Source organism: Parambassis ranga, chromosome 10, assembly GCF_900634625.1.
Source record: "Parambassis ranga chromosome 10, fParRan2.1, whole genome shotgun sequence".
Classification (NCBI taxonomy): Eukaryota; Metazoa; Chordata; class Actinopteri; family Ambassidae; genus Parambassis; species Parambassis ranga.
In genome coordinates, this window is record NC_041031.1 from 11,183,980 (window position 1) to 11,300,732 (window position 116,753).

The 116,753-nt window shown below is 42.8% G+C and overlaps 11 protein-coding genes across 13 annotated transcripts; 5 read left to right on the top strand and 6 right to left on the bottom strand.

The window, feature by feature from the left end:
• Window positions 1-2,890: 2,890 nt before the first annotated feature.
• Window positions 2,891-9,620, bottom strand: LOC114442805 (soluble guanylate cyclase 88E-like). The gene is made up of 18 exons (XM_028416604.1): window positions 9,501-9,620; window positions 9,266-9,406; window positions 8,750-8,889; window positions 8,519-8,653; window positions 8,280-8,403; window positions 8,078-8,197; window positions 7,820-7,937; window positions 7,445-7,531; window positions 7,018-7,135; window positions 6,356-6,485; window positions 6,033-6,179; window positions 4,898-5,044; window positions 4,663-4,819; window positions 4,485-4,594; window positions 4,294-4,383; window positions 3,635-3,799; window positions 3,407-3,544; window positions 2,891-3,043 (listed from the first exon to the last, which is right to left on the bottom strand). The coding sequence occupies exons 1-18, from the start codon at window positions 9,618-9,620 to the stop codon at window positions 2,891-2,893; spliced, it is 2,340 nt and encodes a 779-aa protein (XP_028272405.1).
• A 1,278-nt stretch (window positions 9,621-10,898) lies between these two features.
• LOC114442567 (myozenin-2-like) lies at window positions 10,899-16,065 on the top strand. Of its 2 annotated transcripts, none has more exons than XM_028416257.1 (6): window positions 10,899-11,055; window positions 11,880-11,972; window positions 12,828-12,988; window positions 13,945-14,098; window positions 14,604-14,787; window positions 15,584-16,065. In XM_028416257.1, the coding sequence occupies exons 2-6, from the start codon at window positions 11,894-11,896 to the stop codon at window positions 15,765-15,767; spliced, it is 762 nt and encodes a 253-aa protein (XP_028272058.1). In that variant the 5' UTR covers window positions 10,899-11,055; window positions 11,880-11,893; the 3' UTR covers window positions 15,768-16,065. The 2 variants fall into 2 exon arrangements, with proteins under 2 accessions (XP_028272058.1, XP_028272059.1); XM_028416258.1 differs by having other exon boundaries at window positions 13,945-14,026.
• Window positions 16,066-16,069: 4 nt separating this feature from the next.
• rbm22 (RNA binding motif protein 22) lies at window positions 16,070-20,751 on the bottom strand. Its single transcript, XM_028416256.1, has 11 exons — window positions 20,631-20,751; window positions 19,015-19,068; window positions 18,907-18,936; window positions 18,677-18,809; window positions 18,473-18,573; window positions 18,106-18,278; window positions 17,767-17,967; window positions 17,508-17,672; window positions 17,118-17,206; window positions 16,904-17,032; window positions 16,070-16,765 (listed from the first exon to the last, which is right to left on the bottom strand). Exons 1-11 carry the CDS (start codon window positions 20,682-20,684, stop codon window positions 16,614-16,616), a joined length of 1,281 nt encoding a protein of 426 aa, XP_028272057.1. The 5' UTR covers window positions 20,685-20,751; the 3' UTR covers window positions 16,070-16,613.
• Window positions 20,752-22,320: 1,569 nt separating this feature from the next.
• On the top strand, window positions 22,321-60,613 carry ndst1b (N-deacetylase/N-sulfotransferase (heparan glucosaminyl) 1b). The gene is made up of 15 exons (XM_028416298.1): window positions 22,321-22,480; window positions 47,555-48,568; window positions 50,145-50,627; window positions 51,372-51,459; window positions 51,747-51,901; window positions 53,427-53,612; window positions 54,763-54,891; window positions 55,888-56,070; window positions 56,327-56,423; window positions 56,631-56,754; window positions 57,470-57,644; window positions 57,760-57,930; window positions 58,077-58,186; window positions 58,645-58,747; window positions 58,831-60,613. The coding sequence occupies exons 2-15, from the start codon at window positions 48,023-48,025 to the stop codon at window positions 58,948-58,950; spliced, it is 2,670 nt and encodes an 889-aa protein (XP_028272099.1). The 5' UTR covers window positions 22,321-22,480; window positions 47,555-48,022; the 3' UTR covers window positions 58,951-60,613.
• Window positions 60,614-61,716: 1,103 nt separating this feature from the next.
• cd74a (CD74 molecule, major histocompatibility complex, class II invariant chain a) lies at window positions 61,717-65,451 on the top strand. The gene is made up of 9 exons (XM_028416687.1): window positions 61,717-61,930; window positions 63,084-63,253; window positions 63,633-63,724; window positions 63,793-63,849; window positions 63,931-64,014; window positions 64,104-64,182; window positions 64,372-64,572; window positions 64,649-64,711; window positions 64,806-65,451. Exons 1-9 carry the CDS (start codon window positions 61,845-61,847, stop codon window positions 64,811-64,813), a joined length of 840 nt encoding a protein of 279 aa, XP_028272488.1. The 5' UTR covers window positions 61,717-61,844; the 3' UTR covers window positions 64,814-65,451.
• Window positions 65,452-66,163: 712 nt separating this feature from the next.
• On the top strand, window positions 66,164-70,986 carry LOC114443028 (kinesin-like protein KIN-4B). The gene is made up of 11 exons (XM_028416939.1): window positions 66,164-66,168; window positions 67,411-67,539; window positions 67,870-68,003; window positions 68,075-68,283; window positions 68,394-68,459; window positions 68,558-68,684; window positions 68,770-68,894; window positions 69,116-69,235; window positions 69,430-69,597; window positions 70,607-70,757; window positions 70,845-70,986. The coding sequence occupies exons 1-11, from the start codon at window positions 66,164-66,166 to the stop codon at window positions 70,919-70,921; spliced, it is 1,311 nt and encodes a 436-aa protein (XP_028272740.1). The 3' UTR covers window positions 70,922-70,986.
• LOC114443134 (probable UDP-sugar transporter protein SLC35A4) lies at window positions 70,976-72,347 on the bottom strand. The gene is made up of 2 exons (XM_028417065.1): window positions 72,215-72,347; window positions 70,976-72,122 (listed from the first exon to the last, which is right to left on the bottom strand). Exons 1-2 carry the CDS (start codon window positions 72,247-72,249, stop codon window positions 71,384-71,386), a joined length of 774 nt encoding a protein of 257 aa, XP_028272866.1. The 5' UTR covers window positions 72,250-72,347; the 3' UTR covers window positions 70,976-71,383.
• A 487-nt stretch (window positions 72,348-72,834) lies between these two features.
• On the bottom strand, window positions 72,835-73,761 carry LOC114443135 (SLC35A4 upstream open reading frame protein-like). Its single transcript, XM_028417066.1, has 3 exons — window positions 73,724-73,761; window positions 73,307-73,405; window positions 72,835-73,049 (listed from the first exon to the last, which is right to left on the bottom strand). The coding sequence occupies exons 1-3, from the start codon at window positions 73,736-73,738 to the stop codon at window positions 72,852-72,854; spliced, it is 312 nt and encodes a 103-aa protein (XP_028272867.1). The 5' UTR covers window positions 73,739-73,761; the 3' UTR covers window positions 72,835-72,851.
• Window positions 73,762-74,242: 481 nt separating this feature from the next.
• Window positions 74,243-83,202, top strand: hmgxb3 (HMG box domain containing 3). The gene is made up of 21 exons (XM_028417041.1): window positions 74,243-74,397; window positions 74,858-75,002; window positions 75,117-75,291; window positions 75,507-75,986; window positions 76,088-76,195; window positions 76,311-76,445; window positions 76,535-76,770; window positions 76,978-77,087; window positions 77,171-77,248; window positions 77,462-77,544; window positions 77,634-77,732; window positions 77,854-77,988; window positions 78,206-78,507; window positions 78,629-78,756; window positions 79,267-79,398; window positions 79,793-79,977; window positions 80,059-80,281; window positions 80,388-80,521; window positions 81,062-81,181; window positions 81,351-81,560; window positions 81,705-83,202. Exons 2-21 carry the CDS (start codon window positions 74,863-74,865, stop codon window positions 82,272-82,274), a joined length of 3,783 nt encoding a protein of 1,260 aa, XP_028272842.1. The 5' UTR covers window positions 74,243-74,397; window positions 74,858-74,862; the 3' UTR covers window positions 82,275-83,202.
• An 833-nt stretch (window positions 83,203-84,035) lies between these two features.
• On the bottom strand, window positions 84,036-93,652 carry csf1ra (colony stimulating factor 1 receptor, a). 2 transcript variants are annotated; one of them, XM_028415386.1, is made up of 22 exons: window positions 93,477-93,652; window positions 93,122-93,223; window positions 91,740-92,021; window positions 91,376-91,663; window positions 91,139-91,275; window positions 90,893-91,058; window positions 90,609-90,810; window positions 90,228-90,343; window positions 90,027-90,138; window positions 89,739-89,938; window positions 89,459-89,550; window positions 89,243-89,369; window positions 89,040-89,144; window positions 88,750-88,860; window positions 88,454-88,616; window positions 88,276-88,358; window positions 88,098-88,201; window positions 87,709-87,831; window positions 87,509-87,620; window positions 87,320-87,419; window positions 86,170-86,281; window positions 84,036-85,961 (listed from the first exon to the last, which is right to left on the bottom strand). In XM_028415386.1, the coding sequence occupies exons 2-22, from the start codon at window positions 93,171-93,173 to the stop codon at window positions 85,803-85,805; spliced, it is 2,946 nt and encodes a 981-aa protein (XP_028271187.1). In that variant the 5' UTR covers window positions 93,174-93,223; window positions 93,477-93,652; the 3' UTR covers window positions 84,036-85,802. The 2 variants fall into 2 exon arrangements, with proteins under 2 accessions (XP_028271187.1, XP_028271186.1); XM_028415385.1 differs by having other exon boundaries at window positions 93,122-93,226.
• Window positions 93,653-94,033: 381 nt separating this feature from the next.
• pdgfrb (platelet-derived growth factor receptor, beta polypeptide) lies at window positions 94,034-116,215 on the bottom strand. Its single transcript, XM_028415384.1, has 23 exons — window positions 115,839-116,215; window positions 106,748-106,822; window positions 105,798-106,112; window positions 105,454-105,711; window positions 104,848-104,978; window positions 104,435-104,600; window positions 103,272-103,452; window positions 102,741-102,856; window positions 102,493-102,616; window positions 102,197-102,408; window positions 101,773-101,867; window positions 101,550-101,682; window positions 100,842-100,946; window positions 100,403-100,513; window positions 99,567-99,723; window positions 99,224-99,390; window positions 98,700-98,812; window positions 97,842-97,964; window positions 97,651-97,762; window positions 96,888-96,987; window positions 96,700-96,805; window positions 96,258-96,562; window positions 94,034-95,362 (listed from the first exon to the last, which is right to left on the bottom strand). Exons 2-23 carry the CDS (start codon window positions 106,794-106,796, stop codon window positions 95,215-95,217), a joined length of 3,327 nt encoding a protein of 1,108 aa, XP_028271185.1. The 5' UTR covers window positions 106,797-106,822; window positions 115,839-116,215; the 3' UTR covers window positions 94,034-95,214.
• Window positions 116,216-116,753: the final 538 nt, after the last annotated feature.

Genomic DNA, 116,753 nt, shown 5'->3' on the forward strand with positions numbered 1-116,753 from the left:
TTTATTTTCACACCACGGTGACAAGCATGTACATTGTACTGTGAGAGGAGTTTACACACATTCACATTAGTGGCAGAACAGGATATTAAATCTTCAAGGTACAACCAAAATAGAAACAATGCAGGATATTACACACAAACAGGCTGACAAATGTTCACGGGGGCCTTTTCCTCAAATGTTTTTCTATGTTAATCCAGGGACCAATGTGCAGCCTGTCTTTCAGCAATACATCTGTTTGCCGGGATTGTTTTTCACAGATGTAGCTGGCTATGTAACACATCTCGCATCCAGCTGTTATCACTCTGTGTGTTCTCCCAGCAGTAATGTGATTACTCTGTGTGGAAAAAAAAAAACTCATTCACCCTATGTTTTGACATCCAAAATAATTGCTTACATCACTAATTTCAGAGCAGTCCCTCATCTCTCCTGGGGGGACAGCAGACCCTCAGTCCTGCAGGCCACACACACCCTCTCTGTGATCATTCCTCACATATTTGTCTCTTATTGTGACCTTGATGTAGGCTAAATCCTCCATTCTGCCATTTTGGCTCTACTTAGCTGCAGTTGGATTGAATGGATGCTTTGTAACTATTGTCTGGAGCTGTAATTAACCATCTGAAAGCACTCTAAAATCACATCAGCTGGCACGCTTTGTTCTCTGTCCTCCTCTACATTAAATTATGCAAATGAATATGTTTTTTTTCTTTTTTATGAGTAACTTAGAAAAAATGCTTTTGGTTTAATTATTAACAAAATGGGTGGATATTGATTGAACACTGGTGTCATCTCCATGGCAACTAAAATTTGGAACATGTTCTAAAACATTTTTAGGCTACTTTGGAGGGGGCACAGCAGGGGGTTGTGGGACCAATTACAACTTGTACTAAAAGATCATTATGGTGGTAGAGCAGACGGCGCAGGAGTGGGTAGGGCGCAGAGATGAATTTGCATTTTACAATGCTGCTTCTTCTGCCAACAGGTGGCAGTCTAAGAGGGTCTGATCAATCTTTATGGCCAACAAGGAGCTGTCTGCTGTTTTAAAAATACTTGATTTGATGCTCCTTTTATGAAAAAGGATTTCAGATTTAATTTTGGCAAATACTTTTATTCCTACTGGTACATGCAAGTCAATTCTATACGCCAGTCAGCTGATACCAATGTTCAAACACTCTCACATTTCTCTGTTTGAAGATAAAGAAAAAATTATTAATCTTAAGGTGATAAAGTGTCACTCCCGTGCTAGTGGTCCCTCAGCAAGTGTTGCCATGGCAACCCTCGCTGTTATTTGAGGTCCATTAGCCACCTCACTACTCCAGTTCAGTCTCTCTCTCTCTCTCTAGCTCTCTCTCTCTCTTCCTCTGTTTCTTTCATTATCTCCAAGCTGTGCTTGTCAAAAGAAACTGCACACAGAGGGAGGACAATACAGCATCATCAGGTAAGGACAAAGGACGTAGCTTTGATTTGATTGACTGGCATAATTAACTTGCTGCTTTTCTGAAATAATGCTAATTCCAGTCTTTGTTTAACATGCTTAGTGCCTGGTTGTCAAGTGGAACTCCATTTTATGCTTTTCAACAGGTTGATTTTGTATATTTGTATATGTGGCAAACAAACAAACAAAATGAACAACGTTTTCCTCCTGAAGGCTCCAAGACCCAGTGAGGGAAAACATCCACCCATCATGCCACAAGTCCTCCACCTGGCCTCCATGAAGCCGCAGTTACCCACAGTGACTCGGCTGAGTTTTGATGCTAGTCCAACAGCCGTCAGCCTCCTGACCACCACCACACTTCGGCCACAGGAGAAGCTGCACATGGAAGTGCACACCCTCCTGATTGTGGTGATTTTCGGTGTGGTCTGCTTCCTGCTCCTGCTGGCCTTTTTCTACACCTTCTGCTTCCATTGCTCTATTGGTTCCTCGTTTAAGGATTCCCATACAGCCAATGGATGCAGCCAAGATCGAGAAGACGCCACCTACAAGTGCAGCTCGTCTGAAAACCCGTCAGAGAACCAGAATGTTGTCTGACTGTGGAGCTTGATATCTGATTTTAAATTGCTGATTTGGTGTTTGTGTCCACCTACAGCAAAAAAAATATGATGCTGAGATTTACACACATAATCTCAACAGGACTGTTTAGTAGGTTCTGTACTAAGTTGACTGTGGTTTGGGTTAGATAAGGTAAACATGCATGGTGATTCAGCATATCTAGAGAGAACTGTCTTCAATAAAAATGTGTATGCAAATGAAACCGTGTGTCTGAACCTCTCTGCTTTTGAGTGACAAGAAAAACAACAACAAATTGATCCACACTCTGCAGCCTTCCTTTTATTTTCACTGAGGTGACAAGTGATTCCAGTGTGCTGTGGCTGTTTATTTGATATATATATATATATATATATAGAGAGAGAGAGAGAGACAAAGACAAAGAGGGACAGCAAGTGAAGAGAGATTCAAATCGAAGCAGGATGTCAAACCCACAAGGTGCCACACAACAAAGAGTGCAGAAAGAGTTCCAGTGTCCAGCTGAAGCCAAGTGGAAACAAACACTCTGTTTTTACTCTACTAAAGTTTTAGTGGCAGTTGATCTTATGTGACTGGTGTGAGGATGGGACAGGAAGGAGCTGTTTGAAAAATGAAACTGTAAATTATTTCTGTAGAGTAAAATAAGCGGTTTAACACCACATGAGCTGTACCTGATCCAACGGTCTAGGTCATGTACAAAAACACAACAATTCATTCAAAAAGCTAAAGTAACTAGAAAAGCTGCATTCCCAGCAGCCATCCAGCCTAACATTCAGTGCTTTGAGTTTTCTGTACAGAAAAAGCGCTTTAAAATCAGTGGTACACGTTATTAGAGCATCAGTCTGGGTGACTTCACCATTCCATGTTTCATGACACAGAGCACATGGCACTTTTAGAGGAGCGGGAATCACAGGAGCTGCCACGGGATTCCATGATGGAGTCTCTGCCGTCAGACTCAGGTGAGTCCATTTCAAGGTGGGAGTCCTGGAGACCGTCTTGCAACGTGTCCTTATAGTGGGACTGGGGAAGGAACAGGTGATTTTATCAGACCAAGAACAAAACAGCCTCTGTGAAACGACATCAACAGCTGGATGGGATTTCATTTTACATGTACATGGTGTGATAGGTGAGTTTGAGTAAACAGCTGCGATGATTATGATGTGACAGTGATGATGATGTAATCGCTGCTGTGGACCAATTTCAGGAGGACCAAGACACCAGCTTCCACACTCCACACCCACTGTGAGGGGACTATATCCAAAATAAGTGTGCTAGATTTTCTTGGATTTAATCTTACTCAGGCCACAGGCCGAACCACCCGCAAACATATAAAAATTAGCATAAAATAATCTATGATTCCCGACATCAAACATTCCGTCTCACCTTATGAACAGACATCTCCTCCACTCTGCACTCCTCCATCGACTCCTCCAGAGAATGGCCTGAAATCTCCATCTTGATACGATGAGAGCGTATCGACTTGACATCATCCTCGTCCTCCCCTGCTACCAGCGGGAACACCTGGCGGCAGGGACACATGGAAACAGTGATGATGATGGTCACAGTGAAACAAATGAGAGTGTGCACCATCAAAGCTTGCTGCAGCTGAACCTTTACCAGTCCCTCCTCGTCCCCGGTGGCCTCAGGGCCCGAGATGGTGGCCTTGCTGATGGCTTTACTAATGGTCTGGGTCTCAAACTGAGGACACGCCGCCTGAGCGTTCCCATCCTTGTCCCTTTTTCCTTTCAGCCAGTACGTCTCAATTTCAACATTCCCCTGAAAATGTATTAAAAGTCAAGGTCTTTACAGATAGATGCACAAATATTCAAAGACGTATGCACACATTTTTCAGTTTACTGATGAAAAACAAATCAATCTGGCTCTCCTGAGATTGGGACCTGTAATCAGCTGCTTCAGAAACCTTCGGGAGTCACTTTGCTGTCATTATCACTGAACGTACGGCCTCAAAGTCAAACCCGCTGATAAAACGCCAAATCAACAGAGCAAACCGCAAGTGTGAATACTAAGTGTGCTGATTCCCCAGAGCGAAAACATGAGAGATTATTTATATATTTTAAGGTTTATCCTGTCTGATTGAAGATGCATACATCTTCCATTAACACAGATTAAAGGCTCAGTGTTTGGTCTTATGTCAGCTGTGCATGGCGTGCAGATAACATGTTCTCTATCAAACCTCTATGTGTTGAAATGGTTATAAATCACTTGTACTTATATGCAATGAAAGATGAGGGTATGGTTCGACCCCTGACCTTGATGGTGATGATGCCCCTTCTTTCAAAAATGAAGTGACTTCCCTTGAGGTGCTCATAGGTGGCACTGCTGAGCTGAATGTGCATCTCCTGATTTGAGACAGGGAGTAACAACAGAAAATTCTTGAGTTGTTAAAAAAGGTCACTCTGACATTTTAAAAGTTTTAAGAGTGACTCATTTTTTCCCCCACCTTGCCATTGCTCTCCATAGCAGAAGCAGTGTGGACGGTGTCACCGTGTAGACCATAACGTGGCATTTTGTGTCCCACCACGCCTGCCACAACCATCCCAGAGTGTATCCCTGCAAGCAGAACAACAGGTAAGATCTCTCTGTCCTGATGTAATACACACAGTCAGTTTTTTACCCACCAACACGAATCTGTATGTTGTTGCCATTAGAGGGGTCTTTGAGGTGATCTATGGAGCGAACCATATCCAAGGCCATGTCACAGATGTTGTGGGCATGATACTTAGTTTTTTCTGGAGCTCCTGCAACCACCATGTATGCATCTCCAATTGTCTCAACCTAGAAAGGACAGCAGCACTTAGAGCACTTGAATGTGAAAGTGTGCTGAATAAAGTAAGAAGACACACACATACGCACCTTGAAGACGCGATGCTTCTCACTGAGCGTGTCAAACAGCGTGTACATTGTGTTAAGCATGGAGACCACCTGCATTGGAGTGATGTGGCTGCAAATGCGAGTAAATCCCACTACATCACTGAAGAGAATAGTCACATCTGGGAACACCTGGGAGAAAAGTGATGAGAGGTAAACACCAGGCAGGTAGTGCAGTGGTGGAGGCAGGCCAACATGTGCTGCTTTATGTTTACTGTGAATGCTAAGTTAATATTTGTGGATTCTAATATGTTCCTTTGCTATGTTTTGTACATTAGTTTTTCATATTTACAGTGACAAAGTCAACGAGAGACTATGTAATTCTTCAATTAATGAAAAGTCTTGTTTTTATTGGAGGACATTTCACTGTTAACTGACTGTCCAGCTTTGAATGGCATACTCATTAGAGGAGAGATTACTTCTAATCTGAAGTTTAACTAGCATGACTTCAAAGGATGTGCACATGCACAATGCATATATCCATTCATCCATTCATGCATTCTCTCAACCTGTTTTATCCTGCACAGAGTTACAGGGGGGGCTGAAGCCTATATGATGAGAGGACAGGTACAGCCTGCACAGCTCACCAGTCTATCACAGGGTCTCAAAAAGATATACAGAGAGACGGAAACACCTACAGTCTTGTTTGGAATGTGGGAGAAAGCCAGACTACTGTGCACAAAGCACGTATAAATATTTATCAGACAATCATGTCATTTTTCAAATGCCTCCGTACATGCATGTGATTTAAAGTGAGTGCACAGCATGAAGCCTTTATGGTGTTCTTGACTCTTTAGTGCAGCTGCACTTAATCATGCTGTTATGACAGCTAACCTCTGCACTCCCCTTTCAGATGGACCTTCTCTTTGATCTCACTGTCTGCTACACTTATTTAGGAGCAATTAAAATGAACCATATAAGGGAATATTATGTAAGGTAATCCGAGTCCAGTGAAGGAAACATGGGAGTATATAATAAAGAAGCATACACATACTAACTACTCATTTACATCTATGGAACGGTGTGGTGGAAAATTTCTTTTTTTTTTGAGTGCCAGCCGGTACTAGTTCAATGCAAATAAGGACTAAAAAGAGTGTGAAGCCCCGTCCACAATCCTGACCTCACAGGTGTTTACAGCTGGCTCTCCTTTGCGCAGCCTTTTAGCCACTGGCTTGGGAATCATCCTGTACAGCAGGTCATCGGTCTTCTTCATCTCATAGTCTAACATCTTCATGCTCTCTTCCAGCTTACTGGACTTCTTTTGCTCCTGCAGTCCCGTTGGGAAGAAAGACAGAAAAATACTGTTTAGTTTTGGCTCTGTTGGATAGAAGGTGATCAGGGGCTGCTGTACTGAAAGAAGGGCCTCAGAGCAGCTTTGCATAATGCAAAGGGACAAGTGAGCAGATCACACATAAAATGCAGCTCAGTTTTGGCACAGGAAACCTGTATGAGAGCTCTCTTCAGTTCCTCTGACTGCTGCGTGCCCGCCAGCACCAGGTCTCTGCTGGAGTCGTGCATGCTCAGGTCATTGATGTACAGGCCAGTCTTAAACATGGCACTCAGGCTCTCCATCCTGCAGACAGAAGAAAACAATAATATTAATTATATTCAGAAAAAAGACACATTACATTACATCATTACAAATGAAAGGATAATAGTATTACATAATCATAGGATATGTTATTTTTTTACACTCATTATAGTATCAATAATGTAAGCAGCACGGTGTGGCATTTAACATCTCAATAGGTTTGTCAATACAGACATAAGGACATTTTGCTTGCAAAACAAAATGTTTTAGAAGAGGAGGACGATGTTTTGGTAATGTAGTACTCTGCAGAAAACACTCTCAGTTGCAAATGGGTTCCCATTAGGCTCACAAGAGCTGCACTGTCTGATTACAAGCTAATTAGCAGCTCATTTCATGCATGGTAAGTGCTGTTAGAATGGGCCCCTGATTTGATTCACTGCCCAGGCTTTTATTTCCAGCCTCGTAATTCAGTTTAGCTCTTGCTGCTTTTTAGAATGTTTTACTTTTCAACTGGAGCCTTTTAATAGAGATCTGTATCCATGTGTGTGTGTGTGTGTGGGGGGGGGGGGCTTACACAGGGGTTCCCAGGAAGATGATGGACTCCCACTCTGGCATGTATCTCATTTGTCCTTTTAGTTTGAGGCAGCGGCTCCCGTCGCCCCAGCTCTCCATTGCATTAGCACTGTTACCATCTAAAAGAAGAAATTCAGGGTGTTTCTATGTTTCATTTAGCAACAAGAAAAATTCAATAGGGCAACAATACAATTTGATTTAGTCCTTTAAAAAATATTTTATTTTTGACTAATTACCTTAGCTTAGCATGGGGTGTGAAAACAATTGGAAACATGTGGTTCTTTCCTAATGTAACATTAATCCAGTATATGTTATGAAGCTTGCTTTATTTATCCATTTTGACATTCTAAGGCAGACTACAGACTACTAGATATCTGTTTGCTCCAATCTTGCCATGTATCTTTGTGGGATGACAGAGAGGTCATGACCTTTGTAGTCATCTCCAATGATGGACTGGAAAGCCATGAGCTCCACATCTACGTCGGCAGAGCGATTGGCATTTTCATAGTCAGAATCTGTAGGAAAACAGGGTGAACTATAATAAATATTGGATGATATGTACCCTCCTCTCATGACAGACATGTGTGGGATCAGCTCACAGTGAATCAAAACATCAAACAAATGGATCTCTGCAACTGCAAACCTCCTATAATTAGTTGAAAGGTTCATTCTTTGGTCGCAACACATACAACAATTTTTACTGCAAACATTGGTTTACTTTAAAATTTACTTTTGTGTCTGACTGACTGCAGTGAGTTTAATTAAACCACAAGCCAGCAAGTCCTGTCCCATCAGACACACACCCCTGTGAGTGTTTACATGGCTTCCGCTCTTACTCTGGACTCGGTTGTGAAGATTCCTCTCTCTCTTCACAGGCTCCTTGGACATAATCTCGAAGAGATTGTTGGGGTGGGAGATAATCTGTGTACAGATTATAAAGTCAATATTTGAATCTCAACTGACATTTTAAATCTACATCCTCCCCTTTGTGTAATGAGGTTCTAGTCTTAACTGAATTGGCTGGAAGCAAGATGAGGACATAGAATTAAAAGACGTCTCACCATGTTCCAGGTGAACTCCACCAGGGGGCGAGCCAGCAGGAAGGCATCATTGATCTTCTTTCCATCCAGATCAGGAAAGACTGTAGCCAGACCTGAGCCCACGTTGTGCACCACCATGTCCTAAAGAATAGAAAAGATCAGCGAAAGTGTTCATTCCTTACCTGCTTGTGGTATAATAGCAAGTGCAGCTCAGGGTAATTACCTGTCTGAAGACGATGTTAAAGGGGAAGACCTCAAAGAAGAAGTCAGAGGTAATGGGCAAAATCTCCTGCTCTTCCTCATCCTCCTTCATGATGTAGCGGTAGGCTGAGTTGTCGAAGTTCAGCCTGTGTAGGCGCACAAATGGATACGCTTTCAAAGGTTGAGTGAAGTGTGGAGGAAAACGTCAATAAAACCTTTGAAGTGTAGTGGCTGAGTTTTAATAAAAAGTCTTTTTTTTACCTCATGGTGACATGGGAGTAGTCTCCAACCATCTGCTCAGACAGCACCTCCACATGGATGTCAGTGTCGTAGAACTGCTTCCCCATCTGCCTCAGCTGACCCATGGCGTAGTGCAGGTAACCCTTGCGCTTGCTCCTGCAGGTGACACAGAAAGAATACTTAATGTCTTTCTAAAGTGATATAACACACACACACACACACACACACACACCAGTCTTCTAGCCTACAGACCTGTAGTGGAGGGTTACTCCAGTGGCTGACTCCTCCTGGCAGAAGAAGGTTGGGGGCTGCACTTTGGGGTAACTGAAGCGCAGGTATTCATGGAGGTTGTCAAGGCCATTGACGAAGTCACGCACATGCCGGCCGAGCACCTGAAGACAAAGACACAAGTTTTGCCAACTGCAAGAGGGGACGGGGATGATTTTTTTCATATATATTTATTTAAATGTCATGGGGTAAACTCCTAGCCTAGGCTTTGGAGACTACAAATTTAAAAAAAAATACTTTTTTCGATCATTGATCTTCAAGCCCTCCAGCTGCATAAAAGTGCAGTTAGTATTTCATGTAGACACAGAATGCTCTGTGGTGCCTCTTCATATGTAAGTCATAAAAAACTTTTTTTATCTGTCAGTGCTTGGTATTGTGAAACAGAAAACCGCACTGGATTCCAAACACTAATTATCTACATTTTTATCTTTTTTAATTTCTCTTTTCAAACAAGAACACACATAATTAAAATCCTCTCACCTTGAGGATCCTGTCATAGCCGTATTTCCCAACAAAGCCGAGGAAGTAGACACCCCAGGAGTTCATCAGCTCATTGTAGGGCGTGCCTGTCACTCCACTGGCTGCCTTTGCAATACGAGGGATCACACTCTCACTGTACACCTACAGAACCAAACAGTTTCAATTAGACCAACATGGGTTAAAATATAATTAAATATTATTATTCCATGCATACAGCTTCATGTAGACATTTTACCTGGTGGGTGACAAAAGAGTGCAACCTGACATCCGCTCTCTCTCTGACCAGCTTCCACACATCATCTCCGTAAGACTCTTTGATGAAGTCGTGAAGACTTTCACACAGCAGCCCGTACATTATGACTCTCTGGATCAAAGCTCAAACTGAGCACAGTCAAGACGTCTCCCCAGCTGATTGACTTCCAACAGTCCTCCCAAAGGCACCTCCGAGCGATAAAGAAAGTTCAGAATGATGATTTTTTTTCACTGGTGCAGGTTGAATTTTAATGGCTTCAGCTTTAAGCATCAGGCTGCAAAAGACGTGTAGTTGCTTACTGCTGCTCTCAGCACTCCTAATAATGTTTCTTCTGCAGGCCAACAGGTCAAATGGTTTTAAAGGTGCTCTAATTACACAAGTCCTCGAGTCTGAATGGGTGTCTATTGTTCCCGTGTCAGCTGTCACTGCCTGGTGGCAGCACACCTCTCTCCATGTGACATGAACATGCTGTGGAAGAAACCTCTCAAACACAGATGACGCCAAACATAATAAATAAATTATTTAACATGTTCTTTTTTTATCATTTTAAGAATATTGCAATCAATTATTGATACATTTCAACGAACTGAAAACACTGTTTATTCTTCTTGTGTGAGTCCAGATGATTTTCTGTGACTCAGGATGACTTTACATTTTCTTTCAGAGTCCAGAGGGCTTCCCATGGGGAGATAGTGGTATTGTGGAGCAGGGCAGGTGCAAAATCGATATCCAATCTCGGCAGGGATAAAGAAAATGTTTTTTTTCTCCTCCAGGCACCTGCTGAGCTCGATGAATCAAGTTGTGGGGGAAAGCTGCATGACAAAAACTTCAGCTCCAAACAGCTACCTTATATAAAGCTAAAGGTCATCACTTATCAACTACTGCAAATGTATGCATAAAAAACAGCCCTGCAGTTAGTGAACTAAACTCAGTGACTGCACAAATACATTGTCCTGTTATTTATTACAAACTTCTCCAATGCTGAACATCAGGAACAAGAGGAAGGCAATGCTGATAACTCAGAGCAGAGACAAAGAGGAGGATGTCATCGGTCCCACAACATCAGAACATTTGAAGAGCAATCTGCCATGGAGTTTACACAGCAACCTCATCAACTTTAAAGCTGCTCCCATTAAACGGACTGTGTGTGTATGTGTGTTTGTAGGGGGTAGGTTAGATGTTTGGCCTCAGTGTCTGGACGGCTGCTGTTATTGCACACACACACACACACACACACACACACACTGAGTGGATCTGATTTTTATTATCAAGTAAGCCGGAGGACAGGATGTAAATCTTTGTACTTGCCCCTTCCCTTCTTAACCCCCTCCTAAATACTCCCTCCATCTATCCCTACGCTCTTACCACCCTTCTAAAATAAACTCAGTGAGGTAAGCACTGGAGGCATCCTGAGATGAGTTTTATACAGACTGTTCCTTCTCTGCGGAGGAGTGTCAGAGAAAAAAACACCACAAACGGCGAGACCAGCTCCGTCACCCGGAGATCAGACAGGCAGGAAACACAGCTGAGGACTGAGGTAAGAGGCCTTTTTAATAGGCAGCGACATGAGGTTCAGTCTTCTTAAAATGAATAGTGTAAAAAAAAAACATTGATTTTAAAATGTAAAGATGTATTGATTTAGACTATATAGAAAAGCAGTATGTCACAGGTTAACAGTATGTCTATATGTGAATAATCTCTCTGCATTGTTTGGATGTAAAACACATGGTAGAAATAATCACACTTAACAAAATATAGGTTACCCTAAAATAACTCATGAGTCGAACACACAAGTTGGTTCTGAAGAGCTTGAGCAGCAGACAGCTGTACTTCATTTCACTGCTCGTACACGTTCCAGCTGATTTACAGTTCTTTATTCAAGTGTGGATGAAGGTGGAACCGAGAGTCAACCTGCATGCATGAACTTACTGCGTAACAGATTAATCAAAATAACAATAATGTAAATACTTCACAGAGCTAGCCTGCTTACTGAAAGGTTGTGGTTCTCCAGACATTTAGAGGGGTACAATTATGGGTGGCAGTCTACCTCAGTGGTTTGTTTGTTAGCTGGACCTGATTACCAAGTTAGTAACTATGCTGATAGTGCTAAGAGGCTAATCAGCTGGCTTCTGTGGCTCATTATTTTTTATTATTCATGTAATCTATTGGAGTCCAGAAAAGGCAGTTTTATTTTTAGCTTGTCAATAATGCATGTTAGGAGAGGCTGTGTGTAATATCTGAGAGAGTGTTGTGATTGTTTCCTTCACTTCTCCTTCTGGCCAAAAATATATTGGCCCCTTATGCTTTAAAAACATTTGTATAAATATTAATTGTGAAAATGTTTGTTTCTGGCCATGACAGGAAGAAGCCAAAAAATGATGCAGTCAGGCCTGGATGACGTAACAAAGCAGAGGATGCTGCAGGCTAGGGCCCTGTCTATGGAAGCCAAGAGAGGTAAGTGAATACACCAGTTGTTGTTTCCAGTCTCTCTGACCAGCACAGATATGGCATATGGGTACATGATATTTGGAGATAACCGATACACATAACGGTTTACATATTGCATCAACAACTTGTGCGTATTTACAGCCATATTCTGCCTGCTGTAGTGTGCAGCTGGGGCTGTCAGATGTAATTGAGCCAAACTTCAAAGTGTGTTAGCCTGCTGCCTGGAGACAAGTGGACTGTGGTGCGCTTGAATCCCAGAAGTGCCAGTGTGTTGTTGAAATTCTGCAAACATTCCAGCGGGGACCATCCCACTGTTTGTTTTCCAGTGCTGTCCGCCAGCTATAAGCTTTGAAACCAAGTTTCCTAAACTCAGCAAAATGTGACTCCCACGACTGAATTTTACACAGGCCGATCAAAGGCAGCTCTTCAAGGGTGGCACATGCCCAGATCTCTGCTAACACTTATCAGTCAGAGGGCCATCCACTCTTGCAGGACTCTTTCATCCAAAGATCCTATTTATATGCCCAGTTACCCATGCAACTCTGGACCACAACAAACATTACACACCACTTGACATCATCTTGAGGCTATTTCAGACCCTGCTGCCATGATATAAGACGGGAAAAGACCCTGACCTGAAGCTGTGAGGATTTACTGATGCTATACATGCTGGTTTTTTATATCAGACCCCCTCAGCTGTTTAACACTGACAGAAACAAGATGCCCAGTGGATACATTATGATATGCCAAGGGTCCTTATTAGTCTGACTCTTTATGTATGCATTCGCTGCACTCAAATGTGGCTATGGTTTTCTCTGCTTTTAATTTTGTGTCTCATTTGTCTGTCGTGTTGTCCAAAAGGTTTGAACCTGGGAAAGAAGATCAGCGTTCCTAAAGACGTGATGATCGAAGAGCTCAACCTTACATCTAACCGAGGCTCTCGCATGTTTCAGGAGAGACAGAAGAGGGCTGAGAGGTTCACACTGGAAAGTGTAGCAAATGGTGCTCACAACAACAACAATGTACGAAACTGAGAGGTGCTGCAGTGTCAGTGATTCTGTCATGTGTATTATTAATCACAGCAAATAAAGTCCCAGCTCACTGTTTTTGTTGTGCAGCAACAAGCCCGCAAAACTGCAGAGGTATTCCATCATAGTCAGCCTGAAGTATTATAGGGTCTCCCACTACGAGAAATAACTAGCACATCATTGAAAACAATATGTACACCTTCAAAAACACAGCATTGGTGCTCCAGTAATTTAGGTTTACAAACATGGCAGACTAACATGAGGGTACAATTTATGATTATTGACTAAGCTATATGTTTACTCGTTGGATTTACTTGTTGTGATTAACTTCACTATACCACAGGCCTAAAGTTTTTAGAGTCAATGAGAGAGAGCCTTGGACATCTATTTTTCATCACCCTGCCCCTCCTACATTCACTCCACTGGTTGTTGATTTTCTCTTCTTGATGTTGTAGGCCCCTTGAACTATCTGACCCTTTCCCATGTAATCCACCAGCAGTGCTTCATTGCATCACATCACCTTGCCTGCAGATCTTAGTGATTAGGCTTTATTGTGAGCTGGACACATCTGTGGTGGACCAAGTCTTAACATGGCTCTAAATTGTTGGAAAAATCTCTTGTTTGTCCGTAGACGTGTGGTGCTGAATCTGCTTCTCATCAGGACCACAGAGTTTCAGGATACATTGAGCTGATAGCCTGGACATGATGTTTATTGTGGATAACTGCATGGGCACGTTCCTGGGAGATATCCAGCTGTGCGGCAGTGTAGCCTTATGTTATCTGCTGATATTTTTTGATCAGGTTATGGATTTTTATGGAGTGGTCCGTGTCACAAGTAAATTCATATGAAGGACTGAGACATGCCCTTTTACTTAACTGTGTTAAACTTAAAGTATATGGGTAGTGAATAAATACATTTGCAGAAATCTAACTCAGTGTCTGCCCTGCAGGTTCACTTTGAGGCCATTCCTCCCCCGCAGACCACCCTGGAGCCATATGCAGGCAAAGAGAACCAGGCTTTCCCCATCCCTGGTAAGCATAGCCTGGTCATGAACCTTCAGAAGACTGTAGCAAAGAAGGGCAGCCCTGATGTCCTGGCTCCAGGTAAATGGCAATATATTGTAAGAATGGATTGCCACAGAACAAGCTATAGGACTAGCTCTGTGCACTGCTTGGACAAAGCTGATGCTTGGATGATGCAGGAACACCATCGCACTCTGACCTGCTGATGTTCACCTTCCTTGTGGAAATGCATTGAGCACATAAATGAGTTTCATTATTGTCCGTAGCAGGAGAGCTGCTGGCAGTTTGTAGTAAGCATCTGTGTTGAATGCTGTTGTGAATTTGGCCTGAGAGAAGGTACTGCTTACAAGTCTGACTGGCAGTGAGTTAAGCTCTGTTTATTATCGGGGATTCACAGTGAGATCTCATTACTGTCACTGACAGGAGTGACATCAAAGGGATTTCATTATAAATGTTATATCTGTGCTCTTTAATAGGGCTTGCTTTTTTGTGTATATGGTGGATTGTGAAATGTAATCCAGCAGTTTGTTTCTTTTCACAAAATCCAAGTAACACATTTGCATGTCTTTATTTTTGTCTTGGTCAGGATATTCTGGCCCTCTGAAGGAAGTTCCTCATGAGAAGTTCAACACAACAGTGATCCCTAAATCCTACTGCTCCCCATGGAGCGAGGCTTTGGGACAAAAGGAAGAGCTCCTAAACACCTTAAATACCCAGTTGCCACAGGCCCCGCAAGGATCACAGCCTACCAGCTACAGGTGCTTCAACAGGTAAATCTGCTGCACTGGCTCCTCCAGCCAGCACTATTCCACTGAAATAAATCAAGAGTCTGTTGGAAGCACAGGTGTTCAGGCCCACGTCATTTCAGTTAAACCCCCAGATGACCTCACCATGTCATCCATCACCATCATCTCTTCCCTCGGCTCTACTCCATGTTTCCACAGTTTGAAAATTAATCCAGTCTCTGGCTCGTAGCTCCTTGGAGTGTGGCAGCGTGATGCCTATTTTGAACACTGGCTCTTGAAAGATGATCCACTGGGGGGGCTGCAGGCTTTTAATGGCCACACAAGACAGATTGCACACTAAAGGGAATCACCTTTCTCGTGGCACATAAGGAATTGCATCACAAGAGCAAGGCAGAACAAAGGTTACGCTTGGACAGATGGCGAAATGGGAAAAATATGAAAGACAAACTCAGACTTTACTCAGTTAGAGCTGTCAATCAAAAAGATGCTGCATTACCACTGCATTACCATTCTGGTAACTGTATCCTCTGTGGAGGGATCTATTTACACCCTTCAGATTATTATGAAGCCTTAATTAAATCTGAACTCAACTAATGGTCAGAGCAGCTACACGGTTAAAGGAGTTCTACCCACATCCATTTGGATTCATTCTGAATCCCTAGTGGTTTTCTCCAGTTAGCACCAGTGATCTCCAAAATTATATCATGTATCGTATCATCCCCCTTATGAGAAGGATTGTGAGCCCAGTTGGAGTGCTTTGATATGTAAGATCATATTCTGCCAAGAACACCAACTAATGCATTTAACTCTTGTTTCTCAGATCTCCAATGCCATTTGGGGGTGCTATGGCAAGCAGAAGGGTGATCCCAGTGATCAGCTTTGAGGCAGTAGAATCCCAGACCCTCCCTGGCTTCACTCTAGATCACATGTATCGACGGCCTAACTTCAACAGAGCACCCAAGGGATGGGGACCTGATCACGGCCCTGAATCTAATGAACTATGAAAACGAGTTGACAAGCTTGAGACTCAGGCACTGATGTATGCTCGCTCCTTCTGTCTCTCTGTTAATCAGGGGGCATGCATTGCACTGCATGTCTGAAGTGGTTTGGTACTGCTGAGTGGATTGACCAGCTGATGCAAACTCTGAATAATGTAATCAGGTCATTACTGCACTCAGGTCCAGGCTGGCCAGTCCTATGCAATCCTATTTATTGACACCTGGCTGCCTTATTCTCTCACACTGTGGCTTTAGAACTTTTTGCACACATAATAAAGTTGATGATGAACATACACCATGACAACCAATGGCAGAACTTAGTCATTTTAATGACAAGGAAAAAAAACAAAGAAAGCATTACAAAGTCATTATGCTGTGGAATTTTAGGATTGTGCCAAATAAAAAAAACAAACAAGTTAAGAAATGCTCCCCTGAATTCAGCTCCATGTGATACTATGCACTATGTGACAAATACAAGGAAAACCTAAAGAATACATTTTATATATGTACAATGGCTCCAGCCGCTGAAGCACTTCAAATCCTCATAACCCTCAGATTGGCCTGTGCTCTCATGATGCAAGTCTTATGATGTTAAAATCCACCGTTTAGATGCAATCCTGGTACTGGTAGAGACAAAGACACCTTCTAAGATCCTGGCTGTCATCTCCAGTCGCAGACAGTGTTCATTAGGTTCATACACTGCTCCGTATGTGGTAAAGAAAGATGTGTATTTTATGCTGTGGGTTTCTCCCAGGAGTAGTCTTCAGGTTTCTGATCCGCAGACAGCAGTTTATGTGTACACAAACTGACCAAGAATGACACCTACGCCACAATCCATTTTTTCTCTGGCAGCTAATCACCATGACGTGCATGTGCAGCATGGGCTCCCATACGCTGAGGATCCTGGGAAGGGTAGTGGATTTGACCTGGAGGTCTCATGCTCATTGGAGGGGGCATAGGTGGTGCCATTGGACCAATTGGGTGAAACATTGGAGGGCCAAAGCCTGAAGGAGCATAGAACAAAGTTTGTTAATATTCAGTCTGTCAAATTTAAAAAAAAAAAGTTTTACCCCAGACTTAAGATGTTATATTGAATACACACAAACCACATATAAGACTTAGATAAGTATGAAAGTCTTTACCTGGAGGAGGTGGGTTGATGCCTGGAGGTGGAGGCAAAGTGATGTTCATGACAGCAGGAGAGGAGCTGGGGTCTAGGTTGAAATAGTTTGCAGGAGCCTCTTCATCTAAAGGTGGTGGTGGTGGTAGAGCTAGAACATAAAAGAGCAGAATATAAATTAAGAAACAGAATTAGTGCTACAATATCTTTTTTATATTCACTATTTAGAGACTCACCTCCAGGAAGTCCAGGTACAGGGTCGAGTCTGGTCCCCATCTCACTGATGCCATCTTTGATACCATCCTTCCCTCTTGCTGCCTGAGATCTACAAAGACACACCAAGTACATTTAGCAATGACATCACTGAAAACTGAAGCGTGTCCTGCCCACCAGCTTTTTTATTTAGACTTCCCTCTTGCCATGGCAGTGATATTTGTGCAGTAAATAATTCATTGTCAGTTGTGACGGTGATGGAGGCATTACTTCACAAATTTGACTTCCAAAAGCACCTACCCCCCAAACTCCTCCTCACATGTAATAAGCAAATTATCCAAATAACTTTTTCCACACCTCATTCCCAGTGGCTCTGCTCCACAGGGCTGTATGGGAGCCAAAAAGCTTCTTACCTTCCCCACTTGACAGTGAGCCTCCGTCCATTTATAATGAGCTTGTTGAAGGACTTCTCAGCAGCCATTTCAGCCGCCTGTCGTGTGGCAAACTGGATGAATGCACATTGCTGCCTTTGGACTATTGTAATGGTTCGAATTTCACCATACTGGTAAAAGTGACCCCTGCAACAACATAGAGATGAGCTCATTAAAAACAAATTTTACAACATACGACTAAAATGGGTTTTATAGTCAAAACTATGAAACAAATTCTTACTTGAGGTCTCCATCTGTGACATTATCTCCCAAACCACCTATGTAGAGCGTGGTGATAGACGCGTCCTCTGGTGGGTCCAGTCGGGGCATAGTTACAGCCCGCTTGAGTAGCTTATCAGCTACTGGATCATTGATGCCGTAGTAACGATCCTTAATGTTCTGGTCAGCTAGAGGGTCATCAGGATCCGTGGGCTTCTCATGTCTTTGTTAAAAGGAATAACACAGTGAATAACAATACAGGAAATCTTGCCCATAAAACCTGTTGTCTATAATAAAAAGCCCTCAAACAACATGTTGAAACAACATATCAAGATAAACAATTACACCAAGTGACACTTACCTGTAGGGACACTCCTCTCCACGCTTACACTCTCCTTTCACCCAGAAGGAGCAAATGTGTGGCCGGTTCCTCTTGTAATATGGTGTAGTGCGGGCCAGTTTGAGCAACATATCACTAGAGCTGGTAGCCTTACCCAGCTGACCCACAGGCCGTGTCCCATCAGAATTGGCTATCTGTAAACACACAGGACCAAAATACATGATGGATCAATGAAAAATAGAAATTGATATTGAGAACATGCAAAATTTTACAGAAATCCCAAGCTGAAACTAGAGATGAATTAAACACTAAAATAGGTCTGAATAAATATACTCTCACATAATTATGATTATGTATACCATTACACACCAAGTTTCACTAATCATACCTCTCTTTCCATGTTCTGTGTGTAGTACTCTTTATTCACATCTGACCTAGGAACTTCGTCTTTAATAGACAGTCCAGTGTCTCGGACCTGAATGGGCAAACCTGCCAACCAAGATGCAAAACGTAGGTTAGAACAAGAATGATACAGTCACCCATAAAACACAGACAAATACAAAAAGGAAAGAAGATAATCAGAATGACTCACCATACTCCAGGTCCAACAGACATGTCTGACAAACATTTTTCATTTTACTGCATGTCTGACAGACTTCTGTCTTCTTGAAACGCATCCGTGTTCCTGGACACCAACGGAACACGGTAAAGGGCCGAGCACAGATCTGATGAGGAAGGAAAAAAAATACATAGTGAACAATGTTTAAAGGTGAACTATACCACATGCTGCATAAACATAATTTAAAGTGTCATTGTACACACCTTGCACTCCTTCCCATACTTCTCCTTGGTCTGCAAAACAAAACACAAACATTTAAAGTACAAGGAAAAACCCATCCAAAGCAATACAGCACAAAAATGCTCACTCACCATACGGATGTAAGGATTTTCTCCTAAACATGTCTGACACAGAATTGGAAAGTCCTAGAAGAGGAAAAAAACATGTTTATTTAGTAAATATCTTTGATGCTTCCAACAAATTAATGCAGAAGTCATGTGAAACAGTAGCATCTCCTTTCACCTTCTGCTATTCGTACCTTGGCAAAGTTACATGTGTGAATACAGGGAGTGTTATGGGACTTGCCCACTCACACTTTGCCATCTGTTTAAGGATGCTGTTTCAGTTCAAGTGCTGGCTGCTGAAAATGACCCCATTCCACTGACAGCATCAGCCAAACACCTAAATATATGCTCAAACGTCAACTACGATTCTAAGGTTTCAAAGTTTATAGTCTGGTGTCTTAATAAAAAACAAACACTGATCAAATGTCCTGTCATGTGTTATAGCTCAAGTGAGGATGCTTATTTGTTACCTTATGTAGCAGATTTAAGAAAAATTTAAAGTATAAATCATAGTTCCCTGTTGCCTGTTGCAGTTAGTAGTAGTGGTATAGAGTCACGTCAACAGTGTTTTAGCGGAGACGGCTGGTGCCCACTCCAGTCACTAGCTTTAGTTTATATGGTGTGAAAAGTAGCATTTAGCTTGGTTACAACTTCGCAGTTAGACTTGGTACAAAAATGTTTTGTAGACATATTTCACGGGCCAAAATTCATCACGTTCTCCAGGGGGGCGCACTTTAAAGTAACTAGAAAAGGGCATTTCCTGAAGAAAATGCAAGTTTGATTGCTGCAGCTGAAGCATTGCTTTAAATGCTGACGTGAAGGATTGCTCTGAATTGCTGAAGTTGCTTAATATTTGAAAAACTATCATTTTTTGAAAAAAACTTGAAGTTGACCCGGAATGTCCTGTTGTGAGATGAACATTTTTATAGTTGAATGGCTGAAATCGGTCAATGTATGCTGAAGATACGCTGCGCCAACAAACTTACGGAAGAATAAAGAAGAAAGACAAGACTGTGAATAGCAAGAGTTTGATTGCGTTGCAACGGCAATCAAACTAATAACCAACATTCCAGAAAAGAACGTTCCCTCTTTCGTCGTCAGCGCCAGCTACACTGTCGTTAGTTACATTTTAATTATACATTTTGTAAATCTGGGAGCTTATATAACACCACGTTCCGTTTTGTTACGACCTAGCCTATATCAGCATATAAAACTTGTAAACTACCCACCCCAAAATCAGTGATGTTAGCCCGCTAGCGCTAGCCTTCCATAGCATGAACAGCTAATGTTAGCCCAATCCATATAATGGTTTAGTTCGGTTTGTTTTGAGTCCAGCCTAATATGTGATGACATTAAGTCATCGAATACACCTTGAAACGTACTCTCGGTGCATTCAATCGTAACAGTGGTGTTTATAGAATGAGCAATATTACGATGATGAGCGCTAAAGGAACAGCAACCACGCTTCGACGAGTAGCTCGCGCTAACCAGCAGAAGGCTAACTAGCTTCCAGAGCTAATCGAGATGTTTTACAGCTAGCTAAAAGCTTTGAGGATGTGATAATTCGTTGAGTATACGCCTAAAAAACTTGCTATTTCAGTTACACTCATATATTCGTGATATGTAATGCCTAATAAACGTACCGCGTCTTCCCAGTTCTGTCTGTTGTAGGTGTTCGATCCCAGGGAAGTCGCCATTTTGCAGAGTGTGAGCCAAACGAGCAACGGCGCCGCTGGTATCAACCCACAATGCACCGCGGCACAGTGACACGTTTCACCTGAGGGTGTCGCTCTACTTCAAGTAACTATTAGTTACAAAATAACACAAATGAAACTTTATGATAACAAAGAGAACCCACGTAGCAAAGTACATCAAATGTATATGAGCTGTGTATTATATTCCACAACATGTCTGACAGGTAATTTTCTTTTTTAGAAGTTTTTACATAAAATAATAAAGCCAGCAATAATGCTTCTAAATAGGTCTGATCAATATAATCTAACAGATTTACACTCAAATCTATTGAAATGCAAGTATTTACTTTCATGACTCAAGAGTATATGTATATTTTTCAATAATTAACATTATTTTACACTGTGAATGTAGTACTACCTTCACTAAAAGTAGATAACAGTGTTTTTCCATTTCAGTGTGCGTGAGAAAGAGCGAGAACCACACTTTGTTAGATTGGCTGGTGTGTGAGAGCTTGTGTAAGCCAATTGTGTTTTTCAAATTACAGTTTATCTGTCCACCTGTTCCGCTTGGGGTCAGGGTGTCTTTGCTGTGTGAAACTCCAATTAGTGAGGCAAAGGATGATGAAGATTACGGATGGGCATTAAGTCATTAATGTTTATTTACGGTCAGGGTAAATTTGTGGAGTCAGAGGGCAGGGATTAGATACTGGCATGTAGAGCGGACAAATCTTTCAGGATGCAGCTGCCATTCACACACACACACTTTTTGGCTTGTTAAGTGGAAATATACAATATGTTGTTCATTGGATGTTCAGTGCTTGCCCCATGCTTGGTGAACTTCCTGTGCTTCGCCATTTTTGTCCTAATGAGTCGTGTGACCCTGTCTCCACTGTCATGTGACACGGATGAGACAGCTAAAGCTGTTTTGAAGGACGGCTTTGTCTTGGATTTAGCCACTTTGTAATCAAAATCACCAACTTCACAAGTCACAAGGTCAAGAGACGTGTAGGCGTTGGTGTAGCACAACATCAAATGTTACTGAGCTGTATTTAACTGTATATCATAGAGGGTTTAATGGTATAATACTTTATCTAGGATTAGTTGTCATGAAGGTTCATTTATATCCTCCCCAAACTACATTTAAGACCAGTTATCAATGTTTATGTAATTCAAAATTGCTGATGATCTGCCATAAATATTATTTTTTTAATACATTTTATTGGCTACCTATAAGTGACTAAAAATCTCACCCACTACAGAAATTGTTGTACAACTTCTAGAATGACTTATTTTAATGGAATAAAGACTGATCTGATGGTTTTTGCAGTGGGCCCTCGTTGTGCAATCTACATTCTGTTGTGACATCAAATTCATCAGACAGCCCCAGAAGCTCCTTTACCTAAAAACTAATCAATCCCTGCACGGTTACAAGTAGAAACGCGGTGAACATATAGAGGCCTCTGTAATCTCAGTGCAGAGCAGCCCTCCGGTACCATACGTATGATCACGCTGTGATTTCTTTGAGGAGTTGTGTACCATGCATGCGCATATCAGACAAAAAAAAGTGCCGCGCTGGCGCCTCCTGACGACAGTTATGAGCTACTGCCGCTGCACAGAGCTGCAGAAAGAGAGGGGCATTCTCACATTTCCCGTTTTCTCCCAGCCGAGTCCGCTGTGCCGCTCGCTTCCACATCACGGCCGACAGCGAACCGAGACGACATGCACCCAGCGTGCTTCAAGCCCGCATTCAGCCCAGCCAGCCGGTGCGTTCTCCAAAATCCACCCGCACCCAACACAAGGTGAGTCCATCGACACAACAACGAGTCGCGTCGTGGTGCTTTTGCCCACGTTTGGTACACAACGACCGAGAGCCTCGTCGCTCGGTCTCCCAGGCCGGGCTAGTGTATCTACTACGTTGTCTGGCGCAGACGGAGATGAGGCCAGTTTTTCGGCCTGACTCTCCCCCGGCTGGAAGCATAAAGCCCCGGCGATGTAGTGGAGGCTCGGTGCCGCTTTTCAGCTCGTACGTGTGGCCGCGGAGAAAACGGAGGTTTCGTTGTTGTTGCTGAAGCGGGTCAGGTCGAAGTTTGCGCTCAGGATATGAGCTGTGTCCGGCTGCTGCGCTCTGTGATTTACCAGCGGAATTCCTTTATCGAGTCGGATCCCGTCATGCAGCCCGGGTTACCACAGACTACGAGTTCTGTTTGTAACTTTGTGGCGGCTGCGGCGCAAAGAGTGCTCGCTTCAAGTTAACCATCTGAACACAATCTAACAATTTACCTGTTACAGCCCAGGCTCTGTGCAAAGCATTCCGTGTAGAAATTAAAGCGAGGGGTCGATACCGCTGTCTGCCACTTAATTTAATAGCACTGCACATGACAGCAGTGCACAAAAGAGGACCACGGGAATGCTCTAACATTTATCCAAATGCTTGGGAAGTCCGGGTTATTATCAGCTGTAAAGATAATCTGTATTATGATCCATCAGATTATTCATGTTATTGTGCAGCTACCTGTAGGACTCATCTGCAGGATAATTATTAGGCTAATAATTCCATACTCGGGAATAATCCAGAGTATTCTGACGTCCTTATTATGGATTATTTATTCTCTGAACTGAAAAAAGCAGGAGAGCTTGAAATAGACTGTCTACATCCAGATTTAATGTGGCTTGGTTGCTTAATGCACCAGCCACACATTGTTTTGTTTTCCCTACATGTGACCTGTGTGAGGCTGCTCTGTGTTGTGAGCAAGTGTGTGTCTGCATCTATTAAGTGCTATAAACACTTGACTCTGTGAGGAAAAAAGAAAAAGGGGCAGTCCAGACCTGCCTGAAATCTGTTGCCTTCGGGTGTGCGCGCATGCAATTGTGCACCTATGTGAGTAAGAGATTACTAAAGGAGAATGACTCACACTCAGAATGTATTTGGCAAAGTCATGAGGACTTTCCCTCTGCATTTAGCCTCAGCTGCAGAAGACATCCTTGTAAGTGAAAAGTGCTGTCTTTCTGGTATCATGAGATTTATTTGGCCATCTTTTTTTTCTATTCCCAAGCCATGTGTTGTTTATCACATGTTCCACCATGCATTTGTGGAAAAAAAAATGTAGGGCTTATTCCATTTGCAGATTAGATTAAAAAAAAAGGAGTGTGGTTGCTGTCATGTGTTTGTCAAAACTGTGGAGAGCTGAATCTTAAGTTGTGCTCTGTTTATCAGTGCCAACTGTTTGTCTGGTTGTTCTCCCCTCCATCTGACTGCTCCCACTGGCTGCCAAACATGCTGTGATCTAGCGCTTTCAGCTGATGAAGGCTGCCGCTGTTGCCACATCTATTTGATCATATATCAGCATCTTTTTTTTTTTCCACTCGGCTATACCTATGAAATGATGCAACTGGAGTTACAATGCTCACACACATGGAGGAGGATGATGAATCGCTGTGGGTATGATAGTATGTGACAGTTCATGTCACCGAGCGGCGTTTATCAGAATGAGACATGATCACAGACAGTTTGTCATTTTAGGTTTTTGGTTTTAAACGGCGAAGAGATGAAGAAAAAGATAAGTTGGAGCGTTGACATTTTTAATAGAGCAGGATGTGAATTTAATTGTAAGTGTCACATATTAAGGTAATTGTTGGGAGCTACAGGGCCCAGCAACATGCCAGCTCTTGTATTTTTCCATGTCAGTGCCCCTTGTAGCCACACTGAGTGTGTGCGTGGGGGGCAGACCTCTCTTTAGAGTGTGCCTGAAGCCAGGCGTCTTTCCAAATCTCGAACCGACCCCTCCCTCCCTAACCATCCATGCTGGGTATAAGCACTGCTTTGTGCCACAGTTCTGCTCCCTATGCTTCTTATTCGTATACTACTACAGCGCAACTGGCTCCACTAGATATTGGAATCTACAATTGGAAATGTACCCAAAACTGCCTGCTGTTTGACAGACAAACTCTGATGTTTCTTCATTAAATCAAGCTTTTGGATTAATATGCCAGAACGTAATAGGCAGATTGTACCATTGCAGGCTGTAAAGTAGTTTGTACTGAAGTGTCTTTTTCTGCCTGGAATGTGGCTGTGGCATTTTTTGGCTTAGGCTGTGCAATCGTGAGGGGTATTTGAGAGCAGGAGGAGAGTAAATACATTTCAAACAGCACAGCACAACTGGGTATTAGCAAATGATCCGATAGCATCTGTAATCCTTGGGAAAACCTGGAGAGTTGTTTTTGAATAGCACTAGCTTCCATCAGACAGTTGGCAGGCACTCGGGGTGTCCACATGTGTGACTGACGGACTGGCTAGGCTAGCGGCGCGGCTGAATGCTACAGTATGCAGGCAGATCAGATTACTGAACGATTAGCCATGGCCTCCTATCCCCGGCCCAGGGAAATGATTTTCCACTGTCATAATTCCCTAGACTGAATTACGCAGGCCAGTGACTCAGAGATACTCAATACTACAGGCCTGAGTACTGCAGGGCATAACTGTTGCTCTCTGGAGAAGGGAGATATGTTAGACCATTGTTGCTCCAGAGCACAAAATAGTTTTCAAATTTGAATATCTGGTGCATGCAATGAAGGCAGTGTGACCCAGCATCAACTATGTCAAGACTAAAAGTTCAATATGGTGCTTTAGGTGGAGCTGTGACATACAGAAGGTGGTAAAAAGAAACTCCCAGAACTCTCTCCTATTGTCAAAGGTTGAGCACGTCAGCTGGCCAATGAGGCAGTATAAATCAAGCAAGCCTCTAGTGGAATTTCGCTGAATGGAAAAGATAGACAGAAGGAAGAGGGGGTAGAGGAAAAGTGGGAGAGGCTAGCTGGTGGAGGTAGGACCATGTTTCCAAGGTGCATACCCCCCGAGGCAGGAATCTGATACATTCCAGAAGCTCCTGTATCCAGACGAATAATGGAGACTAGGGTGTAGCATTTCATCAGATGACACATGATTGGAGCGTAAGTGCTGGGAAAGTAAGAGAGATGTCATAGGCTCAGAGGTAGCCAGCTCTGGTTGCCTGAGGGATCAGACAGTATGCCAGAAGAGCAGGACAGGTTATGTGAGATATGGATTTATCCCTCACAGGAGACAGCCTGGTTTTTATAGCTTCTTGGCTTATCACACCGCCATGCCCCCTCACCACATTTACAGTGGTTTAGACATGTAGGTGACACCCTGATTGAGAACATGATACATCGGCATGTTAGGAAAAGCTTCGGTTTTGCACTCTGATTAGACCCACCAGAGTGTCAGTTTAATGTCATTTGGTGAATAACAACATAAAGTATTAGAGCCTGCGTGACATGTCCTGGCATGAAATTGTATTTTAGGTCTGGAGGTGTTTGAGAGCAGCATGACATTGCTCCATTAACCTGGTTCTAGATCAACACCTGTTAATCTCTGGGTTTAATTTTCTTCCTTGGGTGGAGTTTTCAGCCTTTGTGATTACCAGCCCCCAAGCTAAGAGCTATTTATACTGCAGACCCAGGAAAAAAAACACCCTGTTTTATTTAGTGGTCAAAAAACAAGCTGTCGGGTGTTAATGGACTTCACCTCAGCCATTCCGACGGACCCTCGGGGTACTGCTCGTTCATACGCTCGGCAAAGGAGCTCTCGGCACTGGCCTGTTAATGAAGCCATTTTCAGAGATGGAGAGATGCAGTAATGGGAACGCACCACTTCACTGCAGGATATTCTAACCCCGTCCTCATCATAAGTGCTATCAGTCATCGGATATGATTAGATTTTTTTCTCTTTTGTCCATTTAGCTATTTGGATGGCTCTTTCTCCAGACTCAGACTCAGAGTTGTACATCGCGTTTGCCTTAGCATTACATTAAGACATACATAGCATTTATATTAAGAGCATATTATTATATTTTCTACTATCACTAGATCCAGGTTCTGCCAGTGTAAATGTCTCTGTCTGTGTGTTTACATCACTGGAGCTGAGGCATAGGGCTAAAAGCCCACTGACGTGAGTGTATAGGCAGAGTGAGGTGGACGGGGGGTCTGTATGTTTATTCAGTTGTCTGGTGGCCTCAGCTGAGTGTAGCTGTAGATACCACACACATGCTCTCACCTACAGTACGGAGAGCTGACGGGTTTATGCACTCACCCATGCAAATCTCAAGTTGTATACAGTGTTGTAGGAAATGACACGCAGCAGATATTATTAGAAAGTGTGGCCTATTTGCATGTCTTTTTAGACTAAAGCTATATTGTTTTTCCTTCATCCCTCCTTCCTTATAAATCACACAAAATCCTTGTATGTGTTTTATTATTCTGTTTATTGTCAAAGTTCAAAATCACTAATACTTTATTTGTGGAAAAAAAACATGTTCCTTGAAAGCATGTGAAAATTCTTACTTTATTATATGTATTATTAGTTGATGGTTTACAAAGAGTGAAGGGAACCATGAAGGTTGTTTCATGCAGCAGCCTCTAAAGTGACCTTAAGTTGAGTTTCTTTCAACAAAAAAATGTCCTTTACAAAGGTAAGAGTCGTTGGATTGGAGCAGTCTTACTGGCCTTACAGAAAGCAAATCAGTGTCATTATTTTGCAGTAATGGCAAACTTTGCTTGACTCTTCATGATGACCAGAGATACTGTGGATAAAATAAGGAGCAAACACCTACACAAGGTCACACACAGGTTTCAGTTTTCCTTTGTTAGCCTGTTATATAGACTGTTGTTAGTTAGGATATGCCTGTGTCACACTCTGTCTCTCTACTGTCCTCATGAGACCAGGCCAGAGCAGTCATGGCAGCCCACTAGGACAGCCGGACCAGATAAACTTTAGCAGGGCATCTGGTGCCCAGCGCCTCTGTTCTCTCCTCTTTCCCTCTCTCCCACATCTCTGAGCCCCTCAGCAGACCATGCCACCACACCACAGCGAGTCATCTGGTGTCCAGTCAGCTCCCATCTGTGAGTGCATTCGACTTCCCTGCAAACAAAGCAACGTGGCATGCAAACAGCCATTAATACATCTAAACAGCTCTGCTCTGCTATCTGCCCTAATCTTTGGGTGGAAACTGTGAGTGCGTTGCCAGGGTTATGGGTCATTCCATTTCAGGTCGGTAAATTGTATTGAGGCATTGAAAAATCCACTGTAACAAAGTGACCACAGCTGATGACATACCTTTTCTCCATTTTGAATTGCTGAGCTGGAAAGAACTGTAATGGTACTGACCCAAGGTTTAGCTTCTGGCAGCTCCGCGCGTACCCCTCCACTGATCCGAGGCGATGCCTTGTCTGCCCAGCCTGCTGTCTCTCATCCATCTGGGTGGTGAGAGAGGTGTGTGTGTGTGTGGGTGGCTGTCCCAGTCTGTGCAGGACAGGTGTTGGCAACCCAGAGGTCAGTCCAGACACAGCTGGGGCACCTAGACAGAAGGGCGGTTGGAGACTGCAAATGACAGCAGGATGAATGAGCTTTGTTTTGCCAGGTTTTGGCTAGTTTTATTCAGAGGGTGCATCTTCAGTTGTGACTGTCAGGTGGCGCAATGGTTGGCTGCTCACGGCGGAACATGCAGCGAGCATTCATTTTCTACAGAAAGAGACGTGGAGGCTGTTTGGTCAAAAGAGGCTAAACCAAAGGAACTTTAGTGGTCTGTGCAAGTCTGTGAACACAAACACAACCCTACCCCCTCTGTGAAGTGTTAAGTGGCCGGATATGTTTGCTGAATGGGACACAGGTGTCTGGGCTGGGCTGTGTGTGCCTGGCCAGAGGTCTGTGTTTGTTTTCTCTTGGTAATGGCCCCAAACTCTCTGCTGCAGCTCGACCAGAGCCCATTGGCTCTCAATGGACCGGATTGGAGGCCCCCCACTTTTTTTTTTCTTCAACCGCGGGACTGACAGTAGATGAACTTCAGTCAAGAATGCGATAATGAAATTCATGACATCCCAAACACAATGTTGTGGCTGTATGTTGAGGAAGCCTGGTGCTTTTTCAATTCCTCTTTCTTTCTCTATTCTTTCCTCTACCCCTCTGTTGCCCTTTGATCTACCCTTGCAAAGCTGCCATTTGAAGTTGTCAAGGCTCTGGCTTTGCTGATGAGTCCTCAAAGCGCTTATGTGACAGGTAGAGAAGAGCTTGAGGGAAGTAATGTGACTCCACAGTAGTCCACAACCTCCCCTAGTCTCCATCTTCCACGCCCTTGTCTTCCACTCTCAGGCTCCATCCCTGCTGACGTCACTCTGCTGAGCGCCCTTTTGTTGAGACATAGCCCAAAGGTGTGCTTTGGGCTTTGAGGGAACACACAAACAGTCACCGGAGCCCCATACTGCGTCTCCCCCCCTGGGAGTGCAACAGGGTGAGGTAATGGGTTGTTAACCCCTCAGCCACCTCCATGTTCATATGTCGTACCATCCGGAGTTGCTGCTATCACCACCCTGATTTGAATGTTTGAGTAACCCCATGGACTCCCCAGATGGCAGGGCCTCAGAGATGCTTTATGATAACCATACAGTTAATGTCTGGCCTACATAACACTCACCCAGATCTGTGGCCGCCCCGCCCCTCAGCTCCTCTCAACTCTGCTCTCATTTCTCCCCGCCACCCTCTGTGCTATTGTCTCTGACGCTTTATCCTGAGTGCCCTGTTTTATTTCTTTCTTTATTTCGCTCATCTTTTTAAATTCCAGAATCTATTTCTTTTTGCCCCAGGCATAGAGGGTGATGGCTGGAGACAGTATTGCAAATTAAATTTAGTCTCCCTTTTTTTTTTTTGCTCCCCTTGGACATGGGCACGATGAAACTGTAGAAGAACAGGAGCAAAAGAAAGCTGGAGGAAAAAGCCCATTTCCCATACTGTCTCTTTCCCCAGGGTCTACAGCAGAGTAACACCAACACCTCTATTGCTTTTTTTCTCTCTTTAATTTTCTTTTTCTAGCTTGCCCTCTCTCTCTCTCTCTCTCTCTCTCTCTCACTCACTGCTTCTGTTTCTCCTCACACAGCCTTACTTGAAGGTCTCTCTGCTCTTGCTACCACTGCTAACACAATCTGACCCAGTTTATTAGTTTGGGTCTAGTGAATCATTAATCGAGGTTATCTAACTGTTCCTGTAATGATTCTGCTGTGACTGTGTGTCAGAGCTTCTCTGTATTCGTAGCCAGTCATGCTATATACCCTCATACTTCTTGCTCTACACATTTGTACTCTATCATAACCATCTTGCAAAAAAAAAGCATTACACCTCAAGCTAGACTATATGTTTAATAGGTGTGCTGTGCACTGTAATATGTCATTGTGTCAGAGCACAATACATGGGCTAAGTGCACTGAATGCAAATTAATCTTGTGGGATGGCAGCAGCTGAATAGAGTGCGGTTTTGGAAAAGGAGGGGAGAGAAGGGAGGGACAGAAGGAGGCTAATAGTGGCGACAGAGAAGAGAGGGAGAGAAAAGAGCATGTGAGGGTGGGTGGGGGGGTGGTTGGGATGTAGTCATCGCCAGGCCCATTCATCATGCAATGCCTGCTGGGATGCGCTGGGGTCAGTCCCGCACAACACAATTACAGCCTGTTCTGGCGTGTTGTGCTCAACTCTGCTGTGTTCCGATGATGTTCTGTTGTCTTTTGTTAGATTTCCTCTGTTCTAGCTGGCTTGTTTCTCCCCCTTTGCATGTTTTCTTCTCTCTGCTTTGCTCTGTTCTGTTTGCGTCTGCTCGGTGGCAGATTTTTTCATCTCTTCCTTCTCGTTTCATTTTTTTGAACTTGCCGCTCAAGCTTTCACTTAAGCAGCTCTTTGAGCTAAACATTTCAATTAGCTTACATTTGTTATGTTTGTTTGTTTTTGTCTGTGAGCCTTAAACTGTCTGCTTTGTCTTAATAAATTGTCATATTTTGTTGTGTCGCCGCCACTTACTGCGCTTGCACCATCCATTGCACGGCCCTTCTTTCATGCACATCTGAATCGCAGCCATTCGCTTGATTCCTGTGATTGACAGGCCTGGTTAGGATGGGGGTGTGAGTTTCTAGTAAGGATGTTGTTTATCCTGCCTGTCTGACAGTCCTCTATGAACCTACAGATGTTTCCAGAAAGCTGTAAATATCTGCTGTGTGCTCTAATGTCAGTTGACAGCATACCCCATCATAAGGAGATCTCTGTCTTCCTGTCCGTGTCTGTTTGTGCAGTGAAAAAGGAGTTTTTTTCCCACTGGGAACTTTTAGGTGGTCTGAAGGTCTAAATGAAAACATCTCACATGGATCCAGCCGACAGAAACTAATGAAAGCTGCTCCAGATATATTTGTTGACACAGGATGTGGCATGGCTTTATGTTGTCACCGTAGCGTCTGCCTGTGTCACTGAAAAGCAACGCAGCATAGCATCGGTCTATACATAGATCACGCTGAACCTTAAAACCCTGCTGCTTCTGTTTAGATATATAGTATTTGGTTCATTCTACCGTTTTTCAGACCACACCATATTTTATTTTGGAAAATAAAGTTTTATATTAAACAGCAAATACACAGACTGGAACATGGCGATGAAGAAATGTTCCTATGTGTTTATGGTGGCTCCTCCTGTCACAAAAAGTGGGGAGTCTCATTATTTAACTCAAATTCAGAATCAACTCGATTCAATAAAAAGAAAAGGAGGTTTCATTTCACTGTGTGCAATGCCTCTCCTTTGCTCACTGAGCTGCAAATGATGAGGGCGTATGTTTAACAGGAAAATATTAGAGAAGGGTCTCAGAGTAGCATTTTAATTTTAAAAGGTTTGTAAAGAGATAGCGGCTTCTTAATCCATGAATCCTTGAAAATGCTGAAATGAGACTACTGACAGCTGATTATGTAAAGCTAACTTCCTGTTTCTAGTTGTTGGTGTTAGCAAATACTGTATGTATGTAGATAAAATAAAACTGAATAATGTAGTTTAGCAGAACCAACATTTTTGTATGTCTGTATTCTCTGAAAAGTCTAGACTAAATATGGAATTGAGCTAAAAGTAAAAGTGCAGTGACTGCAGAACGGCAGCAAAATGAACTTCCTGCAGGCTTCAGGCTATGACTGCATGAGTCTTATTATATTTTATCTGGAAATGATACACGTGGCTCCCAGATCTGCTACAAACTGGTAAATACTAATGTTGGTGTGGCTGTAGATTGGAAGGGGGGCACTAACAAGCAATACGACCATGATTTATTATTTATTATGGTAAAACACAAACATTTTATGGTGTAAGCAAAGTGGTGGTGGCAGATATTGATAGGTGAGATTGAATTGCTAATTAATTGTGTAGTTTGTGAGTCATGTTGGTTATTAAGGGTTGATTCCAGTTTTGCATTTTAATGATTGTGCTGCTCCTCTTTGGATTACATTTGAATGACAAACAAGGCTTTTAATTAATTACTGGCATCATTATAAAACATCATGTTTGTTGTGGCTGTTGTTTTTAATATAAAACCTGAACCTTTTTGTTAGAAAGTGTTTATTAAACATCATCTGAACTTTGAAAACACCACTGTTTGTGTTTTCTACATCATAATTTTCAGTATTAAATTGAAGGATTTCTTGTAATGCAAGACAAACTCGCCCAAAGTTCCCAGAAGTTCACTTGCTCACTGTGCACTCATGTTTTGGGTGGTGACTTGGCTGAGGGGAAGCACTAATAGGAAGCCCCAAGATTGACTGAAAGAATGACAAATTAGGGCCAGAAAATGCACAGCACATCTGGAAGCAATCTGAAACAATGGACTGTCTTCAGCTAGCTCATCAGAGTCTGCATCTGACTCTCAAGACTCTTAACACAGCTGTGGGGGGATATAGAAGGATGTACTTTACATTAACTCATCACTGATCCTCGTACATGCAGACCCTTAAACTTGACAGAGTAAAGTCACACTGACATGCTGTGGTCCAGTGATAGCAGAAGGTTAAAGGAATAACTTGTCTCATTTTTTTTTTACATGGAGGGTTCTGGTTTAAACCCTAATATGCCAAGACCAAGACAACCCATGCAAGGGTTATCAGAACATGAATAAATGTAATGAAAAATACAAACTGTGCATAGTCCATGCTACAGCCTGTAAATCCTATGAGTAGATTAAAATAATGGGTCAATGTTCAGTGCTTATCTACAGTAAGCCATATGTACTGTGTTTAATGTGAATTGGCCTTTGAGCTCCTTCCATTAACTCTACCACCAACAATAAACCCGACCATATTGTATTATCTAGGACAAGTTTCTAACTGCGTCCCATGGCGGCCGGGTTGCTAAGCACACCTGCTCAAATGCCTCCCCGACCTGCAGACACAGCAGCCTGTCTGTCGTCGAGTTGTCTTCCGTGTGCCCTAATGAAGCTCGGGAGATGTGACGACACGCCTCGCATTGCATTCTTCACCTAAGTGTGTTGATGTGGGGGCTGGTATTAGTGTTGTGGCGGTTAATCTTCCCAGTGAGAGGAAATGGTGGAGTCATCAAGGGAAATGACACAGCTAATTAGACTTCCATGTGTGCAGGGAGATTTGGGAGGGTGAGATCTAGCGAGAAGTAACGTATAAAAGAAAATGGCTCTTCTCCCATTTTGTATATTGACAGCATGTGTATGCAAAGTTTTGTAGCATATACTTTGAATGTCATAGCACTCAGTGGCAGCATCCACTTTCTGACAGTATAAGGGGAGGAGGGGGAGGGACATTCATTACAGCCTGACATTGTACCCTGTCCACAAATCACCATTCTGGAGAGTCTGAAATTAAAGTAATGTGAAGTTGCACACATAGCAAATGGCCTGCTGGTACAATAATTGTGTTTCTGACTTCGTCCTCCCTCAAGGAAAGCTGTTAGTAAGTTTGACTGATTAGGGCCTGAAGGCACTGGCCCTCAATTAGACAGAAGACAAAGCTTCATCTCTCGCTGCTGGAAAATCAGAAGTAATGAATTAGTGATAAAGGTTTTAAAGACAACACTATTAGAGGAGCTGTCAGGAGGAGGTGGACTGCGGCTTCTGTGCAATTTGCAAAGCCTGGAATTCAGAGTCTGATGGAATAAGAGTAAAATGCTTCGGATTTATTTTTCATTTTCCTTCTCCTGCGTCTTTCTGTCTCTCTGGCTACCGGTGACAGTAATATTAACCTCATCTCTGCTGCGCTGACCTGAGGTGCCCTCTTGTGAGAAGTGGTCAACAATTGGGCTGCTCAGGGTCTCGCGCCTCGCCTGAGTTCGTAATGTGTTATGACTCCATCGCTTAGGGGGGGCGGCGGATCAAATAATACATTAATATTATGTTGTGAGCTGTCGCCCTCCACTTGAAGTCCTATGCCAGCAAATTTTTCTGCAGAGTCATGCTCCAATAGGCTGCTGCCTTAGGCCGTGTTTGATTTTAGTTTGGATTCCAACCTATTGTCAATGACATCCACACTGCTCAACCTGCATTATTGACCACCTTTAGCACACACAGTGCCCGCATTCATCTGGCGCATTCCCCCGCCGGTCCATCTGCCTGTGCTCATCTGCATTAGTGGAGAGGAGTCCTGTCACCTGAGGGATAAAGTGTATGGTAGAAACTTGTATCCTCTGAGCTATGCGGGGTAGATGGAGACCGTGCGTTGGTTCAGCTGTTGTTGCCTGTGCAGACAGGGAGGGCCTGGCACGTCTCCGTCTCTGTTATTGGAGGAGTTGGAGGGGCTGGGCGAGACATTTGCTGTTTGCAAGGCTTTCACACCTCTTTAAATCTAAATTTAGGTGTATCCTTATTTGCAGGGACAGATTGTGTATTAATTTATTTACTTGGCTTTTTAATAATAAATATTAATAAATAACTATACAGTTAAAGCTTGTAGAATCAAAACAGAACATGGACTTCCCCTAAACATTTCCATCTTTTAGCTCATGTGTGAGACATTGGTTAGTGGTCATGGTTTTGATGGCTGTGGTGGCTTGTCTGAGGTCAGCCAGCTTGTACTACTCAGGGCTGAGTGCCAGGTTTTTTTTTTCCAACTGCCTTAAGGCCTTAAGGTTGATTGTATTTTAACTAAAAACAAAATACTGGACATATACAACCAATGATGAGCTTTCACAATATCAGCTCAGTTTATCAAAGAGTGAATTACAGAAATGTAGTAGACCCATGATGGTGTCCTTCTCTGCTTATATTTTACTAACTTGAAATGAAAATGCGTCTTCAGTACCTGTCTGATCTTACTACAGAGGGATAGAATGGCCTCTCCAGCCCTTACAAAGCCAGTGTGTAGCTCGTCTAGCTGAGGTAGCTTACTTCTGTCAAACAGCACGGCGCACTGAAGGGCCTGACACTTCAGCTAGAGCAAATGTCTCAGTGACCTGATGGTGAAGTTCACCACACCTCTGCTCTCTCCTCATACTGCTTCCCTTGCATTAGAAAAAGCCTCCCTTCCTTAGTAGAGAAAAGAAGAAAAGTCGGTGATGGATGTTAGAAGTTGCTGTCAGTACGACACTGAAAGAGAGCTGTCTGTCACAGCTGGGTAGTGAGCATCACGCTGCCTCTCTCACTTTACCTTTCCTCTGACTAGCCCTTTCACTTGATACGATGGTGACATCACCCTTGCATAATGGAATCCGGCCCTTCCTTCCTGCTTCTTTGCTCTCATCAGCTGCTTGCTCTAATTAGATGAGGGTGATTTCAATAAAGTTACTGTCGTCCTCACTCCATTAGTTATATTAACACTCGGATTCCTGCCCTGGAGCCGTCTATCTATCCTCCGCCCTTCACCGGTGGGGCCAATCCTACTCTTTTCATGGATCTGTGTAACCTAGTTACTGAGGCCCAGCAGGGGAGGCCAATCAATTAATGAACAAAGGAGCCCGCTCGCTGAGCACCGACACAAGTCTGGGACTATAAACAGGGCGCTCCCAAAACATGGTCGCTGTCAGTTCAGTGCTCATCTGATGGATGTTGTTTTGCTTTGTTGTGCATGTGAGTGTGTGCCTGAGAGCACCATTTTAGAAGCCGGTGGATATGTTTGAACAAACTACAATAGGTAATATTCAGGTGTCCATTATTGAGAATGAGAGGTGAAATAAAGGGATGAATGTGAACATTGTTGTCAGGAAGGCACGGAGAGCCTTCCATCACATCGTTTTGTATTAACAGATTCAAAATGTATGTAAATTGATTGTGGCAATTCCTGCCTCCGTGTTGTGGAAAAAGAACACACAGTTAAAATGTGAAGCCAAACTAACAAATTAGGCATGTGGTCAAAGGTTAAACATCCATGTTCAGAGGTTCTGTCCTGGCAGCAGCCCTCCTGTTTTGCCTCTTTCACCCACCTGTGCTCGCTCTCTGTCTTTCGCCACTTTCTCATCCTTCCCTTTCCTCAATACTTCTTTTCATCCTAGTTGGTCCTCTGTTTTTTCACTCCCCACAGCTCACCTTTTTTTTCCCCCAAATCCCTCAGGTCCGCCCCTTATTCTTTTCTATCTTTCCTCCCTCCAGCCGCCCGAACTCTCTGTCATCCCCTTTTCTTAATCCGGCTATTCGTCCCCAGTGTTCCCCTCCCTGGAGTTTCCAGCTCCGTCTCCCTGTGTGTGAGATCAGGGAACAGGCTGTTGTAACAAGCTGCTGAATAATGTAAGCATAGGGCTATAGGCCAGGGTTTCAGTTAACCCTTTGATCTCTGATCACACAGTGGGTGAGGTGGACACATCATAAATGACAGCCCGACAGCAGGGGAAAGCTGCCTGAAGGCCTTTTTGCTTCAGTCTTCCACCAGCCCTTACCTAAAGGCTAAAGTTCCCTCATCCGGTTTCATTGTCATGGCCTTTGTACGCCGGAACACAGTGAGCGTCCCTAGCCTTTGTTATTCTAACATTGATGTATAATTAAAGGGTTAGAAAAGGCAATGCTGAATTATTGATACTGGAGCAAAGATGTCGTGGCATCCTTAACCTATTGTACTCTGTATTTTTACTTGAAGCGCAGATAAAAGATTTACCAGTTTGCTTTCTTTCTGGTCATCTAGTTCAGTCTGCACTGATTCACTGTGGCAGCATGCACTGCTCTGACTGAGGAGCTATTATCATTATTTCTTGTAGCCTTATTTCACCTGTGTCCATACCGTTCAGTGTCAGAACATGAGGCCACAGGTTTTAGAACATTAAATCCTCAACACCAGTCAAGTTGTGTGTGCTTTACCAATTTGTATCAATTAACCCACTAAGACATGCATTTTAGTCTAAAAAAAGCCAATGCACAGGGTCTCATTAACCCTTTGTAATCAATATAGATTCCCTTCTCCTTAAGTGCTCCTGCTTAGCTTTAGTGCCTCATGTCCTGAGGCTAGGGTGTATTGATCTGCCAAACTGATTGGTGAAGAATGGCAGCGGGACGGGGGATGTTTTGGCAAGAGTCAAGAAGTGGGGGGCTGGATCAGCTTACTCCTTACACCCACTTCCTTCACCACACCTGTTACAGCTCACGAGAAGGAAGGCGTTTCACCAAACAGTGTGTATTTGTCTGTGCAAATGGAGTGTGTGTGTGTGGAAATGGCTGTTTGTGTGCTCAGGAGAGCAAATGGCTGAGAGGCGTATCAAATGAGAAATGTGTTACATAGGGTTTATGGTGACGGCGTGTGCCTGAACCGCACTGACTTTGGCAGCTGCAGGCCTGTTACGGATGGGTGGCAGGAGACAGATTTTAGATTTTACATGGCTAACGCACAATGTGACAGTCTGCTTTTCTGATTGGGAGAAAGAATCCATAGCTCGCTGTCGTTCCACACACTCACACATGGATGTGCAGACGTCCACTCACATGAGCACACATATACCATTAAACTGTCAGGCACCCTGTGTGTGTGTGCACGCGTGTATAAAGCTGCACAGCAATCCATAACTCTGACAGGCTTTTCCTTGAACGAACAGGAGAAAGCATAGCTCTCTTACTACATAAATACATGTACTCTCTCTCTCTCCCTCTCTTAGAAATAATGGAATACTGTTTTGATTTTCAAGTGTTGTGTTCCAGGACATATACCATGCCCTGGGAAGACTTGACCCTGTGCAGAGGCTCCAGCTACCCCCCCTTCTGTGTGTGTGTGTGTGTGGTGTGTACGTGTGTGTGGTGTCACAGTTGGATACACAGCAGCTGTAGCGGCAGCAGTGAAGACAGGAAATGGGAATAGCCAGCACAGTAGACAGAGCCCAGATAGACCTGTCAGCTTTGTGACACCCACACATGCCTCACCCTCTGGTCCAAGACGAGAACAGAGAGGAGAAAGCAACTTGGCTGGGCACAGGTAGAGTGCTTCAGCAAACAGAGCTGAAATAGAGTCTCCAGCAGTGGCAAAGTCTGAAGAAAGGGATAACGGCGTCCTGTGGCAGCGCTGTTTTTATGGAGAAATTTATAGGAGAGAGTCAAGACATCCTGGCAGCTAGAACACCTAAAATAATATTGTTTCACTGCATATGTGAATATGATTTGAATGCCTAATTCAACACATAAATGAGTGTTATTTGGGCTATTTCTGCTATCCAACAAATATAATAGATTTCTAGCTTATATCTGTTGTAGCTTTGGCTATAGTTGGTAATAAAAGGCTAATATAGGATATACAGTCATAACATAACCATACAATTTCTAACATAAAATATGAAAATGTTTGTTTATGCTGTAAAATGGGGTGTAGGCTGTATGGGGCATGACTTGCTTCTAGAGCCTGCCTCAATTGGCCAATTAAGGAGCTGCAGTTTTACATTTTTCAGTACAGGAAGAGAGTACTTGGTTATTTCAGTACACTGAGAGTATTGTTTTTTTTGGCTGATGTTTAGGACTGTTTTGTTGAAACAAAGACAGTTTCAGTCTTTGTACTTTTAGGGGAGCTAATCTCACACTGTTTTGTTTGATTTATTTTACCCTCTGATCCTGATAATAAACAGACTTCATGGACTTATGATGACACCACCATGTTTGGTCTTCACCCAAACACAAGATTTAATGTGATGGTCAAAAATCATTTCTCTCTGATTTAAAATCTACTTCAGCTCTGTTCCAGATTCTCCCACATGCCTTCTGGCAAAACACTAGCTGAGATGTCATTAGTTTTTAACAGGGAGTCTCTCTTTGCCAGTCTACCATAAAACTGACTAGTGAATCACCCAGGCAACATTTGCTAAATGTAAATTGTCTTCCATCTCTCAGCCATGAAACTCCTGCTACAGGTCTCTGGGTGTCCTTCAGTGTAGAGGTGCTCTCTTTTTTTCTGTAGATGGCCTTCGCTACACAAATGCACAGTGTGTTGAATTTATTTATTTTTCAATGACAGGCCTACTACAGGGGATAATTTAGAGGTCTTCATTGTGAAGCTTTTGACAGGAAAATGCTGGTTGTCATATCATTCAGATTCAGATTTTCATATTTTAATTACATGTTGCTCCAGATTAAATTGGCTGCAATGGTTATCTTTCGCTTACTCAATATTATCACAATATTAGAGGTTATTTGTCAAACACTAAGTTGCCCTGGAACCGCCATTATCATTGTGACATCTCCTATTTGTTGAAATTAGTTGATTTCATTTGAGAGAAGAGCAAAGGACGCTCATGGGGGTGGGGGGGGGGTTAATGCTGCCACGTTGGAAAAGTGGTGAGTATAGCAGAGCTCCACTGCAGATCCGTTTTAAAAACCACGACTGCGGCAGAAAGTATGAGGGGGAAAAGAAAAAGGCTTGAGCTGAGGCTCAGTTTCAAAAAACACACAGGATTCATAATAGGATTCAAGACTGGGCCTACAACTGAGAGTGTAATTATTGTTATTACGATAAGCCAATCATGAGGCCGGCTATTCTCTGCAGTTTGAGTTTAGTGCCTGCAGTTACCTCAAGAGGGGCATGTGTCAAGTGTGTGCTGTTTGTTTATGTAAAACACACTGTAGACAAATTTCTGTCTATCTGTTGTTTGTGTTTTTTTTTTTGCTTTGAAAGCAAGCTGATGATTATGACTGTGTTTTCATGCAGGAGGAAAAAATCCTATCAGTTTGATCTCACAGGCAAAAATATGGGCAGCACAACAGAATCTCATCTCTTGTGTCAGCTATTCTTCCGCACCGTGATATTCCCATGGGAACCCATTTCTGCTGCGCGAATCACAGACAGATCAGTGCGGGCCGTTTCTTATCTGGACATGAAAGAATGGAAGATGGAAGAGGGGAGGTGTAAAAAGTGGGAGGGGGGCGGGGGGGAGAGAGAAAGAAGAGCGGAGAGGAAGGGCTCCCCTGGGAATGATAATACCTGAAACTGACTGGGCGGCCTCTTGAATCTGGCTCATCATCATTTCATGAGCAGGTATTGTACTTACCCTTTCAGCAGTCATGGATACAACCCCATCTCTGCTTTATTTCCCCCCTCAGTCTCAGATTGATTGAGTAGATTAGACAGTTATATTGTTTATGTGTGTGCCACAGCCCATGTCACAGCATGCCTGGGGATTTGATCATTTTCTTTTATTCATCTGCAACCATCAGGAGCATTGTTGTTTGATTGCGTCTCTGGTTCATGTCAGGTCAGTGAATCTGTGCAGGTGCAAAAGTCCTAATAAAACTCTTTGCTTTATTCAGATGATCTGTGGAGCCCTACATAGGTTTTCTTAGCTGAATAGGCATTTGCTTTGATCGGCATACCCCGCAGCATGAAACCACACTGACAAGTGCTGCTATCTCTCTTTGCCCCTTCCACTCAGAAACACCCCCCGACTCCCACACTCGCTCTTGCATTCACACACAGAGACGTGCCTTATCCACGAGTTGTATGACTTTCAACTCTGAATGATGTGCATTGTCTGTATAAGGAGAGGCCTATTACGAATCCTCTGTCCCAATGGAGACATTGTGCTGCCCGCTATGCTCCCTTGTCCTTCAGTAGCATCCTGAGATGACAGTAGATAAACAATGGGAACAAACAGTCCCTCCCACCAGCATTGATCTGGCCCCTTCGCCCCTCCTTGCCTTTACCAACAACGCCACATTGATTCCACCTACACTCAATTTATATGAAAGCCCCCGTGCCCCACCTTCTTTTTCCACTAGGACTGACAAAAATGATAAATGACCGACCCCTTCCTCCCTCCGCCACCACCTCCCTCCGCTTTACGTTGGCTGTCCGCGCCACTACAAGCTTATTTCTACTCACAGAAATCCAATAGAGTAAGCTTTCCCTTTTTCCTCCAAAGCGCGTGTGTTTCTCTCTGTTTTTGTGGGGATTGTTCGTTGCTTCAAGTCTATCCTACCTATAATTTCCATGCATAAACATGTCACTCGAGTCATTTCAACCCTACAGGACATCCATATGCATGATGTCACACCTCCAAAAAAAAATGAAGGAAATTATTATGTATTTTAATGGCCCACGCCTCTCGTGTGGCTGCTGCCTAGTAGCCTGCAGCGTCACTCAAAGATGAAAAAGCCTCCAGAAGTGAGGTCAATTATTCCCCTCCTTCTTTGGCATAAGCAGCCCATTTTCTCCATATGTGATCATTATCTGGTTAATTTGTCCACCGTGTAATTAAATGAATTAGAATGCACTTAATTTAGATGTGACGCCTTGGATCAGTTGTAGCATCAATGGTTGGACTGTCCATCGGAGTGTCAGCTTCTGATCATTTTTATTTATTGTACAGATCCAGTGTCCCCATGACTGAAAATGGGGCACAGATTCTATAAATAGATGTACTGTGTTAGCAAGCAGCGGGTACTTATCAGCAGGGTTGGTTTGTGTTTATGCTGTTTTCTAATGTGTTGCATGGAGGTGATCGAGGTGTTGGTTCCACTCTGCCTCACCACCCAGGGGAGTAATACCTCTGAAGAAAGTCTTGTCCATTTCAAATCTCATTCGGACCAATCCCTAATGACCCTCCCTCGCTGTTCGTCCTTATACAGCTGCAGTTTTCCCACGGCTCCCATAGCTCATCCTCGCTGCTTTTCCCACCGTGAGGTAATCCATTTTGCACTTCCTGACACTCTCTGATCCCTCCATCCTTATAGCTCCTGCTCAGGATCTAAAGAAGACGAGAGCACATCTTAAGATGAAAATGACTCAGGAGTGCCATGTATATTTCATTCTCTGCCCTCCCTGTTTTTCTTCATCTCGGTCCTCACAAGTCCCCACATTATATGAATGTGTAGTCACGCCATTATGCAGGTGCCTGCTCGGGTTATTCTCCTGGAGGATGAAATCTATTTTGATGGGATCTGACATGATATGTCTAAGTCTAAGGGTGGGATCCTGGTTTGTCTTGTGGGGAAATTACTGCACCGTAGCGATACAGCGATCTCGTCCGTTCTCTTTAATTGTCGTTGAGCACACTTTTGCTGTCTTCCCATTCTGTTCATAATTGCTCTGAGGAAAAGATTGTGCTCCCTTGTCTCTATTTGATGATGATTCTCTCCCTCTTTGTCCCATTACTGTGTCAAAAAATAACATTGCAATCATTTCAATTACAGCAGCGCTGGGATCGAGGTCTTCAAGTAGGGCCTTGAGAAGTAATTGGAGGGGCACAGGCGATCTGAGAAAAGGCATTTTTCTTCTGTGAAATTGCCTCAGTCTTGGGGACAGTGAATTGAGGTGCTGAAAAATGATGTGATAATTCAGCCGCACGGTTCGGTCGGGGGAAATTGTCTGAAAGTGACTTTCTGGAGAATTAGAAGGCAAAACTACATTTCCCTCCCGAGTCCTCTGTCCTTCACGCGGTGGCATGAAATGAATTGATGAGACAGAGGGAGAGGGAAGTGTCGGTGTAAATGTTTGCAGCTAAAATGAAGCCGCCTGCTTGTGCATTCAGATTGGCTGAAGGGTGGGAGGCGGAAGCTGGAGTGAGGATACAGCACCTCGTTCCACGCTATTTCACAGCCCAAGCCTTTAATCGCAGCAGCCTCAATGGATGCATAAAATGAAATTTAAATTTCAGATTGATTGATTTTATATTGATGAATGCCAAGGCAGGCTTATGGAGTAAAAAAAAAAAAAAGCCTTATAAACGTAACCTCTTTATGAAGGCGAGAGCTGTTCTCATGTGGTTGTTTGTTGCTTTAGATGTGCTTCAAAAGAAATATGAAAATTCTTGCTTTTTGAAGTTTAATCTCTCTCAAGAAAGGGAAGGATGCTGAATGCAAATGCAGAAATTTGCTTTAGTTTTGCTTCTTACAGCTCGTGGTGCAGCATTCCAATTCGCTGATCATGTAGCTGTGGACAGTCAGCACCTCAAAAACAGTCCGTTTTGAGGTTATTGCCTCAAGATTTAAATCTCCAAACATATTTATGAAGGGAAGGATTTCATCCTCTCCCTCCCCTCCCTGACTTACTGTTGAAACCTCACAGTAGTCCATGTATTGTGTCTCATTTCTTAATCCCTTAAAGGCAACTCACACAGTAACATAGCTGGCATAAGCACATTTGGTACTGTTTGCAGTGTTGAGATTAACAGGATTACAGATTAGGGATTACACTGGCGTCATTCTTACCCATTTAACCTTGACCCATGCCCCACTGTAACCTTTCATACCCTCTGACTGAACTTGTTTTTGTGTTCAGTAGGGCTGAACAAAAACTTGAACAAAAGCGCCGCCATATTGCTTGTGAATAAATACAAACAAGTAGATCTTTTAATGAGTCTCTCGGGTCTGTCTCCGCTGCGCTCCAGCCACTTTGGTAACATCCACATCAATGCACAGACAAAGTGACAACAGTAGCCTTTTTGATGCATCCTATGGATTACTAGCCTCGTTCTGTTTCCTTCCAGTGCCTCTGAACACAATGTATTTCAGCGTTTCCATGGAGAACGTGCAGTTGCCAAGGCCTGTGGCGATTGAACACAGAGGGTCATCGTTTATTTCTGTCAGTCAGCAGTGAGGGGACAGATTGTAGAGGGGAGCAGCAGGGGTAGGAGGGGAGTTGGGAGTGGGGGGGACACTTTCAGGTCCTAAGGGGCTGTGTGGGTCCAGCTCTCCTTTAAAAGTTTATTTGTCCAAGAGATCACCAATGGGTAGTCTGACCCTGGTTTGTGGTGTTAATGTACTGACTTTCCTCACAAATCCCTGAGACACTTAGTCTTATTCACACTTTAAAAGAAGTTCGACAGCACTCTCAGGGAAAGAAGGAGGGAGGGAGGGAGGGAGTAAGAGGGAGCAGGCTACATATGGCTAACCATAGCGTTGTTTATCCAGAGAGTTGTTACAGCTGAGCAGCAGCCTCTGCCCCCTGCTCCTCTTCGCCTCTCATTAATCTAACAGTATGGTTCTGGCCTGCTTCCCGTGATGTAGAGTGAGCAGGTTTGAGTGACCACCCACCCGGAGGAAAAACATTAGTCTGTTCTCTTGGCCGTCACCTGCCATTGTTTATGCCTCCACTTCATTGTGTCACCATCTTTCAGCAGCTATAAAGTAATGAGGGAAATATTTTAATTGAGGTTTTCACAGCTCTGAGATTGATGGTCACCCCTCAGGGTGAAATTCTTTCTCATTTCTCCCACCAATGAGGTTTATTCAAGGTTAGATCAGCTGATCATTTTAGTCTTTTCCTTTGCACATGTCATGTTTTTACTCATTCCTCTCATTTTGATGCTTTTTCCCCCCTGATTGGTCTACCACCTCCTATTTATGGGGACTTTTAGTCCACATGTGCAATTACAGAGCTCATATTCAGTCTGAGCTCTTTCCATCCTTGAGAATGAAAGGTTGGCTATCGGATACACATTAGTCTCCATCTGCCTACCCTTTATGCATGAGTTGAGACAGTGACTCTCTTTGGCAAACTGAAACACTCAGGTGTCTACGAACCTTTTGGCTGTTCTGCACCTTACCGATGTGTCTGCTGGCTATACCTCTCATCAGCTTCTGCAAAACATGAAATATTCATGTTCCTTTCCTTTTCTTCCTCCTCTGCATTTTTGTATCCATTACGTAGGGGGAAGGAGGACAGAGTTGTTAGCAGTTGTTTTCTGTCTTCTTCCAAGGTGTACGTCACACAGAGAGTAGAGCACATTAGGAGAGATGGACGTGCAGACATTTGAGATCCATTATCCATTATTCTGTGCAGTCAGTGCCATATCCTCATCTCCATCACAGCCTAATGTATAATACTCTCTGTTTTAGCCAGCCTGATCACACCGCTTCACACTTAGGGCCTTGAGGTTTCCCTTTTATTTGTGTCTCTCACTCCCCCACTCACACCATCACCCCCCCCCCCCCCCATCCTCCCTTCCCTTCAGTTCTGTCACAGTCTGAAGGTCAACATTGGGAGGCGGTCATCACTACTGTGAACTGGGCAAGAAGTGAGGTTTTCTGTGCTTCTTCTCTGTTTGTGTTGTCACCATTAAATCTGCTCCCAAGTCTTGTCAACAGAAAAGTCATTAGAGTCTCAGCAGAGATTATTGTCTCCCTGCAGACCTGCACAAAGATAGCATGTCTGCAGTCTGATTATTCATTAACAGAAAAAGAATTGACACAGCCTCCTTTTTTTAAAGGAACAGTGCAAAACAGGAGTGGTTGTTATGTTTATTGACATATGAATTTGGTCATTCTAAAAACAACGTACTGTCTCTGCACATTGTAATAATTCCTCATACAAATCACAGTTGTTCCTTTCTACTGTTCTCTGAACATGAACAAACTGCGACTGTTCAACCAAATTTTATCTACCTGGTTAATTAATGACTTGTAAATGTCAGTCATCCGAACCTCAGTTGAACTTCTCTGGTAGCGTAGATGACTTTTGCATTCAGGGTTTTTTAGATGCAAGTCCAGTTGCCTCGCTTCAACCCTTTGAATGAAAATGACCTGAGAATCTTCATCAACAAGAAAGAATTTGTGCTTGACCCTCTACATCCTCTCACTTTTTTTCCTGTCTAACACTCTCAGGTACCAAAGTTTTCCACTGACTGATGTGAACATGTAGAGGTACTTGGTGGTACTGACGTAATTGTGATAGCAAGGGAAATAAATCGTGATGTTTCTGTCACTTCAGCTGGTGAGGATTAATTTGCTGCTTTTCTCTCTCTTTCATTGTCTTTTTTTCCCTTCGTAAGAAAACAAAAGATGATATCAAACATCTGAAGTTTTATGAAACTTTAATATGTAAATAATCCTGTTATTGCTATAGTTTTTTTAATAAATCTTGCTGGACTAGTATTTGGAAAAGAAGAAATAGCTGTCAGATTAATATTGTTGCAGCATTAAAAACAAACATTTTCTTGCACATCTGCTGACAGCTGATATTGCTCTGGCAGTTTTATCAGTCCTAATTTCCACATGCAAGTATTATTTTGTTAATTTTGGATTATCCCATGCTACATTAAGTTGTTTCTTAAAGTGGCAGTGTAAGTATTTTGCCCAAGAAGCAGGAAGGAAAAAATAAAAACAATCTGTTTGGCCTCTGTGTCGTGCTAAAACTTGTCACCACGGTCTTGTCTTCCGCTTGACTATTTCCAGCAGGAGTCACTTCCTGTGGCTAATCATGCTTTGATATGCCGTGGCACAAACCCTGGCTCTCTCAGAAAACAAACAAACAAGGTACCCCGGGGATCTTCAAGCGACCAGGGCTGTTGGTTTTTGTCTGTTCCACTGTGATACATTCTCTGAACGCCCACTGTTTTTTCACGGCCTCTCTTTACATTAGGCTCTGCATCCCTGTGAAGAGGAAAGTTGGACACGACTCAGAGAGAGGAAAAAAAAAGAAGTGTGATTTCTTCCACTGCACTCACAGGGAGATTTAAGGCTGCCTTCCTGTTAAGCCTAGCTGGAAGCATAGAGGGGGCAGAGACACTTGCCAGACTGCTGACCTTGATTACATTAAAGAGACACTGTATGAGCTTGATTTTTCCTGGTGTAGTCCTGTGTGTATATGAATGATAACTTCGATGATGACAGGATTATCTCTGTGGAATGCTGTTAGAAATAATAGAAGGATGATCTTAAGTTTGTCTCTTAACAGGCTGTAAAAAACAGAATGTAGTTTGCTAAGCATATTATTGCCACTCACCTTTTAATTAAACCTTTTATTGTGTCACTAATAAACCCTTTAGTGGCATTATTACATCTATTTTGTGTAGTCCTGATGGGTTTGGTGGTCACTCTTTAATGTCTGAGTTGAGAACGACGTGACTCTAATGTGGTATCAGGGGTTTTGTAAAGTGATGTGCAGTGAGGTAGCTCTCCAGCTTAATGGTCAGAGCATTTCCATGCAAAGGTAATGATGCTCTGTCTCATTTCTCCACCAGGGCTCTAAATGGAGAAGTGATGTTTTTGTAAGTGACTAGCTCACACCGTTCCCATGCTACATGCTGTACTTTTCGCACCCGGCTTGATGGAGATTGACTAAAGGGGCCAATATATTATGTCAGGTCTGCAGAGGGTATGGACATGTATATCAAGTGTGGCTGTGGATTTTCTCTCAGAGTAAAGGATCCTACTTTTGCCACGTCTGTCATTCACTCCTTTGCTGGATTGCCTTTCTTCTATTAGCTTTTTTTTTTACCTTTTCCACCTGATCTTGGTCTTGATACTGTGAGCATTTGTGAGAAATATAAAGTGAGTGTCCCCGAGGGTGGTGGCTTCACTTGTATGCAGTCACACAGCTCTACTGGACTGAAGTGGGAATTGGCCTAAAGCTTTGTTTGTCACTAAAATCTATCCTATTGATTGTGTGGAGGCTGTGAGCAGGTGATTTTTGTGTGTGTGTGTTTATGTTTTCATGTGAGTGTAGGGGGGGAATTGGCAGCTCTTGCTTTGTGTAGGTGAATGCAAGGACTACTTTGGAGTGAACTTGTGGAGTGTTGGCACTGGCAGCATACACATATCTCCCACTCACCGCTAAACCCACACAACAAAAGAATGTGATATGCTACTTGTTCTATATGAGCTGATGCTATTGTGAATATATATATATTTTTTAACGTTCTTTTCTTCTGTCTTGCTGTTTTTCTAGATCATGAAACTGGATCCAGAGGGAATGGTACTGTTATGATGACCTGCATGGCCTTACTTTCCTCAAGAGATAATTCTCCAATCAAAAAAGTGGAACCAAATCTAGCCAGGACATGGTTGACAGGTTTACATGATGGACAGATGATGGAGTCTTCCATCATCTTTCTCCACCAGTGACTCGCCCTGCCAGCTCTCCCTCTGAGGCGTGTACCAGTGGTCCAAACCTCCCTATTTCTTTGCCATGGTGACATAAGCAGTGCTGCAATATGAGGGAGAGCCTACGTGAGACCGTCTCGTTTTTTTCTCCAGTAGCTGCTGCTGCTGCTACTTTAATGCCCTTTGAATTTAGCTCAATTACAAGACTGACTTTGTTGTGAATAATCCCTGCTTGCTATTTTCTACCCACACCAAGAGACTGTCCCCAAGGCGTGTTGTGGGCCTGTGGGGCGGAGCGGCGTGGTGTGAGACGATGCTGGGATGCGTGACACGCCTCCGTCGGCTGGTCCGTCTCCTCCCCCTGCAGACGTCCCTGCTCCTTCTTTTCCTTTTCTGCACCGTCAGCGTCTTCATCTCTGCCTACTTCCTCTATGGCGTCAAGCGGGAGCTGGAGCCGTCAGGAGGGGGCGTATCTGGAGCTGAGGGAGCATCCGCCGACTCTGATGACCCAAGGGTCACTCCGTCCAGACTTCTACCTTTACGGGGCGTCTCTGGGGGCCCTGGGGTGGACCCTGGAGGGACCAGGACAGATCCCGTGGTCCTGGTGTTTGTGGAAAGCCAGTATTCTCAATTGGGCCAAGAGATCGTGGCCATATTGGAGTCTGGTCGGTTTAGGTACCGAACTGAAATTTCTCCTGGTAAAGGGGACATGCCCACATTGACGGACAAAGAGAGAGGACGATTCACTTTGGTGATTTATGAGAACATTCTCAAGTATGTTAACTTGGACGCCTGGAACCGAGAGCTGCTGGACAAATACTGTGTGGAATACGGAGTGGGCATCATTGGCTTCTTCAAGGTTAGGACAACTCCACACTCCCTCTGCTTCCCTCCCTACTCTCCCTCCTCTCCCTTACACCTTCTGCCCTGTCCATCTGGCTTCGCTATCTCTAAGGAGCTGGGATTCACAGAGTTGCAAAGACCTGCCTGGTTTAGTACCACTGCACTGTCTCATGTTATGTTCCTCTTATCTTTTTCTTTATTCTGCAGTCTGGCCCTTCTTACTCTTCTTCCCCACATTCTTCTGCATTGTTTTCTCTGCTTTGTTGTTGTCTCTCCAGCTCTTTAGTCCTCTGACTCCGTCTCCCTCTATATCTCTCTTATACCCTCTCCCTCCGCTCTTTCTCTCTCTCACTAATCCCTCGATGCTCCTGTTTGCCCAAGGCCAGTTTTCAGGTCTTATGGTTTTAATCACCATCTCTGAGCCATGGAGAGAATATAGAAAGAGATGTGGAGGCATGGATGGTGGTGCAGGGTTGTTGGGCGGTGTAGGTGGAAGGTTAGCCTCGTGGGATTTACCGACTATTGGTAGAGGAGGAAGGAGAATGAGGGTGTGCATCCCAATGACCTCATCGCACAACAGCGCTGCTCTGCTGTGCAGCAGAACACAACAAATGCACAATTTGACTACTCACAGTGTAAACATGTTTGTCGCTGAAGTAACATATTTATAGGAGATTTGAAAAATATATATATATGTTTTAAGTATAATAATCAAAGTGTTCAAAATAATCATGATTTTTCCAAAGTTTATTTTGAAACGTCTGCTGCAGGATGCATCACTTCAGAATACACAGCTGTAAACCCTACAATAGATTTCATCTGGGTTATTACTGTGATTGGGTTTGACAGTTCTTCACTAACCCCCCTAAAGCCCTACTAAGTCTATTTGGAGGTCTGTTATTGGTGCTTTATAATGTTGTTTTTAGAAGGTTAGAAGGGCTTCACTTGATTGCACAGTGTATAAAGATTAATTATTATAATTGTTCATACATTGGCCACAGAATGTGTGTAAAGTGGGGACTAGCAACGTCTGATTTGTCTCCCTCATAAAGCATGCAGGGCCAATTTGGGCAAAGGAAAGGCAAACTTTTCATCTTACTGGCCGTCAGTAAGTTCTGATCAAAGACAAAATACTTTTGCAGTGATGATCATATTTATAAACGCAGCAGAGAGGTCACTGGGATTCCAATCAAAGCCGACAGACGCTGAGATATTTCTCTAGTTTTGTAACTCTTACTGGCTCAAATAGATAAACATCAGTCAATATGGACACTACTTTATGACACACACACAATGGTGAAATTCTAAGAATTAGGGTAAAGAGGGAATCAGAATGACGAGTCATCAGTGAACCCTCAGTCTTAGCATCTTAGAGGACACAGCAGGAGGTTATTCATTTTGACTGCAGTCATAGAGCATAGCAGATTGAGCATAGCAGGTAGAAGCTGCCTCATGCCTTCACGTTTGAGCAGGCCTGACATTCCTTATTTCACACATGACTGGAGAAATTGGTGAATTATATCTAGCACATTTCTGTCTTCATCATTGTGGTGTATGATGAATCTATGTGATTTCTTTCTTGTCTCTGTCAGGCCAATGAAAACAGTCTGCTCAGTGCGCAGCTGAAAGGCTTCCCCCTCTTTCTTCACTCTAACCTGGGTCTGAAGGACTGCACAGTCAACCCCAAGTCCCCGCTTCTCTTCATCACTCGATCAGGGCAGCCGCTGCCAGGTCCCCTCCCCGGCGACGACTGGACTGTTTTTCAGTCCAACCACTCGACATACGAACCCGTGTTGCTGGCTAAGACCCAGTCAGCAGAGAGCGTGGCATCCATGGGCCAGAATGCTGCGCTGCTCCCGTCTGTGGTTCAGGACCTGGGGCTTCACGATGGCATCCAGAGGGTCCTGTTTGGCAACAATTTGGTCTTCTGGCTGCACAAGCTGGTGTTTGTGGACGCTGTGGCCTTTCTGACAGGAAAGAGGCTCTCGTTGTCTCTGGAGCGTTACATCCTAGTAGATATAGATGACATCTTTGTGGGCAAAGAGGGCACCCGCATGAAGGTGCCTGATGTAAAGGTGAGTGTGCGCATGTGTTTCACGAGTTGCTCAGAATAGAAACAGAACCCACTTATCTATTCATCAGCCAATGTTTTCAGCAGCTCCTTGCTAAAATATAAAAAAAAATTGCCTCACACATAGCATGAGCTCTCCTCTGCCAGTCACACAGAAACCCCGTCTTCTCGCTCCTCTTCTCCTTTTGAATGCATTCGTCCCAGTAGGCTGCTCAAAGCTGACAGGCCCCACTGCTCACACTGTCACAGAAGCTCCACAGCAATGAATATTTCAGGGGCCCAGAGACATACAAAGAATGTTGAAAAGCTCCTTGCTTGCGTCCCCTCAGAGCAGAACAGACTCCCCTCACATGTGGAGGCAGCCGGTATAAGGAAAAGTTAAGGAAGAAGCATCAAGGCCTCCTCACTGCCAGAGCAACAGCAAGCTTTTAGGAAGGGATCACACCCTGACAAGATGGAGAAATCTGAAAGAGTGAGAGGGGGTGTGTGCTGGGAGTCTCAATCCAACATGGAGATCAAATAAAACAAACACCCGAATCAGAGGAGAGCAAAATATCAAACAGAATGAAGGAGAGGAGTGAAGCAACTGGGAGTGGATGTTGGATGTTTACCGAAAGAAACTTGCAGAATAAAATATGTATGTGGGCATGCGACCGCCTGGGTGCTCACGCTCCCTCATTAATGCACTCGTGCACTGGTTTCAACGCATCATGTATTGACTCATTCTCCTTTCCTCCCACTGTTTCAGGCCCTGCTGGAGACACAGAGGGAGCTGCGCACCAATGTGCCCAACTTCACCTTCAATCTGGGCTTCTCAGGGAAATTCTTTCATGCGGGTAAGAAACTTTGCCTCTTTGCACCAAACTGCAAGCAAGAAGAGTTATAAGCTTGCAAAATGCTTTTCTTCTTCTTCTGTCATGCCCTGACTTCATTTGTCTGTTGACAATTGTTCACATGCTTCACTCTTGACTCACTTTCCTTTCCTTGTTTTGTCATCACTGACCCCATTCTACTTTTGCCTCTTGTTTGTCTTTGTCTATTTTTATCTACTCAATTTCCCTGTTAACCATCCATCCCTGGCTTCCTCTTCCATCTGATTATCCACCGTCTCTGCTCTGTTTAGGGTCTGATGAGGAGGACCTGGGAGACGACCTGCTTCTTTCCTTTGTGAAGGATTTCTGGTGGTTTCCTCACATGTGGAGCCACATGCAGCCACATCTCTTCCACAACCAGTCTGTGCTGGCTGAGCAGATGTTGCTCAACAAGAAGTTTGCCATGGTGAGTCATGTTGGAGAGCAAAGGTCGCACAGCCCTGAACTATCCTTGCTTGTTTATTACATTCCCTAAGACTGCTTATTTGACTCTTTTTTCCTTATAAAGCTGTAATATGTAAAAATATCAGTCTGGGTAGATTTAGCGGCGCCAGTTGTTGCAGCTGTTACCACGGTAACAGCAAGTATGGTTAAGTGCGAGCAAGCAAATGCTACTTTAGCAGACACTTTGTCAGTAATACAGCAGATTAGCTGCATCTGTTTAAGCACAGCTAAACAAGCATAAATAAGAAGTCAAAAATAATAAACTGCAGTCAGATGTCAAGCCTCAGACATCAAGTAGTCTTCTATACTCTGCAGAATGGGTTGCTTGCAGCACAGTGGCTGCTCTTCCTTTTCCCAATACTCATTTGCACAAATAATAAATAAACAAAGCTGACATATATATTTATTTATCTAATTTATTTCCATTTGCTCTCACCATGTTTGCATACACATTGTGTTTTCACAATAAACCAGTGTGTGTGTGTGTGTTTTTTCTTTTTTTTAAATGTAAAGCAGTGGCTCCAGGAAAATGCAGGGTTTACATGGATTACTGTGTACAGTGGTGATATTTGATATTTTCCACTGTAAATGCTGACCTGCACCTGACACACGACACAGTCAAATTGTGACTTTTTTTTTTATTAGAGTCGTATGACCACATACATGAGTCAGCTATAACTAACCACACGGTCAAATGTTACACTTTGTGTGGCTCATCATGAAGTCAACATGGTGGTACTTAAAATAAAAAAACACAAGGTTATTGTTCTGGCCCACGGCAATATGTTCTTCAGTCTTTATTCGTTTAATGGCTGCAACCCAAAAGCATTTTATAAATAAATGAGCTTTAGATGCCATCTTTGAAGGACTCCAACACTGCTGGTGATTAATGAGGTGTATATCAATAATTAAAGGCCCTAAAGTTTTGCTAGGTTAATATGAACCTGTTGTCAAGTACATTGTATTTCTTCAGTTCTGCCAAAATACAGTGGATGTTTTGCTGCCTTGTCATCTTCAGTACTAACCTAGAGAAGAGGAAAAAATTGATTAAATCTACTCCATGCTGGTGTTCAAAGGGAACAGCGCTGCAGGTGACTTTTTAGGTGGAATATGTTATCAGTTTAATTCATGAGTTGATGTTGTGAATCAGCCAACACACCTTCAATAGTAATTTGACAGCCATGACCATTTTATTAGGCATCATTGAAAGACATGCTTTAGCGATTGTAAAAGATGACGGCTGTGATGATTACACAGTATGTTCCAGCACCTAAAATGATTATGAATTTCAAACGGCTTATGACAGCTGCAAATATGTCCTAACAATGAGGAAAGGAACGGCAGAATATCGCCGCACTCCGACAGCACCGTACCTCATGCTGAGGATCCAACTCTGGCACAATGTAGAGGCTGCTTTGCGTCCTGTGTACTCTTTACCAATGAGGAAAAAAAATGGTACATTCTCACTCATGTATTGTCCCCTCCAGGAGCATGGGATCCCCACTAATATGGGCTATGCAGTGGCCCCACACCACTCGGGTGTCTACCCTGTCCACATGCAGCTGTATGACGCCTGGAAGAAGGTGTGGGGCATAAAGGTGACCAGTACAGAAGAATACCCACATCTAAAGCCTGCTCGCTTCCGGCGAGGTTTCATCCACAGCGGCATAAGCGTAAGGCCACTTTTTATACACCCAAGGCATTCATAAAACCTCATTATCTTCCTACCTCTAGCTGGTTGTGTTCTTTCCACTTGGCTTCTCATCTATTACCTTTTCAGTCCTTAATCCCTTCCAGGGTCCTCTTCTAGCATCTGCATATTCTATCCTTCATTCAATAGTTATCTCTCCATCTCAGCCTCCTCCAGTGCCTTTATATTTATTCCTCTCATGGCCAGCAGTTTCTTTCCATCCTGCCTTTACCCATCATGCTCCACTCCTATCCACCTCTGCTTTTCTTTTCTTAAGTCTTTTCCCTAAGGATGACGGGCAGAATTTTATTTTAATTTATCATATATCGCCATGGCAACAAAAATCCTGAAAAGGCAGTCATCTCATTAGTCCTGTTGGGCCGTTGTGTTCTCCTTTGGAGTGGGAGATGATAATGTAGTCAATTGAACCAGTCTTGCATGAGGCACCTGTCTGAGTAGTGCTCAGGCCTCGGCTCCATAACGAAGAGTGACATCTCTGGCAACAGCATAGCAAGTGTCTGCTCACAACCAATCACTGAAATGTCAACACCCCCAAAAAACTGTGCTTTATTCATCCTCACAGCCCGAGCCGCTGCTGAATAATACAGATATGAGAGCAAAATTAAAGTTGAATAGATTACATTGAAGAGGTTCAAAAGGAAGAAAAACATCTTATCCGTCTCTTTCCCAGGTTGACCTTCAGCACCGATAGAAACCCGCACAGCCTCAGTCCAGTTCCTTTGTTGTGTTGGCATTCAGTCAGTCTGTGTGGTCTCAGAGCTCCCGTCCTTGAGATAGCGTGGTCTGAATGGACAGTCTCAGCTTGCTTACTGATGATTGATATTCAGTTCCCCTGACTCTCCACACTGTAAATGCATTTCCATGAATTTCCATATAGACTCAGAGTGAATAAGAGGTTTGCTTTGGTTAGATGAGCTGCATAATATGAATGTTATTGAAAGCAAACAATGTGTGGGTAACTGCCTGAAGTACTGACAGCTCCGCTCCGCTCTCAGTGGAGGGTTGATGGTGTGTGTGTTTGTGTGAATTCATTTCTTGTGATCCATTTTGTTTCATTGTGTATTTTTTTTGTCCTTTTTGTTTGTTGACTTTGTGTTTTATTGATATCACAGGTGTTACCCAGGCAGACATGCGGCCTCTTCACACACACCATTTTCTATAAAGACTACCCCGGCAGTCCAAATGAGTTGGACAAGCTCATCAATGGAGGAGAACTCTTCCTCACCGTTCTGCTGAACCCTGTGAGTCAGTTTCACATGCACACTCGCAGCATTTGTCTTTCACACTTGGAAACCCATTTCGCTGCTGGTGCAAATTGAAATTTAAACAATAGATGGGACAATGACGAGTCAGTGAATCACACTGTGATGTCTGCATTATGCTTTCTCTTTTTTCCACTACTATGAATGCTTCTTTTATTGGAACACAGTGGAGAAAATTGTTATCAGCGTGTTTCCTTCAAGATGACATTAAAGGTAGCATTTATGAAAACGTCTGCATTGTGGCACATAATTATAGTCTTCTCAATGTCTGACTTTTTCCCCATGCAAGGTCTTACACAAACTCATAGACTCTTTCAGGGATTCACTGCAGTCTTGACATCTCACAGAGGACCAGTATGTGAGAACACAAATCACAAATTCACACCGCACATTATTCAGAGTTTATCTAAAAGTCAATAAGGTCAATGTGAGTTGATGTGTAAGCACAGCAGGTGATGTGTTTTTCAGAGAATTCAAGGCGATTGGGTGCATTGATGATGTTAAACTGCTTCAGATTCTTTTCCTTTTACCTGTATTTTTATTTTCTTCTCTCATGTTGATATTGAGGTTGCATCCAAACACATGTAGTTTTGGTATCCATGCAAAACGGACACCCCTTCCAAAGAATCCTCCGCCCTCACCTTATTCCAAACATAGTTCAAGTTCCACGCCACATTCTCTGGACTCATGTGAAAATGAAAGGATAAGAGCCCTCATCCCTATGTGCCCTTTTAATCCTAATTAAAGTTCCACTGTTGGAAAAACATCTCAGCCTCTCTGAGCTAATGCTAGTTGCTAAACTTTGTGGAACAGGTGAACGTGTTTTGAGGCACATGGCTGGGGTTGTGATTAAAACAAACTAGTTAAATTCAGTCCTACATTTTACAGTATACATAGTTCAACATATCACCTGCTCTGTATTTACACAACATTGACCTTCACAGCTTTAATAAAGTGTGTGCTTCCCATTTACAGATTAGCATCTTCATGACCCATCTGTCCAACTATGGAAACGACCGTCTGGGCCTGTACACCTTCAAAAGTCTGGTGAGGTTCGTTCAGACGTGGACCAACCTAAAGATGCAGACCCTGCCGCCTGTTCAGCTGGCACAGAAATACTTCAGCCTGTTCCCCTCTGAGAGAGATCCTCTCTGGCAGGTACATACAAGTTGTTCTTATATCTTACACTGGCATTGTGTATTTTTTTTCTTCAGGGTATTAAATATAGTTAGACAGCACAGCCTCCTTAGCAGCATACAACACAGTGTTTATAGACGGGTGTAGTTATAAGTCATTTGTTCCAGTAACCCAACAAACATTTGAGTAAGCCTGTTCTGTATTTTCAAATGTACATTTAAATGTTGTAGGAATCACCGTTACAGTGATTGTTTGTGTTTTTTCGGGTGGGCTATAGGATCCTTGTGAGGACAAAAGACACAAGGACATCTGGTCTAAAGAGAAAACATGTGACCGCTTCCCTAAACTGCTCATCATCGGGCCTCAGAAGACAGGTGAGATGTGATACTTCAGTGCCCTCTACAGGACAGAGTGGGAATTGATCATTCAGTTCAAAGTCATTTCTTTAAAGATGTGTTGTGATGAGTTGTAACTGTTGTTTTTGTATTTTCACCTTTGGTTCCATTCCTCTGAGTGTCTGTGTGTTTTCTTCCTCTTTCTCGGCCTTGTCTGTAGTTCTTACTCTTTTGTTCTTCTTTCAGGTACAACAGCACTCTACTTATTTCTCGGCATGCACCCTGACCTGACCAGTAACTACCCCAGCAAGGAGACTTTTGAAGAGATACAGTTCTTCAATGGACACAACTATCACAGAGGCATTGACTGGTAGGAACTTACCTACTGTTTTTTTATTTCAGCCATTTCAGTGTCATTTATGTATCTTTAGCTCCAGGGCTGAGACCACGAACAATAAATCACCAGAACAGAAACTATTAATATTGTGTTATAAATGAACTGAAGAGTTCTGGCATCCCTACAACTTCGCACCAAAAACTTCACCTCTTTTTATCTTGTTTGAAACATGTGTCATAAAGTAAGATGTGATAATCTTGTAAGTTTGTGTTGACCACAGACCTTATGTCCATCAGCTATCCAAAAACACATTTAAAGTGTCATTAACTGCAGAACAAGGGGACCAGGAGTCTTAACATGAGCCCTCTGTTTGCAGCTCCAGTATAAGTTCAGAATGCAGAAAACCTGTATCCCCTAATGAGGTATTGTGTATGCTGTAAAGTCCCAGTTGAAAATGATTCCTGGACCTCACAACAACAAATCTGCTCATTAGAGGGATTCCTCTAGAGCAAAGATCATCAGCACAGTTAGCCCCATTCACTTGGGGAGTTACTGCTTCTGGTTTCTTGTAGGTTTAATAATATGTAAACCTGCTTTCTTAGTCACAGCACCTGAACAGAATCTCACAATTATTGGGCAGACTGAACGTTTCTTAGTCAGCTGCCCCAATGTTAACACTGTGTGTGGTGCCAGGCTGACATGCGTTCCTCTCCAGCCTCATTAACACTGTGTGTTTGTTGTGTGTCAGGTATATGGAACACTTCCCTCTGCCCTCCAACACCAGTTCCGACTACTACTTTGAGAAGAGTGCCAACTACTTTGACTCTGAGGTGGCTGCTCAGAGAGCTGCAGCTCTCCTGCCCAAAGCCAAGATCATCACCATCCTCATCAACCCAGCGGACAGAGCTTACTCTTGGTACCAGGTCTGTCACTGGCGCTCCTGCTCCGTTAATCTCTGCCCCTTTTAAACAGAGGCCATTGTAATATGATCATCTCAAGTCAATGACTGACTCTTCACTTCTATCTGTCTGCACACAGCACCAAAGAGCCCATGACGATCCGGTGGCGTTGAAATACTCCTTCCATGATGTCATCACTGCAGGCCACGATGCTCCAGTCAAACTACGGGTCCTCCAGAATCGCTGTCTGGTGCCAGGCTGGTACGCCATCCACCTGGAACGCTGGCTCAGTTTCTACCACTCCAGCCAGGTATTACAGTTTTTCAGTGAACAAATGTCTAAGTATTTCTACTAGTAGATCATTCAGACTTGTGGTTTTAAAAGAGTTTTGTGGAAATAAAGAGTCATGTAATGATGTCAGAGTTCTGATATGTGGAACTTGTGTATTTTATCCAGTTGTTAGTTTTGGACGGACAGATGCTGAAGACTGAACCTGCCTCAGTCATGGACAAAATCCAGAAGTTTCTTGGCCTCGCCAACATTATCAACTACCACAAGATCTTAGCGTAAGTATCGCTTGGGACACCACATTTACAGTGTATGGTAAGCTGTCATATTTTAGCACCTTAAAATAACTCCCATCAGTTTATATGACTGCTGTCAGACAGCAGTCATATAAAAGGAATGAACAGGAACTGAGACATCTGTGTCACTTTATTTAAAGTCACATGACACCATTGGGTGAAAAATGGCTGCAACTGTTAGTTTGAAATGGCACTGCCTAAGACCTGCAAGTGCTAAGTTCAGTAGGGTAAAAGTACTGCTTTGAAGAGGGCGATACAACAAGTGTTCACTGCTTGGATGCTGCTTCTCTAAAGTGGGGACGTGCACTGACTATGGATCAGTACCTCAAAGAACCCGACTTCATAAAAACTATTCCTTTAAAATGACTTTGTAGAACATATTTTGTGTAATCATACAAAAGCCCATTCACTTTTTCTTCTTATTCACTCATTATGTGCAGGTTTGACCCTAAAAAAGGCTTTTGGTGTCAGCTCCTGGAGGGAGGGAAGACCAAGTGTTTGGGAAAAAGTAAAGGACGTAGATACCCTGATATGGACCCTGAGGTAGGATCCTCCACTTTACTCTGAGTCTGTTTTGCTGCGCTGTAGAGATGTTTTTAACATCAGTCTTCTTCCCCTTTTTTCAGTCTCAGGGCTTCCTCAGAGAGTACTATAGAGATCACAACATCGAGCTGTCGAAGCTGCTCTACAGGATGGGTCAGCCGCTACCCAGCTGGCTCAGAGAAGAGCTGGTCCACACCAGGTAGCAGAACCACACGGGAGGAAGATCATGGCTCCGCCCACACCCAACCACTGCTCTACCCTGATTTGGGGCTCACGGCAGAGTGGCCTCAAGATCCCAACAGAGACGGGACTATATAAAGACATGAGGATTAAATAAAATGTGATCTTCTCAAGTGGGGCAACAGTGGACAAACCAGGAACATGGAAGCCCTGATGGTATCCTGAAGACACAGGGCTCAGTGTTTGATAATCACAGCCCTGTTCAATCAGACTTCCTTTTCTTCACATGAACTTCTTCCTGGAATGAGAGAAAGGCGGTCTGAAGCATGAGCAGGGCAACAGAGACAGGATCACCTGTTTGCAGCACATTGTATCGGGCAAACACAATCCTGACTGAATGGACAGCAGCCGGATGGACAGAGAGGCCCCGATGGTTGCAAATGTGTTTTTAAGTGTTTGTAAGAGAGCATAATGGGACATCTGGAGTCTTGACTCAGGCTACATGTTGTAGCCTTACTCGATAGGCCTTGGTAGAATCTAGTTATCGCATTTACAAGTGCCAGGACAGAATCATCATTTAACTCTTACCATGTGGACTTTTGGGGGTTTGTTTGTTTTTTTTTTATGTTTTTGTTTTTGCTCTGATTTTAACATTTCTATAATGCTGACAGCAAATTGTAGAATGTACCAAAACTAAACTTCTTAGTTCCATTGTTTCCATACAGGCCGGATGTACAGTGCAGTTATTTATACTGTTTTCAGCTCAGCCTGCTCTCAAGTCAGTTTCATGACCACTGAATCGGCTAAAGCAAGAAAACAGTAGGACAGATGTTGAAAGCACAATGTTGCAGGCACTCATCGATTCTGAACACACAGGTTACTGGAAAGCACACTAACAAACACCCTACTTACATACAGTCTGTGAAGAAAATCATAAGCTAGCTACTGAATGTTAACGAAGCACTCTGGTCTGGTCTGGTCTGATAGATTCAGTGTATAGAGCAGGATTGTGCATTTTCAAAATCTGTTTTCAGCATCGGGTTTTATCGTTTAAAACTGTATATTTTGTTTCATTTTATTTACTGGATGAGTTTTTGGGGTGGAGAGGGGGGGGAAAAAAGTAGTAGTCACAAGGCAAAACCAACCATATGCCCAGTGAGACCGTACAGGACGCTTGGTTGTCGGTCGAGGTGTAACCACTGCAACTAGATGTCAAAGCATAGATAACAAAAAGCTGCTCTTATTGCAATAGTTTTGTACAATGTTCAGATGTAATAACGACGCACATATTTGGTCCATGATTCCCTGACTTTGTAATGTACATAAAGCCCGCCATAGACCTAAATTATTGAATGTGTTTGGGTTTACACTCTCCATCAGCCCACGCTCATGGTGTGAAGTGTCAGTGCTGTACTGAGGGGAGTGTGGAGTTTGTCCTCTTCATTGTGCAGAGGTGTGTCTCTTTAAGATTATTTCCTCTCATGTCCTCTCACTGCCAACTATTGTACAAAGGTACCGAGTCTCTCCATATAAAGTATTAAGTGATGATAACACATAACAGCAACGATGGTACTAATCTCCTGGACTGTATGATAAAGATTTGTAATTGTTGTCGATAATTTTTACAGTGTAACTAATATTGTCGGTGCTTTTTAATTTGCAAATAAAACACCACTGTATTTTTCAGTAGTTGATTTTTATTTCCCTTTTTTTCCCCTCCTCATCTCTGGTTTCTGCACCTATATATGACAACAAACTTTTATTTTTTCAGGTGTCACTCTACAGTCAAGGCAGAGACGATGGTGCGTCCACGCAGAGATTTCTTGAACGGCTTCTTGTCAGCTGGCTTGCGATGCTGAAAACCACACTGCTTTGTCTTTCAGTTTCACTTTAAGATGAGGTACATAACACAGGGTCTGTCCGGCTTTTAACCCAATATTTAACCTCACTTTTATAGTTTATTTATTTTGGTTTTATTTTTGGTATAAAGCCACAAACACAGAAGTGATTTATGTTTTTCCAGGAAGTAAACAGCATAAACATTTAGATACACTTTAAATCATAAATCATAGTAGACATTAATGAACATGTCTCAGTGCAGGATTCATCATGGTTAGTACTACACTCATTTCAAAAGGAGATTTTGCTGCCACTTCCTTTATTGGTGCTCATTGACTTTTGGCAGCTGTTGTAGAAAAGATGACGTAACACTTTATGGTACTTTAGAAGAATCTGAATTCATCTATCATAGGTCAGTTCAACAATACATTAAACACCATTTATACTTTAGTCTGACTACTCACTGTTCATTGAGGCAGAACCCCCCCCCCCCCCCCCCCCCCCCCATACAGCACATAGCAACAATAGACGTTGATGAACATGTGTCAGTTTGTGATTTGTTATGAATGGTGCTAACACTGAACACGTTTCAGTGGAACATGTAGCATTTTAGTGTTTTAGATTTATTGTTGTATTATATTGTATTGTTTATTGTTGTTTACATGTTACTAGAGGTAGTGGTCAAATGTGTATTCTTAACATTATTCTTATAACATTAACAAACCGCTTAAAACAAGGAAGCTGTTGACTTTAGAACAAAGTCAGTGCACCAAGGATTATTACTGTGTATGAATGCATTGTATCAGAAACATTTACAGAAGGTTATGGTAGGTTCCGGGCCCTGAATAAACCCATGCATCTCTCACAGTCTGCCTCTACCAACAAGTGATGATGTTAAATCTGGCCAATCAGAGCTCGCCCCGCTGATACCGTCCTACATCGCTTTTTAAGACGGGGACTTTCTCTGGAACCTGTCCTGTGCTCCTTCCTCATTTTCTGCTCAATTTATCTACAGGACTGTCGGGACGTTTTTCCATTTTGTAGCTTTGGAGAAGCAGAGAGACACTTCTGAGACAGCATGGCAAACCCCGAGGAAACTGCTCCCATGGCCAGAGAGAGGGCAGGCAGTGAAGAGGTCCTTATTGTCGGCGCAGCACCAAGAGGGTGAGACTCAGTTCATGTTTACATCATTTTAATTCACAACAACAGCTGTTTGCTCAATCTGATGTTTACTAAACCACCAAACCAACATGTTTATTGGTTATATGGATCACTAATGAGGAATAAATCAGACCTAAAACTTTTGATCTCAAGTTATATTATAAGAACATTTTTTGCAATGACAAAATATTTTCATCCAAACGTGGTGAGCTGATTTCTTATTAGATTATACTATTTAGTTCTGGTGAATCCCAGGTATTCAAATGTTATGGCTTATCATTAATTTATGATTCCACCAGATCAGGGAAGGTGTCTGCCTGGTAACTAGTGATTGTGTTGTTGGTATTGGTTCATAATAAACAGGAAAAAAATGAAAAAGGATGTAGCATGCGAGTGTTAAATGATAACATATATTTACTCCGCCTTTATAATAGTGGAAGATTAGACATGATGGATAAATATGTTTCTGCTCTGTATACCTGTTGTGACTATGTTTTTATTACTATTGTAATGATGCTGTCCCAAAATAACTTTCAACATATTCATGAATAAATAAATATGATTCAATATGATGACGCTGTTTAAATTCATGTCATTTAAGTTTCCCTTTCCATTGTATCAGTTCAGTTGTTGATGATCTGCACCTTTTTATGAGAGAAAGCCTTTTTTAACTGTCTACATTAAGCTCTGAATCAGCAGGATATTTACTTCCTCGTCGCATCAGAGGAAGGTATCTGCCTAGTAACAAGTGATGCTCCCTTACTATTGGCTGAAGCACCCGAAAAGTTGTCTTGGGGAAAAAAACTAATCATCGCAGTTAAGATATTAATATGAAGAATTATACGTAGTTATATATTTACAAAATGTCGAGTTGAGTTTTTAGCACAATATTCCTTTTACTAAAACTAGCAGTAATAGGAAGTGATACTCCACACAAATGTGTGCCAGGTATCAAAGGTCCTAAAACAGATAAACAGATTGCATCACTATCATGGAATTTTTGCTAGAAAGAATATTTGTTAATTTGTTTGTTTGTTGTCTGGAATATTTTCACAAAAAAAAATCCCCCTCTAAAATCCCCAAAGGTCACAAATGTTACTGTGAAATCCTTTTTTAAGTTTCTCTCTTTAAATAGTGGCGTGTATTTCTTCCTCAGTGGTTCCAACAGTCGTGCCCTGAAGATTGCAGGCCTGACCACTTTGGCGTGCCTGCTGCTGGCCAGCCAGGTCTTCACTGCCTACATGGTGTTCGACCAGAAGCAGCAGATCCACACGCTGCAGAAGAGCTCTGAGAGAATGGGCAGACAGATGACCCGCTCCTCCCCAGGTAAACAGCTGGCTATTAAGAGACAGTGCCTTATATTGGTGGGTCAGTATCTGCAGTAGTCTTCATCAGATGGAGGAGGAAGAGGAGAAGACAGTGGAAAGGGAAGTGATTCAGTGCTTTGAAGAAGTTGATGTGGATGCTGGACAGAGAAGTGAAAGTGTGGCGGTGACTCATTTTCATGTTGGTATTTTAAAATTTACCTTTCAAGTTCTAGAAGCAACTCAGTCTGCTGTAAAGGATGACAGACCTGACACCAAATTATAACACAGTAATTACCATAACCAACATAAAGCAGCCTATAAAACAGGAAATCTAAACACTGGAGTGAACAGCAGCTCATTCATTTAGCTTCACCTTTGTGTCTTTTGCTGTTTTGCAGGTGGGGTTCCTATGAGGATGGCCATGCCTATGAACACCCTGCCTCTGCTAAAGGACTTCAGTGATGATGAGAACTCCAAGACACCCCTGACAGTAAGTGTTTCATTTGTAGACACACACATGCAACAGCCTGATGTATTAATGTATTTCCCTCTCATCAGAAACTGCAGAACACTGCGACTGTCAGCGTGGAGAAGCAGGTGAAGGACCTCCTGCAGGTATGTTGCATCCCTGTGCATCCTCACATTGCTTATACCATATGCATTTATATGCCAAGCTCTCGACTTATTTCTGAACAGGATGCCAACCTGCCGCAGTTCAATCAGACCTTCCTGGCCAACCTGCAGAACCTGAAGCAGCAGATGGAGGAGGGCGAGTGGAAGGTGAAGCCTCGCACACCCTCCTCATATGAATGTTCATATAAATGATAAAAAAAAGGTGTAGTCAGTTATGTTTGAACAACTATTTGCAGAAATTGGAGTCCTGGATGCACTACTGGCTGATCTTCCAGATGGCCCAGGAGAAGCCTCCTGCAGCACCCACTCAGCCAGGTGAGTTTCTGCTCTGACCCAGATAGGTGCTAGAAGTGTACATAAGGGGTGGAGAGTGTATTTCTTTATTAAAATGGCCATCTGTAGTCCTTGCAGGTTCATGTTAATTGTCAACTGCTGTCTCAAGTAACAGTGCAGTTTACCTGCAAACACAATCAAATAATGTTCTCGACTCCTCTTGTTGCTCAGCCCTTCTGATCAAGACCAAGTGCCAGATGGAGGCCGCACCTGGAGGCATGAAGATCGGCTCATACAAGCCGCAGTGTGATGAGGAGGGCAAATACAAGCCCATGCAGTGCTGGCACGCCACTGGCTTTTGCTGGTGTGTGGATGAGCAAGGCAATGTCATCGAAGGCACCTCCATGCGCGGTCGTCCTGACTGCCGAAAAGGTAGAGGACCCTGATGAAGATGTTTTTAATGTCAGGCTGTTATGAATGGTGACTAACTAAAACGGTCCTGTTTCAGGCTCAGCTCCACGTCGCTTGATGGCCGCACCCATGCTGATGCAGAAGACCCTCGACGTTGATGGTGAGTTTCTCTGATCAGTGTTAGAACTTGAAGTTAATTGTATTTTATATTATTACGTTTTGTATATCATTACTTGTTGTCTCTTTTTTTCCAGATCAGTGAATCAAATGAAGTGAAGCATGACGCAACACCTTTCTTTTCATCAGGCAATCTATCCAGACATGAAATTTGAAACTTGATGCTGATCTTTGTGGCTGCAGTTTGAATTCCTGGTGACCTTTTCTTGCACATAATCTCTGATTTAAACATTTTGCTGGCTGCTTGAAATCAAATAAATCGAAGCCTGTTACATTCTAGTGCATTTAAAGTTTTAGTGTTTCTCTTTTTTAATAGATTAATACTGGGGTGAATTCATATAATTTGCATTAAGTATATTCGTGTATGTGAGTGCTTTTTTCTGACCAATGTTTTGAGGACCAGTTCAGTTATTGCAAATAAAATAAAGGAAGTAACAGTTCTATTTGACAGATTTGGAGTCACCAACTTAACTACAGAATTATTGAAATTAATATGAAAAATTAAAATAATTGATAATCCACAAACCTCACAGAGGAAGGTTTTCATAGAAGGTAGTTCCAGTGCAGACTTGACAGTGAGGTCTGTGGATTATACAGAATAAAGAGCACTGAGTGGGTAGAATGAGAGATGAAAGTGTTTTTCTATGTAATTTTGGTTAACCCTCCATTTAAATAATGTAGATGTGTGTGTTAAGAAAGCTCAATAAAGTTTTCCTAACATCACTGCTTGTATTGTCCTGTCACTGTGTAGTGATTCAGTAAATCAATAATAAAGCTATAGACAAGTGATTCCAATAAACTCCTGGATTCTGTGGCCTTTGTTTCAGTGAGCACTCTGTAGACTCGTTGGAGTTTACAGTCCAGAAATGAACTGTTTGAGAACTTTCAGCACATCAACAGACAAATCATATCTGTTCTCTTGGTCTTCTATCAGAAGATGAGTGGAAATCATTTTTTTAACATGATGCTGCTCATTAATAACCCTCAGATGTGACCATCCTGTCAATCATGGTAACTCTATCCTGATCTCTTAGAGCAGTGAAAGTAGGTTCTGCCTCATTATTAATGTAGCCCGCTGTAATGAAATCCAGCTGAGGCTGTGGCTGAGTCACACACACTCAGGACAGCCACTGTGAACATGGACGCACCTGTACGTATATTTTATATACCTTCTACACTACAGTATGTACATGTGTCTGCATGTGTGTGTACCTTAGTCTCTCACTTCTGTTTTCACAGATATGTGAGGGAGCTGAAGCAGTCAGAGTGGGAGTGGTACTGACTACAAACTCAGGTGAAGCCAGGGCGAATGATTGTTGTTCTCTGCTGTCATCAGGAAGTCAAACCTAAATGTGTTTGTTTTCATGCACAGAGGGTACAGACTGTGCAGTTTTTAGTGAGGATAGATGCAGCATTGTCTACAAATCAGCCAAAGATGAGGTAAAAATAATTCTTACTTTTACATTTATAGTTACATTTGCTCTATAAGCTGCTGTCACTTAAATGTGTGTGTTTCCCCCCATTGAGGATGCAAAGATCTTTACATTTGACCAGGTTGTAACTGTGGAAAACATACAGGTACCCATTACTTTAACACCTCTGAGCTACATTACCCCAGACTATCAATCATTATAATGTCTGCAGACTGAAAATATGAATATGATTCTGCAGAGTTTGCAGCCTGAGCTCCTGCAGCCTCTCACTGAGTCCCTCTGCGCTGGCTATAATGGGGCGTTGCTGATATGTGGAGCTTCCACAGACACGATTAGAGCTCTGACTGACCGCAGTATCATCAGACAGGTGGAGCCATAGAATATATTATACCTGAGATTGAAGGATCTTTATGACTGTATTCATTTTACTCTTGTCTGATTTTAGGTCTTGGCAAAACTTTTTAGTTCGTTACAAGAAAAAAAGGAGCCATTCATCTCTGTGTCATTTCTTCAGGTTCGTCCTGTTTGTCACTGTGGAGTGTGGACACACCTTATTATATGATGAGGACAGATTTTTTTTTTAAAGATTTTTTTTAATTTCAGTTTCACCCAGATGGCAGTGTGGTGGATCTCCTGAGACTCAACAAACAAACTCTGCAACCACTAACACATCCTGTTCTTGGAAGGTGTGTCACATGACACTATGTACTCTGATGATACATATTCAAAGAGTGCTTGATGAAATTTTGGCCTGGGCCATTCAAACTTGTGTGATTGAAAATGAAACTGTCAGCAAAATATCTATCACTCCGCATGAACTACACAAAGTGAAATGTATTATTTGTGCATTGCCTATACCTCAGCTGACATACTTATGTGAGTGAAATCTTTGTCTTTTTGTCAGTCTTGTAGGAGGTTTAGGTGAGGTGTGTGTGTGTTCAGCAGAAGAAGCCTATGCTCTGTATGAAACATGCAGGGAGACTCTGAAGGCTAATGCGGGCTCCATTGCCAGCCGGTAGGTCAAATAAACTCTAACCATGTAATCCATTAACTGAATTACTTTAAATGGATTAATTACAGCTGTTAATCACTATAAAACCAAGTGTATTACTGTGGCATGAGTGATGGGATTGTGTATCAGCTTTGCTCTGTGTCTTATGATCGTGTTTAGTCCGTCATGTTGCCTTTTCCTAAAGTTGACTGAGCGAACCTGTGAGCTGTTTGTGATGTGTTTGTGCGCCTCCCTCAGATGTAGTTCCCTGTTCTCACTGGCCGTGGAGTGGAAACTCCATCCAGAGGAGGTGGAGTCAGATGTCTGCCGCAACAGACTGCAGCTGTTCAGCCTGGCAGGAGGAGCCAGCAGGGCTGACCTCAAAGGGTCAGTGAGCTCCATTACATGTGGCTAAAAGGTCTAAAAAGTCACCTTTATCTCATCTTGTATAAGCCGTCACATGTGTTATCTGTTTTTCTTTGTCCAGTGGAGGGATTAGGAGGAAGATGTACACCAGCAGTCAATGATATTTTAGACACAAGGAAATATAAATTCCAACCCAGCAGGGGAAATTAACATCCCAGAGCCAACATTGTACAGCACAGTCCATCCTTTTCGATCCTAACGTGTTATCCAATGTGAGAAAATGTCTGAGCTCTTTGTCTTTTACAATACTATACATGTGCTGTGTTAACAGTTAAAATGTACATTTTGCAGCGTCAGCCCCTTGGTTAAGGTCCTGGATCAAATCCCAAATTCTGCTAACAGCATCAACCTCCTCCCTTTCTTGCTTAATGAGGCCTTAACTGGAAACAGCAAGACTGCCCTCATCTACTGCATCGACCCTCAAGGTAAAAGCAGTCCTACATGAACATGAGTGATGAACTGATGTCAGCCTCACACTTCTTTGCCTTCCTCTCAGGTCTTCTACATGAGCACACTATCTCTGCTCTAGATTTGGCCCAGAGAGCAAGAAGTGTGGTAACGAAAGCTTCCACTGTGCGCTGGAATCCAAGGGCCACTGAGCAGGAGACACGCGATGGCATCATGGACCTAAGAAGTGTAATGTCACAGGGAGGAAGTGAAGTTAACAGCATTTACAGGCTCGCTGAGCTGACGCAGAACCTGCAGGTAAAAGATCAAATGAGCCTAATTCTGAAAACTTCTATCACACCATATGTTGCCTTTTTCAGTTCACATTCTCAGCAGAAAATGCCTTTAGTCTGTGATCTGTACAACAGGTAGTGAAAAATCAGTCATGGGAGAAGAGGAGGGACGAGTCAGAGAAGATAAAAGTCCAAATGAAGGTTCCTGAATTAAGTATCTTTATTCACAACAGCAGCAAAATTCTTTGTTCTAACTATGACTAAATCAGTGAGACATCATTTTTGAATGCCTCTGACAGAGTTTTCAGACCTCAAACAGCAATCAGAACCTGTTGAGAGATCATCACTCTGATCACATGCAGAGTACAGAAACTATGAAATACCTGCAGGACCAGCTGAGACGGGAGATGGAGGATCACATTAGAGGTAATAAAAAAGAATTAAACATGTCACTAGGGACATGTGGCTTCATCTACGACTGGTGTAGACTGTTTATTGTCTGTATTTACAGAAGGTAAAGGGAATGTGAACAAAGTCCAGGAGAGGGTAGCGAGAATCCAGCAGCTGAAGGAGGCCCTCAGAGAGGAGACATTGAAGAGCGGGGCCGTCACAGGGAAATCTCAACTCCGTCAACAAGTAATTCTTCTTCTATTGTGGCATTCAAAAGTCTTTATACATATAAAGAAATGTAGGTATGTTAAACTGAAGGGGTGTGAGTGGAACTAATCTGTGCTGTTGTCTATATATATATATATGTATGGAGTAGCTTGGCTGTACAGGATGTTTACAACGCTGAGTCAACAGATTTATGCGCACAACCCACACAAAGACATTTATTTCGCCAATTTACTGATTAGCCTCAGTTGGAATACAACAAAGCACAGGAGCAGAGGCGGCAACTTAAGGAGGATCATGGGAGATTAATTCAGGAGGAGGTGGAGAAGATGGAGAGAGACTTGGCACAGGAGCAGCTAGCGGTGAGTTAATGAGCTACACTGTTGTTTAACATTATTCTGTTTGTAATCTATCTTAGCTGAGGATGCTGAGTCAGTTTAAAATAATGCCAGGCTGGATTTATGGTGGGCAGTGAGAACTACTGCATTTGCAGCTTAATTCAGTTATTTATTTATTTTTGTACTTTTTCTTATGGCTCCATCCATTCCTGTGTTAGGCAGAGGGCCCTCACAGAGAGCTGCTGGTGCTGTCCAGAGAGAGGCAGGTCCTGGTGCTGCAGATAGAGGCCCTGCGTGCCGAGCTCCAGCATGCCGAGAGAGACCTGCATGATCAATTTCACAGACACCAAACCGAGCTGCACTGTCAGAGGGAAGAGAGTCTGCAGGTGGGACTTTGTGAGGTTTCGTTTTCATTAGTGTATAATCACCTCTAACTACAGGTTGCTGAGTGTCCAATAGCTTTTAAAAACACTGTGAATGTGATCTTTACACTCTTTACACACTTGTAAAGAGAGGCACATGCAGTTGTATCCTGTAACCTCGGGCATGGGGTTGGGCTCTGGCAGTGCTCCTGCTCCTCCTGTTCACAAAGGAGGAGGTAGCGGTCCTGCTGCTGGGTTGTTGTCCTCCTACATGCCCCCTCCACGTCTCCTGGCGTACTGGCCTGTCTCCTGGTATCTCCTCCATGCTCTGGACACTGTGCTGACAGACACAGCAAACCTTCTTGCCACAGCTCTCATTGATGTGCCGTCCTGGATGAGCTGCACTACCTGAGCAACTTGTGTGGTTGTAGACACCGCCTCATGCTACCTCTAGGGGTGAGAGCACTGACAAAATGCAAAAGTCATCAAACATCAGGCAGAAAGGATGAGAGGAGAGAAATGGTCTGTGGTCAGCACCTGCAGAACCTCCCCTTTATAGGGGCTGTCTTGATCATTGCCTCATTTCCACCTGTTGTCTGTTCTATTTGCACAACAGCAGCTGAAACTGGCCTTGGAAAGCTCTTTGGTCTTGGCCGTGGTGAAGAGTTTGGAGTCTGGATTGATTGATAGCTTCTGTGGACAGGTGTCTTATATACAGGTAAGGAGCTGAGAGGGAGGGCTCCCAGTGTCAGCTCCTTACCTGTATAAATACACCTGGGAGACAGAAGTCTAGCTGAATGAGGAGATCAAATACTAATTTCATTCATGAAAATAAGAATGAATTTATAACTTTTTTGGAATACATTTTTCTGGTTTGTTATTTTTCTGTCTCTCACTGTTCAAATAAACCTACCATTGAAATTATAGACTGATCATTTCTGTGTTAGTGGGCAAACTTATAAAATCAGCAGGGGTTCAAATAACTGTATGCTCACATTAAACATCGCTTTTTTTATGTGTTACTGCTCCCCAGGTATTCAGAGCTTTTCGTCAAGTGAGTGAAGAGCAGAGGAAGATTTCAGAGGGCAGATACAGAAGTGTGCTGCTGGAAGCTGTGCAGGATGCCATCTACTTATCGGCACAGAACCAACAGCTACAGGCCGACAATAAACAGCTCCGTAAAGGTCAGCGGACGCTTCTTAACCACCACCAACACACGGGTGATTAAATTACTAACTGGACTTTTGTTTTTCTTTTTTTTACATTTACAGCACTGGGGGAGATAAAAGACACTCGGGCAGTGCGAGGTGATCCAATGGCTGACCTGATGTCCCAGCAACATGACTAAAATATGATTCAATGTGCTTTCTGTTCACAGAGAAATAGATGCAGAAAAAAAAAACATTATTTGACCATTTATTGGTTATTAACACGCTGAATAACACCTTATCCCTGACTTATCCCTGGCAGAGACTGTAATACAAAGCAGAGAAAAATAGCAGCACTCTTCAGACATAGTTAGCTGGAAGGAAAGTATTTTTACTTGCAACAGAATAATCAGAATAAGGTAAATATTAAACATTATCAAAACAGTATGCCTATATATGGTAATTCAAACTGCCAAATTAGGCAATGACTAATTCAACAAATTACAAATGAACTGAAGTTACAAAACTCAGAAGGCAGATGAAAAAAGGCAGAAAACATCTGAAAATAAGTCTCAAATATAAAGAAAGAGGATTTTAGGTCGACCGTGTTGAGTTTTTTTGGGATTAAAATGTATCTTGTGCTTTTATTCATAGTTACTCTTCTATCTGTAATACAGATAAGCTGCCAGTCCAATCATAGTAACAGGTAGTGGGAAAAAAGGAGTGATCTGCAAACCTAAGAGGGCCCAAGATAACAGAGCATTGACCAGCATGGAACAGGAAATGACAAACAGTCGGGTGATCCCACTGCCATGCTTGAGAACCACAGACATCAGGAGTCCGTTAGCCGCTTGCCCTGCTACGATGACCCAAACCACCCCTGAGTAGCCCTCCAGAAAGCTCTTGTCACTTGCTACAGATAAGAAAGAGGACAACCCATTGATGGCCACACCAAACATGTAGAGGTAGAGATTCTGCAGGCTGAGGGGCAGCTTCTGGCTCTTCAGCACCCTCTCTGTGTAAACTGCTGCCAGCCCTGAAACAGTGCAGTAAACTAGAATAAGGAGAAGCCCCCAAGCTGTGATATGAAGCCTAGGAACTTCTTCAGCTCTCTCAGTGTCCTTGAGATCCAGGCTGCTGTAGCTGTGGCTCACACCTGCAAGCGTAAGGAGGCCCAGGGCTAACCACTGAGCAGGCAGGAGCCTCTTGCCCAGACAGAGGGAGTAGAGCAGAGCTGTGGAGGCTATTTTAAGATTAGAGAGTACTTGGTATGAGCTTGGGTCCATATAGGCCTGCATAACAACTACCAGGTTGTTGTTGAAGGCGTAGAGTACGGCCGGGACTGCATAGGGGGCCACAAGGAAGAGACGTGGAGAAGCATGTAAGGCCGATGTCCCCCCACTTAGAACAAGAGTAAGCAGAGAGATGAGGAGTTTAGCTAACTCAATCATTACGACACATGAGGACGCGTTGAATGGGACTTGACCGTCTACCTTGGTGAGAGTGATGAGTGGTGCATGAGAGCCATAGATCAGGACCATCAACCCCAAGAGGACACCCCACTTAATCCTTTTCACCCACTGTCTCTTCATCTTTGCTGGGGATCCAGACCCCACATTCTGAATCACAATCATTCTTGAGCACAATCAAGCAACACTTTAAATCTCTAACAAATCTGAATACTCACTATAGTGCAAAAAACTTCACATTTAGGCTACTTTCAATTAAAATCTCCACTATTTAAATATTAATTACACAATACTTAGACACACAATGTATGTATGTGTGAAATATTTGCAGCAAATACTGCCTATTTCTTCCACATGGCTGGTTCAAAATGTATTTAAATATCTGCTCCACATTCAATTAAGAAATTAAATGTGATGGACCAAACCTTGTAGGCACAGAGTCTTTCATACTAACATTGGACAAGATACAAATAAACAAAAATGCTAATAAAAACAGCAAGTCTTTGAGTCCCAAGTAAAATTCCAGTCAAATTATTGCATCCACAACCCAGTCTACACAGGAATCTGGGATTCTGACCTGTCAGGAGCCAGCAGCAGCTGCAAGACAGCTCCTCCCTCTTGCATCTGTTGTGTCACTGCCAAGACAAGCAGTCAGCCCACACTACTTTGGTCTCTTTTTGAAATTGTTCATATAATCTTTAAAGGTCCTTTCAATGTTGGGCACTTGATAGTTCTGTGCTGCGTATATGCCAGTGGCTGTTCCCAGCAGCAGTCCCAGGATGGCAGAGGAACGTAGCTTGGCCACCACATAACCGGCCAAAAAGCCCTTAAGGAATGGAGATCCCAACACAGAGCTCCCCTTTAAGAACAACAAAGAAGTAAACAATTCACCAACACAAAGTCATAGGATGAAAAAACAACACAAAATTAAAATAAGCTGACCAGGGTTTAAACTTATTTACATGATCATGATCATAGTTATATTTAATAACTTATTTTTACCTGGATATTACTAAATTATATTCAACAACCAGTCAATGCCAGTATACAGGTACACAAGAGACAGGGGCTTCCATCAGCAGCTTCAATTTCTGTTATAAATGTTTAAAAACTTGCCTGAGGAATTCCTGCGGACACTTCGTTCTCTATTCGCCTCTGGATCTCCTCCAACTGGTTTTTGAGCTGCGTGAGATCTTTCAACTGTTTCAGAGGATCCTAAAATAATAATAAAAAAAACTTTATTGACTCTGAATTTGAAAACAGTGTACACCCACACTTACTGAACATTCCTAGCAAAGAGCGACGAATCAAACACCTACTGTACACAGTTGTGGTACTAGCAGTAGTTAGCCAGTTCAGTGACCGACTGATTACATTTAGAAGTCATCCTGGCCCCGCTAATATCATTTTAACATGGAGCTAACCGCTGCCGGGGGGAACTGTGTTTTTCGTATCCTTCTAACTCTTGCTGTCATCTGACACAGCACGTGAAATTAATACATTTAAACTCAGACCACAGCCACACTTACTAACCTTGTCATCCGCCATTTTTGCTCAGTGAGTTGATCAGCTGTCGGCTCATAAGCCTGAGCAGCCGCTTTAGCTCGATTAGTATGGTCTGATACGCGAAATACATTAAACTTGAATTTATTTCACATTTTTAATGAGAGTATCATGCCCAATGTACTTGCACATATAGGAGAGCGAATATTTTTTTGTCTATCCATATTATTAACATAGTCAAATTAGCGTTGCTATTCAACGAGGATTCATGGTGGTTTGTTTTCTGTCTGTATAATTATTTCTGTGTACACGCATAGTTCGTAATTATACAAAGCATGCCACCAATCATACATGTTGTGGTACTTTTAGAGGCTTTTAACAAACTGCGCCAACTTGTGGCCTCTACTCTGAAAATACATAGAACGCAAGCGTATTTTCACGTGTCAAAAACGTCTCCAGTGATTGGTCGAGGCCTGTTTATTCCGGCATTTGATTGGGTGATGACCATAGCAACAAACCGCCATATTTTTTCCACAAGACGATAAGAAACGAATCGACTTTATAGCTTTACAGACGTTTTAGGCCTCAGTTATTTTTCTCCAAATATGAATCATAGTCAGATTTTAGCTCTAACTGTCGTCGATGCAATGCTCGACCTTTTCCGGTGATTTCGGAGCAGTTTCTAGAGCCTCGGGCCGTCGTAGGTAAGGCTTCAATAAGAAGGCATTTCATTGGATAGCAGCTAGGCAGTGCAGGCAGTATGAACACACGCCATTAAACCTGCTTTTAAAGCAGGGAAGGACTAGTATCTGTATCTTGATAATGATTTGGTGTAGTCTGCACTGTGCTGCATGCACGGTTAGATGTCAATATCTTTGTGCAGTGTTGTTTGAACACTGCACAAAATAGACATACGATTTCTATAAGTATGTTATGTTCACCAGCTGAGATAGATACAGTGAACCTCAGTTGTTCATTAGCAGCAGTAACCCTGCAACATCATGCCCAACACCTATCATCTATATTAGTCTGTTAATTCTATCTATAATTATATAGTACAATGGTAACTTTGACCCTCAAATTGTTAATCCCCTTTTGGTGTGATCTGACAACACTCCTGCAGTGTAGTAAGCCTACTATAAACAACACATTATTTTGTCCTAGAAAACATGGAGAAAGTGGACGCTTTAGAGGTTGTAAAAGTGACTGAAGAAGTGGAAAGCACTTACAACCAAATGGAGCAGACTACCCCAAAGAAAAGGAAGAACAAAGCTCAAGAAGACAGTGTTGAGAAACCCAAGAAGCCCAGGTAATGTTCTCTACCCCGCAACGTAGAGTGAATACCTATGACAGTACTTTAAACCCTTGAAAAAAGGTCATATCTCTCCTTAATTGTCCACATTGAATTTGTTGTATATCTTAGGTCCGCCTACTTGCTGTACTACTTCGATGTTCACCAGATTATGCAGCTTGGTATCCCCAACATGCCACAATCAGAGATCAACAAGCATATCAGTGAGAGCTGGAAACGGCTCAGTGTAGCTGAGAAAAGCTACTATCTGGAGAAAGCCAAGCTGGAGAAGGAGGGCATAGATACAGTAAGCTCCATTATTATCATTATTATTGTTTTAAAAAAATGTGGTTATGCTCTACTGACAAATTCAGAATGAAGTTATCGCAGTGTAGACTGAATAACTTCTTTCAGCTTCTTCTAAAGCCTAACCCTTTATCTTGGCTGCAACTAAAATCCTAGTGTCTAATGTCAGAATGATTCTATTAAAGGCCATGAATAATGTTTTTGCTTCTCCTTCAGTCTTCTCTAAGCCCCTCCAAAGACCTGCCTGGCTTCCGGAAAATCCTTCCTAGAGCCCGTTACTTTCTCTTGTCTAAAGGCTCCTCACATCACCAGCCAGGAAGCTCTCAGTCAGAAGTGAGGCCTGAGTCTCTGGAAAGTCCAGCTGAAGGAAGCTTGTCCTCAGTCTCACTCACCCTGGAGCCCCAGTTCACACCTCTTAGCTTGACAGGAGACATGTCAATTTCTGACCGCTCCATTGACATAGCAGAGGAAACATCAGCAGCGTCTCATTCCATAGAACTCCAAGGATTGCAGCCATCCTCGTTGTCCTCCACCTCATCAAACCCCATACCTGCCACAGAAATCCAGAGCTCCACTGAAAATGAAGTCACACTGAAACCAAATGAAACAAGACAAGCTAGTACTAGTTATGGTGGGATGATGGTGCAGCAGGCACAGGGGGAAAGCACACAGGTGGTTGCCATCATACCCTCCCAGGTAAATGTTCTTTATTTTGTTTACCCGTTTATTTTTAAAAATTTAAAAAAAAATCGAATTTACCTCCTCTCTTTTATTTACTTATTCCTTTCTTACTTTAGAATTTGATAGAGTCCAAGTCCCTGGCAGGTGTCAGCCCTATGGGCCAAGTGATGATGGTTTCTGTAGGGGCCAGCATAGAGCAAAGAGCCAAACCCTCATATAAGATGGTAAACAGACATAGTATTTATCTATTCTATAGATAGTAGTTCTGTATGGAATGTCATTATTCAGTTCTTAGAAATTTGATATAAAGACATGAATTTATTTTCTTCTTTTTTGCAGTCTGTGAAGACGTACACCAGAAGAGGTCGTGGGAGGTGTCTGAATTCTGGCTGTACATTCATGTACGTCACCCGCCATAAGCCACCTACGTGCCCTGAATGTGGGAGCCACTTGGGGGGGAAATGGATACCACCTGTAAGTGTAAAATAAGCCCATATCAACATGCTACTCTTATATGTACTTGTTATGCATTAACTTTTGCCTGCATTTCTGTCTTGTGTCAGGCAAAGAGGGCACGAGATGCATCCAAGCAGTTGCCGCAGACAGCTGAAACTGAGCCCAGTGAAACCAGTCAGACTACAACAGCACCTGTTCAGGAGGGGAATGGAGATATGGGTAAAACAAACAAGCCTCGGTGCAACAAGGAAGGAAGAGTTCAGCGGGGCTCTAGAAAGCAGCATGCATCTTCACCTCGAGTGCCACCAGAGGGCAGCAACACTAAGCCTCACGCTCAAATGGAGTAAGTGTTGCTGCTATAATCTGTGACTGGGCACATGAGATATTTACTGTGCTCAGTCTGATGCATAAACATCTGGAGTAATGCTGTGTAAAGTGTAGAATGTCCACACTGTATACATATATAATTGTATTTTTTGTGGGTTGTCGAAGGAGGTGTTCATTGTATGTTGTGTTTTGATAATAGTGTTTTTCTTACACCATTAAATAGGCAAGTGAAAGACAATTTGAAAAGTGCCATAACCCAAGTTCCGGACAGAACTCCTGCTGCTGTGCAAAAGAGGCCTGTGAGACCCATCCTTCCTGCCTGCCCTGCCACAGGTGAAACGAAACACATCTGTGGGACCTGTTGTTGTCACGAGTTAAAATAAGCCTTTGGATTTACATCTGTGCTTGTGTTTTAGGTCGGACTTTGTTTCAGATCATAACTGTCCCACCTGACAAAGGAAAATTACAAGGTGCATACAACAAGTCATGCACAGGTAGGTTTGAATTATTCTGTTTACATGTGTATGAAACTGTAATCTTTTGCTTTGTGTTTTGAATGCAGTTTCACTACATGTAGGTCCTGTGTTTATGGTGTGCAGCAGCACCTTTTATTATTAGACAGTGGTCGTGGTAAAGCACACAGATTATGTGACTGCTTTCTGAGTTTTGTTTTCTTTCATTTGTTGTGGTTGTGGTTCTATCCGCAGTGCCTCGAGAAAGTTTCTCAGGTCTGAAACCCAGCACTTTAAAGCAACTTGGCCAGACGGTGCTAACAACCACAGTCGATCAGGTGCGCACGTATGAAAAAACTCACACAAACAGAGACCATGAAAATTCAGATTTAATATGTTTCCACACCTTATGCGTGTCTTTCCATAGGACCTAGCACACAGAAGCCAGCCTGTGTCTTCACTGACTGATAGGAGAATGAATATCTTGTCAGTTGTGCCTTTCAAACAGCACACAGTTTCCAGCTTTGTATGTATATCCTTTGCTTTGACATTTTTTTACTTGATTACATTCAGTGTTTAAAAGTGTAGTGTTTCCTCTAGATGTTTCTTGATATTTGTGTAATTCATGCTCTCCTCCATTCTCTTAGGACCTCGGATTGTCCACAGCACGAGGCAAGGGTCGGTGTAAGAACCCAGCTTGTGACTATATGTACAAGAACAGACACAAACCTGCGGTGTGCCCTAAATGTGGCTGGGAGCTGACCCAGAAGAAGGAAACAAAGGTGAGGGAGACCTTACATCCTCTAGATTTTTCTTTTTGAAGCACAGATACTAGTAGCGCTGTTATTTGCACATTTTGACATTATAATCTGTCCAATGTAATTATTGAAATAAGATAATAAACTTCGATGTACATTTACCTCATAACTAAGACACATTTTTCCACAACACTTAATATGAGACAATGTGCCTTTTTCTTCTTGTGTTTTTTTTTTGCAGTCAGAGACTTTGCTGGATCCATACCAGGCCCTGAGTCCGGCTCAAAAAGACATTCAGCGCCAAAATACTCTACAGCTACTACGGAGTACCCTGCAGATTCCAGAGAGTGAGACTGAGCTTCAGGAAACATTGACCCTCATCCAGGAGCTCAACAGTCTCCAAATAGTCTTGGTTCAGCCAAGTGACCAAGAGCAGGAAAACTGCACTGAGACACTTGTTGAGTCTGGGTGGCCTCAGTTTTATGAATCGGCTGCTACACATTGTGGCCTGTGCAACTATCCTCTGTTTAAAGGAGGTCAGAGGTGAGAAGGTGTATTGGCTTCTTTGTTCCTTGACGTGACAAAATTGAATAATTATAATCTTTTTTATTATATTAATACTAGTATTTTGGTTCCCTAATGTTGCTATATTTGTTGATTTTAGTACTGTTGCTGGCCAGGAGGACTGCTGGGTGCTCACTGAAACACTGATGCAGACGGCCTCTCTCCAGCTTAAAGTGTGCCTCAACGTTCACTGTCTGGCCCTGCACAGCTTCACTGACCTGCATCCAGGTAACAGATGCATTCAGTCTACTCACTGCCCTCTGCTGTCTAGTCAGAGGTACACAGTACTTGTGTTTACACATATCATGCTTAGATTGCTCCAAAATAAAGGCCAAATATGGTGATAATCTGTGTGTCATGTGCGCATTACATCTACTAGGATTTCAATAAATATTTCTGCTCCTCTTTTTCTGCTACTCCAATGCTCATTTATTGACATGTTCTTATGGCATATTTTGATAGCAAAATGCAAGAGAATCATGCTGTCATGCAAAAGTTATTATTTATTTAACAGTAACACTCAGTCCTTTAGTAGCTTCTCACACATTTTTCTCTAATTTACATGGCAAGGATCACAAACAACAATATTTTGCTTGTGTAATCATGGTAACGGTGATGCTCAGTCACAGTGTATAAGGTGCATAAAAAACAGCTTGGCCTGAGGAGGATTTTTTTCAACTGTCGTTGGCTTTTAGCCAGATTTGAATAAAACCGTTGATTCTTTTTTTTTTTTGACAGGTTTGTTTAACATTGGGAACAGGCTGCTTGTGAGTATTGATCTGTTCCTGAAGCTCAGGACCACCATCAAACTGGGCAAAACCCCATCTGAAGCAGCCAGGACTCTGCTAGACCACGTCCTCAATCATCCTGGTACATATTGATTCTCCATACAGTCCTGTATTTCCAAAAATACATATTTACCTGAGCTGCAGGAGGTTGACCGTGACGCCTCCTTGTCATGTGTTTAAGTGATGCTGTTAATGCAGACATCAGACATCAATACTGTGTTGTTTGAACCATGTAACTAGGAGCACTACATGAAAAACATTAAGTTGATCTAGAGTGACCAATTGTTGCAGATATTATGGTTACACAGATTAAAATAATCAATAATACTCTATATTTCCTGTACATTATGTGGCACCTTGTTTTTCTGACCCCTTTCCCCCCAGAATGATATTGAGGCTGACTTTTATTTATTTGTGTTAAGTCCGTTGACTTTTAGGATGAATTTTCATAGAGTCTGTCTGTGTTTTTGCTTCAGTCCATTCTCTCAGTCCAGATGAATCATCTCGCATCCAAGAGCTTCTCCTGAGTGGCTACTGGGCCTTTGAGTGTTTGACAGTACGAGACTACAATGATATGATCTGTGGCATTTGTGGTATTGCACCAAAGATTGAGATTGCACAGCGATACACAAGCAATGTGCTGGAGCTCAAGAATGTGGAGGTGATAAAAATCCCTCTGTTTGTTGGTTGTTATGTGTGTGTTTTATTCCATTTAATCCACATTGACATAATCCCCTTGCAGTTCACCTGGCCTGAGTTTTCAGTCTCTGATGAGGTACATGTGGATGACTTCTGGCTGACCATGGAGAATGAGGCTATCGAGCAGGCAGCTTTCCCCACAGACATTCCCATCACACGGGTGGATGCTTCCATCATCGCTCCCTTCATACCCCCTCTGATGAGGAATAGTGCTGTCATTAACACAGAGAAGGACAAGGTCCTGGCACACATACAGCAACCTTCAGGTACACGCTTCCAAAATTTACATTCTTTCTTTGTTGTGGGTCACATAATGATGTCACACACATTGTTGACCATGAAAGTGACAATAGATTTCATCACATGTTTCAGGTGATCCATCAGTTTTGGTGCGTCTTATTCATGACGGTCAGCTGAGGCTTGACAAAATTGAAGATCACAGCGAGGACGAGTTGAGAGCCATTCTGGAGCGCTGCAGGGCGAGCATTACCCCAGGCTCCACCAAGGTGTGTTTGTTGTCTGGCTGTATATGAGGGAAGGAGCGAGAGAAAGAGGGCGGAACGGGCCTTTATGCTCATGATGCTTTCACATTGTTTGCTTTTGTATGTACATAAGGCTACATGGTCAAGCAGTGGTTAGCACTGACAGCTCACAGCAAGGTTTTGTTCAAACCTACCAGGCCCTGAATGAGTGTGAGGGAGAGTGTGAGTGAATAGTTGTTTATCTTTGTGTGTCTATGTGTGAGCCCTGTGATGACACCCACAACTATATGTTGATATGTTGATGTTAACACTAGAACTTGAATATGGTTGCTGGGGCAGAAACACCAATCATGTGATAAGTTTGTGGTTTAAAGAACAGAAAATCCCCCTTCCCTCATCCTAATGACCCAGTGTCTTGCTTGAGGGTATTTCATTATTTCAAGATGTTTTGCATGTGAGCTTTACTTTAGTTAGAAAGACCAAATTTTATATCTGTTTATTTTGCATTTTCTCCTGTGTGTGTGGAGGTTTTTATTGCTAAAGTTCACTCTTCTTCTGTGGTAGACTGAGCTGCTGGCTTCTCTGGTCTCGCTGTACACACCTGTTCATAGTGGCCTGTCCACTGCCTCTGACCCACCTCCTCATCTCACTGCCGGCAAGCTGTCCAAGGTCTGCCCCCACAAGGTAAAAACAGCAGCCCTCAAACATGTAAATTCATTCATCATAAAGTCCATCAAATTGTGTTACATCCATTGTAGCAAAGCAACAGTTATATATGAAAACATGATATGTTTTAAATTGAAAATGTAAGTGTCCTTTATGTGTTAGAAAGCATCATTTTTTTTCTCCCTAGGTGATGTGTGGCTCTAAGTACCTGGTAAGAGGAGAGACGGCTCGAGACCACGTTGATTTGCTGCTGTCCTCTCATCACTGGCCTCCGGTCTATGTTTGTGACTGTGCCCGAAATGTGGCGCTCTGCACAGACTTGCAGTACCCAGAACTGGCAACCCAGATGTGGGGCAGGAACCAAGGCTGCTTCTGCGACCCCTTTGAAAAGCCAGAGGTGGGTGATTATTACTCTAACTTTGTTATGTGGTAAGGGACTCAAATCTTTCCCGGTGAAATGTTTACATTTTTATTGTCATGAAGTTTTATTTCAGCCTCAGTGTGTGCCTGCATCAGACGAACTCTCCTTTTCCTTTTTCAGTTTGTGTCATGTGCTGAGTTGCAGGACCAGCCGTACAGTGCTGATCTGTCCTTAGCAGCAGAAAACCAGCACGTCCACCCAATCACTAAGTCCACTTCTTGCTGGCTGGTTCATCCTCCAGCAGCAGCTCAGGAGTCTACCACTCCAGAGCACCACTCCATGGTCCTCTGCAGAGACCTGGAGCCCTACACGAGCCTGGTGGCTGAGCTGGACACGGAGAAGGAATGGGAGCCTGACAAAGCAGCAGAAAAGAATGACGAAGCAGATCTATCTGAGGACTGTTCATCAGTGATCCATGCACGGAAACAGCCTGTAGTTTTTAACAACACAGCTTATTACTACCTGTACAACCGTTTGGTAGATTTCCTCACTAGCAGAGACATTGTGAGCCAGCAGATCAGCCAGGTTGTGAAGGCCTGCCAGCCTGGAGAGGTGGTGATCAGAGATGCTCTGTACCGGCTGGGAGTGGCACACATTAACACAGAGAGAGAGGAAGATGATGGGAGTGAGATGGAGGCACAGGCACACAAAGAAGGAACAGAGACATGTGAGGATGTCCTGCTAGAATAAAAAAAAATGTTGAGGCCTGGTTACATTCCCAAACCAATACTATTATGTGGGCTAGTAAAACTGTCCTGGCCGAGTTGCTGAAACAGCAAAGGCATTATAAAGTAACAACAGTGCATTATGTGTGATCTCAGTGAATCTTTGCAGTAGGAAATGTAACTGCAGATATTTTAATAAACAGTATTAAATATAGCACTGCATGTGATCATGCGAGTCAGAGTTTAAGGTGCAATGTAGTATGTCCACACAGTGCAAACTTTGTGATAGAAGCTCACAAACTGTATATGTTAGGATAAGCCCTAACTGGTGACAGAGCAGAACAGTTCTGGAGGGTACTGTAATATGGAGGGAGAAGACTTGTGCACATTCAGCTATTCAATGCGAGATTACGTTTGGAAAAGTGGACCTTATTGCAGTGCATATGGATAATGCAGTGTGATCTGTTATATTTACTGTGGACTATATACTAACAGAAAACAAGACCATTTAACCATAATAGAAAGTGTGCTTTTAAGTGTCAATCAACAAGATGCAGAATGTTAGAGTGATCATTTAAAATGACTGAAAGAACAAAATGTTTGTTGGTTTGCTTTGTTTTTGTTATTTTTATCACCAACCTGTCCTTCAAATGAATCAGTGCTTTCCTCTGACTTGAAGAATGTAAGCAGCTACTTACCTTAAATCTGAATATTTAATCATTAGTTATATGGTGTATTTATTAATTTGATGTCTCTCTCCAGAGACATATCTCCTTTTTTTTTTACCTTGCAGCTGTCACATGTTGCCTTTTAGACTGATTATTTTAACAAAGTTCATTTGTAATGTGTTAAAGGACCTTTGCTTAAAGGTAGGGTAGGAGATTTTGAAAACTCAGTGAGAGTCAGCCAGATTTTAAAAGTAAACACACGCCCCGTTCTCTCGGAGCTCATCCCGAAGCCACGCCTCCCAACCAGTCTGTGACTTCGGCCATCATGCACGTACCTCTCTGGTGACAACCAGCCAATACTCCGTGCAGGTGCGCCTCATAGGATTGGCTGATGTTTTTAGCGTTTTATAGCTTCCACAGATGATTAATATTCTTTTTTTTAAAGCGAAACTGCCGAACTAATTGGTTGCTATTGGATTGTAATGAGATATTACACTAATTTAATAAAAAGTGCATCAGAATGAAATCTCCTACCCTACCTTTAAAAAGACAATGCATTTGGTATGCTTAACACCACAAAATACTTCAGAGGTTACTTTAGGATAGTTGTAGTGCTTTGCATTTACAGTAAATTTAAGGATTGGTAAGAGACACCTGTCTGTTAAAAGACCAGAGCATATATGTACTCACTGTAAAATGCTAATATAACAAATAAATGCAAGCAAACAATGTCCCCCAGCCATTTGTTTGACACATTGTCCATATTGTCAGTATTAACTTTGTTTTAATTTTGTCCTGCAAATAACATGACATTTTTTTCAATAGTTTTTTTTTTTTTAATTTAAGGTGATAAGTCCCTGTTTTAGAATATATTACACATCATTTGTTTGTAAAGTATTTGTTCTCCACTCAGTGGTTTCTTTGTCAGATCTGCTGAGCAAGCTAGTTACCATAAAAAAGGCCTAAAAATATGCCTTCTTCATATTAAGTTAAAAAAAGGAAGGAAGTGTCTGTTCTGGACAAATATGACCAACACAAGCATTTATATACATCAGGCATTTTTACAGTTTATCATAAATGTTTTACATAAAAAAATACAGTAGTAGACTCTTACAAGGAATGTCAACACTAGAGCTGGGAAATGTTTGTGCTGCGAATAATAACATCATTAAAATGTCAAGTGCTCTTTTTGCCACAGTTACCAGAAGATGTCTGTAAAACAGAGTCTTACACAGAAAGCGGGGCGCCTCAGACTCTGCTAGTGTCTTGATTGACAATCAAAAAACGTTGTGGACTTAAAACTGTCTGAAAACGGTGAGCTAAAGAAAGAAGTGTGACTGTAACCGAAACCACACAAAGGAGGAAAAACCTTGTGGCTTTCTGTAGCTTCAGCGACAGACGAATACTTCCCCACAAAGATTTCATGAGTTGCGCAATGTTGACATACTGTGGGAAATGTTCCAAAGAAAATGTAAGATTGCAGGACCAGTAAGAAACAGGAAGCGAGGAGAGAAAACAATGTAAGCCGCACAGCTTCTGTCAGCACAGAGGGAGATGATCATTTCAAGAGTTTCAATGATAAAGCTTTATTAAACACCTCCGTTTTTCAGTGACTTCTTTTGCAGCCTTTCCATTGATTGAGTGTCTCTCAACACACAACACATACGTGAAATATTGATTACTATTCTACAACATTCCAGCCAAAATAAAGGTAATTCTTGATCCATGAGATATATATATATATGTACATTATAAGACATCTCACTTGTGTTTCATTCAGATGCAAGCACACTAAAATTCCTGAAATCACACAGATTTGCAGTCTGTATCTCACATAGCTTATACAGTATGTAATACTAAAGTCTCATACAGTTGGCAGTGTAGGCTGACTGCTACATACAGACGTTGTTGAAGCTTTCGTCTCATCTAACTCTGCAGGAAATGAGAAGAATACGCACGCAAACAAAAGAAAAAAATAAAACACGTTCACATTGTCAGACATCTGATCCATAATGGATCCACAGATTTCCCTGCTCAGTTCAGCTGTATTCCCTGCTCCCAAATCACACTGAACACTGGTAAATAAAGAAGTGGACCAATCACATGCTGCTACAGACTGACAGTTACTGTAAGTGTGTCACAAGAAGGGTGCAGCTATGACCGAAGCACAGAAGGGAAAACAACACGCTCATTCATCACCTTGTCTACGGCTGCTTTAGCATGTTTGAAACAGGGGCGGAAGAAAACATTTGCACTTAAGATGTTCAATTAAGATGATGGTGCAGAAAGATGGGTAGCTGGTAAGTGCAGTGTTTGTGACTGCTTGGCTGCTTCCTCTGAGAAACCATAGATGTAATAAAGTGATGAAAAGGAAGTGAACCTGCTGACAAAAAGGACTTATATCTCCACAAAGACGAGGCTCTCATCAGGCAGTAATAAACATTGTAATAATCCTGGTGTACAGTAAATAAATCAGAACACACACAAAAGAACGCTTGAGTAGATTCTCCCCTGGATAAACAGATTACCTCAAACTAATAACAGATGGACAGATAAACAGTGATATTTAGGATAAGGAACAGCTTTGAATGTTTGTGTGGTTTGTTGTTTGTACGTTTCCTCCTTTCATGCCTGCAGTCGGTGTTAGACGTGGCAATTTCTAGTCATGGTCTGCAAAAGAAGCAAGTCACATGCTTGCTGCAGCTGCTTGTCTGTCTGGAGAACAGGCACAACAGGCAAAAAATAGCTGAGACGGCGACTCTGCGGCTCTCCGGCAGTTCACACGAGCCATGGTGCTTTGGCCACGAACTACAGCTGATCCTGTTTTTTTCCTGATGCTTGTTGATGACTGATTGATTTATGGACTGATTGGTGGTTAGAGCTTTTCAACAAAACTGGTAGTTGTTGGTCTTCATCAGAGGCTGCTCCTCTTCTTCGTGGTCACAAGACTGGTCACAGGGGCTGTCGTAGCACTTGGGCTCATCACACACTTCACCCTCCGTGACCTGCTGCTGCTGCTGCTGCTGCACATTCTGGTAGATTAGCTGTGGAGAGGCATCATAAAGCTGAAGGGATATGATCCAGTCAAGCCAAGTGTATGTTTTACCTGATGAGATCTGATATCTGTTGTCTCTCTGGGAGATTTAAGTGAAAATAAAACAGAGTTTCCCGAGGACATCACTTGCTTTATTCTCTGAACAGTTTGGGTGGAGCAATACTGGAAAGACTACACTCTGCTTCATAATAACCCACCTGTTCCTGCTCAGGTTGATCCCCGAGTAGTCTTTCTAGCATCTGGCTGATTTTGCTAAACGTTGGACGTTCTGTAGGTTCCAGTTTCCAGCACATCTTCATGATCATGTAACTAAAAGAAAAGTGGTGTAAACAACACTTAAAATCTTTAACAGACAAAAACATTCACTCAGTGTGAAGTCAAGAATCTTGTTAAAAACTAAACTGGACAGATGGGTAGAGCCTTCTGGAGGTGGTGACGCAGTTTGATAAGAGACTTTTTCATAAGAACCCCTGCCCCTCCAGTCTCATTTTGCTGCCGTGAAATAGCAGTTACATGGCTTCCTAGCTTCCAGATCATGTGGCTAACAGGCAGAACTGAGGCCTGACTCACAGCAGAACAACAGATGATTAGGCCCTGACTCAGATTCAGTCCCCTCCATTTCCACAGTGCAGTTATTCCGGGTGGTGTGACAGCCACGCCGAATCAACGCACACAGATGTTAGTCTGAGGGAAAAACGCTCCCTTTATTTTCTCATTTGGGCAGCCTGTTACATTTGGACTTTAGACTTGTTAAGTTTTGGGGTTAGGAGATAACCCAAAGCAACTAAATACAAATCAGGAATAATGGAGGTGCTTTCATGAGGTTACTTCATGTGTCAGTTTCAGATGTTTGATAGGCTGGAAGACTGCAGAGGATGAAAAAGGACCTTTGTTCAGCTGTGACGAACATTTTTGGAAGTATGCTGTTTGAACTCTCTGATGTTAAAACCAACTTTCTCTTTTTTTCTGTACAAATCCATCATTGTTGTTGCTTCCAATATCTTTAATGTTAGAATCACTGCTTGTTATCAGCTGGTCTCGTCGGTTAGCAAGCATAAACACAACATTACTACCACTACTGCTCGCAGTCTGATAAGCTGAGCACTAACATCTTACCAGTTTATGAAAAAAGCAACTATTAGTATTGGCTCAATTGTAAAAAACCCTGCTGATAGTCACTTGATACTCCAGTAAAACTCAACTGATAATCAGGTGACACTACACAGAGTATTACCATTGGCAGGACAAAATAAAGTGTTAAAAAAGAAAGTGTGTGTGTGTGTGTGTGTGTGTGTGTGTGTGTGTGTGTGAAGAGCAAACACCAGGCTTCATGATGCTGCAGCTTACATCTCTGGTGGAGCAAAGTCAGGCTGGGACATTTGGTAGCCGCGCTTCACCATCTTGTAGAACCTGGAGTCGACAGCCATGTTCGGGTATGGGCTCTTACCTATTAGACAGTCACATGTTTTTTAGGTTTTAAGCAAGCAAATCACAAAAGAAATGTGAGTAAATATAGAAGATGTGAGATGCTCTGACCTAAAGAGAAAATCTCCCACAGGAGAATTCCGTAGGACCAAACATCGCTTTGGACCGTGTAGACACAGTCAAAGATACTCTCTGGAGCCATCCACTTCACTGGCAAACGTGCCTTTTAAACACACAAAGAGATTTTCAGATAATCTCCAACTCATGTCATATAAATAAATATCTTCTTTTTAATCTACTCAAATACGTACATTGCCCTTCACCACATAGTTGGAGTCATTCATGATGTCTCGTGCCAAGCCAAAGTCACAGATCTTCGCCTCCCTGCGGGTGGTCAAGAGGACATTCCTCGCAGCCACATCTCTGTGAATACACTGCACAGACACACACACACACAGTTTGTCTTTGGCATAGTCAAAATGTCTCGATGTGGCATGGCAGATAATGGTTGAATACAATGGAAAAACTAAGATGACAAGAATGTAATGGGAAATACCCAACATAACCCCCACATCAGTGATTTCACACTCCACATTTTGAATGTTCTATGAAAAGTTAGATTCTCTATTTTTCTATAAGCAGCAGCTTCTGCTGTTGTGTTTTTGTAATAGATGTAGACCGTTCAGGTAAGATTACTCACATTTTTGGATGCCAGAAAGTCAAGGCCCTGAGCTACTTGAAAGGAGAACCTCAGCAGGTCATCAATGTCCAGCGGCCAGTTGCCTGTCTCTTCACACACAGTATCTAGACCAACAATCACAGAGATACGGTGAGGGTCAGGAAGTGATGTTTTCTGTTGAGGTTTTGTTGAAGCTCACCTTCAGTTGATTCCATACTTGGCAGCTGGCTGGGTCTCATCTCCAAGTAACTGCTGGAAACTGTGCTGGAGATGCCACTGTCACTGTTAGATGGGGGAAAAAAACACATCAAGAACAGATGAGGACGAGTGAGTGGATGTTGTTCAAGCATCACCAGACAGCATGATAAGAGATCTACCTTCGGATGAACTGCTTCTGATTGCAGATGTTCTTGTAGTCATTAGAAGTCTCAGTAATGTCAGGAATATTCACAACAAAGTTTACAAACGTCTCTGCCTTCTGGTGAAGAAAGTTCAGGAGGTCACCGAGGCTGCAATACTCCGTGATCACAAGCACTGGTCCTGATGAGGAAACACACTATGTTACGGCTCTTCACACACATTTGCATGCAAATTACTTTGTTACGCTTGATTTTTTTATTTCTTTCCTCTCAAATTTTCATGAACGTGCTTTTACAACATTTTGCTGCCTGACCTCCATATGTGCAGGCCCCCAGGAGGTTGACGATGTTCTTGTGGTGTCCCAGGTGGCTCAGGATCTTCAGTTCAGACATCAGAGCCTCCCTCTCATCCGAATGGGCACGGGCTGCAGACAAACAATGCCATCCAATCATCACTGACTGATAACACCATGTTTGTGGCGCCATGTTTTTTAAATGCCTAAATCAGATGTTTTTGTGTTATCTGGAACTAGTTTTAGCTTTGCTAGTCAGTCTGACTTCAGTGTGTAGACACAAATCTCTCTGTTAAATTGTAGATCTTTACCTTTTAACATTTTGACAGCCACGCGCATCACATTGTCCTCCATTCCCAAACCGTAAGCTGTGGCCTCAACAACCTTTCCAAAAGCACCTGCACCCAGAATCTTCCCTGTGGGGAGAAACCTCAAAGTCTAACCTCAAACTCTTATTCAAATATGTGATGTAATATGTGAATGCTGATGATGTCAGCAGGTTAAAAACACAAACCTAATTTGAGCTTGTCGCGAGGGAACTCCCACTTCTCATTGTACGGCAGCTGAGTGGGGTCAATGAAGGTGTAGTTGTTGCCATCTCTTGCCTCAATGATCTTCCAGCGGATCTCATACCTGGGTTTCTGAAAGAAAAAAAAAAGGGTAAAAGAAAATGGCCGTTAATAGAAAAGCATTACTTTGTGGTGGATACACTTTAAAAAGGGAATTGTACCTGTTTGTATTTGTAAAACAGAACAACCAACAGCACCAGGAGGATGGCCAGAATGCCTGCTGCTCCAGTCAGAGTGGAAGTAAACAGCTTGTCTGCCCAATCAGAGAGAGATCAATATTATTACTAACATACTTTGATTGATAAAGCCTGCCTATGTGACATACGAGCTGATGATGCGGAGTCAAAAAAAATGTAATATAGCATTAGCATATTTTAAGAAAATACTGAAAAAATGCAAACACAATGCAACAAATAACTGGATGTGTGAAGAAACTCTCACCAGAAACCTCCATGGCAAAAGTGTCACTGCTGACACCAACTACATTAAAAGCCACACACTCGACCGTCATCCTCCGGCTGGAGGGCCCCACAGTGAGGACGCTCTCCACCTCCACAGCCCCATACTCCTCCCTCTGGACCTCCACTGTAGGGGCCTGGAGCGGGATTGCCATCTGCAGCCCTGTGGTGTTCTCATTGCACCTGTCTCACACACACACACACACACAGTCAGGAAAGGTGCAGCTTACAGGAACATCAGAACCAAACTCTATAGTGCAGTTTGACTTACGTGGGTCTTATTCCAAAGCACTGATACCAGATGATTCTGGGAGCTGGATACCCAAATGAGGTGCAAGTAAGTGTGGTTACATTTTCCCATCTCACCACAGCGACAGGTCTCTCTGAAAAGCATGAATATATGAAAGGCCAATCATAAAAAGTTAGTACTTCAAACATGCAGTATATGACTGACATCTGCTCCGTCACTTACGATACATTTGTACTTGAAATGTGATGGATGCATTAGCCAGTTTGCTCTGAGCATAGAAGGTGTATTGGCCCTGTTCCTGCACGTTCATTCTCTTCAGCAGCAGGGTCGCATAGTATCTAAGAACAAACAAAAAATCCTTAAACCATAAAAAATCAGAAGTGACTCATTATGCGGTCCAGATTCAGACTGTTATGTATCATCGTTGAGTACATATTAAAAAGAGAACACCACTCTTCCCCTCTTGTAGTTTCATGACCTGAGCAAATACAATGTCCTGCCTAATTCACCCAAAATGTGCAGACAGCATTCCTTTAATACAGTTGTGTTTTTGTTCAGCTTCAAACGTGGTGTTTGTCACATCATCGGGTCTTGTCACTGTACCTGTTGTTGTATCGGATGAACTTGTACTCCTGCGTGGATGTGTTGGGAGACGTCGGGGTGTGCCACCTGTGCTCTATGATGTGGGGGTATGCTTCAATGAGCACACTGAGCTCCAGGTCTTCTCCCTCATTCACTTCCACTGAAAGACCCTTGTGAGCCAGTTTATGTGGGAGCTGGGGTGACAGCCTGATGTAGGGCTTATCTGCTCAGAAGAATCACAAGACACACTTCCAGTTATCCCTCAGTGGGTCATGCAGAAGCTTTTTTCAGTGTTATTGCCTTACCTACAACCAGCAGGTACGTGGTAGAGCTGTTCACGCCTGCTTCATTTGTACCGATGCAGGAGATGTTCCCTGTGTCTGCCAGGTCCACAGCAGGGATGCTCAGTATGCTTTGTATGTCCAGGCGATTTTCTCCACTGGAACGAACTCTCTCTTCTATCGTTGGCTTCTGAAGGTAAAACAAAAAAAGAGTCATGATCCTGATTACAGACATGAAACCTTAAATAAATTAATAAATCCTGCACTGACTGATTTGGTGTTGTATTTCCAGGTGACGTTGTAGTTGAAGTTGGGATTGTGTGTTGTGCAGCAAATCTTGAGTGGTTCCCCAACAATCCGCACATATTCATCCGTCTCCAGGAAGACATATGGAGGAAAACGAAGTCCTAGAACAAGAAAAAAAACCCCAGTGAGTGTCAAACAGGACAGCGCATATCGCTAGAAATGATTGCATGAATTATAATCATAGCGGCCGAATGGTCTCACTCTGAATGACATTGATGGAAAAGGCCTTGGAGATCCTCTCCTGTCCGTTGACCTTGGCTGTGCAGACATAGTCAGCGTTGAAGCTTGGGTGGAGGCTGTGGATGCTAATACCACTGTGCCTGGAGACTGTGAAGTTCATTCCTGGTGGCACAGTGGTGCCATTGTCCATGCGCAGGCCCAGGTCTGTGGCTGCCGGGTCAGTCAGCAGACAGGGCAGCGTAAAGTTCTCACCCTCCTTCCTCACCACCCTCAGGGACGTACTGCTGGTCCAGAACACACGGTTTGGATCTGGTGAAAGAAAATACAGGAATTCTTATTAACAGTGTTAACAAAGTGGACCTGTCCAAATCAACAGCAGTCTCACCTTTTACATAGACATGCACTGAGGAGTTCAGGTCTCGATATTGTACAGCAGTGTAAAAACACGTGTAGGTTCCGGTGAATTCTGCATCAGGATGGTCCACCTTTATCATGCGGACGTTCCCGTTGGACTTGATGTGGCGTCTGTGTTTGCGTAGCCTGGTTTGCCAGTTTACAGGCCCATCGCCCTCACACCTCAGATCCAGAGGGCTCCCTAGTCTAACCACCACCTCTGCAGTCCTCACCACCTTAGAGTTGAATTTGATCACTGGACGCCTCCAACCCGCTTAGAAACAAAAGGAGATATATATTGATCAATATGTTTGCTGATCACTAACATAATTGAAAGCGCCGCCTCTGTTTTAGTTGTTTTAGAGCTCAGATTTATTTTAAAGTAATTTTATAGATCCAAGAAGCATCCCTCTGTCTCTTATGTCTTTCAGGCATGTTGGAGAGAGTCATTTAAAAAAAGGGGCCTCATGATGAAGAACAGTACTTCCTTTGATGGCTTTGTTATGGATGCTGGTTTGTTGAAACTGGGCAGTTTGTTGCTTCTCTGTGAGAATTACTGAAATGCCTTTCCTGTTAACCTGGAGCTTTCTCACATATACCTCTGTCTCTGCACTTTCAGTCACAGTTATAAAAGTTTGGTTTAAAATCTTGAAGCAGAACTGAGATTCCATGTTCAGCAGTTTCTTTTTTTTTTCACTGCAGCATGAAAGATCTGAGAAATGAAAGGGCATTTCAAGCCATTTAGTGTTTTATTTCTGAACCTCTTCAATGACCCCAGTTACACCTCATGCCTAATTCACCAGAAAGCAAAGCTAATTCATTCAGCCATAATTACACCAAACAACAGGTGCTTTATGTGTTCAAATGCAAATACATGAAATTACAATTTAATGCTGGGTGCATGATATCCATACGTGTGATGTTTAGAGCTAAATTAAAATTGGGGTTAAGGTTCACAAGAATGACCCCCCAAAAACAACTCACGACAGCTGTCCCTGTTAAAAGACACACTGACATGCAGCAGAATAAAATCATTGCAACGTCAAAACCAGTTATGTTTTTACAATGCTGCTAAGATAATTGATCTCCTCACGCACAACCACAAGGCCTGTACACACAGTACAAATACAACACAGGACATCACACAACCAGACACTTAACACCTCAAGGAGCTCATTTTGGACTAGTACTTGCAGTCACAGCCCTTAAGGGTGACCTGATGAGGAAGCAACAAGGTGTTGTGTGTCGTTGGATTTATATAGATTTAACTAAAAAGTTACAATCTTCACACACACATTAAAGTCTATACAAGCAGACCAGAAACTGAAAAAGAAAAGAAAAATATGTTTCCATGCAGAGTCTGTTGGGCCTTACCTGAAGCAACAGAAGCCACAATCCCCAGCAACAGTGCGAGGTAGGACTGCATCCTGGACCAACTGCAAACCTGCAGTTTGAAGACTGCTTCTTGCTACAGGACTTCTTTTGATTTGTGTTGTTGGAGAAGAGAGAAATGAAGAAAAAAAACATACCTCAGAAGTCGTGCACTCACTCAATCCTCTGTTTTCGCTTCTCTTTTCTGATTGGCTAGAGCAGCTTGAAAAGAATCTAATACCTCTGCTACAGATGCAGGAGTCATTAAACAGACTACATGGAAGGTTCAACTGAAGAATAGTGTCATTACAGTTAAAATTATGGACATTTTAAAAAGTATCACTTAGAGTGAACTCACCTGCAGATGCCTTCAGCTTGATTGAGAGATATAATAAGTTCTGTGGGCTTGGAAGTTTCCAGCATCCAGAGCTGACACACAACAGTCCCTTCTTCTCCTTTCTGTTAGCCCCGGCCCTTCTTCTCCTTTCTGCTTGTTTACAGTCTCTTCGCCACACAAGTCACACAGTAACATGAAATCTCTCAGAGAGCAAGTGGTGGAGGGTGGAGGGAACTCACAACTGTGTGTGTGGTGGAGAGGCGGACCAGCATATCACGCTCTCCAAATTAATGAACCACTGCCAATTTGCAACAGAAAAATCTCAATACTCCCAAGAGATCCACAGAGGTGAGACGAATCACCTGCTGAACCATGGCGGCCAGGATTTACTAGTTAAAGCAGGGACAATGTGAGATAAGTCAGAGGGTTCTTACCTCTGGTCAGAGACAAAACAGAGAGTGAACATGGGCATTAGAGTAAGTCTGATCTGACATTTTCAAGTACGATGTAGCTGAACATTTGTTCATACAATAAACGCACTGTAGATGTGACTCATAAAGACTCCAGGCATCAAGTCGTCACTATGATAATACACATTTATTGTCACATTTACAACATACAAAATGACACAGATAGAAAATACATTTGTAAACATTAAGAAGAGCTTTGGTACCTTAGCTTGTGATAACAGTGATCTTGTGCATTTATGCTGAGTAACAAATGCTACAGGAGATAAAAGTGTGTTGTTTCAATAAGTACTGCGACAGTGTGTAAGTGAATGTTATTAATATCGGATGCAACAAAAGGCTGGAAGTATCATTTCATTTTTACATGTACACACACACACATAGTATGGTGGAATTACATGTCATGAGCCTTTCATATATGCAAGCAACAATAGCTGCAAGATTTAAAAAAAAACATCTATACAAAGGCACTCATGTGTGCCATCTTGTGCTAAGGCAGTGATACGCTGTATGTTTTTTTAATTTTTTCTTATCGTTCTCACAGAAATAAAATCACTGTAACAATCTTATATTTATGCTCTAATGATAATCGTTCTTTCTCATGTTGTCTTCTAGAATAAAGTGCAAATATGGCACAGAGCTATGAATTAAAATGTAACTATAGTTCTCAAAATTGAAGAAGCTATTTAAAATTCACAAGTAAAAATACTCATACTAAAAGATATACATATATATCTCACATTTGAACAGTGCATGTGAAGTCAGTCTGCATTTCAGGTCCTGGAACTCTTATTATAACACAGTTATTTGACCAAAAAAAGTAATTTATTAGTTATCGCAGACATTATTTCCATGTCAATGTGTTAATGCTTTTATTTTGAAAAAAAAAATAAAAAAGAAAGGTTAAAAAAAATACACCCGCTTTTCAAAAATCTACACATAAACAGTGGAGTAGGAGGCTAAACAGCCAGAAAGGCATCTTAATGCATCTACATAATAAAGCACATACTGGATTTTTTTAAGGCCTCATATGTCTGGATGGAAAATGTTGGGAGAGTACCATATTTATATTGTGGCAAGCTTCCAAAGATGACAGGAAGCATCATAGTCATTATTAGCTACCGTTTGTACTTAAAAGAAGAACAACTCATAAAAAAAGGCAAAACTGTTTGAGTGCTTAGTGGAAATACAGACACTGCCTTCTCTTGTTTTGCTACATTTTAGTTTAGTCACGTTCCCTTTAATGTTAAAAAAGAAAGCCTCAGAAAGAGGCTCTGTTTTTCTCAGGGTTCCTACAGGAAACTGTCTTCTACCTCAGGCGTCCCGGAGGAGCCCAGCAGAGCGTCCCTCTCGCTGGTCTCTTCCAGCCTGTCTTCTTCTGGAAGGGTGTCAGCCGTGTCCTGAGACATGGAGTCGGTCTCCTCCTCCAGAGCCAGAGAGCTAAGGGCAGGGGAAACAAAATCACAGCTTCAGACTGTGCGCTCAGTCACGTATGAGTCACTGAAAGACACGGCAACCACGCCAGATGTTTTAACTTGTACTAAGATAAATACACACATCTCTAGATTTAAAGACAAGTTTTGCCAGTGTGGCCCCTTTAAATGATGAGTGCTCCATCTACACGTGCACCAGATTACTGGGACTCATCAATCTACTGCTATTTTTGTATTTATTGTTTCCTTTATAAAAATAAATGAAATCACTTGATCAACTGAGTTTTTCTAAAAAGTCATTAAATGGCTGTAACTATTTCATTTGCTCATTATTTTGTTGTTTATCTAAGTAAATGTTTTCTCAGGCAGTTTCCTGAAGTCAGTTACTGACGGTAATCAATCTAGCAAGCTTTAACAGTACACGTTTTTAGATTAGAGGCATGATTGTTTAATAATAACAGGCCTCATGTTTGATGTCTTATTTTAAGATCAGTCTGCCTGATAGACTGGATTCATAAAAATGAAGTGATCCTTAACCTTAACATTTTCTTTCATGAGGAAGCCCGACACCTGAACACTTTACAGTTAAAAGTACAACTTGAACCAAATATAAACAGAAGAGTCGCCTCACAGCCAAACTCAAACTTTATGACCTCTGTTTAAAAAACAGTGACTACATAAGAATCATTAATAAAATGCTGTTATCATTTAAACCCTGTGCTTGACTCTGTTTATATACACTATAAAAACACGTCTTCATGTCCATCTGCATAATGCAGCTATTGTCTCAGCTCAACATCTGGATGTGTGGGTGTGTAGTGAAAAAAAACAGCTCTTCTTTTCATTTTCATCTTTCTCGTGCATTTGCCACATGTGCTGTGTCTTTTTCAGCAGCTCTGTACCTTGCTGGGCTTTCTGACGGCTCATCAGTGAAACCTTCCTCCGGCTTGGGGTCTGGAATGGGAATGATGTACTCGTTGTATGAAGGAATGACTTCTTGTGCGTCCGCCTCTTGCCTGAAGCCCCCAGGCCTCAGGCCCTGGTGGTTGTAGGGGTCCAGAGGAGGAGGAGAAGAAGCAAGGGCGATGGGAGAAGGGGAGCCAAATGCTGGATTGGCAATTGGAAAGGGTGAGGAGAGTCTGGGTTTGGTGCGAGCAACCGCCGGGTGGTCACTCTTCAGGAAGTTGTCACAGACTTGGTTATATCTCTGTCATCCAAGGACAAAAAACACCGAGTGTGAGCTCAAACAGACAGGCAGTGTGTTTACTATTTCCACTATAACTATGTGTGAGTCTTCTTGTGATAATGCACAGAGGAAGGTGCAGCATGAATGAAGTGGCCTACCTTTGTGTAGCTGTCGGTCAGCATGTTCCCCACACTGTGCACCAGAGAAGAGAACTCCGGCCTCTTCTCAAACTTTTCATCCCAGCACTTCTTCATGATTTCATAACTGCAAACATAACAAGGGTTTTATTCCTCATTCTTACGTCAGGTGTGAAGGCACAAAATGCCAAGGTGACGATAAGACTCACATTTCATCTGAGGCGTGGGCGGGTTTGGCCATTCGGTAACCTCTCTTCAAAGCACTGTAGAATAATTCATTCATGGGCAAATCAGGGTAAGGGGTCCCTCCTGCACAAAGCACATTCAAAAGTTAACCCAGAAACCAAAATGATGTACACGAGCCAGCGATCTAAATGTAAGATAACCTCTGAAGTAATTATTAGTCATGCTCACAACCTAAATATCATTTCCCATAATAAAAGGATTTCATTGGTCTTCTAAGAAGAACAACACTGACTAGTTGTTTGAGCTGAATTTATTGTGCAGTAAAAAAGTTATTCTGACCCAGATCTGTAAGAAATATGGATCCAAAAGGTCCAATGAATGTCGGGTTTAGACAGAGAATCTTTGGTTTTCACTTACAGAGGCTGGATTGTGAGTTTGTTTTCCCCCACTCAGGCTTATGCTGCATATGCTATAAACTGAACTGTCTTCTTTGTTTTCATGGTTGTTTTAAAAATCGTGGGAAGAGTGTTTAAAAAAAAATCCTCACAATACCCTGAGCAAGGAAATGCTGATTTCAAAGCTTGACTGTGCCTAATAAGATTTTGACCCCATATGAGTCTTCAAACAAACTGGTATGTGCCTAACACTAGACATGGAATTGGACATTTGCCACATACTTGCATATTAATTTGCACACACATTATAATGATCTGGAGCTGAGCAGGTAAGTGAGGTTTTGCTGGTTTTAAGTTGTGTAAATATGTTTATGTGCTTGTTGGGACTGACCCAGTGTGAAAATCTCCCAGAGAAGAATGCCGTATGACCACACATCGCTCAGCGTGGTGTACAAATTATGAAAAATACTTTCTGGTGCCATCCACTTCAGGGGCAGGAAGGTCTAAAAAAACAACACACAAAGATTATCAGTCAGCAGATATTAATGCGTATTCTGCTTTTGCAATGGCTTTGCTACTTACGCTGCCTTTAGAGATGTAGTTGGAATCATGCATGATGTCTCTGGCTAGGCCAAAGTCACAAATCTTCACCAGCTTGCCCTCACAGATCAACACATTCCTGGCAGCCAAGTCACGATGGACACACTGTGGTGGAATAAAAGCAAAAAATTAATTTAATGATATCTGTTAAATTAATAGAGACTGTGAGTTTTGTGACACACACCCAGCTGAGATGTCGCATAACTCACACAGTAAGCCAAGCCAACCACAATTTGTTGTTTTGAGATGGATTAAACAGACAGTAAAAAAATAACATTAACGTCTTCTAGGGGTTTTTCTCACACGTAAAAATGTGTGTAATGTTGTGTAGTGTTTGTTTACCAAGCCCTGACCCTGTTTTTAATGTCTAAAGTCATTTTTATGCTAAAGCCAGCTGACCTCATGATAAAAAGCTTTAAGGTTAACTCCATATTGGATACCCATCCATCCAGCCCCAACCTGCCTCTGTGTTATCAACCAAATGTGACGGTGTTTGTGAGGACGTGCTGCACAGATTGAAACCCTGCTCATATACCAAAAACTTGTGCTAAAATGGCTGCTTAAAAGACATTTAAAAAGGTATACATGTTGTTGGATAGAAATAATTGAACACATGGGTGCACGTTAAATATGCTATGCTAACTAGGCTAATAGGCCGATCTATAATCAGCGATGTAGGCAGTGGTTTAACCAGCTGGTGTTTGACTAAACTACTTTTAAATCTAATGTTTGAATAAGAGAGAAAACATACTGCTATATGGGTATATCCTAGTTTTCTGTTATGATTTATCTGGGTAAGTAACCAAATTCATCATAATATGATTATTCTCATCTTCTCACATTCTTGGAGGCGAGGAACTCCATCCCCTTTGCCACTTGGTAGCTGAACCCCAGGAGATCATCGTAGGTGAGGATGGGAGAGTCGCTGATCGCCAGCTCCAACCTGCTGCCGCCTGGACGAGACAACAAGGTGAAAAACATGAGAAGAAGAGAAGGTGATGAGCTTCTAAATGAAAGAGGACATTGTGTTGAGTTAGTGGGGAACTCTGTGTGTCCTGTGACTGTGTGGGCCGAAGTGGATTGTCTGTACACTCTCTGCAGTCTTTGATCAGAAAGAAAACAGTATTCATTTATTTGTGTGGACCAAACAATTAATCTGTTCATGAGTTGCTCTATTTTAAGATCACTGATTATTTTTCACACAGTTCCTCCCCTGTGAGCAGACAGATGACCCCACACCTTACTCTAATTTATTTCCTGTTCTGTGTTTCCTGTCTTTATCTTAATGCTTATTTTCATTTATGACAATGGAAATTAATTACTGTCACTCCTAAAGAGCATATATGACTATGGACAAATCAAACCTTGTTCCTGGTAGAGGTCCTGCTGGTAGGGAGACTCATACGGAGAGGGCTGGATGTCTGCATATTTGATGCTGTCTATCTGCTCCTGCATGGGCACGTAGACCGAGGGCTCATCTTTGCTCATGTCCATGTATCCGCCATCACTTTCACTTCCGAATGACACATAGCTGGAAGGATACATTAGAAGAAGTGTGAAAAGAATGCATTAAACTGATCTAAATCCATATTTGCTTACTGGTTGCCCCCATCATGAAACTTCATATGAGACAGATGTAACTGTTGGTATGTGTCAATAAAAAGGTCCTTTGTGCAGCGATGAATGCATTTTGTCTGCTCCTCTCACCCTTTCCCCTGACTGAGAGGGGTGCTTCCTCTTGAAATGAGACAGTCTGTGTCTTGGTTCTTCTCGGCATAGTACTGCAGGAAGGTGTGCTTGTTCCTGTGCAGGTAGTCCACCAGGTCGCCATAGCGACAGTACTCTGTCACCAGGTACAGAGGGCCTGAATGGAGAACCACAAGGAATCAAGATGAAATAAAGAACCTAAGGCCACACTTACTTCATACAACAAATAATGATTTAATATGTGCTGATTTGTAAATGTTCTTGTTACAAAAAATGAATATAGTGCAACACAGTACAATACCAGCCTGTGTATATCTATAATTATTATGTAATGTATGGATATCAGCAACACGGAGATAATCTGACTGATGTTTGGCTGCCATTTATCATTTAAAGAACCACAAAGACTTGTATGTATCTTTTATTTCTTTAATGTTTATCTCTGTAATGATCTTCTCTCTGACTGGAACTAACTCTGAGGCGATATGGATGATTTATCCTAGAAATGAGGGCATGAAATTCAACTTTTTGTCTTGTTTACATTATTATTCACTTATATATCTCTTGTGGAATCAACTGAATCAACACATAAGAAATCTATAAATATTCACCTCACTTACAGATTTCGTCCATGTGCATTTGGTCTCAATATTGCATTTTTTTGGGCATAAAATAGGACGTGTTGAGCATGAATGTCAGTGGGAGGTCATAAATGAGAACTACTTTCCTCTTAATGTGTTATTGGATGTATTTGCATGTATATGTTTTAAAGGATGTAATAGGAATGTCACTGTTGCTGTATTACTGTGGTGTGGTCTAACGGTGTGTATTCTCACCGTGTTTGGTGCAAGCTCCGAGCAAGTTGACGATGTTGAGGTGAGGACCCAGGTGACTCATGATCTTCAGCTCTGACATCAGCGCCTGGGTCTCACTTCGCCTGGCTGTAGCTGGATGGAGGATAAGCAAGTGAGCAAGAGAGAGAGAGATAGAGAGATAGAGCTGTATAAAAGTAGGGCAATATGAGGTAGGTATGAGAACAAGGGAACTAAACACTGAGAGCAGGACACACTGCATCCTTGCCAAACAGCTAAATGACCTGTGGGCTGGAACTTGAATCAGACTGGCAACCAAACTAAAGCTCAGCAGGTTGCTGCTCTCTCAGAGCTCGAAGGATTATTACAATATCTGACAGCTATGCAGGGGTCTCCATGATGTTCACACAAATTACGCACATGGCTTTATACTGTGTTTTTTTTTATACATTGTCTGTCTTACATTTCAGCATTTTCACTGCCACTTTTGTGCTGGACTGGGAATGTGTGAGACCGTATGCAGTTGCCTCGACCACCCTGCCAAATGCTCCTGATCCAAGAGTGCGACCTGAAACACAAAGAAGGGCTCAGTGCAAGGTCTGAATGGAACACACATTGAACCTGAAAAAGGGAAAGGAGAACATTTCTCTTCATCAAATTAGCACATTTTCCTGATTGTACTCCAGGATGATTAGATTAGAAACTCGTTTCTATCAGATTACACAGATGGCGCGCATTATTTCCCTTAGTCTAAGCGAGCAGGCTTGGGAAGTGTCCTGTTTGCAGGGGAGCAGCTGACTACCAACAGCACGTCATGAGACATAAAAGTTTAAAAGGATCTTTAAAAAGTGAAGTGGGACAGAAGCCAAGAAGACAAGTTTAACAAACCTCATTTAATATTCTAAAGAGCACTGTGCCCAGACGACCCAAACCACCCACAGCACTGAAGCCACCTACTGATAGCTGCAGTTTAAACTGTCTGAGGAACAAGCAAGCTACTAAGAGTCTGCTCAGACAGATAAAAAAAGAGACAAGACGTGCTGACGAAGATAAATGGTGATAACACTTTTCATTCCCTAAACAGTACACTTAATGAATAAACTCAATTTAATTTAATTTAATCAAACAAACAGCAAAAATTGTCCAATTTTTTTTTTGTCTGAGGACTCACCCAGCACCAGGTGGTCCCGGGGCATTTCCCAGGCCAGGTCGTAGGGCAGGTGGATGGGGTCCACGTAGATGTATTCATGACCATCCTGGCTCACAGACTCGATCACCTTCCATCTGATTTCATAGCGAGGTTTCTGAGAAAACACAAACTTACTTTTGAGCTTTTTTTTTATTCATAATTTGCGATGAAAAATTCAATAAAAATGGGCAATGGATTGCCTTACCTTCCTCCATACAGCAATGAGGATGATGAAGGACATGATAACAATGACCACTAAGGCTAGAACAGCAGCCAACACTGCCACCTGGGAGAACAGGGCTGTAACAGGCACAGCGACACAGTACAGTATAGATAAGGTTTCACATAAACCTGCACTTATAAACAAGTTGACACTAATAATAAAGTGTGTAATCAACACAGTCTTATTGTTTGGTGAATAACTCGCACTGTGTCTTTAAGCAAAAAACTTGTCAGACAGTGTTTGTGTAGTTTAACCCAAATACAGAATAATGTTTTACTTATTACCTTCATGTTTTACTTATTCAACAGTAAAGTGGTACATTTACACAGTGATACAGTAAACATATGTATAATGATGTTCTATGTACTTGGAGTGTATAAACAATAAAATGGAGCATGGCACTCACTGCTGGACACCAGCTTGATGTCTCGTCTGTCCACAAGCCCTGCTTTGTTGCTGGTCTCACAGCGGACCGTGACCTGCTGAGGCTTGTGAAAGGTCACCTGGCTCTGCACCCGGCTGGTTTTACGGGTCTCGCTGTAGCTCACGTTGGTCTGAATGCTCAGCACCTCTGGCTCTGGAATCAGTGGCATCCACACCGCCGTCTGGTTGCTACACCTGCAAGTGGACATGGGGTCAGGCAAAGGGAAATAAATGCCCCCTAGTGTTGCCAGTGTGACACTTTACTGATGAATGGCTTACTTGAGCATGCTGTCACAGCTGTACCACTGTATTGTTGGGGTTGGGACCCCCTCAGCTTCACAGGTCACCAAGTGTCTCTTTCCAGGAAGGTGCTGGTCAATCAGGTCTTTAATCTGAGAAGGAACTGCGCACACAGGGGGGGGGGGGTTAATTAATGACGAAAAAAAATCTGTCCTCAGTTTGTCCACAAACACACATACAGAAAATGTAGGAAAACTCTTTTCATACTGAAATAGTGTCACATTTACCTTGGACTTCCAGGTCAAAGGTCACTTGCTTTGTGTCATCTCCATTGGAAATGAGGACAGCGTAGAGGCCTTTCTGGTTTGTCCTCACTCTCACCAAGGTGAGAATAGTGACATACCTGCAGAAACACAACAGCAGGAAAGATGATGCTCTCAGTCACAGGGAATATTTTGGTTCAGTTCTCTATTAAAACACACTGATGTCTATTTTTGCACTGAGAGGTTTCATGTTATCAGAGGCCTCCCTGCTTTTCTAGCTCGTTACTGTTGAGGTTTTTATTGTGTGTTGTGATATTTGTGTGAAAGACATTTGTGAGTTGTGACAGCTATTTTGTGTTTATGGTTCCTGTGCGATGAAAGACATCACAGTCCGTCCCTCTAGAGAGTATTGTGTTTCTCTCTGCAGAGGCCTCTCCTGGTGATGACTGAGTAGAGCTAGATGCCTGTGGAGGTCATCACCCAACAACAGGTCCAGTGCTAATTGTTTTAAGGCATGCATGAAGACTATGGAGGGATGTTACTTCATTTTATTACCTTATTTCATGCTCTTGTCTAAATATGATGGTTTTGTCTCCCTTGATGGTGGCGCCATCTTTTGTCCAGAGAACCTGAGGGGGCGGGTAGGCCTCGATCTCCACTCTCAGCTCCACATTTTCTTGTAACATGGCTGAAATGTTTTGTTGCTGAGCAGGCTTCACGTCCACAAAGCCATGTTCTGATGGGAGAAAAATATCGATACTGCATTATCATATATAATGTATGAAGGATGATTGATAGGATTATGGCCTAAGGTAAAAGGAGATGTGAGTGACTCTTTCCTGTCTGACACATAATGTGTTCTGACTTCACATCATCTACTCTTCATCTTGGAGAGGATGGAGTGAACTCCCTCTGTAAGATGAAGGAGCTTAGTGTCACAGTGATAAGAACATTATGACTTATGCTGTTGATAACTCCACAGCATGTGCTTCACCTCCACTTCTTGCTTTGTGTCTGCAAGCATAAAGCTGTTCACTGAAGAGCATGTGCAGAATAAGGCAATAGCTCTCCATATAAGAAATGTATGTCATTCGTTTGTAACCTGTAACTGTTATGCAGAGCCATCAGATTACTCCACTAAACATAGGGGAGTGTAATGCTGCTGTTCATTGTTGAACTTATGTGGCCAGACAGCATGCGTCATTTCCACTGAGATGTCCAGTCTGCACCTCTACACTGTCCCACCCTCCGGCCTCCATCAAACACAGAGTTATTCAAGGCTTTTATAAACATCACACAGCCCGCTGCAGATGGAGTAAGCAGTCACAGAACCAAAATACATTCAAGAAACAGAGCATGGAAGAAAGGTTCTGTATGATGAGCCCTGCTTTTACTGGCTCTCAATCTGCAATCTGTTATACCGCCATGCCTGTCACACAAACACTTTGGTACATGGAGTCTAAATATAAAGATGTTGTACCCACTGATTTGGAGTTACAAGGTATCACTCAGGACACCCACACCATGTCAAACGTTTATTTCACACTTTTGAACAGAAATAAATAGAACTGATTTTCATTTCCTTCCAGGCAGCACCTCTCTCACCTGAACGTGGCATAATAAGCAGTTTCTCCCTGTCAGCAAAGCACAATAATAATCTGTAGGGCATCCTTTGTTTGAGTTATGTGTGTGTGTGTGTGTTCAGGTGTTTGTCTAACCGAGCACAGTGATTTTGACGCTGGCAGAGGCAGTCTGATCTTGGATGCCCTCATGGACGTGGCAGACGTAGGTTCCGCTGTGGGCCACCGTGGCGACAGGGAAGATCAGGCAGGAGCGCATGTTCGTGACGGACAGGATGTCTGTCAGCGGGTCAACCTCAATGAGCTTGAGTAGAAGGAAATGATAAAGATATAATATTATGTTTATGTGTGTGTCTCTCCTATAATAAATGGGCCATTACTATTATCCCACTATAACAAATGATGAAACCACATGTGTAGCTTCACAGGGGCATAAAAACTGAGGTGTGTCTCTACATCTTGATATAATTTAGGCTTGGTCATGAGGCCTGACAGTGATCACAAAGGGAAAGCTGAACAAAAGCTCTTGTTCTGCTCCTACTCCCACTCACCTCTCTGTTGGGGATATCCCAGGAAAAATACACCAGCTCCACTCCGTGCACGGTGCAGTTTACTGTCAGCGCTTCACCCTGCTTCAGGACGGTCTTTGAAGCGTTGATGTAGGCGTCGATGGCCTCTGGGACTGAGGCGGGAGGAGAGAGTGTAGGGGAGATGAGGAAAAGACGTGATGTGATTTATCAAAACAGCAAAAAGTCTAATCAATCATTATGCTGTTAATAAACCCTGAAAATATTTGTGTTTCTAATCAGGATCAACTGTTTTACCCATTTTATGCTTGTGCAGCACTTAGTCTAGTTTTATCTTCCCTCTAAAAACTCTGCTTAACGTCCTGATGAGATTTGTAATGATAACAAGCGATGGAGTTGTTTTTTTGGGACTTACAAATGTTCAGGTTATGCTGTGTGAGCTGTTTGGTGAATTGTGATGAACATTTTATGGGGTGTATTTTTATAGTGCTTTGGAATGATAGAATCATTAACTTTAATAGTTTGGGTGTGGGTTGAGATTGAATTAAAGGGGGCTGCTTTGTGTGTGTGTTTGTGGGTTTTCTGGGGTTTCAGCACACATTGGGGGTGGGTGGGTGGGGGGGGGCCTACCAGCAATGCTGAAGACGTAGAAAGCCTGAGACTCTTTCATCTCGCCGTTCAGCTTTCCGCGACAGACGTAGTTCCTGTCCTCCAGCACTGCCTTGTACCCCTCGCTTGGATCATAAAGCCCTGGGATGGGCTGGTCACTGTCCCTATCATACAGGGTGACATTGATGTTTGGGTTGGAGACCACACAAGGGATGGTGCTTCTCTCACTGGTCTTTGTCACCATGCCATGGGAGCTCTCTATGAACCACATATCAGGGTCTGGAGACAGGCACAGTTCAGGATTTAAAAGGTGTTCAAACAAGCAACTTTATGTCACTACATTGAGGTAACAAAGCAGGCCTCACCTGGGACAAACACAGCCACCTCCTCAATTTCTCCACTCAAAGGTTCAATGCACTGATACACTCCTGTGTGCTTCCAGCTCACGTTCCACAAAGTCAGGATGCTGGTTGTGGCATTGCTCTGCACAATTTGGTGGCTTCGACGATTCTGAATTTGCTCCACTTGAAAGTAAGGCACGTCGTCCCTCTTAAACATCCAGGTGGTCTCCACCGAGCCGGAGCAGGTTAAGGTGAGAGAGGAGCCCTGGGTCAGAACGATCTCTTTGTCCTCGGGTGTGATCTTCAGGCAGCTCAGTTCAGTGCAAAAACACAGGAGAGCTGCAGTTTCCACACAGGGAAAAAGGTCAGGATGGAGGTCACAGAGACAGCAGCGTGAGGTCAAAGGTTAAAACAACAATGTAGTCAGATCCTGTTCTAGCTCTCCTTCTGAATGATGAAGGATCTAAGTCGTCTGGAGCAGATCGGTGGAAGGATAATGATGCCTCATCACTGACAGATGTATTTTGAAATGACAGAGGTAAGCTTGTGCTTTACATCAAAGTGTTGTGCTGTTTAGGGGGTGGACAGCCAATTAAGACAGTTTAACCCAAAATCAAATGCATGTATGTTCCTCATAAAGGGCTGTGTTACTTAACCTTTTGCAATGAGTAAATCTCTGCATGACAAAACAGATGGAATATAATGTATTGACTTTGGTGTGAACTGTCCCTTTAAGAACCTTGGAAGATTCTTGACATAATTGTTGTTGTATAAATAATACCCTGAAATCTCAAGGTCAGTGAAGACAGCAGTGCTGTATAGCAAGACGTTACACAATAAAACAGAGGAGTGTCAGTTTTGTTTAACTGTAGAAAGCTCTCTAGCTTGGCATCATGCTTTTCGCTTCTCTGCAAACCACTTGAATTAGTTTGCTTCAGATTTTCACTTTTGTTTGGCTGAAATTGAGTTCTCACCTGTTAGCGTCACCGCCAGGTGAAACGTGGATGCCGTCCCCCTCCTCATGGCAAAACCTGTTAGACCCCTTAACACTGCAAAACAAAACAGTCATATGTGAAATGTCAGTATATCCAGAAAATGTACACAAAGCAGCAGGAAGATCCTATGTGTGTTCCCCCCAATTAACACAGCTCCACCAGAGCTGAGGTCTCTCTGTGAGACATGAGCCTCATATCATGATGGATTGATTCCTGCCTTCATGAGCTCCAGCGGGTCAGGTTGAGTAAGATAATAAATCACACTACATGTCAGAATAATCTGCTTCCAATGAAAGAAAATGACAAACACAAAAGCATTTAGTTTGTTGTCAAGCCGCTCTCTCTAATGGCTTCTGGCTGACACATACGCAGAATCTGAGGTGCAGATGCAGCTCACTCTGGAGGTATTTGATGCCTCACTGCACCAGGACAGAGCAACAATGTCTGGCTCTTTTTATTCCTGGTTCACCAGCATTCTGCCCACTAACAAACGGGTCACTGTGTGCAGCTTTACAACACGCTCAACTGGTAACAATGCTGCGTACAAGCTATTCAAGAGCCGTGCTGGGCCATTAATTGGTTTTGGTATAAACAAAAAATTGAAAATGAGGGCATTCACATAAGCAGCTGGCACAGAGTGGACTGGGTTTTGAAAGGTTGCTATGGTTTTGCATTGAGATATGTTATACACCAAATGTGACATCCCAAATGTTCACCGTCATCAGTACTAGCAACAGACATTCAAGTTCTAATTTCACACCAAGAGGCCAAGATGTGGAAGAGGGGAGGGGTGGTTTGTTGTTATGTTTGGGATGGGGGTTAAGGCCTGCAGCACTCAAACGTCTGGAAACAGTTAAGGATGGATCACAGGCCTGTACGCAAGAGGGTGGGAAAGAGAGAGAGAGAGAGGGCGGAAGAGTGAGTTTTGGGAAGAACGAGGGTGGAGGAGGAAGAGAAGGAGTGAGCCAGTGGAAAAATTGTGAAATATATCTTGAGAAATCTTACTCCATTTAAACAATTTGAAAATGCAATCCAATTTTACAACCTCTATTTTAAGAAACTGGACTATCTTTATCTATTATGTAATAAGACATATTTTTAGTTGATATGAATAAAGGCGTCTTACATCTCAGATCTCATTTATTGAGGGAGCATTTCCAGCCTTAGTGTAGTTAAGTCACCGGCAATCTGTAGAAGTGACTAAACCCAAACCAGTTACTCAAACCAGATACATGTTGTCTCACTAAATTAACTGCCTTGGGCACTTCCGCTCCCAAAACGAGAAGCTCAAAGCTCTTGAGTTTCTCCAAAAACATGACTGATCCATTTCCTCCCCCGCCTCCTGGTTCTAATAAAAAAGGGGTGAAGGAGAGACAGACAGACAGAGAGACAGAAACATGCATGCGTCCACATAGATGCAGGCACACACTACAGCTGAACCTACCACACCATCCTCCACACACAAACATACACACTCTGCCCCCTTTTTACCACTGGTGCGCGTGTGTGTGTACAGTTCACGTTCCCACAGTCTTACTATGAAACTTTCCCAGGACCACCGATACACTTGGGACCCTGCTGCTGATGACGCTAGGAGTGGAGGGGTCACCTCATCCCCAGAGACCCTCCTCAAGCAACAAGCGACGAGGTCCGATCCACTGAGGAAGCCATACATCAACACTCAACAAGCAGCTGTAACCCTAAAGTCAGCGCTGATGACTTTGTATGACAAAGTTTAAACTTGGTGACGCCAAAGGCATGTGTCTCTTTGCGACATGAAAAATATAGAACATTAGATTATCTGTAGAAGTGACTAAACCCAAACCAGTTACTCAAACCAGATACCAGATTGGCTTTTTTTGGCTTCTTTTTAACAGGGTGGGGAACATTTATCAGCTGCAACAACATGATGAGGTTTCATGTTGATCAATGGGCAGTGGGGGGGGGGGGGGTGTGCAACCACCTTGATAGGAACATTAAATTTGTAGGTACCTTTAAGGGGGACTAACTGTACAAATGCTTTCATCCTGGTCTGGTCTTTGTGCAGGCAGGGAACAAACAATGTCATGAGCGCTAAAAGGGTCGGGACACTAGTGAATATGCTGAGAGGGTTTGGCAGCCTTTCAGTGACTTGGTAGTCACTGGTAGCAGTTTGATCCCTGAACCACGAGCACGCTCTTTATTTGAAGCACAGAGGCATCAGAGTCATTTACAGTAAGTCATATTCAAAATAAATCAAGTGTCTCTCAGTATGAGGATGAGGTCCTGTAGGGACCTTGAAGGATCTGCAAAGCGTTTTTTTTTTAACTGAGATGTTTATAGTTGTCTTTTAATCTTTTTTGAAATATGATACTGCGTTCCTGCAGTAATCTTTGAAAAACAAACAGTGTTTGTGTTCGTGATGGCACAGTAATCACCGTGAGGGATAAATTGTTATCACTCTGTATGAGTTTTCCCACAGATGCTGGGAATTTGGTGGCTGATTGACCCTTCCCAGTTTTTATAAACAACCCTGCTACACTCAAAGTGTCACCAGCTAACGAGGAGCCAACCTCAGCGGGACGCACACAGCCCACGCTTTCCCTTCAGGATACAGCCATGAGTCTGTAAACACCAATCGCTGGGCAGCTTGTAATCCCACTGCTGGGATTATCTATATATATATATGTATGCTGTAGCTGCAAGGTTCACTAAAACATCTGGCAGTGATAAAGCAATCCTCAATGAGGTGGAAACTGGTGTCCAAACCACATTTTAAGCCTTGAGTTAATCCCAGGGGGTTGAGAAAAAAGGGGGAAAATGTAATCTATAACAAAAGTGAGGAAGATTTCCAAAAAAGCCTCCCCAAAGTGCAGCTGGAGAGCTCAAACTTCCTGTACAGGGAAATTTTCTGGCCTTGTGTGGGTGTGAGGCAGTGATGCATCACTGACACAGCAGACCACAAACCAAATACTCATGAAGACAACAAGAGATGCCACAATGAGAAGAGGACCAAGTTCTACAGAAGAGAAAAACATCTGAAAATAACAAGCTGCTCAGAAAAGATGCAAACTCACAAAAAGAAATAAAGGGGAAAACAACAACAAAGAACCGAGATCAATCAGACCAGTGATGCAGCATGACAAACCATCCACATGCCACAAGAATGCTGCAGCAGACAGTGGAAAAACTACAAACATGCAGTATGTACTTTATAGGAAACACCACATCTAAGCACACACACAGTCTTACATCACAGACAGAGATGTTTACTCTGCTGAAGTGTGCAGGAAGCTGTGATCTGCAAAACAAACATCTCCAATTTAACAGTCACTTCTTTCCAAAGCCAGTATTTATAGTTCAGATAAGAAAGAAGATTGAAACAATCACTGACACTGAAGGCTAAATGCAGATGTCTTATTTGTCTTTTTTAGTTTTTTGAATGATGACATGTTCTCTTGAACAGCCGGACTTTGGCGAGAACTGTGGGAAATAAATGACCCAGTGTGTCTTTGTTAAAACAAGCCTTCATTTTTATCACTTGTCTTGGACTGACACCCCCCACCCCCCACCCCCCCACCCCTGAGGAAAACCTTCTGGCCCCTTGGCAGCAGACCCATGATGCACTGTTTCCACCCCAGGTGGCCTTAGCGTCCACCAACTCAAATATGACTAATGCAGATATTGCACTTTACAGGGCTGTAATAATGACTAACAGAGACCAGGAGCGTGATGAATTCAGCTGCAGTTTGGCTACATAAATGTAACAAATATTCTGTCAGAATATGCTTGTTAAAGTAAACAGGAAATGCTTGTGCGGCCTGTTTATGGAGCCCGTGTAAAAGCAGACAGTCGGACTTCATACATCCTTATTTATGTGGCATGCCTGCAAGCCTGTCTTTCTAGCCTGTGCTTTAAGTGTGCAGTGATGTTTCTGATAAAAATGAAACAGACAGCTCAGCCTTTTTTCGTTGACATTAATATGGTACTTTGTTGATTTTCATTGAAAAGTCTTCCTCACAGCTGGGATAGACTCCAGCTCCCCGTGACCCTGTACATCCATGGATGGATAATGGATGGATGGATGGATGGATGGATGGAGGATAGATAGATGGATAGATGGATGGATGGAGGATAGATAGATGGATAGATGGATGGATGGAGGATAGATAGATGGATGGATGGATGGATGGATGGATGGAGGATAGATGGTTGGATGGATGGATGGATGGAGGATAGATGGTTGGATGGATGGATGGATGGAGGATAGATGGTTGGATGGATGGATGGATGGATGGAGGATAGATAGATGGATGGATGGATGGATGGATGGATGGATGGATGGATGGAGGATAGATGGATGGATGGATGGGTGGATGGATGGATGGATGGATGGACGGATGGATGGATGGATGGAGGATAGATAGATGGATGGATAAATGGATGTCTTCCCCACAAACAGAATTGTGCCATCCAATAAAAACATTTATCTTCTGACTGAGTGGAGACAACACACTTTGACTGAATCAATTCTATCTTTCATTTGAAACTATTAGTGGGAGCTGAGCTGTCAGCTGCTGACCAGCACATCTCACTCAGTAAAGGAGTCCCCACTTTAAAAAAGTAACATGATAGCAGATACATTACAAAGCAGTGACCTGCCTGACGGCCGGGTACTCTTCTGCCTTCTCATTGGCTTACAAACCTGTAGGGTCTCACCCAACACATCGACATTAGAACAGGCAGAGCTCTAAATGTTATGGTTTACATCATGCTCAACCTATTTCTCTAATCTAGAACTTTTTGTGTCACAATATTTTTGTTTTTGAGACACGTTAAGGCTGTTGAAATGTCCTCATTTGTTATGACGGTATCTGGCTGACAGAAGTGGTTCATCAAGATTTGCAGCTCATTTGAACTGACCCCGAACTAGATTTCACAGCCACACAGTTGGACGCTGAACTATGAAGAATGCTGCTGAAAAAAAACTGCTTGTAGGCTGAAACTCAAGAGGCTAAAAGCTGCACTGAAGCCATCTCAAGTTTGCATTATCAGGACTAGTAAAACAAATCTACTCGTATTCCTGTCCATTAATCTCCAACTGCTTTCTTTCAGTTCAGTATTTGGTTACAGTGCCTGTGAGGTCTTATCTCAGAAACCAAAGCAAGTCTCCACTCATGCTGAGGCAACACATGTTTGGGTAAGAGCAGATTTTGGGTAGCTCCCTTTCAAACAAAGTTGTAAATGCTGTTTGTGGTGGCGCTGGGGGGGATGTGAGGGGCTTCTGGGTAAAACTGATGGCTGGAGAATGGCAGTCTCAGATGTGGCTGGTGTTTGGGAACCTAAATTTTTAATAGGAAACATTTAATCAGGGCTCTATAGAGCGACCTAATTTCTCAATGGTGCAACCAAAAAATATCGGAGGTCGCACCTGTGCGACCAGCTGTACTCTGAAAAGTCACCCTGTGGTCCAACAACAGACACACGTCAGGCCCATATCGTGGTCTAAACCAATCAGAGACAGTGAAGGGCGGGACCCTCGTGTGTGTATGTTTGAAATACTGTCTGCTGCAGTCAGACCGAGACCGCAGGAAATCCATAAAAAGATTTCTGCGCAGAGCGGATGGTGTGTTCCATACGCCACGAGAACAAGAGAAATCTGTTCATGTTCCCAAGATGACGAGAACAAGAACTGCTGTAGCTGTAGCTGTAGATGATAAGAGAAGAAAAGAACTTCTGTGTTAAGATAGATGTCAAGTGAAGGCCTGATTTGTACAGAAATATATGGACAGAGATTGAAAAACAAACTACGATATTAAGTGTGATACGGTGCACCTAACTTTCGTGCCAGTCCACCTAAGAAAAAAAGTTAGGCGCAACAGTGCAACCAGTGCAAAAAGTTAGTCTAGAGCCCTGCATTTGAGTTGCTTCTATTTTCAGATGCAATATTGTGCCAGTCAATGCAAAATCCCAGCTCAGATGATATGTAACTTATGCAGGTATATACTTGCCGGCATCAGCAAAGATGCCGAACATCCTTCCAAGTTTTCCTTCTAAGACCTCTCCACCCATCCTGCACAAGACCCCCATCCTCATGAGAAATGGAATACACCTACACACACTTCTAGTCCATCCACTCCTACACACCCACGTCCACCAAAAAGAAAAGAAACAGCTGAATACAATTAGGTTCTGACTGGTTTTAAATTCCATTTGTTTTCATAAGCAGAGGAAGCAAAAATGAAGACTAAGTGAGAACTTGTGCAGTCGGTGCAGCTCTGGTTAAATGTTATCTTATTTAAAGTTTGCAAATCTGATACCTTAAAAAGGCTGAAGCCACCAGACAAATGGAATAAAACCGAATTTAGTCTCTAGTTTCAAGCAGTCAGAATATTCTTATCTTGAAAAAACAGCAGAGTGTTTTTCTTTGTCCTCCTTTCCCACTGCTCTGTATCACCAATTCCAGCTTGTTGTTGTTGGAGAGAAGACAGCACAAACTCCAGAGAGAAAGTGTGACGCTTTAAACCAGTCTGACGGAGACCAAAACTTCCTGTTGTAAATCTGCTTTTCAGAGGGGGAGCCTATTATACCTCCACAATATTATACACATACAGGCTATGGCAAAGAAGAATATTCATCAACAGAGTCCAAATTAATAAAAAGCTTTACATTTGATTTGATTGGCCTGGAAACAAGAAGAAGTACCTCAACAGACTCTAGTTCAAAAGTTGTTATATCTTGATTGGTGTGAAGATACATGTGACATCATCCTATTCTGACAAGACAAGAAAAAGCACAAATGACAAACTAAAGGTTTCCTCAGTGACTCGTCCTGCAGGAGAAGCTCTGCTTCCTGTCTGTAGATGAGATGCAGCTGCCTGTCAGTTCTGCGTGAGTGGGCGGGTAAGAAAGAAAGAGGGACCGAGGGGGAGGCCAGATGGACGGGCAGCCGTGTGCAGGATGCTTTATTGCAGCACCACTTAGTGCTCTTCATTAAAGCTACGAGACTGAAGTACACGCTTTAAAGCAGCAGTGACAAACAGCTGCGGCCCCGAAAGAAGATACAGCTCAGTTAAAAAGTATGAATGAATCATACAATAATAAGTGTCCTCCAGTGAGTGAGTCAGAAACTGGCCAGTTTAATCAGTGCGTGGACAGTCATGTGATAAGATGTGACTGTTCTAGGTAAGTTTTTGGACATTTGATCCATGTGTATTTAATGTCCTGCTGGTTTTTTCAGGTGGTGGCTGCTGAGCAGCTGCATGTCTAGCTCATGGCATGCAGGATAAATCACAAGCGGACAGAATCAATAGGATCAATGTGTGTCAGAACTCGTTGCTCAGCTCAAACTGTTACATATCAGCACTCCCGAGTACATGTGAGCTGAATTAGACTTCTGGCATGTTTTCTGCATGGTCATAATGTGAAGCACATTTTCTCATAGCTGCTGGCATGCACAGAACCCAGAGAGCCAGGAAACAGCTGATGACGAAGGATTAGGTCTGGGCCAGGGGAATGGAGCCGACTGGGGCTGCGCAGCATCAGAGCCGGGGAGAGGAGCTGTGCTGCGGCGCATACCAGCAGCCTGACGCACAGGCAGGAAAATCCCCACTGGTCAGAGGAAAAATAAGATTTATTTAAGTTTTACAAATCCCCCTGTAAAAAATCAAAGTGAATCCACTCTTATAAAGGTGGAGCCATGAGTTATTAAGTGAGAGGGGACCGTAAAACTATGACATGAATGTAATGCTGTCTAATACCGTTGATGGTAAAAGTATGACATGAATGCAATTTTCCAGCAGTTCATCTGCAACAGCAGTACAATGTCTGGACAGAAATATCCACAGAGCCAGAGAAGATCAACAACTTCAAAAAGGACACTGTGTATGTAGAGGAGGAGAAAAACATACACTAAACACATGCCAACATGCAACTACGTCAAAAAAGTCATCTGTATACAGACGATAAACAACTCAACAACTTAAGCACTGCAGCGGCGAACATGACTTTCAGGTGCAAAACATATGTCACATTAGGAGTGGAAAGACATGCATGCCACATGTGCCTCAGCCATGAAATAACTCACGTAATGTAACTCACTGCATGTACTAAAACCTTCCCCTGTGATGAATGTAAAGAGACGATTCAACAGACTGTTTATGTCTGCTTTGCTCTGCATTCCACAAACCATACCAAGGCACTGCTTTATGACAGATCTACATAAGGCACAAAGCCATAAAGTAAAGCTGGTGTGTGTTATCACTCAGAAGAAAATCCATCCACAGTTAACGAGGATGCCAGTGACAGTAACTGATGTCTGGTCTGATATCAGTGCACAACCATGGCTTTTCAAACAGCTCCTCCGTGTAGGTATGTGGAGAAGATTGATTCTGTTAGGTGCCAAATGGAGGAGAGGAAAGAGACTGATGGTTTGAGGACCATCAGTTCACTCAAGGTGACTGAAGAGAACTGTGTAAACAAGCCCTTTAGCAGTGAAGCACAAAGTGGAGAGCATACAAACAGCTTGTGCTATAAAGCCCACTGTGTGTGTGAACCCCTAGGACACTTTGTCAAACGTATTCACTTAGCGAGAACACAAACGTTGTTAAAGCTGCAGCACGTAAAGGGTGAAATGGTGTCTATGTACAGAGATGCAAGCTATCACCATGTTGATGTTTGAACAGGTTGCTCACTCTCTTTCACATTGTAATGCTTGGTGTGTACACACTGAAGTATGCGGGCAACGAATACACCCAGCAGGGACACACTACCCACAACAACACACTTCGGTTACATTCATGCATGAATTACAGTGGACAAAATCATAGAAGGTTACAGGATACTGAGAGACAGCAGAGAACAGAAACTATGTCAGAGTTGTAGTTTAAAGGTTTTAAAAAAACAAAGCTCTAACAGTGAGGTGCATTCTCTCTGTGTCTAATAGCTGTGAAATTGATTCTGCCACAGTGGGCTTCCCATGTAGGCTAAGTGAATTTTCACCACTTTGTGCAGTACATCTTCACTCAACAGCTACCAAGCAGCCGTGACTAACTGAGATCTTTGACAGTGTCAGAGAAGTAACACCTCTTACCTTCACACTGAAGCACAGATCAGTCTTTTCCCTCTCTGGTCAGGAAGGTTGCCGGCTAACAGAAGGAAATCAGAGGAGAACTGTCCCACTGGTTGCCTCTACAGGGGCTGCTGCTTCAAATGTATAGATCCCCTCAGATGTTCAGAGTCTGAGGTTAATCTCAGCTGTCCCAGGAGTCCGCTGGAGGAGGTACCACACTGAGCCCGGCTGTTTGTTTAGTCAAATCACAGCACCATAGGGGTCTCTCACTCAGCTTTCTCTCACGTTGGAGAAAAAAAAAGCCTGCCCAGCACTCAGAAAGAGTGGAGACATGCGCACACACACACATACACACTCCTTTCTTGACAGATTCACACAGAGCAGAGAGTGTCTGTCAGTGGTCCGGCCCTGCTGAAGCTGAGAGTGAGCCGAGAGAGAGGAGGAGAGAGGGAGGGAGGGAACAGTGAGCCAGAGTGAAGCCAAAAGCAGGACAGGGAAGTTTTTAAGAAAAAAACAGCGAGCCTAGAGAACAGACAGAGGGGAGAAAACTTCAAAATACAGATCAAGTTCTGTTTGTTGTTTTTAGGTAGCAGCTCTGAGGTCCTGAGCTTGATTTGTTTATGAATGGAGTGGCGAGCAACTGGAGGTGAACTGAGACTGTCTCTATTGGCAACAGCAATCTGGACCACATCAACCCCTCCATAAAACAACAAACACAATAAAAAGGAAGAGAAAGAGTGAGTGAGAGAGAGAGAGAGAGAGAGAGAGAGAGAGAGAGAGGTCCAAGCACAGAAAGAAAAGGGCTTTGGCAGAGCTGACGGTGGCCTGCTTTGGAAACAAACATGGAAGTCTCAGTTTCTCAGGAAAATGGCTTGTATAACCCCCACAGTAGAATCAGGTGTCAAACCTAAACTGTAACATTGTTGTTGTTGTTTT

Coding starts and splice junctions, on each gene's coding strand:
- LOC114442805 (XM_028416604.1), bottom strand. CDS start 9,620: ATGTACGGGCTGCTGTGTGAAAGTCTTCACGACTTCATCAAAGAGTCT. Junction 8,890..9,265: donor GCTATGACAGGATCCTCAAG/GTGAGAGGATTT, acceptor CTTTGTCTTCAG/GTGCTCGGCCGGCATGTGCG. Junction 8,654..8,749: donor GGAGTAACCCTCCACTACAG/GTCTGTAGGCTA, acceptor TGTCACCTGCAG/GAGCAAGCGCAAGGGTTACC.
- LOC114442567 (XM_028416257.1), top strand. CDS start 11,894: ATGATGCAGTCAGGCCTGGATGACGTAACAAAGCAGAGGATGCTGCAG. Junction 12,989..13,944: donor GTGCTCACAACAACAACAAT/GTACGAAACTGA, acceptor TCTGCCCTGCAG/GTTCACTTTGAGGCCATTCC. Junction 14,788..15,583: donor AGCTACAGGTGCTTCAACAG/GTAAATCTGCTG, acceptor CTTGTTTCTCAG/ATCTCCAATGCCATTTGGGG.
- rbm22 (XM_028416256.1), bottom strand. CDS start 20,684: ATGGCGACTTCCCTGGGATCGAACACCTACAACAGACAGAACTGGGAA. Junction 18,810..18,906: donor AGTATGGGAAGGAGTGCAAG/GTGTGTACAATG, acceptor CTTCCTCATCAG/ATCTGTGCTCGGCCCTTTAC. Junction 18,279..18,472: donor CACAGAACATGGAAAGAGAG/GTATGATTAGTG, acceptor GTGTGTTTACAG/ATAGCCAATTCTGATGGGAC.
- ndst1b (XM_028416298.1), top strand. CDS start 48,023: ATGCTGGGATGCGTGACACGCCTCCGTCGGCTGGTCCGTCTCCTCCCC. Junction 51,460..51,746: donor AGGGAAATTCTTTCATGCGG/GTAAGAAACTTT, acceptor TGCTCTGTTTAG/GGTCTGATGAGGAGGACCTG. Junction 58,748..58,830: donor ACCCTGATATGGACCCTGAG/GTAGGATCCTCC, acceptor CCCTTTTTTCAG/TCTCAGGGCTTCCTCAGAGA.
- cd74a (XM_028416687.1), top strand. CDS start 61,845: ATGGCAAACCCCGAGGAAACTGCTCCCATGGCCAGAGAGAGGGCAGGC. Junction 61,931..63,083: donor GTCGGCGCAGCACCAAGAGG/GTGAGACTCAGT, acceptor TTTCTTCCTCAG/TGGTTCCAACAGTCGTGCCC. Junction 64,183..64,371: donor TGCAGCACCCACTCAGCCAG/GTGAGTTTCTGC, acceptor CTTGTTGCTCAG/CCCTTCTGATCAAGACCAAG.
- LOC114443028 (XM_028416939.1), top strand. Junction 68,004..68,074: donor CTACTGCATCGACCCTCAAG/GTAAAAGCAGTC, acceptor CCTTCCTCTCAG/GTCTTCTACATGAGCACACT. Junction 68,895..69,115: donor AATCTCAACTCCGTCAACAA/GTAATTCTTCTT, acceptor TTTACTGATTAG/CCTCAGTTGGAATACAACAA.
- LOC114443134 (XM_028417065.1), bottom strand. CDS start 72,249: ATGGCTCTCATGCACCACTCATCACTCTCACCAAG. Junction 72,123..72,214: donor CACTCATCACTCTCACCAAG/GTAGACGGTCAA, acceptor TCTTGTTCTAAG/TGGGGGGACATCGGCCTTAC.
- LOC114443135 (XM_028417066.1), bottom strand. Junction 73,050..73,306: donor TGTCCGCAGGAATTCCTCAG/GCAAGTTTTTAA, acceptor TTGTTCTTAAAG/GGGAGCTCTGTGTTGGGATC.
- hmgxb3 (XM_028417041.1), top strand. CDS start 74,863: ATGGAGAAAGTGGACGCTTTAGAGGTTGTAAAAGTGACTGAAGAAGTG. Junction 75,292..75,506: donor AGAAGGAGGGCATAGATACA/GTAAGCTCCATT, acceptor CTTCTCCTTCAG/TCTTCTCTAAGCCCCTCCAA. Junction 77,733..77,853: donor AGCACACAGTTTCCAGCTTT/GTATGTATATCC, acceptor CCATTCTCTTAG/GACCTCGGATTGTCCACAGC.
- csf1ra (XM_028415386.1), bottom strand. CDS start 93,173: ATGCAGTCCTACCTCGCACTGTTGCTGGGGATTGTGGCTTCTGTTGCT. Junction 89,939..90,026: donor TGCTTTGGAATAAGACCCAC/GTAAGTCAAACT, acceptor TGTGTGAGACAG/GTGCAATGAGAACACCACAG. Junction 88,861..89,039: donor GGCTGTCAAAATGTTAAAAG/GTAAAGATCTAC, acceptor GTTTGTCTGCAG/CCCGTGCCCATTCGGATGAG.
- pdgfrb (XM_028415384.1), bottom strand. CDS start 106,796: ATGAGGAGGGGGACGGCATCCACGTTTCACCTGGCGGTGACGCTAACA. Junction 106,113..106,747: donor CCTGGCGGTGACGCTAACAG/GTGAGAACTCAA, acceptor TGGAAACTGCAG/CTCTCCTGTGTTTTTGCACT. Junction 102,617..102,740: donor CTTTGACCTGGAAGTCCAAG/GTAAATGTGACA, acceptor CTGTGTGCGCAG/TTCCTTCTCAGATTAAAGAC.